At 51.2% G+C, this 134,590-nt stretch overlaps 12 protein-coding genes, 1 long non-coding RNA gene and 1 other non-coding gene across 28 annotated transcripts in view; 9 read left to right on the forward strand and 5 right to left on the reverse strand.

Annotated features, from left to right (window-relative positions):
• Window positions 1–10,236: 10,236 nt before the first annotated feature.
• HOOK2 (hook microtubule tethering protein 2) lies at window positions 10,237–21,156 on the forward strand. The gene is given in 23 exon segments (XM_028521575.2): window positions 10,237–11,051; window positions 11,575–11,660; window positions 11,731–11,803; window positions 12,668–12,718; window positions 12,806–12,938; window positions 13,021–13,088; window positions 13,448–13,510; window positions 13,826–13,906; window positions 14,002–14,162; window positions 14,244–14,384; window positions 15,267–15,468; window positions 15,801–15,911; window positions 16,012–16,099; window positions 16,693–16,722; window positions 16,725–16,761; window positions 17,445–17,582; window positions 17,668–17,758; window positions 17,958–17,992; window positions 19,888–19,973; window positions 20,054–20,157; window positions 20,308–20,418; window positions 20,487–20,551; window positions 20,630–21,156. Coding segments are annotated over 23 exon segments (2,157 nt in total). The 5' UTR covers window positions 10,237–11,006; the 3' UTR covers window positions 20,787–21,156.
• Window positions 21,157–22,785: 1,629 nt separating this feature from the next.
• On the reverse strand, window positions 22,786–27,384 carry BEST2 (bestrophin 2). 2 transcript variants are annotated; one of them, XM_028521690.2, is made up of 9 exons: window positions 26,802–27,383; window positions 26,588–26,682; window positions 25,571–25,804; window positions 25,281–25,435; window positions 24,880–24,957; window positions 24,565–24,717; window positions 24,387–24,467; window positions 24,036–24,190; window positions 22,786–23,612 (listed from the first exon to the last, which is right to left on the reverse strand). In XM_028521690.2, exons 1-9 carry the CDS (start codon window positions 26,951–26,953, stop codon window positions 23,195–23,197), a joined length of 1,521 nt encoding a protein of 506 aa, XP_028377491.1. In that variant the 5' UTR covers window positions 26,954–27,383; the 3' UTR covers window positions 22,786–23,194. The 2 variants fall into 2 exon arrangements, with proteins under 2 accessions (XP_028377491.1, XP_035888328.1); XM_036032435.1 differs by lacking the exon at window positions 24,880–24,957 and having other exon boundaries at window positions 26,802–27,384.
• Window positions 27,385–31,105: 3,721 nt separating this feature from the next.
• GET3 (guided entry of tail-anchored proteins factor 3, ATPase) lies at window positions 31,106–38,477 on the reverse strand. 2 transcript variants are annotated; one of them, XM_036032437.1, is made up of 8 exons: window positions 37,809–38,477; window positions 36,948–37,154; window positions 35,983–36,130; window positions 33,252–33,400; window positions 33,021–33,171; window positions 32,139–32,246; window positions 31,856–32,053; window positions 31,106–31,450 (listed from the first exon to the last, which is right to left on the reverse strand). In XM_036032437.1, the coding sequence occupies exons 3-8, from the start codon at window positions 35,983–35,985 to the stop codon at window positions 31,319–31,321; spliced, it is 741 nt and encodes a 246-aa protein (XP_035888330.1). In that variant the 5' UTR covers window positions 35,986–36,130; window positions 36,948–37,154; window positions 37,809–38,477; the 3' UTR covers window positions 31,106–31,318. The 2 variants fall into 2 exon arrangements, with proteins under 2 accessions (XP_035888330.1, XP_035888331.1); XM_036032438.1 differs by having other exon boundaries at window positions 31,106–31,490; window positions 37,809–38,392.
• A 27-nt stretch (window positions 38,478–38,504) lies between these two features.
• TRIR (telomerase RNA component interacting RNase) lies at window positions 38,505–41,624 on the forward strand. Of its 2 annotated transcripts, XM_028519329.2 has the most exons (3): window positions 38,505–38,926; window positions 40,818–40,895; window positions 41,192–41,624. In XM_028519329.2, the coding sequence occupies exons 1-3, from the start codon at window positions 38,588–38,590 to the stop codon at window positions 41,297–41,299; spliced, it is 525 nt and encodes a 174-aa protein (XP_028375130.1). In that variant the 5' UTR covers window positions 38,505–38,587; the 3' UTR covers window positions 41,300–41,624. The 2 variants fall into 2 exon arrangements, with proteins under 2 accessions (XP_028375130.1, XP_035888329.1); XM_036032436.1 differs by lacking the exon at window positions 41,192–41,624 and having other exon boundaries at window positions 38,509–38,903; window positions 40,818–40,894.
• A 4,507-nt stretch (window positions 41,625–46,131) lies between these two features.
• Window positions 46,132–62,821, forward strand: TNPO2 (transportin 2). The gene is given in 35 exon segments (XM_028521329.2): window positions 46,132–46,385; window positions 47,541–47,821; window positions 48,392–48,467; window positions 48,550–48,588; window positions 48,591–48,698; window positions 50,439–50,545; window positions 50,628–50,761; window positions 50,841–50,922; window positions 50,998–51,120; window positions 51,208–51,326; window positions 52,386–52,446; window positions 52,546–52,711; window positions 52,896–52,919; window positions 52,922–52,957; window positions 52,960–52,992; window positions 52,995–53,044; window positions 56,425–56,602; window positions 56,605–56,704; window positions 56,909–57,080; window positions 57,531–57,617; window positions 57,694–57,801; window positions 57,884–58,042; window positions 58,526–58,573; window positions 58,575–58,614; window positions 58,802–58,818; window positions 58,820–58,901; window positions 59,469–59,564; window positions 59,896–59,909; window positions 59,911–59,975; window positions 60,248–60,267; window positions 60,270–60,346; window positions 60,425–60,499; window positions 60,613–60,655; window positions 60,658–60,712; window positions 60,820–62,821. Coding segments are annotated over 34 exon segments (2,781 nt in total). The 5' UTR covers window positions 46,132–46,385; window positions 47,541–47,722; the 3' UTR covers window positions 60,908–62,821.
• On the forward strand, window positions 56,761–56,829 carry LOC114504437. Its single transcript, XR_003685206.1, has one exon. It is a non-coding gene; the product is annotated as a small nucleolar RNA SNORD41 (small nucleolar RNA).
• Window positions 62,822–64,264: 1,443 nt separating the features above from the next.
• Window positions 64,265–70,078, forward strand: FBXW9 (F-box and WD repeat domain containing 9). Its single transcript, XM_028519979.2, has 10 exons — window positions 64,265–64,806; window positions 65,985–66,124; window positions 66,202–66,330; window positions 67,744–67,856; window positions 67,945–68,036; window positions 68,898–69,046; window positions 69,129–69,242; window positions 69,371–69,460; window positions 69,547–69,612; window positions 69,694–70,078. The coding sequence occupies exons 1-10, from the start codon at window positions 64,398–64,400 to the stop codon at window positions 69,766–69,768; spliced, it is 1,377 nt and encodes a 458-aa protein (XP_028375780.1). The 5' UTR covers window positions 64,265–64,397; the 3' UTR covers window positions 69,769–70,078.
• A 550-nt stretch (window positions 70,079–70,628) lies between these two features.
• GNG14 (G protein subunit gamma 14) lies at window positions 70,629–73,965 on the reverse strand. 4 transcript variants are annotated; one of them, XM_036032445.1, is made up of 3 exons: window positions 73,452–73,965; window positions 70,879–70,971; window positions 70,629–70,797 (listed from the first exon to the last, which is right to left on the reverse strand). In XM_036032445.1, exons 2-3 carry the CDS (start codon window positions 70,969–70,971, stop codon window positions 70,672–70,674), a joined length of 219 nt encoding a protein of 72 aa, XP_035888338.1. In that variant the 5' UTR covers window positions 73,452–73,965; the 3' UTR covers window positions 70,629–70,671. The 4 variants fall into 4 exon arrangements, with proteins under 4 accessions (XP_035888338.1, XP_035888337.1, XP_035888336.1 ...); XM_036032444.1 differs by having other exon boundaries at window positions 70,629–70,971; XM_036032443.1 differs by having other exon boundaries at window positions 70,629–70,971; window positions 71,373–73,965.
• DHPS (deoxyhypusine synthase) lies at window positions 73,965–77,732 on the forward strand. 4 transcript variants are annotated; one of them, XM_028521515.2, is made up of 9 exons: window positions 73,965–74,187; window positions 74,810–74,974; window positions 75,219–75,340; window positions 75,427–75,523; window positions 75,605–75,691; window positions 76,234–76,339; window positions 76,416–76,519; window positions 77,326–77,451; window positions 77,532–77,732. In XM_028521515.2, exons 1-9 carry the CDS (start codon window positions 74,185–74,187, stop codon window positions 77,625–77,627), a joined length of 906 nt encoding a protein of 301 aa, XP_028377316.2. In that variant the 5' UTR covers window positions 73,965–74,184; the 3' UTR covers window positions 77,628–77,732. The 4 variants fall into 4 exon arrangements, with proteins under 4 accessions (XP_028377316.2, XP_035888334.1, XP_035888332.1 ...); XM_036032439.1 differs by lacking the exon at window positions 73,965–74,187 and adding an exon at window positions 74,452–74,685; XM_036032441.1 differs by lacking the exons at window positions 73,965–74,187; window positions 75,605–75,691 and adding an exon at window positions 74,450–74,685.
• Window positions 77,625–81,971, reverse strand: WDR83 (WD repeat domain 83). The gene is made up of 9 exons (XM_028519905.2): window positions 81,646–81,971; window positions 81,442–81,562; window positions 81,255–81,360; window positions 80,825–80,873; window positions 80,614–80,740; window positions 79,586–79,653; window positions 79,387–79,495; window positions 79,191–79,305; window positions 77,625–77,926 (listed from the first exon to the last, which is right to left on the reverse strand). The coding sequence occupies exons 1-9, from the start codon at window positions 81,746–81,748 to the stop codon at window positions 77,777–77,779; spliced, it is 948 nt and encodes a 315-aa protein (XP_028375706.1). The 5' UTR covers window positions 81,749–81,971; the 3' UTR covers window positions 77,625–77,776.
• Window positions 81,972–82,044: 73 nt separating this feature from the next.
• Window positions 82,045–83,422, forward strand: WDR83OS (WD repeat domain 83 opposite strand). Of its 2 annotated transcripts, XM_028520182.2 has the most exons (4): window positions 82,045–82,165; window positions 82,280–82,385; window positions 82,831–82,928; window positions 83,021–83,422. In XM_028520182.2, exons 1-4 carry the CDS (start codon window positions 82,116–82,118, stop codon window positions 83,085–83,087), a joined length of 321 nt encoding a protein of 106 aa, XP_028375983.1. In that variant the 5' UTR covers window positions 82,045–82,115; the 3' UTR covers window positions 83,088–83,422. The 2 variants fall into 2 exon arrangements, with proteins under 2 accessions (XP_028375983.1, XP_035888340.1); XM_036032447.1 differs by lacking the exon at window positions 83,021–83,422 and having other exon boundaries at window positions 82,280–82,443.
• Window positions 83,423–87,621: 4,199 nt separating this feature from the next.
• Window positions 87,622–104,057, forward strand: MAN2B1 (mannosidase alpha class 2B member 1). Of its 4 annotated transcripts, none has more exons than XM_028520336.2 (24): window positions 87,622–87,822; window positions 88,550–88,652; window positions 88,899–89,072; window positions 89,435–89,628; window positions 90,270–90,402; window positions 90,679–90,824; window positions 91,668–91,784; window positions 96,078–96,160; window positions 96,236–96,356; window positions 96,427–96,505; window positions 96,702–96,811; window positions 97,140–97,247; window positions 97,522–97,638; window positions 98,290–98,517; window positions 99,276–99,373; window positions 99,456–99,573; window positions 100,997–101,115; window positions 101,206–101,307; window positions 101,504–101,591; window positions 101,769–101,849; window positions 102,267–102,494; window positions 102,973–103,128; window positions 103,233–103,335; window positions 103,838–104,057. In XM_028520336.2, the coding sequence occupies exons 1-24, from the start codon at window positions 87,691–87,693 to the stop codon at window positions 103,945–103,947; spliced, it is 3,048 nt and encodes a 1,015-aa protein (XP_028376137.1). In that variant the 5' UTR covers window positions 87,622–87,690; the 3' UTR covers window positions 103,948–104,057. The 4 variants fall into 4 exon arrangements, with proteins under 4 accessions (XP_028376137.1, XP_035888341.1, XP_028376135.1 ...); XM_036032448.1 differs by having other exon boundaries at window positions 87,633–87,822; window positions 96,075–96,160; window positions 96,702–96,814; window positions 97,143–97,247; XM_028520334.2 differs by having other exon boundaries at window positions 87,633–87,822; window positions 96,075–96,160.
• Window positions 104,058–114,968: 10,911 nt separating this feature from the next.
• On the forward strand, window positions 114,969–117,402 carry LOC118502010. The gene is made up of 2 exons (XR_004904687.1): window positions 114,969–115,091; window positions 115,910–117,402. It is a non-coding gene; the product is annotated as an uncharacterized LOC118502010 (long non-coding RNA).
• Window positions 117,403–120,998: 3,596 nt separating this feature from the next.
• Window positions 120,999–134,590, reverse strand: part of LOC114503336 (zinc finger protein 791-like) — a 19,349-nt gene continuing 5,757 nt past the window's right edge. Inside the window, exons 2-4 of one of the 2 annotated variants that reach the window (XM_028520858.2) lie at window positions 125,468–125,594; window positions 125,217–125,277; window positions 120,999–124,908 (exon numbers count right to left, since the gene is read on the reverse strand). In XM_028520858.2, the coding sequence (XP_028376659.1) occupies window positions 123,258–124,908; window positions 125,217–125,277; window positions 125,468–125,594 (1,839 nt within the window). In that variant the 3' untranslated portion in view covers window positions 120,999–123,257. Of the gene's footprint in view, window positions 124,909–125,216; window positions 125,278–125,467; window positions 125,926–134,590 lie in introns of those variants that run through there. The other variant, XM_028520853.2, reaches the window with a different exon arrangement.

Genomic DNA, 134,590 nt, shown 5'->3' on the forward strand with positions numbered 1-134,590 from the left:
GACGGGAGGGTTAAGCAGGGTAAATGGGAGAGCAGTAAGGGGCGAGACGCCTGACTCAGGAATTGAGTGGGGGTCCCGAGTAGCGTGGGGTTGAGGGACTAAGCCCAGGAAAAGTGTGTGTGGGGTAGGGGGATGAAAAGGGTGTATGGGAAGGAGTTTGAAGACCCATTACTGAACATATGAGTAGGGGTCCGGGAGTCCATGGGAGAGGCCAATGCCTGACATTAATGGGAAAGGGGATCTAGATATGCACAGTGAGTAAGGGTCCTGGGGTGCTGTGAGTCAGGGGAAATGTGTGTGGTAGAAGAGGGGCACACTGTCACAGATTGGGATCATCTGTGAAGCAAGCTCTGATGAAGGGGAATTAGAAGGGTCGGGGCACATCTTCAGAGCTGAGATGACTGACCATGACAGAGGGTCCTCGGTTGAGACATGAGGGAGAGAAGGGTCATTGGGGACCCTGAGGAACTGGACTGCTGGATTTTCCATGACTTTTTCCTCTCTTGATGGTGACCTCCAGGCGTCTGTATACTCTGTCCCTATCCCAAAGGCCTCCCCCGTAACCCTGGGCTTGACCGACACCACGTCGGCTCCCCGGTGCCTGGACCCAGCCCCAAGGCCGGGGCGCGGTCACCAACCCCACTCCTTCCTTAGAAACAGGCCGGGGAAGAACTCGGCGGCAGGAAATGTGGCAACAGCCCTGGGGGAAGGAGCCCGGCCCAGTCTCCGTCACTCGGATCCTACGGGACCTTGCACCCCGCCCTGAGTCGGGCTGGGTTCTGAGCCTCAGAAGAGGAACCTGGGCGCAGGACCCCCGCGGAGGCTGGGTGCACCGAACACGCCCAGCCTCAGAGGCTTCCAGTCACCATCCCCCCATTCCAGCAATGGTACCGCCTGCGGTGCCCGCGGGCAATCTTGGGGGCTGGCAGTCAGGGGACGATTCCATTAGCCCGACAGAGGGGGACCCGCAGGGGAGCGGGTCCTGGTCACCGTGGCAACAGGCCAGAGTCTGCGCTTGGCGGGGGGGGGGGGGGGGGGTCCCCGGAGTTGTCCTCGACGCCCATATAAGGGCACAGGAAGGGGTGGGGCCAGTCATGTCCCTGGGCCCCCAGCCAGGAGCCGGAGCCCGAGTATCTGCCAGGTCCCAGGGCGCGCCCGGGCCCCCGACGGCTAGTCCTGACCAGCCCCAGCCTCCGGCCCCAGGGCCCCCACGGCCGCCTTGCCCGGCCCTACCCAGTCGCTCTGGGGCTGTGTCCTGCCAGGCCTGGCCCGACCCGACCCAGCCCTGCAGGTCTCCACCTGCCCACGGGCCCGGGTCGGACTTCGCCCCTGGCCCGACTGGGCGCGGAGGGGGCGGACCAATGCCTCCAGGCGTCCCTGGCGCCTGGGCGGGCTGGCACGACTGCCTCCTCCCTGGGGCGGGGTACTCATCTTTTCTGCCAAGAGTTCTGGGGCCTCTCTCCATAAGCAACTCTAGGCGCTGGGGTGCCCCCTCCCCCACTCTTGTGAGCAAGGGCCCCTACTCCTGTTTTAGTCCGGGACTATGGTCAACCATCCAGAATACCTGGAAGGGCTTCCCTCTCTCCCCAGGGTATTCCTTCATCTGAGGTCTCCCCTTCCCTCTAGTCAGAAGGGACCTGAAAATCCAAGGAGAAAATTGGGGGGCACCCAGAGCACCTTCCCCAGTAAGGACTGGGTGGAGGTTTAGATGGTGAGGCTTCAAGTTAGACTTATGGTGGAACTTCCAAACAGTTGAAATGTGAGCCATTATAAGAGGTGAGAAGCTGAGTCTCTTTCTCTCAGAGAGAGGCCTCTATCTTCTGGAATGATGGAAGTTTCCTTAGGGTAGAGAGATGCTAAGGGATGGGGCTAGCCAGCCTTAGTAGGGCAGACACAGAACTCACCAAGGGTGGGGGAGAGAAGGAAAATGAAAGAGGTGAAAGAGAAACTGAGCTATGTGGGGCCATGGGGAAGTCCAGTGGAGCAGTGGCGTTGGGGAGGAAGGTCCCATAAGAATCTGGGGGCATCCCTGTCTTTGGTCTTTGGAGGTACTTGTGACCCCTGGGTGCCTCCTCCCATCCTCCCCTAGCTTGAACTGCTCCCCTCCCTGCTCCAGGCTCAAGGGAGATTCCAGCGGGCCGCTGAGTCTGGCAGGCAGGCTGCCAAGGCCTGTGTCTCCCGCCCATGCTAATAACTGCAGCTGACATCTGGCCAGGGCCCTGCGGGGGCGCAGTGGGCAGGATTAGGGGACTGGGCAGGTCTGGCCAGAAGGCAGCATCTCATGAAGCCAACCTGCAGGTCCCACGGGCCAGGAGGCCACGGTGAGTCAGCCCTGGCCAGTGCTGAGGCTGGCCAGGCCAGGAGAGTCTTGGAGAACTGTGAGGCTGGCCCAGAGGGGGCCAAGATGAAGGGCAAGGACCCAGCAAGGACAAGTGGGTGTATGGGGGTTGGAGTCAGGGCAAGGAGAGATGGCTGGAGAGACAAACTGGGGGCAGGGTTAGCGTCATGCAGACAGTGAGCAATGACACTTATGATAGGCAGACAGAGAAATAATAATTATTATTTTAATAGCTAACACTTATATAGCTCTTGCCATGGGCCAGACACTCTTCTAAGTGGTTTAAGTAGACTAATTGCCTGCTTCCAACCACCCAGCAAAAGGCATGCTATGTATCCCCATTTAACAGATGAGAAAACTGAGGCACAGGAAAGTAAAGAACCTGCCGGATGTCCCACAGCTATGAATGCTGGAATTGAGATACAACCTGAGCTGTGTAGCTCCAGAGCCTTAGCCACTACGCTGTGGGCAGTCACAGACAGAGAGGCTTTTATGCAGACCAACTGTATGCCAAGCTTTGCAGGCCCTTTCAGGTAGGGTCGTCTTTAATCCAGAGAGAAATGGAGTTGGGCACATAGTGGAAGGGTGCTGCTGGGTGGGGGGACAGGAGCTGGGCACATAGTGGAGGGGTGCTGGTGAGTGGGGGGACAGGCCAGCACATTGGAATGGGGCTGGGTGGCTCCATGCACTCTGCATGGATGTTTGAGCAGGGGGTGGGGAACGGGCCAGCCAGGGAGGGTGGGGCCCAGCACAGCTGGTACAGCCGGTTCCAGGCCAGTCTCACTCTTGTGGCCTGAGCACCACCCCCTCACACTGCCCTACTGGCTCTCCTGGCGCCAAGGCCCCTAGAAGAGGGTGTGGGAATAGTCCCCTCCCCCTCCTGGTCTGGGTATCCAGATGCAGCTGGGGACTGCCCAGACCTTGGGCTCCAGAGCAGCATCTGGAGGAGGACTCTGTGCCCAGGCTCCCCCCACACCCAGGGGCCCAGGGCCTAGGGTGGGGACAGGATAAGGGGGAAGTTCATCTACCCCCACCCACGGATCTCTCCGGGGCTTTCGACTTTGACATGAGGGACTTCTCCTTCTTATAAATAGTCTAGTGACCCCCTCCCCCTTGGCCCCACTGACCGGTGGGGCTCTCACCAGGAAACTGGGCTGGGGGCTGTGAGTGAGTCAGCCAGTGGGCAGGCCAGGGCGAGAACCCACAAGTCATAGCACCCAGCCTCCCGCGTCCCTGCCCTGGGTGTGGACAGGCAGCTGGGCAGGAAGAGGCTGAGAGTCACAGAGGTCCTCCCCCAGGAACCCCTGGCCTACCAGCTACCTCCCTACCCCACCTCTGTGGTTTGGGGGTCCCTCAGCCCCCCTGCCAGAAAGAAAGCTGCTGGGTTTTCTTGGAAGCAGGAAGGAGAGGTTGTCTCTTCAGGCTGACTCAGCTGGGCATGAGGGGAGTTTCCCATAAAACTACTTCTGTCTCCCCCCCACATATTATACACTGCTGGTGAGGTTTTGGGGGGCCTGGGCCTGGCTGAGATTCTGGGTGCCCCCTTTATAGAGGATGCACTGAGAAAACAGGTCTACAGCCCACTAGGGACTGAGGCAGCTGAGCCAGGCCTCCCAGGAAGTGACAAATAGGGAGGGAGGGAGGGAAGTCCAGGGTAGTGTTTGGAGAGAGGAAGTACAGGGATCGGTGGTGGGGGTGCTGGGTACAGAGACAAACTGGGAAGTTCAGAGCTCCACAGTAGCTCAGCATGGCCCAGGAGCATGTGCGTCTGGTCGGCTGTGGGTCTGTGTATGACGGGCCTGTCAGGGCCCGTGAGAGTATGTGCGAGGCCTGTCTCCCCAGTGTGTGTGTCTGTGTGTGTGTCAGCCCAACCCTGCAGGGCTGTGTGGGGCCTGTCTGCTTTGTGGGGGGCGTGGTGGGTTTGTGTGTGGATGGTCCATGGAATCGGTCGCATATGGTTGGCCTATATGCATGTGTTGTTTGGAGTTCATATAGCTCAACTATTCCTGTCTGGTGTGTGTGTTTGTGCATGTGAGGTCCACGGCTTGCCTGTGTGAGGTCTGTGTATGTGTGTGTGAGGTCTGAGGCTGATGTATGCATGCGTCCATGTGAGCTCTGGCTGGTGTGTGCGTCTGGGTGTCTCTGTGCCAGTGTGTTTACGAATGTCTGATGTGGCCTGTCTGTGACTGCCTGGTGTGTGTGTGTGTGTGTAAGCGCATGTGAGTTCTGGGGCTGGCCTGTGTGTGTCTGTGTGAACTCTGGGGCTGGGGGGTGTGTGTGCATGCTAGCCAACAGGTTCTGTCAGGTGTTCCTGTGTCAATGGGCTTGTGAGTGTCTGACTGGCCTGCCTGTGCCTCGCTGTGCTTGGTGTGACTGTCCGGCCCGACCACGTGTATGAGTATGTCAGTTCTCACATCTGTCCCATCTGTTAGTGGGTCCAATATGTCAATGCTATCAGTGAGGCAGTGTTTGTCTGCAGGTCTCGGTGCCTATAGAGCCTTCTGAGTATGTGTGCGACCGCAGGAGGGGGCTCTCTGTCATGGCAGGTGCGCGTCCTCTCCCTCTGTCTCATCATAGGTTTGTTTTTCTCTTGTGCTTCTGGGTATCTTTTTCACTTGGTGACCTTGCTAGTGCATGTGGTGTGCACACACACGTGTTGCTTTGTGTGTCAGGATCTGACAGTGTGTGTCCGAACACCTCTTGTACAACTGAGGCACTGAAAGTGACTGTCCTCTGAGTCTGTCAACATGATGCATCACCGGCTTATGTCTGACGTACCGTTGTCTGCATGTCTGTTCTGTCACATTTGTCTCAGCATGTGTGCGACCATGCCCCTGGATTAGCCAGGCTTTGTGCTCACCTGAATGTCTCTCTGTGCTTATGTGTGACATTATGTCCATCTTGCCTGTATACCTAGTTGATTTATCCTTGTCACGCACACCCACACCCTGCCTGCATGCTTCTGGCCTATCGATAGCTTTCTTTTTTTTTTTCAAGATTTTATTTATTTATTTTTGAGAGAGGGGAAGGAAAAAGAGAGGGAGAGAAATATCAATGTGTGGTTGCCTCTTGCCCATGCCCTACTGGGGACCTGGCCTACAACCTAGGCATGTGCCCTGACTGGGAACCAGTGACCCTTTGTTCCTCAGCCCACACTCAATCCACTGAGCTACACCAGCCAGGGCAGTGTTGACGGCTTTGTGTGTTTGACAGCATTTCAATCTTGCTCCTGAGTCTGTCTGCTGCTGCGTCTGTATGCGACAGCCCACACTGGGTCATCTTGTCCAGATGTGTGTCTGACCCTGTCATTGTGTCCTAGGGTAGCAGTCTCTCTGTGGCAAGGGTAACAGGGATTTTTGTGTCTGGACTGGCTCTCTTAGGGTGACTGTGTATGTGTACACTCCTTGCCACCCCCCCAAGTCTGGCCACCCTGAGCCATGTTTACTCTGCCCCTAGCCGACTTCTGCCCTGCCCGGGGAGGGGCTGACCCTCCCGTCTGGTCTGTCCAGCCAGCAGTCCACAGGATGTTCCCTAGACGCTGTCTCTGCCAACATCCCCTCCCTGGGGCCATACTTAGGTCAGGACCCAGGAGTCCAGGGCAGCAGGGGGTGGGGCTGCAGTGTGGGGGCTCTGTAAGGGCCCCAGAATGAGGGTGAGGGGTGGGGAGGTGACAAGCCCAACAGGTTCCGCCTCATTCCTGTCCCGCCTCTCACTTCCTGGGTGCCTGCCCGGGGCAGGGGTGGACAGGATGAACCCCAAGGCCTCAGAGTGCCTGGGTGGGGCAAGGCCTGCCTGGCACGGACTTGCTCCTGCTAGACACCCTGACACTGAGGCCTGAGAGACAGGAGGAGCCCGGGTCCTCCTTTGGGCCAAGGCCCCTTCCTGCTCCTGTCCCAGCTCTGGATGCAAAAAGTCTCATCCATTATTCACCTAATCTCCATAACGGCACAACGAGCTGAACATGATTATCCCCATTTTTAGGTGGGGTAACTGAGACCCAGACAGCAATGAGAGCAGAGGCAGGATCTGAACCCAGCTCTTGGGTATGCTACCGAGACTCCCAGCCAGCTCACCAACCGCCTAACCTTCTCTCTCTAAAAATGGTACTTGTGGGGTGGAGTATGAACGAGGTCCTCAGGAGGCTTGGCTCAAGGGGGCACCCAGCTTGCTCTGAGTCAAAAGGGGCCCCTGGATGAAATGAATAAGAAAACGGCTTTAACCGTTTCATCGCCACGACAGGCTCTGCCAAAACTTCCTGTGGGCTGTGGGGGGAGGGCTGGGGGCTGGGTTCCCGGAGTCTGGGGCGGGGGGGGGGGGGGGGGTTGGGGGGGCAGCCAATTCATAGGTAGGGGGAAACACTTCTAGTGAGCTTGGCTAGGCTCAGGTAAAGGACGACACTGACCCCCACTGGAGGGAGACCCCCTCCCCCGAGGCACGAGGGTTCCTAGAACTTGGTTCGAAGCTGCCCACCCCCTTTCCCCTCCCTGCCTTGAGGGGTCTCAGAGTCCGCAGGCCCCCTCCCCAGGGGCCTGAGTCACACAGGGGAAAGCCGAGAGGGATGAGTCACGAGGACGGAAAAGGGGTAGCAAGGTCCGCTGCGGTCAGTGGACCACCGGGCTGGCCTGAGTCACGCATGCCCAGGCCTCCCTGACCCCAACCCCCTTCCCCAGAGACGGGGAGCGGGAAGCGCTTGATCTGCCGACGACGGAGCTAGAGGAACAGCAGGAGGGGAGGGGGCACGGGCTCGCCGCACGGAAAGCTCCAGTTCCTATGGTAACTGAGGAGGGTCTCAGTTCGACTGGGGTTCCTCCCCTCGGCAGGGACGGCCCCAGGCCCCGGGGAAGCCCCCGAGCGCTCCTTCGAGGGGCCGTAAGTTTCAGGTCGGGCAGGAAGGGGTTAACGGCGGGCCCCTCCTGGGTTTCACCCGCGCCCCAAGTACCAGGCCCCGCGCGCCCCCCACCGCCCCCATACACGCGCACGCAAGTAGCCCATCCCTGTTCCACGCGCTTGCACGCACGACCGCGTAGGGCTCCACGCACGCAGCGATCCCCGTCGTGTCTCACGTCACGCACGACGCACGCGCCCCCGCAGCGCGGGGAGGGAGCCCTCCCATTAGAGAGCGGCAGGATGCGGCGCGCCTGACATCCCCTGTGCACGTTGCTGCCTCCACTGAGTGCTCTGTCCCGTGTGACTTTACTACGCCCCCTCACAAGGTCACAAACTCTCCAAAGACCCACGGTGTTACACAGACAAAGGATACACCTGCTACACGTTGGCACAAACCTTCACTCGTTTAGCCAGCCCTGCAGTGAACCCTGATAGGGTCACAGGCACATATGGAGACCCAGATAGTGACACAGGCACACCTGTCACCCACCATTTCACACACATAGGGCCATCTTCATATACAGATGGCATACACAGGCACTCTGATAAAGCCACACCATCACCATCAAGACAAAGTAAGACACAAAATCTTGGACCGATCATGCCGTCATTTAGTCATCACAAAGAGAGCGTACAAAATAAAGCAGGGTCACAGAGACAAACCCAAAGGCTGCATACAGGGACATCCATATTTTTGTGGGGACATGGACAAACCAAGGACACAAGAGGGTCACACTATCACAAAAAGACATATGAGGGATAGAAAGTAGGACAGAGCCACGCAGAAACAACCAAAAGCCACACTGAGGTACTACTGATCATCGCATAGTTCTCACACAAAGGACACAGGTTATAGACACAAAGCAAGGTCTCACATAGAGAGCATGTGCCCCAACCCCCCCACCCCCCCACCCCACGAACAACCCAGTCACACAGAAGTAGCCTGTAGCATACATTCCCAGGGCCTCATGACACAGGTGGGTGCAGACACACACATCTATGTGCACACAGTCACAGACCCACCCTCTCACACCTACAGGAATGTGAGCATATTTCACATGGGCTCAGACACAGACACAAGATGGTGGGGGTGGGGGACAAGATGGGAATTCTTGGAGGGATGTCAGTGTTTGGAGTGCAGAGGGCCTGTCAGAATCCACCATGGTATGTGGCATGGTGTCCACCTTTGGCTGTGGTCAACCCTGGGGGAGGGACACCATCTTCAGATTGTTTGAGCCCAGGGTCCCCATCCCAGCCCTCATGACTGGGTTTCTGCCCAGATGTGAAGGCCAGAGGGTGGGGGGGCATCCAGCTGTGGCCGCAGGGAGGGGTTGAGTCACCCGCTTCCCAGCAGTACTTCCCAGGCTGGGCCCAGCTGTTCCTGGAAACAGACAGGAGGGGGTGGGGTCCTCAAACCAGTTAGGGGGCTGCTGGCCCAGACTGGCACAATCTGTCCCTACAAAGTGGGGGCCTTCAGATCATCCCTAAAACTTTTGGGGCCTCCACCAAAAATGGGGGATTGCATCCTTCCCCCAAATATAGAGTCTCTGCCCCAAAACAAGGGCTTTAGTCCTCTTTCATTGAAGGTACCTGGAGCACCCAACAATGTGACTCTCTGCATCACATAATAGCGATTACTGCTCTTCTCTGCCAACGCTGGAGCTCCCTTACAGCCCAAACATGAGATTTCTGTGGCCCAAATTGAGGTTGGGTCTCCTCTCCCAAACTGATGGCATGTGGACCTTTCCTTAAATATGTGGATTTGGGTCATTTGATATCCAGAATGCCCATGCTATCATATCATCATCAGAATAATTCGAGTCCATACTCCAAATATTTGAATTCCCAGATTCCTCCTAAACATCAAAATCTCTGCGGTTTTGCGAACACTGGGGACCTCATGCGGAATACTTGGTGATTCCCCAAGTATTGGGCAACCAGGTCCTCTCACAAGTACCCCCAGCCCCTCTCCTCTTCCTGTTCAGAAGAGTCCTAGTTCCCGGCTCACCTTCCACTTCTACCCGGGACCAGGACGGCCCCATTTCCCCCTATTGGCACTCTCCTCCCGTGGGTACGGGATGCTGGAGCCGGTGGCATTGGTTTCCAAGCCCACCGGAAGGCAGCCTCGTCCGGAAGCCAGCACAGCCTGCCCTCCCGGGTCCCCTTCCCCACTACTTCCCTCCCCACCGGTTCCCAGGGGCTGGAGGCTGAAAACAAATGGGAAGGGGATGTGGGACTGTAGACGAGCCTCTGAGGCCCCCGCGTGCGTGCGTTGCGTGCGTCTGTCTGCACATCTGAGTGAGCTGTAACCGCGTGTCTAGTGGTAGAGTGACTGTGTTCGTGCGAAGCGGCGTGGGAGCTGTGTCCATCCTGCCTAACCCTCTCGGGGGCAGGTTCGGCGAAGCCAGACTCAGGGTTGGAGAGATCAGAGCCCCTCCCCTCAGACCTAGGCCCACCCCCAATGCAGAGCCCGCCCTTCCCTCCGGGTGCAGCTAATAACCTTTAATTACTGCTCATTAAGTCGCCCGCCCCTAGGGGGAGGGGCTGCCAAAGAACTTAGGCGTCAAAGGGCGCGTGTCCGGGCTTTATCCCTTCTCCTAAATAAAACTGGATCCACGCGGGACCTCTGTATCCTTGCGTGTGAACAGGGAATCAAAACACCACTTGCCACCCAGAGTCCTGGGGAGATTTCAGACACCTGTTTATTTATTCCTTAAAAAAGGATTTATTTATTTTTAGAGAGAGGGGAAGGGAGGGAGAAAGAGAGGGAGAGAAACATTGATGGTGAAAGAGCGCCCGGACAGGGAGGACTGAACCCCCAAACCTAAGCATGTGCCCTGACCAGGAATCCAACCTGGGACCTTTTGCTTTGACGGTCGGCGCCCAATCAACAGAGCCACACCTGTCAGGGCAGCTACCTATATATTTGAATCGTGAAGCTCAGGGACTGTATACTGTAGGCACTCAATAAATGGTGACAGCAATTTTATTAACTGCTCTTGTTATTACTTTCCTTTGAGCGCCCCTCCCCCCGCGCGGTAGACTGCGTTCCTGCGGACTGAGCGCCCCCTGGTGGGCCCTGGGGAAAAGAGAGGCCTGGTCCGGGTTCTGAGCCCGAGGACTCCTGCTCCGGGCTTCAGGAGGGGAAGGCGCGGGAAAGCCCAAGTGGAGGACCGATCCAGGCTGGGCAAATGTGTCTGTCCATCACCCAGGACAAATGTCTGACTGAATAATCCAGCCTTCGACCTAAGACCTCACTCATGTCCCCTGTCTACCCGGGAGCAAGACTCCCAAGTCACCTCCACCAGGAAGATAGAGCCCATTAGGATCCCCCCTCCAAATTCAAAGGATGTGTAACGGCCTTTCCCTCCCTGGCGCAGATAAAGTGTCCGATTATAAAGGGATTAAACAGCAGAGTTTCTTTCAGCCTATACTACAGAGTGGGGTAGTTCCGGCTCACAAGATGAAGAATGATCCTGAGATCTTTGCTACTCTCCAAAAGAACCAGTGGAGGCAGGAAACGCAAAGGTGTCCCAGACTGCCCCCTGGCGGCAGGGCGGGCGCCCGAATGCTGCCCGGATCCAAAATGGCAGTACTGGAGGCCTGAGCGGGCGCCTGGAGAAGATCACGTGTCCAGGGCGGGGCCTGCGTTCAGGGGGCGGGGTGGGGCGGCGCTCTAGGCCGAGCGGGAGGTCGAGGTTGCGGGCGCTCGCTGGTGGCGGATCTGGTGGCGGCTGCAGTGGCGGGGCTCCGCGGCTGAGGTCGAATCGGATCGGGAGCCATGAGCATGGACAAGGCTGAGCTATGCGGGTCTCTGTTCACCTGGGTAGGTCGGGGGCGGGGCCAGGACAGGTGTGCGCTCGTTCTCTCCCGGGAGCCCTGGCCTGGGCTCGGTTCACCTTTCCATCCTGGGGCTGGGAGGAGGAAGCGGGGCTCATCGGTCTGCTGGGCCGTTGGACTCTGGCCTATGCACCCGCCTCTGTCACATAGAAGGTCTGCGTGGACAGAACAGGTGAGGTCCCGCCCCTTCGTGCCTGGTCACGTGGGACGATGACACAGGTGAACTGGCCTCGTGACTCATCGCCTGTGGGGACCAAGTGATTTGGTTCCGCCCTGGCCAGGTCGCGGGATGTTTGTAGGACAGAGGTGAAGTGGGGCCACGCCCCCTCTGGTCCCAGGTGAGCAGATGTCATTCTGCCAAGGACTTGGGGAGCAACAGGCCAGCTCCTGTCCAACCGTTCACATTCAATCCTGTGAGATTTCCGTTGACCATAACAGTCTTCAAAAGGACAGTGGTTCAGTGATCCCAGGCTCTGACGCTGCTTGTTGCGCTTTCCTCTTCCCCACAGTTGCAGATGTTCCACATCCCATCCCCCTGTACCAGTCCCCAGGACTTGAGCAGTGGCCTGGCCATAGCCTACGTGCTGAACCAGATGTGAGTGGAGCTGAGTGGGAGGGTCCCCCCAAAAGTCCCCTAGCAGCTCATCTCACCTTCTCGCCCCCAGAGACCCTTCCTGGTTCAATGAGGCCTGGCTCCAGCGCATCTCAGAGGACCCAGGTCCCAACTGGAGAAAGAAGGTGACAGGTGGACTTGACTGGGGAACAGAGTGGTGAAGAATAATCAGGGAAGGGTCAGCTAGACGTATTTCCTGGGTGATAGGCAGACCTGGTTAGGGAGAGGGACAGATGTCTGGTGATCAGCTGACTACTTATTTTTTCATTCATCTATTGAGCAGGCCTGGGCAAGCAGCAAGGAGTAACAGAAACCTGCATGCACAAACATAAATGTTGACTTCTGATGGGAACAAGTTGTATAGACAATAAAGCAGTCCATGAGTGACAACAACTGGGTTGGTGGATGGTTGCTCCAAATGGGCTGATCTTGATGTAAGATTTGAAGGAATGGTATCCCACGCTAGGAAACAGCAAATGCAAAGGCCCTGAGTTGGGAGTAAGCTTTGTGTGACTGAGTCAGAATGGAAAGCAAAGGAATGATATGTGAGGTCATCAGGGGCCTGGCAAGCTGGGGCAGGGAGGTGGATTCTATTTTAGGTGCTGTGTAAAGTCAAGAAAGGGTTTTAGCAGAGGAAAGGCACAACCTGGCTTGGGCTTAGAAAAGCTTCCCCTGACTGCTTGGAGAGGAATGGAGAGTGGAAGCTGAGGCAGGAAGCTGGTGCAGTAATCCAGGGGAGAGATGTTGAGGGCCAAATGGTGGTGGGGTTGTGGGGGCAGGTGGCGAGAAGTGATTGGGTTCTGGGAACATGTTAACAAGATGAGCAGGTGAGGGGACATGCAGACAGAGAATGGGGTGAAACAGGATAAGATGACCAGGAATTGGCAGGGGAGTTGGAAATAAAAGAATGGGGTAAATTCAGGATGAGGGCCACCTGGCCCTTTCTGGGGGCTCTGGGACCCTGGACACAATTCCTTGTCTCTCCTCAGGTTAGCAACCTGAAGATGATCTTACAGAGCCTGGTGGAGTACTCCCAGGGTGTGAGTAACTGTAAAGGGGTTTAGGGGGCTGTGCTGGGAGGAGGAGAAGTGTCTGTAAGCTCTTGACACTCTACCATGCCCCCTCAGGTCCTAGGACATCCCATTTTGGAGCAGCACCTCCCCGATGTGAGCCTCATTGGCCAGTTCTCAGACCCCAGGGAGCTTGGCAAGCTTCTTCAGCTGGTGCTGGGCTGTGCCATCAGTTGTGAGAAAAAGCAAGGTATGGGGGTTACAGGGTCATTAAGGGAAGACCTAAGGAAATCCTTCTCCCTAGGTCTTAGTTCTTTAACCTTAATCCCTAGAGCACATCCAGAGAATTATGACACTGGAGGAGTCAGTTCAGCATGTGGTGATGGAAGCCATCCAGGAGGTAGGTGGGGGTGCCCAATGTGGCAAGGAGCTGCAGCGCAGAGGCCATTGGGCACAAGATCTCCCCTGGTACAGTCTGGATTCTGCCTGGAACTCAGCTGGCCAGCTTTCCCTGTCTCGTGCCTGCCAGCTCCTCCCAGCTCTAAGTCACAGTCTAGCTCTGTGACAATCAAAAGACCAGGCTTCCCTGTGTGCTGGACACATGGCAGGGGGTGGGGGGCAGACTTCAGGCTAGGGATATAGGGGAGAAATGGCTTTGTGGACAGGCAGATGGAGAGGTTCTCGGGCTGGATCATGGAGGCCTTGAAGGCTGCCTTCAGAGGACCCAGCTTATCTCAGTGCCACCCCATGTCCCTCCAGTTCTTGACCAAAGACACCTCTGATACCTTGCCAGTGGAGACATATGGGAACTTTGACAGCCAGGTAAGAGTTGGGGGACCTGGTCAGGGTCTTGACCCCATTACTGATTCTCTGGGCTGCCTAACAGCAGGAGGGGCTTATCTTTAATTCTGAAAACCACCCTCATCTCTCAGGGTCCTAGCCTCTTTCCTTCTCAGTTACCTAGGGTTCCTGAATCACCTTCCTCCAGTATCCTGGAGTCCCAGCCTTCTCTTCTTAGATCTTGAGAGTTTCTTGGATTCTTCCTCTCTGCCTCTAGAGATCCCAGCCTCCTCCCCCAATCTCCTTCCCTGGATTCCTGAGTTCCCTGCCCCTCCTGACCCCCACCCCTCTCATCAGTCCCGCAGGTACTACTTCCTGAGTGAGGAGGCTGATGAGGGGGATGAGCTACGGCAGCGCTGTCTGGACCTGGAGCGGCAGGTGGGGCTGAGGTGGGGGGACCACTGGTGCTTCCAGGGTAGGGTTACCTGCAAAACCCCCACCCCACTCTAGCTCACTGCACCTCCTGCCCACAGCTGGTGCTCCTGTCAGAGGAGAAGCAGAGTCTGGCACAGGAGAATGCAGTGCTGCGGCAGCAGGTGGGCCAGCCAGAGGGTGAGGTTGCCACGGGCCTCACTGCCAAGAAGCTGCTGCTGCTACAGTCCCAGCTGGAGCAGCTGCAGGAAGAAAACTACAGGTGTGGGCAGCTGGGGCCAGGCAGGCCAGGGGGTTGTAGTGAGTGTGGTCCCCTCATGTGCCCACCCTCACACCCCCCCAGGCTGGAGAATGGCAGGGAAGACGATCATCTTCGATGCATGGAGCTGGAGCGAGAGGTCGCTGAGCTGCAGCAGCGGAACCAGGCACTGACTAGCCTGGCCCAGGAGGCGCAGACCCTGAAGGATGAGATGGATGAGCTGCGGTGAGTGGTGGGTCCTGTAATACCCTCTAGACTCCACAGTGCCATTTGAACTGCATGTACTACCTGGACTCTACTGTGTCCTCTGGCCCCCTGGATCCATGGTGTGTCCCCCAGGACCTCCCAAGTGTCCGCCTGTTATCCCACATTGTTCCATCCAGGCCTCATAGCATCCCTGTAGCCCCAGCAAGCCGAGAGCCCCCCCCCAGTTCTCCACAGACCCTGCTGCACCATTCTGCGTCTTATCATGTCCCAAGATCCCATGGTGTCCTCCGGGACCCAACAGTGCAATACTTTGCCATCTCTTGTAACCTCTACTGTGCCCCCCCCCCCATGACACGATTGTACCTTCTTATGACTCCACAGCACCCTGGTAACCCCAGGACGCTTGGTGCACCCCCACAGCACTCACCCCCTCGACTCACTGTGTTTTCTGTAACATCAAAGGACTCCCCTGTGACCCCATGGCACCTCTGTAATGTTAAAATTCAAGGACCCCATAATGCTCTGACCCAAAGCTCCCCCATAACCCCTCCACTGCCCTTGCACCCACAGTCCTCATGATTCGAGAGCATCTTTGGGGGCTGCTCGATCCCTCTGGGCCCCCATCATTCTCCCCGTATCCCTACAGCCTTCTCGTTCCCCACATCCCACATCAGAGCATCCCTGGTTATGATTCTGGCTAGCACTGACACTTAGGGCTCCCTTTTTGCTCCCTAATAACCCCAACAGCACCAGACGCAGGCTGACCCCTAACATTCAAGACCCACCATCTCTCTCAAATGCCCTCAGGCAGACATGACCCCTTCTGCCTTGAGGGCCTCACATCAGCTGAACCCTGACTTCAGACCCTAACCATCTCTCCTCACTTGCCCCCTCCCCCAGGCAGTCCTCGGAGCGTGCTGGGCAGCTGGAGGCCACACTGAGCAGCTGCCAGCGCCGACTGGGGGAGCTCAGAGAGCTGCGGCGGCAGGTGCGGCAGCTGGAGGAGCGCAACACAGGCCACGCAGAGCGCACACGGCAGCTAGAGGAGGAGCTGCGCAGGGCTGGCTCTCTGCGTGCCCAGCTGGAGGCTCAACGGAGGCAGGTGCGGCAATGGCTGTGGTGCCAGGGAGCCTGGGAGCCTGTGCCTGTATGTGAGCAGGGGGTGGAGGGGCCCCCATGGCTTGCTCCATTCCCTTTGGGGACTCTCCGGGTGGCACTGAGCCCCTCGGAGATGAGTGCTCCTGTTTATATATGTATACAAAGTCACACCCTAAGGCAGGCCAGATTCTCTCTAGGTTTTAGGCCACGCCCCTTCTCTTAAACTCTGCCCTCTAAGTTTTTGAGGCTGGGTCCTCTGGCCTCTCTCCTTTAACTTGAACCCAGTCCCTGCCCCTCCTTCCCACTTTGCGGTCCTCACACCTTCCCTCTGTTCAGGTTCAGGAACTGCAGGGCCAGTGGCAGGAGGAGGCCATGAAAGCTGAGAAATGGCTATTCGAGTGTCGCAATCTGGAGGAAAAGTATGAGTTGGTGACAAAGGAGAAGGAGGTGAGGGCTGAGGGTCCCACCACCCAAGCCCCGCCTTGCTCATCATGGGGTAGCCCACTCAAGTGGGCCTCAAGTGGTGTCTCAAACTCCTTCCCTCCAGCGCCTGATGGCCGAGCGGGACTCATTGCGGGAGGCCAATGAGGAGCTGCGTTGTGCCCAGCTGCAGCCTCGGGGACCCACCCAGGCTGGTGAGTTTGGGGCCCATCCAGGATCCTGGTGGTGTGTGTGGCCTGGGGGTGCCGTTAGGGTAGGCAGAAGAGGCAATGTCTCGGGCTTATTTAGGCCAGGAACAGAGTTAGGCCATGCTGGAGGGACACTACAGGGGAAAGGTTATGAGGGCCAACAGAAGGCAGAAGGACCTCCTGAGCTCCGGGCAGGGCCAAGCATCAGGACTTCTTATCAGGTGTGTGTGTGGGAGGGGGAGGGCGGTGGAGACTTGTGTCAGGCTTTTGGCCATACATGAGCCCTCAAAGATGACTCTGGGGCCCTGGCTGGTGTGGCTCAGTGGATTGAGCGCTGGCCTGGGAACTAAGGGGTTTCCAGTTTCAATTCCCAGTCAGTGCACATGCCTGAGTTGTAGGCCAGGTCCCCAGTTGGGGGTGAGGGGGAGACAACAACACACTGATGTTTCTCTCCCTCTCTTTATCCCTTCCTTCCCCTTTGTCTAAAGATAAATAAAAACTCTAAAAAAAAAAAAGATGATTCTTGGAAAAAGGACCCTAGGGATGGGAGCCTGGGCTGTGCAGCTACCTGAAAACTTTTCTTATCTCATATTCTCCAGATCCCTCATTGGATCCCACCTCACCAGCTGTGGAAACTTAGCAGCAGAGATGCTACCTGCGGAGCTCAGGTATTCTGGGGTCACTCAGAACTTGGGCCCCACCCTGGCCTCCCAGTGCCCACCTTCAGCCCTGCCACCCAGTGCAGGTTTCTATCAGAGCCCAGCCAGCTTGGCTCCATTCCCAAGTCCTAGGGGGGGGGTCCTAGGCCCACGCACTCATAATTCTGCTCTTACTTGTCTGGGCTGTGGCCCTGTTGGTGGCTTTCCTCTCCAGGTTCCATCCTCAGGGCACAAATTAGGCCCAATCCATCCAGCTCTACTAGCCACGAAAAGTCTTAGGCCCCAGCCCTGCCTAAATCAGACTCTGACCCCCAAGGAACAGCCCTGTCCTCCGTGTAGCTCCTGCTAGATTCAGTACCCTGTGCCCTGCCCAGATGGGCTCTCCCTCCCCAGCTCTTCCCATTCCTGTGTCTTAGCTTATGCCTAGCTTTTCTCAGCCCCTTCCCTAGTGTTTAAACCAGTTCCTGCGTCCTGACCCTTGCCTGGCTCCATCCTTAGGCCTACCTCATAGGCCCGCCCACTTGGGTTACCCAGAACTCAGCTCACTAAGCCTAGGCCCAAGTCCCCAGGACTAGTCTTACCCCACAGTCTGACTGGGCTCTTCTCTAGGGCTCTGTCCCTTTCCTAGTACCCTACGCAGGGTCTGAGGGGTGACTAGTCCCCAGCTCTGTTCAGCTCCCTCCGGTCTGCAGGGAGACGCTCCTGAGGCTTCAGCTGGAAAACAAGCGTCTGTGCCAGCAGGAGGCTGCCGACCGGGAGCGGCAGGAGGAGCTACAGCGCCACCTGGAGGAGGCCAACCGAGCGCGCCACGGGCTGGAGACACAGCACCGGTGAGGACAGTGGAGGGCAGCTGGGTGCCGGCGTGGAGACAGCCCGAGGGCGGCGCAGGCACTGAGCAGCCGTCCACCCCGGCAGGCTGAACCAGCAGCAGCTGTTAGAGCTGCGGGCCCAGGTGGAGGACCTACAGAAGGCACTGCAGGAGCAGGGGGGCAAGACCGAGGAGGACGTGAGTACCCACCTCCTTCCTGCCTGGCCCTGCCTCCTGACCCTCAGTAACCCTCTTTTCCTCTCCCCACTTGCTGCCTGGTGCCCTATACAGTCCCATCGTAAGTATCATGGCTCAGGGTGGACACTACTGCCCTCATCCCGGGAAAGGGTTGGGACCTCTGGACACCCACTCACCCCATGCCTGTTCTCTCTCCCAGTCCGTCCTGCTAAAGAGGAAGCTACAGGAACACCTGTGAGTCCCAGAGGGATGCATTCCTGGTGGTGGGGGAGGCTGGGGCAAAGGTGGGGGGGGGGTGCAGACTCATTCGTGCAAATACAGACTGAAGGTTTAGATCTAGGTCTTAAAGACCAAGGGAAGCAGTAAAGACTGTTTCCGGGAGCCATGGGAGAGACACAGGGGATTTCAGCAAGGTAATCTTACCTTGTTGAAAGTGATAGTAGCCTTTTACTTTTTACACTGTTAAAAAAGAAACTATGGTAGCCCTGGCTGGTGTGGCTCAGTAGATTGAGTGCTGGCCTGTGAACCAGAAGGTCGCTGGTTCAATTCCCAGTCAGAGCCCATGCCTGGGTTGCCCTCCATGTTCCCAGGTGGGGGCCTGTGAGAGGCAGCTGATTGATGTTTCTCCCAGACAATGATGTTTCTTTCCCTCTCTTTCTCCCTTCCCCCTTTCTCTAAAAAGTAAGTAAATAAAAATTTTTAAGATTTTATTTGTTTATTTTTAGAGGGGAAGGGAGGGAGATAGAGAGAGAGAGAGAGAGAAACATCAATGTGCGGTTGCTGGGGTTATGGCCTGCAACCCAGGCATGTACCCTGGCTGGGAATCGAACCTGGGACACTTTGGTTCCCAGTCCGTGCTCAATCCACTGAGCTACGCCAGCCAGGGCAGTAAATAAATCTTAAAAAAATAACTTTTAAATAGTGATCACATTTGTAGTTTAAAAACCAAAATGTGTACCTCCCTGAACCCCAGATTGGCTCAATTCCCACCCTACTCCACTGCATTCCTATTTGTTTTTTTATGGGAATCCCTCCAGAGTTTTTTTTTTCTTTTCAATTACAGTTTATGTTTAATATTAATTTGTATTAGTTTCAGGTGTACAGCATAATGGTTAGACAATTATTTACTTTACAAAGCTTTTCTCCTTCCAGCATTTTAAAACCAAATACAAATAAATATGAATGTAGGTTTTTATTTTCATCCTTTATTTACCCAAAAGGTAGTATAATAAGTGCTAGCCCGCACTTGCTTTTCCTACTTAAGATGACAGGGACATTTCTACAAATAGTCATTCTGTTTTATAAATATAGCAGCCTATGTTAACTGGGGGTCCGTGGGGAAACTAGGCCTTACTGGAAATGTTTTGGGTGGTTGTTTTCTCAGTTTTGGCCAATGATAGAATGTAGCTGAGGATGACCCAGAGCATAGAAAAAGCTATTTCCTTACAGAGGCTGGATACCTGGAAGCATTAGGGCTTAATTCCCCTGTAGAATTATTGTCCAGAAAGGCTAGCATTTTTTGTGAATATCATAATGTATTTAACCCATTCTTTCTAGGTATTTGCAATTCCAAACAAAGCAACGAAGTGTAACACCTTGCACACAAGTGAAACTATGCATTGTTTCACTTGTATGCAAGTGTATCACAAAAGTGTAATTGGTGGCTCCGAGGGCACATGCCTTGGTCATTTCAGTGGACATAGCTAGTAGATGTTATACTGTGTTTCGTGTTCAATGCACAATAATAGTGTCACCTATAGGGATGTTATCAAATCTTGTAGCCTGCATTTTCTTTTGTTGTAAGAAATTGGCATTCTAGAAAGATTGCTGGCTGCTGTGTGGAAGATGGTACTGAAGGGTTGAGAATAGAAAAGGCTGGCAAAGGGTAGTGGTGGCTGGATCAGCATGTGACCTCTGAAACAGCAGTGGATACATGGGGGGCTGGCCCAGGGGCCATCTGACTAGGAGGCTGGAGGGTTGTGGCTCTGGTGGTGGAGGAGGTGGAGGGGCCAGAGCACACAACCCCTGTGCTTGTGAGGCAGGCAGAGAGGTCTCTGTGGCCATGCAGGGGCACTTCTAGCCAGTGGGGAATGCCTTGGCAACCACTGCTGCTTGTCCCCTGCCCCCAGGCAGAAGCTGCATGAGGCGGATCTGGAGGAGCTGCAGCGGAAGCGCGAGTACATTGAGGAGCTGGAGCCACCTGCCGACAGCAACAGTGAGCGGGGTTTGGCAGTGAGATGAGTGGGGGGAGACCTGAGCTGGATGTGGAGCTGAGAGGCCACCTTGTTTCTATAGCAGCCAGGCGTATCGAAGAGCTTCAGGACAGCCTGCAGAAGAAGGATGCAGACTTGCGGGCCATGGAGGAGCGGTACCGTCGATATGTGGATAAGGCACGCACGGTGAGGATGCTGAGTGACCTTCTGCCCAGGCTGCTGCCTCATTGGGTCATGCCTCCCACCAGTTTGCACATCTCTGCTCCCCACCTCCACACCTATCATACCACGTCATGTCACAGACTTCTACTCCACGGCTACTTCCCCAACCCCTAGGTCATACAGACCTTGGAACCAAAGCAGCGGCCACCCAGAGGGGCGCTTCCAGAACTCCATACCTTGAGGACGCAGCTCCGGGAGCGGGAAGTCCGAATCCGGCACCTAGAGGTGGGTACCCTCATCCCCTCTCATAGCCCCCAGCACATCCAGGCCCTTGACTGTTGCCTCCTTGACAGATGGACTTTGAGAAGAGTCGAAGTCAGCGGGAGCAGGAAGAAAAGCTTCTCATCAGTGCCTGGTAATATGGTGAGTTTACTACCACCTGGGCTGGAGTGTTGGGGGCATCCCCTGGGCTCATCTGATGTCAACCACACCCCTCCCTGCAGGGCATGGCCTTACAGCAACGAGCAGGGGAAGAGCGGTCACCTGCCCATGCTCAGTCGTTCCTGGCCCAGCAGCGCCTGGCCACCAATGCTCGCCGTGGACCATTGGGACGCCAAGTATCTCTGAACATGCGCTCCACTGACAAGCACTGATGTACCTCAGGATCCTGCCGCCTGTCCAGCCAGTCAGGGCTTGATCCACCCTGGATTCTGCCTGGATTCCCCCAACTCCCCTGGGGCCTAGCATCATGCCAGGGTCAGCTGCTTGAGAGCCTTGAGGTCATGACCTGTGCCTTTTCCTCTCCCAAATGAGCCAAGGATACAGGACATGGTGAGAGGCAGGTATAGGGCTGTTCTTTTTAGCAATGTGATTCTTATCCTTAATATTCTCCCTGGGGTTAATGAGTTGCCAGGGTAGAAAGAGTGATTTTATATTTGAGAAGAAAAATAATAAAGACTTTAAATCTGTTCTGGCTAGACTCTAGTGAGGGGAAGATGGGCCAGGGATTCAAACCACTGCTTTAAGAAAGGCCTGGCTTGTGGTCTCACTAACATGTGAGTAAGTGATAGCACCCAGTGAGGGGTGAGAATCTCATCTGTGTTTGTGTAATTGTGCATGTGTGATGGGTTTTGAAGAAGCTTCAGACAAAAATCCCTGCCTTATGAAGAAGCTCTTATGTCCAATGAAGGGAGACGGACAGTGAAGGAAGTAGATAAAAGTTTGATGTGAGAAGTGCTATAGAGAAAATAAAGCAAGCAGAAGTGATGGGGTTGCAGGAGGTGGATTTGGGAGGTGGTGATTTTTTTTTTTTGAATTTTGATTAAAGTTTATTTGAGCCAGCCCTGACTGATGTGGCTCAGTGGATTGGGTGTCATCCCACAAACTGAAAGGTCACCGGTTTGACTCCCATTAAGGGCATATAATTGGGTTGTGCCCAAGCCCCTAATTGGGGGCGTGCGAGAGGCATCTGATGCATGTTTCTCTCACACATGGATGTTTTTCTCCCTCTCTTCCTCCCTTCCCCTCTCTAAAGATAAATAAAATATATTTTTGAAGTATTTGAACCAAATTGACAACATGCTGGAGAGTAAGATCTCAAATGCTTCTGGAGGTGGTGATTTTTCATAAAAGGCCAGCAACAAGAAGACCTTACCAAGGAAGTGACATAATTTAAATAGAGACCTGACAGAAGGGAGGAAGGGGCCACATAGATGTCTGGGGAAGAGCAATCCAGCCAGATGGAATAGCATGTGCAAAGGCCCTGAGATGAGACCTTGCTTGGTGGGTTAGAGGGGCAGTGTGGAGTCAGGAGAAGGGAGGAGACGAAGACAGGGAGACAGTTCAGGGCCTCCTGAGCTGTGTGGAAGACTCCAGTTTTTATTCTAAGTGAAGTAAGAGTCATGGAGGGTTCTAAACAAAGGAAGGGTGTTACCTGATTCAGGTGTTCATAGGCTCCCTTTGGCTGCTGTGGGCACGACTGGGGTGTTAAGACCAGAGCTGGGAGACAAGGACAGAAGTTACTAGTCCAGCTGGGTGGGTGCATGACACTGGGGGCTCTAGCCATGGTGGGGGCCCTAGAGGAAGGAGGAATGGCTGGAATCTGGATACAATTTGAAGACCAAGCCAATGGGATTTGCTGCTGGGTTGATGTGGAGGGGGTGAGAGAAAGAGAGGAGTTAATGACTCCAGGTTTGGGGCTCATTATTTGTAAGGACAAAGCCAACAAAGAGAGTCTGGGGAGCTGATAGGGAGCTGGTTCAGGGACACATTATGTCCCAGATGCCTGGAGACATGGAGAAGACAGTTGGATCTATGGGTCTAGAAATAGGGGAGGGGTCCTGTTTGGACTCCTAAAAACAGGAGTCATTGGCATTTGATTGAATTAAGACCAGGAACACTGAAAAGATAACAGAATTCAGGGATTTGGGGTAGAAAGGTTGCTTGCAGAACCATAAATCAAGGCTGACAAGAGGAAGCTGTGGTCCTGGGACTGTGACTAGTACATTGATAAATGGATAAAGTTGTATGCACTGATGGGGCCATTTCAGAGAGCAGAGTTTGGGAAGAAGTATCGGCATCAGGAGATGACCTGGACAGTTTCTCAGGTCTGACTTAGCACAATGCCTGGCAGGAAAAGTCAGGCTAACAACGTTTGAGTAGAAACCACTAACATTTTATTGAGCACCTATTAGGTACCAAACACTTTAAAGCTATCATTTCATTACCATCCTCACAACTCAAAGACGTAGGCACTCATATCCCATTTTAGGAAAACAATAAAGGCAGGACACACTGAGAGAAGCCTCTCAGGAAGTAGTGGGTGGGAAGTAGAACTGGTGGGAAGGATGAGCTGATCAGCAGCTGAAAGAATCCCCTGTCCTTAGTTCAGTGCCTGGCCCACAGGAGATGCAGGACAGGTGTGAAGGCAGGAGCACAGGTAGCAGGAACTGGTCAAAAACCAGCAGGTGAAATCCACAGGTGGCTTATGCAGACCCCCACTGCTGCCTGGATGAAGTGTGGGTCTTGGTTCCCTGTTCTTGGGGGTCCCGGGCCGATGGTCTCAGGCGAGACTCTCCTCCTCTTCACCAATGGGGCTGGGCAGCCAGGGCGGAGCCGGCCCCCGAGGCGCCGGCATGGGCACTGTGGTGAAGGGCTCAGCAGCAGGCCCCGGGGCTGGCGGCTCTGGCCCAGTGGAGGGCTCAAGGTCCAGCTCTCGAAGGCTGGAGTCCAGCATTAGGTCCCCGCAGCCGCACTCTGAGGCGGCGCCATCCAGGGCGCTCGTGCAGCTGGCGGCCATGGATGCCTCCGACACGCAGCTGTTCTTGCGGCGCAGCAAAGACAGTCGCCGGCCCAGCAGGCCTCCTGGGGCCATGCCCAGGCCTCCTGGCAGGAGGCGCTGCAAAAAGTCGACAGGCGCCTCGCCCAGCGGCACATCCACACCCTCTGGCCGCTGGAATTGCATGTCCTCCTTGGCCAACCTGTGGCACGAATAGCGGGTCAGCACTGCGACCTCGCCCCTCTCCTTGGTTGAAAGACCTGAGACGGAGGCCTGCTGCTTTTCCCAGCTCCATCCACACATTTGTCTCACCTACCCTAAAATAACTTGACCCCTCACCCGAGAGCCTGGCCTTATCCTTTGGCTCTGGTTCTGCTCAGACTTAGGACTCAAAGCCTTAGTTGTGGCATTGTACCGCCCCTGGCCAACTGTCCAGTCTTCACACACCTTAGCTCTTAGCTCTGACCCCAATTAGTGGCCTGGTCCCAGACCTTGACCCCAATCCCTATCCTCATAGACTTTAGCTCTTAGACCCAGGTCTTGAGTCGAGATCCCCCCTCAATCAGACGTTCCGACAGAGCCAGAAGCCCCGCCCCAAGAGGCCCCGCCCACCCCATTGGCTCACGTGATATCGAAGGTGGAGCCCTGGAAGGAGGGTTGCTGTCTCTGAAAGGCTGTGGCTGTGGTGTAGGGGGCTCGAGCCTCCGCGGTGTCCCAGTACAGGTCCTTTTCCAGCATGGCCAGGTCGTCGTACATCTCATCCACCGCCAGCATTGACACCTGCAGGCGCGGACAGCGGGCTAGGTGGGGAGGAGGGGTAGCAACGCGCAGACACCGTGGGGTGGACCCTTCAGGATGGGTATGAGTGTGATAACAAAGAGAGAAGGATGCTCAGAGGCCATGCCTGGGCAAGTCGTGGCATGCTTGGGGCTAGGGCCACTTGGGAAGCCAGGGGATGGTCACAACTGAGTTTCACCTGGAAGTTGCGGTCAATGAGAAAGTTGGTCTCAAAATCGTCGTCATCCTCTCCAAAGGGATTGATGAGCTGCTCTGCTACCTTAGCGGGCAGGAGGGAGATAAGCAGAGACCTGAGAACCCCTGCCCGCTCCACTCCTGGAGTCCCAGCCTGGTGGTGTTGGGGGGCGGGTACATACCTTAAGCCAGCCCGCATAGAAGAAGAACTGCAGCAGAGTGAAGACTGGCACAAACAGATCAAGATTGTGGTCTTTGTAACCCTGCGCAGGGTCTAGGAACTGGCGACCGATGAGGCAGGCCAGGAAGTAACTATACACTGCGATGGTCACCACCTGGGGGAGGGCAGCTGCCAAGTCAGGGCTCTCTGGGCCTCAGGGGTTGTGGAGAGACCAGGGCTAGGACAGGGAGTCACTGTGATGGGGTCTTAGCTGGCCCTCAGTTTCCCCTAGAGACCAGTGCACCCCACAATGGATCTAAATGGGGGGTGGGGTTACCTGGGTGTAGACAAGGGGTACGCTTATCCAGTCGTAGTGAAAGAGCATCGAACACTTGCCCCGAAACACAGTCAGCTCCTAGGGTGGATATGAGTTATGAGGGTATGAGGGGGATCCCCTCACAAGGGGGGATTAAGTGTGGGTACTTGGGACAGAGGTGACTGGCTGCCTGGTGGAAGGTGATGGCTTCTGAGAGCTCTGGGGAGATTATTTAGTGGTGACTGTATACCTGGGGTGGGGGACCCATTGAGATAGATGCACACCCGGGGGGCTGCTAGGTAAGGGTGTTTCCAATCAGCTTCGTGGGAGGCGCGAGGCGGGCCATCATCTGACACAATCCCAGGAGGGTGGGGTACAATTTCTTCCAGTATTTTGTATGAATGACCAGCTGGTGAGCTCACCTCAAGCAGCAGTTTAAGGGCACTGTTGTCGCGGATGCGGCCCTCACGCCTGGCCTGTGCCGCCAAGTTAGAGAACCAGACACAGGGCACCCAATACTTGTTGTAGGATGAGTTCAGGTTCTCAAACTTTTTGCGCTCTTCACGGGTCATAAACCCTGGAGGAGTGAGGTTGGGGGTCACTTGCCCACCTTCCCGTCCTTACAAGGTCACTCACCCTACCCTCCTCATGGCCCTGCCCCCCCTTTCCCCTCCTTGCACCCACCCTGCCCCGCTTCCAGCGGGGGCCTCACCAGCTTCCACCACGTGGTCTATGGTGGGGAACCGCTTGAAGACCGCGGTGCTGACAGAGCGCAGGATGAGCACTGCCGAGAGCCCTGCGTAGCGCATGAGCGTGCGCCGGTAGAGCCGGCCGCGCTCGTCTCGTCCGTGCACGGTGCCAGATACTACGCACATGAGGGCGTCGGGCAGCGGCATGCAGAGGTACTGATTCCACCAGCGGTGTACCACCAGGTTCACGTAGAAGCCTGCGCAGAGCCGGGAATGGGGAGCTCAGTGGGGACACTAGGGCTAGGGGTTCAGGGGCCCAGGTCGTGGAAGGAGGAGTGAAATAGGGTCTGCCTCAGTGACACAGGGCAGGTTGGTCACTCTGACCACGTGGGGCCACTTGGGCTGGGAACTTGGGGGTCTAACCCTGAGGTCAGAGTTGCTGGAGCAGTCTGGGTTACTCTGGCTACTGGGAAGTCACCTGGGATGCAGCACTGGGATTCCTGTATGGGAGCAGAGACATAGGGCCCTTGGGCAGATTTTCCCGGGTGCAGGGAGCCCCTGAGCCAGAGATGTGTGCAGGGATTGCATACAGGATCTATGCCAAGGGTTCTTGAGCAGGCTGATCATCCATGTGGGCAGAGAACAATGAGAAGGAGGCTGGGGGCCTGGACTTGTCAGAGAAATTCTTCTTAGGCTGGACTTGAGAGGATGGATTCATGCGAGGTCCCTGGAGGAGGTCCTGTCTCTGGAGCCCAGGATATGGGGGGGGGGCACTAGTAATCTTATACAGACACAGGTAGGAGTCCCTGAGATGCCCAGGAATAAACATATGGGTGACATGGTACTCTCCCAAAGGGGCACTGTAACCAGGTGATAGCCAAGGGGCCACACCTGGCATAGAGGATGCAGAAAGGGGGGCCAGTGGGGCTGGACTTGAGGGGGCTCTCAGAGGGGCAGGCATGGGGGGTCTCCCAAAGGAATGAATGGGTTTCTCCCGATGGAGGAGTGGGGAACTGGGAGCACGGCACGCTGGAACACACCGAGCACGAAGGAGACGGGGATGAGACTGGCATACTGGTCGCAGTAGATGACGAGCATCTCAAAGTAGCGCTTCTGCTCTTCAGTCAGCACGAAGCTGCAGGGAGGGGTGTGTGTCACAGGCGAGCCCACTCAGCTGCCAGTCTCTTCCGGCGCCCCACACCCTGGCCTCTTCCCAGCCCACTCTGCCCCTCACGCTCAGCCCGGCCGCCTCACCGATAGGCAGCACTCAGCACCATGTAGAGCCCGAGAAAACAGAGCAGCTCCCGCCACAGAAGTTTGTAGATGCTGCCGCGCCACAGCAGTAGCAGCTGTGAGAAGCCGCCGAACCGTGCGTTGGCCACACGGGCTGTGTAGGTGACAGTCATCGCGGTGCCGGCCGGTGGGACCAGAGAAGGTGAGGCCAGACCCGACCCCCACCTGTGACCTGCGAACAGAGGACCTGGAGGGAGGGGCTGCGGGCGGTGAGCAATGGTAGAGAGGAATGGGGTGACTCAGCTCAACATTCCCTCCCTGCCCAGCCACCTCCTCAGTCCAGCCTCCTCCCAGCCTTGCTCAGTCCCACCCCTAGCTGCCAGTCCTCCCCAAGCCTTCTCCCGTAGGCCACCCTCTTTTTGGACTCTTGCTTTCTACATCTTGTGCCTACCTCTTCAGCCCCTCTCACCAGCCCCAGCCGCCCAAACCCTTGAGTTAACCAAGGTGTCTTCGATCCCATCCCATCCACATTACCTGGGCTCCATCTGGAAACTCCCCTACACCCCAGTCACCATTGTCTCTATTTCTGGATTTTCAGGGCTCTGACTGCCCCCCTACACCATTCTTCTCCCTCATATCCCACCTCTGTGTCCCTCACTCCCCTAGCTCCCAGTCCCTGCCCTTCCTCCACTGCCACACTCTTTGGAAGCCCTACAAAGCCCTGTCAAGACTCCAGGCCCCCAGTTCCCCTCCCATACTCCCCCTGCCCCAGGCAGGCCCCCTCTCCTGCACAGCTGCCCCAGCCCATCCACCCTCCCCACTTCATTATTCCTCCCCTTCTCCTGAGTCCACCTTCATCTTCCCTCTGTTCGTTGTCCAGCCTTCTAAGCTCTCCACTCCGTACTCTGAGGATTCTGATGGATTCATGCCTGATTCCTGTCCACAGGTCCACCCGTCTTCAGAGTCTCCTATTCCCCTGGGCCTGGGCCCTTCTCACCTGATGGTGGGTGCAGGACACACGGGGACAGGGACAAGATAGGCAGGTGGCTTCAGCATCAGGTGGGGCCGAAGCCAGACCCTGGGGTGGGAAGGGGCTGAGGAATGGGAGTGGATGGTCCCTCCCTGGCCTTCTCCCCTGAGCTGCAGCCTCAGAACTTTGGAGAAGTCTAGCCAGTTTGTTACCTGGAGCAGGGGGAGAAATCCACCCAGGCCTCCCTTGCTCCTCCCCATCCCTCTTCCTGGCATTCACTGGCAGGTTCAAGGAATTCTAGAACTAGAGCTGGGGGAGGGGGCAGGGACCATGTCCTCCCTAGCCTTAGACACATGCGCACGGGAGCGCGTGCACGCGCGCGTGCACACACACACACACACACACACTCTGCTCAATGGGGCTGGTTCACTTCCCATTCACCTGTAATCATACACTGTCACAAAGATGTACTTAGAAACACACACCATACACCCAGGCACAGATTCAGCTTTCCTCAACACTGACACAACCATGGTGATCCAGAGGGCAGTAGGTTCTGTCACAGATAAAGTCACAAAAGTCACCTAGCTCTACCCCCTCCAACATTCAGGTATATGGCAGATGGACCCCATCCCAGCAAGGCTCCCAGCCACCAGCCACCCAGGAACACATGGGCAGCGGCCCAAGGCCCAGCATTCCCTCCTGATTACACCATGTAACAAAGACACATTCGAGATCACACAATCAGCTAAGTGCAGACCCCACCCAGAGCCCAGAAAGCCTGCACACATAGGTGCACACCATCCCACAGAGGGCAGTAGCATGAATTTATTCCTGACCTTCCCTGCACAAAGATACACCCATGGTCACACACCAGATGTGGGAATGCCTGCCCTCTATGCAACTGCACACACTCCTGGGGTCCCTCAGATCCATCAGTATTGCAAGGACACACTCACACAACAGTGACCCCTCAACAGTCCTGCAGACCCTGAGGAGCATATCAGATGGGGTCACATTCACAAGCCCTCCTGAAACTCACCTGCATTTGCACACTGGAAAGACAACCCTCCCCTTGCCCCCTCATTGTGGTGTGCAGCCCCCTCCCCCATATACACACACCTCAGATCTCAGACCCTCTCATACAAGCTGGTGTGCCATGCACACACAGCTTGGGGACACGAAAACTCATCCCTACATTTGGCATGGATGGAGGACAGACATTAACCCCTTCACAGATATGCCCACAAAGAGGTCACTCCCAGCTTGGCACAAACAGCTTCCCTACCCATCTTTCAAACACGCAGCCTGGTGTGGGAGTGGTGGAGGCTCAGGAGTCCACCCCGTGTACTAGAAGTGCAGATGTCTTTATGTGGCCCCACCCAGAAGCCCTGCCAGCCAGGATGCTTTGTTCCAAGGCTGGCAGATGCTTGCCCCACCTGGGGTAATTAGGAACCAGCCCAGGCTGGCCATCCCCAAACCCGCTCCTCTGCTGTCCAGCTGGACAGCCAATAAAAGTGGATGAGGGGTGGCACTGCTAACTATGGGCCCTGGGGAGGCTTTGAGTTGATGAGGCTCTCTTCCTGACCAGAGTTCCCCACTCTCTGGGTGTATGCATGTTTTTTTTTTTTTTAAGATTTTATTTATATTTTTTAGATAGAGGGGAAGGGGGGAGGAAGAGAGGGAAAGAAACACCAACATGTTGTTACCTGTCCTGTGCCTCCACCAGGGACGAAACCTGGCCTGCAACCCAGGCATCAAACTGGCGACCCCTTGGTTCACAGGCTGAGGCTCAATCCAGAGCCATACCAGCCAGGGCTAGGGTGTATCTTTTTTGAAAGAAATATTTTTAGGAGGAGGAGAGAAACATCAGTGTTTGCCTCTCAAGCACCCCCTACTAGGGACCTGGCCTGCAACCCACACATGTGTCCTGACTGGGTATTGAACCAGTGACCCTTTGGTTCACAGGCCAGTGCTCAATCCACTGAGCCACATCAGGATATGTCTTTATACACACTGCAGCCAGACTTCTCTTCCCCTCTCCTTGTGCTCATTCCCTTCTCCAGTTCAGTGTCCCCACTCAGTTCTGACTGCTGGACCCCTGCTGGGCTAGGGGCAAATTGCCCAAGCTCGTTCACATGCTTAAATGTAACAACGAATAACACTTTGGCAGGTAAATGCCTGGTGCTCTCATAAAGAGGTTACTTATTTCATCTCATTGAGTCCTTACAAGCAGGCTTATGAAGATTGGTGCTTGTCACTCCAACTACCGGGGACACTGAGGCAAAAATGACACAGCCCTTTCAATGCACAGCTGGGATTTGAATCCAGGTGTTTCAGCTGGGAACCTGGGGTCTTTGTCATGGGGTGCAGCACTGTGTTTGTTTACAAGTGCCACCTGGACATGCCCACACCTGCTTGTGTACACCTAGCGCAACAGAGTCAAGGACACGTCTGGGCTGGTGGCTGGGTTCCCCTTACATGCATACACACACACCCTGACACACCCAGACCCTGAGTGTGCAGTTTGAACACCACTTTCTGACTCATACACATCCTCAGGTACCTCTCGTACATTTTCCCCCCCCCCCCCCCCCCAATAACTCCGGCTTGGAATCTGCAGACGCTGGAGGTCTTCCTAGTCCTGTCTCCCAGGGGGGAATGAATGTGGCTGTCCAGGCAGTGGCAAAGGGAGGAGTGAAGGGTATAAAGGGGTCCATTGGGTGCCTTGCAGGCTGGTGTGCCGACCCTTCAAGGGTCAGGTGAATCTGTCCTATGGCTCTGTGAATGGCCACACTTACGTCTCCCTTTTAGAGATGAAACTCCAACTACAACATGAGGACACTCAGAGACAACTACAGGAAGGACAAGACTTCAGGATCTCTCTGGCTTGTGTCCTCTGACATCCTGTCCCCTAATCTGTACCTGGGTGTAGCTGTGCTGGGAGGAGCTGATGTCACCCCATGGGGGCAGGAATTGGGGGGCGGAGACTGTTAATCCCCAGTCTGGCCAGCCCAACCTCTGCCCAGGGTGCCCACTAATTTCCAAAGCAAACAGCAGGCAGTGCTGGGCTGCTGCCGGCCTAATCTGCTCCCTACCAGCCTGGGGCTCTCCAAGAGGCCTCCTGGTTCCCACGCTCTGAGCCTCAAAGAAAGGGGATATATGTCCCTTCCACTCTACGCATCATGGTAGGGACAACCCCTACCTACAGAGAGCTAAAAAAACCACCCCTTACTGAAGACTAAAAAAACACCTTTGTTAGGTCTGTTGTGATTGTGCCCCTTTATACATGACATCTTTGTGTAATGTACAACTTGTGCAACTCTATATGGAGGCACCGACGCCCAAACCCTTGTATGGTTTAAGATAATTTTTATTGAGGTGCGAGAGGCGGGGAGAGGTGGGGGCAGCTACAGCCTCCCAAGCCCCACCAGGGGGAACAGAACCCCTCCCCGTCTCCCACCTTCCAAATGGCTCCCCCTGTACTATGGGGGGGACTCTGTGCAAACTCTGCCCCAATGGGGTGGAGGGTGGGTGGAAATGGTAGCAGCTGGGGCTGGCAACGGTGTTACTGGGCGCTGGGTGGCTTGTAGGGCTCCAGGAGGAGGGCAGAGAAGGTGTTGACCTTGTCTGCCCCACGCACCTCATGGGGCAGCAAAGGCAGCTTCACAATGTGGAAGTCTTCGTATAGGTCCTCCATCTGTGGCCAGGGCAGGGGGCAGAGGGCAGAGGTCAGGGGGCTGGATGCAGGACAGGGACAGAATATGGGTAGATTGAAGGGATTAGGCTGGGGGCCTCCCAGGGTCAGAGGCTTCACAGGGTCACAGGTAGGAGCACCAGTGAGGTCAGAGATCCCTGGGCTGGACCTCTGGTTCCCCAGGGCCAGAGGTTTCCAGGCCAGCCTTGCCACAGTCCTCCAGTGCTGAACTGAAAGGAGAGGTCTGAAGTAGGGATGAAGGGGTAGGAGGCTAGGGCAGAGGTCAGAGGCTGGATGAAGCACAAAGAGCATGGAGTAAATGGCTGGCAGGCTGTGGTTAGGCTGGGCCTGGTCCCCACTGCCAGGATCAGAGGTGTGAGGGCTGGGTGGGCAGTTGGGCATGCACACCTGGTCCAGGTACTTGGCCTGGATCTTGTGGCGGGCCTCACACATCTTGCAGGGCTTCTCGGGGTCTGGGAAGACGAGCTGGTTGACAATGATGTTGTGTGTGTCAATCTTGCACTTGGCCAGCTCCTGGATCAGCCGCTCTGTCTCATACAGGGACAGGAACTCAGCAATGCACACGCAGATGAAAGTGGTCTGCTCCTGCAGGGCATTGAGAGAGGATAGTGAGGGCCAGGTGCTATCCCTATCCCAAAGCCTCTCATTATCCACCTGTCCCATGACTCACAGGGTCCTTGAACTGCTCGCTGACGGAGCGAATGACGGGTAGCGTCTCCTCCAGCTTTGAGGCCAGTTGGTCTGCGTTCATATCCCCCAGGCCCAGCATGTTGCACATCTGGGGGAAGGACATGGAAGGGCTTGAGGCTTACACCTGGGGCTGTTATTCCTCCTGGGTTGGGGGTTTGCTAAACACCCAGGGTGGATGGCTCCTAACACCTCCCAGTAGTTAAAGGTGTGGCCCTTGAGCAGCCTGGAGGGGTCAAATCCCAACTCTGCCTCTTTTCGGGGACCATGGCCAGGTGGCTTGACCTCCTGAAGGCTTAATTTCCCCATACATAGACCTTACCTCCAACAGCCGGTATGCTAGATGAATTCATACATGTCACATGCTCAGAACAGTGCCTGGCACAGAGTAAGTGCTCTACAAATATGACTACCTGAGGCATAGGTCCCCTCTGGGGGACCACACACATCTACGGGCTGGGATGTGTATATAAGTGTTTTGTTAAGTTGTCATGCTAGTAATAATAAATGGTAACACTCACATGCTCTCCATTAGACAGGCAAGGAAGGTGAAGCCCAGAGGAATTAAGTGACTTGCCTCTGTCACAGTTATGTCACACTGGAGTGCAAAGCATTTGAACCTGGGCCACCTGGCTGTGAAATACGTGCTTTCAAGCTCTGTCTGGGGCACCCAGTAGGTGGAGGTGGAGACACTAAGTCCCCTAGAGGGGGAACAGTCCTCCCATAATGAAGAGCCACCCCACCTATTAGGAACTGTGGACCCAGAGGGACTGTGTGTGGGAAAGGCCTTTGTTACCGCATATCTGGGGGCCTGGGAACTGGCTCCCACTCAGGGGAGACCTGGATGCCCTGGGGCCCTGCCTGCCTGTGAGATGAAGGGGCTGATCTGGTTCTTGATCTGCATGAGGCGGCCTAAGCCCCGCTCCACGATGGTGGGAAAGTTCAGCAGCCTCAGCGTGTGGCCTGTGGGCGCCGTGTCAAACACCACCACTGAGAAGTTCATGCCCTTCACCAGCCTGCAGGGAGATGACGGTCAGGCCCACTCTGCTCCTTCTTCCATCCCAGCCCCAGGCAGCACTAGCCCGCTGGACCTGACCTCATGACCTCCGCATAGCTCATGGCCTCGTCGATGCCTGGGAAGGCGCTCATGGCTTCCTGCATCATCTTCTTGCCCATGCTTAGCATGTTGTCCTCCTCAAAGAACTCGTCAGGCAGCTCTGCCACGCCAAGGCTGGGGTCAATCTCCTGGGGTGGGGGGGGGAGGTGGCAAGGGATTGAGACTCAGGATGCTGCTGCTATTCCCAGGGCTTTCTCACCTGGGTGGGCGCCAGGGGAGCCCGTAAAAGGCCCCAACCTTGGCCCTGCATCAGAGCCCTCAGGGAAGAGACTGGGAAACTCCCTAGGTATCATGGCCTTCCCTCAAGCACTAAGGTCTCCAGATTGCACAAACAGTCAAACTATTTCAAAAACAGATGGAAACTACGAATTTTGATCAGTGTCCCCAGAGGGAAGCCAAAGCCTGCTGCAGGGCTTTTGTCAGCTATTTCCCCCACCCAGGCCCCCGACGGCTTCCAGATTATTCCTCTATTGTGAGTCTTCCCTCACCATCTCATCTAACAGTGCACCTGCAGCCCCCACTGCCCTGCCTTCCTTTCTCCTTAACACCCAGCTTTTCCTCACATGACTTACTCATCACTTTTCTCAACTCTCCCCCAACCAGAATGTCAGTCCCACAAGGGCGCCAGAAACTGTATGGTACACAGGAGGCCCTCAACATGGATGTGTAGTCTACAAAGGTATGAACACCCCTGGTGTCCTGGGCCAGTCCTGGACTTGATGGCTCGTTCTCTATCCTCCTATGGCACCTCATCTTGGTGGCTTCTTGGGTCCTGTGATGAAGCTCTCCTCACTGACCTCGGAGGTCCATTTCCCTGCATGGAGCTTGTCTACTCGTCACCCCCATCCCCCATCACACCCAATTATACCCTTGATGGGTTATTCCTAGTCACTGCATCATCTCTGAGCTCACATACCCCATTCTCTGACCTGGGCCTCTTTGCCTCCTGTCTCAGTTATTTAAACCTCTTTGGGCTACCTTGTCCCCTCTCCCCAGACCCCAGTTCACTGTTGGTGTTCCTCTTGGCTGGCACCCATATCCAGTCCAGGCTCCATAGGTTGCTGCTACAAACACTCCCTTTTCCCTCTGTGGCTGGCAAAATCCCCATCCTGTTTATTGCTGGCTCTCTGGTGTAGCTGCACTGAGCTGAACATCAGGGGAACACACCTGACAAATAGTTCCCACCTTGCTCCCCATTTCTAATCACAAACTCCTATAGGCACTTGGCAGCCAGACAATCCACCCTCAGGAGTGTTTATGTCACATCTTCAAACTCTCCTCAAACCCCTTCTGTTCCATTTTCCTTGTTCTCTGCTGAGATGTGTGCCTCACCTGGGTCTCAAAGAGAAAGAAAAGCCCCTGGCTGTCAATACCCTTATCTCTGGGAAAAGTCCCAGTCCCCCTGCCTTGCCTCCCCATCCCCAGCCCTGAGAAGCCAAGTCATGGGCCTGTGCACTGGACAGAGCTCATTCCCACCTGAGGACAGTCCTCTGCTGGCATCCTCACTCCTTCCTGCAATATCACTTGTCTCTCCCCGCTGTTGGAGCATTTACATCAGCAGACAAATATACTCCAGCAGCTCCTTTCTAAAAAAAGAAACCTTCCTTAACCCCTCTTCCATCTCCTGTGATGACTCCCTTTCTCAGCCCCCATCATGACAATCATTGTCTCCACCTTCTTGCCTCATGAACTCCAGGCTGGCTTTTGCCCCCGACTCCCAGGGTAGTCCCTTTAAAAGTGATATGCCTGCAGGAGTTGATAACCTCTTCCTGCCCAAGTTCCTTTGTCCTCCTGAAGATCCGGAGCCCATATCTTCTGGCTTTCTCACCTGCCTGGTGGCCTTCTTGGCCTTCTTCACTATTGAACCCTAAATGCAGATGTGCTCTCAGACTGTTTCTGGGCCTCTCTGTTCTCACACTCTCCTTCACTTACACAGGTTTAAATACCATCCTTGCGGCCATGGCCCCCAAATCAATGTCAACTTCTCAGCTCCAGGCTCACATGTTAAACACTTAGATGTCCAGTGGGCACCTTGGACTCCCCGCAGTCAAAATGGAATTCCTGATTTGTCTTTTCTAAACCTGCTCATGTCCTAGTCTTTCCCATCCCAGCTGCTCAAGAGCCAACTAAGAGATGCACTTAATTCATTTCTTTTCCTCACATTACAACCAAGCAGATGCAGCACTTTATTTCCAAGCAACATCCTGATCTAGCCATTTCTCCCCCAACATTCTTCCTCCATCATCTTGGCTGCTATCATCTCTTGCCTGGTCACTGACTCAAGCTCCTTGTTAGTCTCCTTACTTCCAGCCTCAACTTGCAATCCGGTCTCTGCATGGCAGCCACATAGCACTTCTGAAAAAATGGATTTGGCTATGACATTGCTCTGCTCAAAATGAACAGCCTCCTGTTAAACTTGGAAACAAAGCCAAACTGCTCCCAGCAGCCTACAAGGTCCTACACCATGTGGCTCTGACTGACCTCTCTGCTACCTCCCTCCCCTTGCACACCAAGCGCCAATCACTCTGGCTTCCTTTCCGCTCAACAACCATTCCTCAGTCATTTCCCTCTGGGTATGGTGAAGAAGGGGTGAAACTGGAGAGACAAAGGATGTAGCCTGGGCAAGACACTGTAGTTGATGGTAGGTGTTCACAGGAAAGGTCTGAATGAGCCTCTGCCAGAGTGGAGAGCTGAGCCTTACTCTACTCACCATAGCAAAGAGGTTGTCATAGCCTTTGACCTTGGTGGGCACCTTGGAGAACTTCTGGTCAAATGCATCGGAGATGTTGTGGGCTGGGTCTGTGGAAATGATCAGAACACTCTCCCGCCCTTTGGACAGCTGGACTGCCAGGCTGCAGCTGGGCAAGGAAAAGGTCAAAAGGCAGAAAGTAAGGGATCAGTCTGTACTTTCTAGGTCCGCATGGGGTGATGCAGGGCCCAGAAGCAGGGGCCTTGAGAGTATGGGTAATTGTGGGATCAAGCCTCAGTACCTTCAGAGGGATCCTCTTAGACCTCACCTATGACTCCTGTATCTGGCTAGAGTGGTGAAGTTCAGTCTGGCCTGATGCCTACTTCTTTGCTGGCATAGAGTGGCACGGTCCGGCTCTTCAGTCAGCATAGGTAAGGAGGTTCCTTGCACCTCCTCAATGCTAAGCTAAGGGGTCCTCTGAACCTTCTGCTAAACTCAGGATGGTTCAGTCCATTTGCCCAGGATAATTTGCCCCAGGGACCCCCCCCTCCTACCACCTTATTGGAATACCCTAATCATGTGCCCTTACCCCCTTCTTCCACCCCCACCCCGTCCCCACGTGGGCATAATGTAGCAAGGTTCACCAGACTAGGATGGCTTGCTCCGGTGCCTCTCCCCCTACTCTGAGCTCACTCTGGCATGATCCAGTTGACTGGGACATCTAAGTGCTCTGATGGCCCCCGTGCACTGGGTTCAATGTGGTTGGGTCCCTGAGCCCCAACGCGGATGGTCCAACTCAGAGGTTGCCAGGCCTGCATTCAGGAGGTATCTTCCATTTGTTCCAGGAAACTTCAGGAGACTACAACTCGGAAGACCCCGGCCCAGCCCCCATGTCCGGCTCAGGGTGGAAGAGCCGGTCACTGGCCTCCCCTTTGCCCAGTGGTACATCCCACCGGTGTTCCCGGCCCCTGCCACAGCCTCTTTACCTGCAGGTGGTCTTGCCAACGCCACCCTTGCCCCCGACGAATATCCATTTAAGGCTACGCTGCTCGATGATGTTGCTAAGAGTGGGTTCCAGCGGCTCCACATCAGGCGCATCCTCGAACTCTTCTGTCTCAACCCCCCACCCGGCCACCCTGCCGCCATCTTGGAACCGGCTCACGTGACCAAGCGGAGCGCACCACACAAGGCACCTACAGGGGAAATTCCTTATCTTATCTCCGTCAGGGCTAGGGGCCGGAGTTAACTTCCTCTTAGCCTGATTTTTAGGCGCGAATAGAAGCTATATCTTCAATGTTTTCGTTTTCTAGGGTTTGCCTTGTCAATCTGTCGACTATGTTTCCTCAAAGACGCCCCCTGATAATTAACTTATTGGCACGTCCCAGAATACTCCCCTTTACTGATTGGGCTCTGTCCCTCAGCTCTCTCTCATTGGCTACGTCTTTTTTTTTTTTTTTTACTTTTACCAATCACTCTCACGTCCCGGTAGCCTCCAACCTCTCCTTAGCAACCAGTCAAACACCCAGTTCAGGCCGTTTCGGAGTTGCATCCCTGGTCCTCCCTGGCCGGACTCCATAGGCTCAACCTCCTGTCGGTCTTTCCCCCACTATACTCTAGATTGGGTCCCAACCCCCTCTTAGGTCCGTCTCCTGTGAGTCCAAATGGCCTCTGACGCAAACCAATCCTAGACGAATTGTTTAGTTGGCTGAAGACAGATCCCGGAGCTGTGAGTGGGCTAGAGGGAGAATACTCCAGTTGTGAGCAAGGTCTGCAGACCCTTGTCCAGTGCTCCCTGAACCCCCATGCGGGTCAAACTAGGGCAGGAGTCTGTAGGAGCCCGACTGTACCTGCAACTGCGCTCCTTGTCTTGGAAGTGACCCTATTCCAGAAAACCTCCTCGCGGTTTGCTCCTTGTGGAAGGGAAGACTCCAGCGAATTCCGTTTGAACTTCTGCGCTGGGTAGAATTACAAACTGGGGCCCAGGCCCTTGGCGGACACTCTTAACTTTAAACTAGGGGACTCCAGTTTAGAATACCTACGGATTCATCTGAGTATTCTAGCCCATAAAATAATAACCTGATTCTCAGCTCGGGACCACAGCTCCACAGAGCTAGCTGTGTCCGCATTCCCAAATGAGAGCTCCTTCCCAGAGAGAGGACCGCAACCCAGAACACTCTCGTTTCTAATCCGGGGATCCAGGCTCTCTAGACCTAGTTAGGGACCTATGTTCCAAGGTGTCAGTTGAGCACACAGCCTCAAAGGGAATGGGATACTTCTCACTGAGGTTATCTCTGGTTCCAAGAAGGGGATTCTAGTCCTGGAAATCTATGCGACCCCAGTCCCAAGCGGAAACCTCACTCCGGAGAGCCAGCTACGGCCCTAGACGATGGCCTCATTTCCCGAGAGTCCGTGTCTGCGAAACGCCTGCCCAAGTCTGGGCTGTTGGGTCCGCTGCGCCAGATTTTACCCTTTATTCGCCCCGCCCCTCAGGTCCCGCCCCCATCGCGGACGCTTCGGGGCCAGATCGCTCTTCCCGGCATGCACTGCACGGGACCTGACAAGTCGGGCGCCAAGCGCGGGGCCGAGCAACCTTCCCGAAGTCCTTTGCGCGGCACCTGGTGACAAAATGGCCGCCCGAGGGAGACGGGCGGAACCTCCGGGCCGGGAGGCGGCGGGCCCTGCGGCGGGCGGTGGCGGCGGGAGCCGATGGGCTGAGTCGGGGCCCGGGACATCGCCTGAGAGCGGGGATGAGGAAGTGTCGAGCCCGGTGTCTGGTGGCGTGAACTTGTTCGCCAACGACGGCAGCTTCCTCGAGCTGTTCAAGCGGAAGATGGAGGAGGAGCAGCGGCAGCGGCAGGAGGAGCCGCCCCCGGGCCCGCCGCGACCCGATCAGCCAGCTACCGCCGCCGCCGCGGGTCCTGGGGATCCGAAGAGGAAGGGCGGCCCGGGCCCTACGCTCAGCTTCGTAAGGAGCCGCGGGGGTGGGGGCGGGCGCCAGGGCCTTCCTTGGCAGGGAGAATCGGGCCCAAGAGAGGGGATCGGGATCCAGGTATACTCTCCAGTCCCGATGAGGGGGCATCCAGGTCACCCGCTGAAGATGCGAAACCTGGATTCCCAACGAAAGAGGTTTGGGGGCGAACTTGGGCACTCCCGTAGCCTGCTCGCGAGAACCGGGAGCCGGGGATGGGAAACTAGGGAACTAAGGATTCCTGTTTGAGTGGTACCGGAACTGTGGATACCGGGATAATGACCCACTATTAGGAACGGGAACAAACTCAGATGTAGAGTCTTAAGATGCGTTTGGATTAGAGACTCAGATCTCTTACTATTACCTCAAGAAATTTGCTTGGCTTCCCTGAGTGTCGTTTGTCCAGTGTGTCTGTTGAGCACCTTACCTTGTGTTGGGCATTGTGCTAGGTGTTGGTTAGGCCTTGGTGAACATGACAGAGAAGATCGCTGCTTTCCTGGAGCGTTGGGGATGGCCTACCTTCTTTTTTTGTATTTGGGAAAATGGACATCATCTTTTCTGATGTGATAAGAGTTCATTGAAGCCATCCTGGAAAAGTGGTTAGCGTGGGGCCTGTCTTACAGAAAGGGCTGAACCAGTCATTTTCAGTTGGGGATGATCTTCCCGTGAAGCAAAGTGTGGAGACATTTTTAGTTGTCAGAACTGGGCCCTGGTGGGGGGGTGCTATTGACATCTGAGTGGAGACCAGGGATGTTGCCCCATATTCTGTAATACATAAGGCGGCCCTCCTCACGCCCCCACCCACAGCAGAGAATGATGCAGCTCCAAAAGTCTTTAGTGTAAGATTGAGAAGTTTTAGGCTAAATAAATAGTATCTATATAGGTTGTTCACTCTGGGCTTGTTTTGTCTCTGGTGTTGAGATCAAGTCCCCATAGCGTGGAGAAAGAAGTTTTGACTTGAGAATAACAGACTGGGGGTCAAGTTTCTTTATCCACCAAAAGTGGGTGTGAGATTAGTCCCATCAGGGCAGGTCACTTAATGCCTGGTTGAGGGGTGGAGAGGGATTATGACTGTCAAGCCTATTGCAGCCGGTGGGGCAACGGAAGCCATCAGTCAGTGGGAGAATGTGGAGGACCAGGACAGAAGTCCAGAGTGAGACTCCTGTTTGAGGAAGGGAAAGTGTCAGGAGCTGGGTTGGTGTGAGAATGGTATGGAAGACAAATGCCCCTTCTTGAGTGGAAGTAGCAGTAGTTATTATTGCCTTTTTCATTGTTCATTGAAGGGCTGTTGGGAAAGCACCCTCAAGAGACCAGGCCAGTTTAGGTATGGGGGACACAGTATTGCTTGGTGGTTAAGGATGCTGCTCTGTGGTTTGGACTCCCCTGATCCTGAACCCAGCTCCATCGTTTGCTGGCAGCATGACTGAGGATACAGGCCTTTCCTTCTCAAAAATGTCTCCTTATGTATAAAATGAGGATGGTTGTAACTGCTAAAGTGAAAGGAGACGATACATGCAAAGCACTTGGCACAGAGCTTGATGTACAGTAAGTGCTTATAAAAGCCTGCGTGGTCACTGCTAGGGGACGGTGAGGCTTCAGCAGGAGAGTGAGGATGAGCCCAGCCCCACTCATGTGAGGGTTCTTCTCACTCCCTGGGAGGGAGGGCCACCTGGGAGCCCACGACTGCCTGGGCATAACGGGCCCAGGGCAGGTGCTAAGAGTCGCGTGTGCTCCTCTCTGATTGCTGCGCAGGTTGGCCGGCTGGCGGAGCTGGGCGCGGAGTCGGGACGGGCCACCCGGCCGGGCTAGGAAGGTGTAGTGGGCCTCAGCGCCGCCAAGGGCGGGCCCGGCTCCTGTAACCGTTGCAGTCTTCTGTCCCTTCACCCAGGTGGGCAAGCGCAGAGGCGGGAACAAACTAGCCCTCAAGACGGGAATAGTAGCCAAGAAGCAGAAGACGGAGGATGAGGTGAGCAGGCTAGGTGTCTGGGGCTTCCTATGAGGCCCTTCCTTTCCAGCCTCTGCACCTGGCTAATCAGCCATGTCCCTCCCTGTCTAGCATCTGGGCCTTGGATGGGGGTACTGGGTTGGGGAGGAGGGCTTTCAACAAGGTCCCCAGATAACTTGACCCTGAATGTCTTTACCCCAAACCCAGATCTCTGGGGTGGTGACACTGGGGGGTGGGTCAGCTGTCTCAGGACAGTCCTGGCTCTAGTTCCTGACCTTCTTGGCATTTCCTTTCCAACCTCCTGTATGCCCCCACAGGTATTAACAAGTAAAGGTGACGCGTGGGCCAAGTACATGGCAGAGGTGAAAAAGTACAAAGCCCACCAGTGCGGCGATGATGATAAAACTCGGCCCCTGGTGAAATGACCCCCTTCTTCCCCCGCCTGCCCATGGCCTGGGACTCTCTGCGATGTACATAACTATTTAATGCGGCAGCAGTGGCGGCAGCCTTTTCCCCCAAGGACTTAAACACAGAAGGAAACCGAGATGCTTCCCACAGCCGCGGACGATTCTCCAGGACTCTTTTTTACCTTGAGCACTTGCCTCCTGAGACTTCATAGAACAGTGGTTTACTGTCCCCTTTCTCCCACCTCCTTGCTCTCTCTGGCTCTTTCTTGTCTTCCTTTCCTCACCCTCCCTTTCCTCTCCTTAGCCATCACTTCTGGGAAGTAAAGAACTTGACTTAGTGCTAGAGCTGTGTGATTGGTTTGCCTTCTTTGTTCCTTCCGACCTAAACCCTTCCTTGCTGTGCTGACCAGAGCCTGGATCTGGCTTGGTGGTGGTGGCTGTGGGGGCTGGGGGGTGATGGGTGATGGGGGGTCCCCATCAGCAGACCTGGACCCTTCACCACGACCCATTTCCTCCTACCCCTGACTATACCCCCCTGACTGAGCCCCTGTTGCTCCTCATGTTCAGGGGCTCTTCACAGGCCCATTTAACTGGACTAAAGCTGTCATTCAGCAGACACTGAGCACCTACTGTGTGCCTGGGCTGGGTCCTGGGGCCCCAGAAGAGACCACTCAGGCTCTCTGTCCTTGTGGAAGGAAACACAAAAAGGGGAAGCCATTTTGGGAGGTGCCTGTCAAGACATACAGGGTAGAGTCTGGGGAAGGGTGTCTATTTTCACCGACATCTGATCAGGGACCTGAGGGAGGTGAGGAAACGAGTTCCAGGAAGAGGGAACAGCCAGTTTAAAGACAGGAGGGAGAGTATGTGGAACTTCGAGGAGGCCTGTATTACTGGAGCCAGGTGAGTGAGGGGGTGGGTGTATTACATACAGAACCTTTTATGTTAGGGTGAGAACTTGGAACTTCATTCTTAATTAAAAGAAAGAAGCCTTTTGGTGGTTTTGAGCTAAGAAGCAACCCTGGTGTGTCTTACATTTTAACAGGATCTGCCTGGTTGAAGTGGGGCTGGGGTACAACCTGGGAGATGGGAGGCTGGGTCATGATCTGGGGAGCTAGGGTGCTGGGCTGTTGGCAGTACAGGAGGTGAAGAGGGCTAGGATCTGGATTCCACTGCAGCTGCTCTGTCCTAGCTATTTGCAGACCTTCCAGGGAGGCTGGGATTGGCCCTGCCTGGCTGTGTAGATGATCAGGAGGAGTACAGGGGTTTGTCCCACCTGTAGATATAACTTGACATGTTAGGGTACAGAGTGTCCTAAAGGAAGTCTGACTCCCCTAGTGTTCCTCTAATGCTCCTCGTACTTCTGGCCCCTCCTGGCCCCTTTATTCATCCCGTTGGAGCTGGAATGTTTTAAGATGCCATTGCCTTTCAACCCCTGCTCAGGGGCTCCCAACCCCTAATAGACCTGGGGCTCCTGACATGGCCCCACCTTTTAGGCCTTCCCAGGCCTGAATGCTGAGCAGCTCAGCACTCCAGCCTGTCCTAGGGTCAGGTTCCTGTCTCCTATCAGGGGGGGAGCAGGACTTGGGGGATCATGGTGGTTACTGGGACCTGCAGAGGCAGAGGGAGGAAGGGCAGACTGCTGTGGTCCTGGGAAAAGGCTGAGATGGCAGCTGCTTGGCTTCAGACTCTGCCAGAATCCAGCCTGTGGGGATTGGGGTGGAACACCGTGGAGGTGACATTATAGTTGGGGAGAAACAGACAATAAACAAAATAAAAGATAGAACGCATCATACGGTTATACATTCTAGGGGAAAAAAATAAAGTTTGAAATGGGGACAGATGAGAGTGGAAAAGATGGCAATTTTATGTAGGTCAGGGATGGCCTGCCTCCCTGAGAAGGCAGCATTTGTCCCAAGTTCTGAAGGAGTTGAGACTGGCAGTGAAGTCTTTGGAAGTGTTCCAGGTGGAAGGAACAGCAGGTGCAAAGACCCCAATCTGAAACCATACCTGACTTGAAGAGGAGGCAGCAAGCAGGCTTTGGAGCAGGAGACATATCCCTTCTCATCTGCTAATACACAGTAAAGCTTGTCCGGTTTATTTTCCACATTGGCTCAAAGTGCTCTTCCCACTTGGGGGATGCTAAGCTGGCCCATGTGTTGACTTTAGCCTTGGGGATATAGAGTGTGTAGCCAATAGAGCCATTTCTGTTCCTCCCTCAAAGCCATCAGCAGTGACTGGATCTTTAAAAAACACATAAGGGAAAAAGCAGGTTGCCTCTGCAGCAGCTCAGCCTCTAGTTTGAAGTGTCAAGAGGCAGGAGGAGCTGATGGAGTCCTGTCACCTCCCTTCATGGTGCTCACCAGCTCTGAACAGGAAAATCTGAAAGGGGAGGAAAACTAAATACCAGGTTTTGGTGTCACATAGCCCCTTGCTTCAAACTACTCTGATACCTGGAGCTGTGTGATCTTGGATAAGTCACTAAGCCTTTATGTGGTTCAGATTCTTCCTGTATAAAATAGGGGTAAAATGCAGAACCATCTCTAGAGTCAGATTCAAACACAAGGGTAACATTCATATAGTAATGTTAACCCTGACATCATTGCAAACAACTGTCAATTCTTTTCTGGGTGAAGCAACTGGCTTCTGTTTGGTGGTTGTGTTTGAAAAATGCTGACCTTTTTTATTTTTATTTTTTAACACAACTGTTGAATTTAGTAAAATCCATGTATGCAGTGTTTAACAGACAAAAAAAATGTACAAATTCCTCAACATTCAGGCAATGAACTGTATTCTCAGAAGTGTTTTGTGAGAAGACCAAATTCTTTGCTCTCCCTCCAAAAACGACAACAAAAAACTGTTTATACTTCTGAAAATGATGCATGTATTATGTCACCTCTCAAGAACAATCCTGTTGAGATCCCCAAACCTTCAGAGAGTGAAGAAAACCTCCAGAATGTAAAGACTCATCACCTTTAAACACGGGTGCAGTGTGGTAACATGCTCAGGCAGGGAGGTAAAGTGATAAGCGTTTGCCTCCTATCTCAGATTCATGGTTGGGCATCAGCTCCTTGAGTTTCATTTGCCCTGAGAGCTTCTACATGAAGTAAGTTTGTTGTGTACATGGCTGTTCAGAGAATTACAATGGGAAATCTCCTGACTGGCGGTAGGTGCTTAAGAAATGGGGGGGGGGGTGGGGGTTGCCCGTCAACACACGGGCTGGAGAGAAGACTTCCATCAGTCCCAATACTGTGGGCCATACAGGCAGCAGGGGCCACATTATTCCACCTCCATGCACGCTTCCCTGGAGGTTTGCACAGAGTCCCTAGAAACTGCGTGTTAAAAAAGGAGGTGAACCTTCATAAATTCTTTCCTGCGTCTCTAACCCTTATATGGGGTAGCCCCCCGCCCTAAGCAGAAAACTACCTGTCCTACGCTCTCCGGAAACCTCCAAACCTAGTGTCAGCCGCTCAGCCTAATTGCTCTACGCCCACCTTCAGGGCTCTCCAGATACCTGGGTTTTGAGCCCCTAAGCCCGCGCGCCAGGCTGGAGGGAATTTGTAGTTCAGGCAAGTTCCAGCGCTACTGAAGGCCGTTGCGCAGGCGTAGGCAGCGGCTCTGGGCACGTGTCTCAGGTCCAATGTTTGTCCAGCCTAGCCAGCTGAGGTGGGAATCCCCGGAATCCGACTGTCAGGCTGGGGCTAGGTGTCAGTGGACCTTTCCCAAAAACAGTGCTCCGCGAGAGATGTCTTAGGTTCCTGTATTTTATGGACGAACAGAGCTGGGACTGACTTTGCCAAAGGGAAGTGGACTGAGAAACCGATCTCCTTCCTCCATGGGGGCAAAAATTGACCTTGTGCCTCTCTCAAAGCCAAAAAGTTTCTCAGGGCAGGGCTGGATTGTTCTTTGGGATTAGAGCATTAGTTGATTAAATTCAGTAAATATTGGTTTAGGAAGGGACTGACTATAGTGAAAGGATGGCCTTGGACCCCTCCCGGTAGATGCCATGTTATGAAACAATTTTGGTGATGCTTAACTTACCTCTAATCCAGCAAACTACTATTTTTATACCTATTTGACAGGTGGGGAAACTAAGGCTGTCAGTGGCAGGAGGGAAAACTGGTCTTCCAGGGTCTCCAGCCCCACCCTGCTCTTAAGGGGAAGAGGGCCCCACTATGTCCCTATGTCCTCCGACGGTGCAAAGGTCACAAAAATGTCTTCCTTCGTGACCGGCCCCTGCCTAAATTTCCTGGGCTGTCCCGCTTTATTCAGCCTCAGGTGGGGAAAGGGATTAGGTCGTTTTGATCCGGCGTTTATTTTATTAGTTAATTAATATTTTTATATTCTTGTGAGTTTTTTCAAATCCTTGTAAAAATTGTTAAACAGTACTGGAAAATATGTAACCTAAAATGTAGCAGGTTTCTGTAGAAAGCCAGCCTGTCTCAAGCATTCCTTTTGTCTGGCTTTTTTGTGTGTGTGTCTCGGGTATAAAGTCCACTCCAGGCTGTCCCCTCCACTCCTTCCTTGAACACAGACTGTCCTCCTACAGAGTATCCTCTGGGTGCGGAGAAGGAGGCACAGTTCAATGCTTAGAGGAGGGGGTGACAAACGCGCAGCTATCTCTGGGTGAGAGGTTCCGGTGTTTATGACACCTCAAAAGTCCCCACGCGCCACCGAATTCAGCTCCCAGCAAAGAGCTTCCGCGTGAGAGCCTCTGAGAAAAACGAGACGCTAGGAGGATCGACCGGCCAGAGAGGCCGAGAGAGCGCGAAGAGAGAGAGAGAGAGAGAGAGAGAGACAGAGAGAGAGAGAGAGAGAGAGAGACACACGCTAACTCCTGGCCACGTGATCCAACCACGGCGGGGCCTGGGTCTCCCCGGTGGCAGGCCACGTGTGAAGGCTCCTTCTTCCAATTGGCTCTGCTAGGCCAATTTGAACGGTGTACGGGAGCCGCCGTGGCTCAAATACGGGTGCGTTTTTTCTTTTCTTTTTTTTTTTTTCTTTTTTCTTTTTTTTTTTTTTAATTCCCTCGCTTTGGCTCCCTCCTTCCGCTCGAGTCTCACGAGAAGGCGCAGCACAAGGCGCTGCCGCTGCTCTCTCCAGCCCGGTAAGTGGGCCTTACGCACAACCAGGTCATCTCGGTTCCGGTTTGCGTTGAACCCCGCCAAGGTCCGTACCTGTGCAGCGTGCGGCCCGGGCATTAGGGCGGCTCCTGACCCGGAAAGGCCGAGAACCCGGTTGGGCCCGATTCTCCAGGCAGCTAGAATGGGCAGAGGGTGGGGGCTGGGGGAAACGGAGCCGGGCTTAGGGGGTGGGGCCTCGGAGCTCGGCGAGATCCTGGTGTCGTGAGAACCCGGCCAGTGGGGCGCCTGGGGTCGGGCTGGAGGGGATGTAATTGGGAGACGTCGCAGGAATCGGGTGTGTGTGTGGGGGGAGGGGGGTAGGCTGTTTGGGGGGGGCTCACTGAAAAGTTGGGGGGTTTTGCTTGGCTCTGTTAGGGAGACTTCGGCCTGGAGGGCTTTGCTGGGTCCGACTATAAGGCGTCTCTGGGATCCGTTGGGAGGTGTGCTGGAAGGGGAGAGTGCTCGGGGCCATGCTTAATTGGCGAAAGCCGCAGAGATCCGATGAAGGTTGCTAGCTCGTGGAGGTGGTGGGGCTTGGCCAAACTTCATTGGGGAAGAAGCAGAGATCCGTCAGCAGGAGATAATGCTGACTTGGGGCGGAGGGCGGGAATGGAGGAGGCTTGGGCAGACCTGATTGGGGAAAGGGACGGGGGCTTGTCAAGGGGGCTCTTGTCGCGGAGTGGGCACACTTGACCGGCTCTCCTTCGGAGAGGCAAAGCGGACCAGTCTTCTGGCCTGATGAAAGGGAATCGCTGAACGGGGTCTGGCTAGGCCAGAATGGGGGAAGTCTGGCATCCGGCTGAGCTTGGCGGTCCGGATGCCAGGAAGCGGCAGGGATCAGGTGCAGCTGTGGAGGCTCAGAGACTAGACTGGAGCAGAGGAGGCGTCAGGGATGTGGGGGAGCTTGAGGGCTGGATTTCGGAAGAAGGTAGATCCTTAGGGACCGTACCTGCACCCGGGAGACCACGGGACCGGAGCGTTATCGAGGCCTGGGGCAGGGCACTTGGATGAAATGGCTGGGCCCTCTCCTAGCGGCTTGTGAGGGACGCGGAAGCCTTAGGGCCTGCAGCCTGGAGTAGATGCAGGGGCTGCCCTGGGAAGAAGGCCCGGCCACGGCCTCCTATGCCTCTCTTTCACAGCACCCCGCCCATGCTCCCGAGCCCACAGGACCCCGTGACTGCGTGTGCCGTGAATGGTGCAGCTGGCGGGGACCCCTCACTTGGGTTGGCTGGATTGGTGGCCTCTGCCTACCCGCTGAGAGCAGTCCCTGCATTCCACTTCCCCTGACCCTGGCCCCTACCCCTGCAGCTCGCCTTGTGCCATGGACTGGCAGCCAGATGAGCAGGGCCTGCAGCAGGTCCTACAGCTGCTCAAAGACTCGCAGTCACCCAATACAGCCACTCAGCGTATCGTGCAGGATGTATCCTTCCTTTTGGGCCTGGGGGAAGGGGCGGACATCTACATCCCCTAAAGGCCACAGAGGATAGGGCCCACCCCCTACCCCCCAAGACTGCTGTGGTTAGGAGCTGGCCTTGGCAGAGAGTTAAGGATTAGAATTTTGGGGCCCCATTCCCAGAAGAAATATGACTGTGGGGCAGGGGAGGAATGACACCTTTAGTTGGGACTCAGCTTTGGTTTAGGTTCATTGTTAAGATTTTTGTTTCAATTGGTTGTTTAAAATACTATAAGTTAAACTTTAAAAATATTTCGAGCACTGACAAGTTTCACTTGAAAACATGGACCTGCTAACTCTCTTCTGCTCTGGCCAGATCTTCAGGGGTGGTGGGGAGCTCAGGCATGCTTCCCCACATCCTGGATGAATTTGACGTGCCTGAAAAGTTGCATTGTTCTGGGCATGGGTATTGACAAGTGGAGTCCCAGGAGCTTGCTACCTGGTCCCAGAGGTCAGAGGTACTATTAGCTACATGGCAGTAAGGTGGCTCCACCTGGGGAAGGCCCTTGTCTCCCAAGTCCCTTAACAACCTGGCAGAAACTCAAACAACTGAACCAGTTTCCTGACTTCAACAACTATCTGATCTTCGTCCTGACCAGACTCAAGTCAGAAGGTATGATACCCTTGATGCCCTCCATGCAGGCTAGACCCTGTTCTCTCTCCTGTAGTCCTGAGCCTCAGCCCTCTTCCTGCAGATGAGCCGACTCGCTCTCTCAGTGGTCTCATCCTTAAGAACACGTGAAGGCACATTATCAGAGCTTTCCACCACCTGTGGCTGACTTCATCAAACAAGAGTGTCTCAACAACATCGGCGATGCCTCCTCACTCATCCGAGCCACCATAGGTAAGGGGGGGGGGGCAGTGGGAGTCAGCCTGTGATGAACATCCTGTGCTCTCACTCTCAGCCAAGAAGCACTCAGAATGTTAAGGGTATTGATTCACTGTGGATAATAGAACTATTATTGTCGCCATTTTGCAGATGAGGAAACTGAGGCACAGAAGGGTCAAGGGATTGCCTTGTAAGTGGCTGAGCTCAGAAGTGACCAGTGCAGGTCCATGCTCTGAACCACTCCCTCCTGAAACCTTTGTTCTTGTTTCTGAGGCAGTTACTCAATGTCCTGAGTTTTATGTTTAGATCCTGAGAAGGCAGCAGGTATAAAATCAGCTCCCTGCTCTTGTGGAACTGGGTGTCCTTAATGAGGTAGCTTTGCCTTGGAGCCTTCCTGATTCCTGGAAGGCTGCCTGAGGTAGTTAACACAAGGATGACTAGAATTTCCCAGCAGTTTATCTTAAGCCTTTTCACTGCTGATAAACACCAACTCTACTGTTACCATTTTCCAGTTTAACCTCCCTTTCCAGAGAGGTTAGTTGACATATAATGACTTACGTTTTTTTCTTTAAAATCTTTGTTAACTTTTAACACTTGCTTTTATAAGGATGTTGTATGTAACTGTTTTAAATGAAAGACAAATGTGCTTGCCCTGAAGGGAAGGTAGTCTTAAAATGCAGTAAAGACAGAAAAATAGTGTTAGATTTGAGATAGATATCTTGGGGCCTGCTGCTTCTGTTAAAAGAGACCCTCAACCCTGACAGTACCCCCCTCTGATGCCAGCAGAAAGACCTGGACTTATTAAGCTCCCTCCTACTGTCAGGTTCTGCTCTAGTACTTGACTTAAGGTCACTGAAGTTTCCCAGTAGCCCTACTAGGCCTGTGGTCTTTGTCCCCATCGAGGCACAAAGAGGTTGGGTAATGTGGCTAACATCACACAGACAGAGAGGAGCCTGGGACTGTCTTCACAGTCTACCTCAGGGAGCACCTTTCCTAGCAGACCTGTGAGTCTGGGTCCTCTGGAATGTTGGCACTGGCAGCTTCTTCCCTTAGGAAAGACTGCCACCTTCTGGCTTTAAATATTATCTCTTTGCTGACATCACCCACATTTAGCTCAACTGCCAGACACTTATCCTGCCCTCATGCTTTAGATACCTACTGCAGGTTGTATGGGTTTCTAGTGAGCAGTACAAGCTCTCAAGACGCCATGTGACCCTGCAGAACCTTCCCGCTGCCCCCTCCCCACCCTCACTTCCTCCCACTCTGCCCACTGGCTCCTTACCCACCTGTAAACTCTCCAGGCCCGCCCTGTCCCCAGGCCTTTGCACCTGCCATTCCCTCTGCCTGGGATGCTCTTTCCCCAGAGACCTGGATGACTTCTCCCTCACCTCTTTCAGGTCTTTGCTCAGATAGCAAGATGTCTCCTGGAGGAGGCTATGGACATCCAATTTTAAGTTGCTACTCTCATCTCAGCTGTTGCTAGCCATCTCTTTTGCTTTATTTCCCTCTTTAGCTCTTGGCATATAGCCTCCCAGGCCTTTTGTGGGTTTATGTTAACCTCACAGCAGAGACTTTGTATTTAGTTCTGTGCTGCATTCTGGAGTCTGGAACAGACTGACAGTAAGGCTCAGAGGATCTCAGAAGGGGTGTAGAGGGCTTATGCTGGGAGCATCCCGAGTGTGGCAGGGAGCACTGGGGTGCTGAGCAAGCCCACCTGCGCCCAGCCTGAGGACGCGTCCTTTCCTGGCCACCCAGGCATTCTCATCACCACCATCGCTTCCAAGGGTGAGCTGCAGATGTGGCCTGAGCTGCTGCCCCAGCTGTGCAACCTGCTCAACTCAGAGGATTACAACACATGTGAGGTAGGTGGCAAGCCAGGGGCTACCTAGGTGGGAGCTGGGGCTGGATCTGGACCCACACCCATGTATGCTCCTCCCCACTCAGGGAGCCTTTGGAGCCCTGCAGAAGATCTGTGAAGACTCATCTGAGCTCCTGGACAGTGACGCCCTCAACAGACCCCTCAACATCATGATCCCCAAGTTCTTGCAGTTCTTCAAGCACTGCAGCCCCAAGATCCGGTGGGTGCACCTCCCCAGGGGTCTGCAGGGCGCCTGGGGAGGGCAGGGTGGGGTGACCCACATGCCCACTCCCTGCCAGGTCCCATGCTATTGCCTGCGTGAACCAGTTCATCATGGACCGGGCTCAGGCGCTGATGGACAATATTGACACTTTCATTGAGGTAGGCCTCCAGATTGGGGGTGAGCATGGTGAGGAACAGAGGTCCCCACTGTGGCTGATCCTGCCTTCCCTGCAGCACCTGTTTGCCCTGGCCGTGGATGATGACCCCGAGGTGCGGAAGAATGTGTGCCGTGCCCTGGTGATGCTGCTGGAAGTACGAATCGACAGGCTCATCCCCCACATGCATAGCATTATCCAGGTGTGCATACCTAACCCTGCCTGGGGGAGGGTGCTCCGGGGCTGGGGGCACAGAGGAAGCCTTCAGCTTTTCTTTCACCTATCCCAGTACATGCTACAGAGGACCCAGGACCATGATGAGAATGTTGCCCTTGAGGCCTGTGAGTTCTGGCTGACGCTGGCTGAGCAGCCCATCTGCAAGGACGTCCTGGCCTCCCACCTGGTCCAGTGAGTGCTTCTCGTGTTCACTGTCCCACCCCAGGCTCCACTTCTTTTTCTCAATTTGCTTCCTATGGCAGCATACATTTTGCAAGTGATAGGAATGGTTTCTTTAAAGATTTTACTTATTCATTTTTAGAGAGGGGAAAGGAGAAAGGAAGAAAGAAAGGGAGAGAAACATCAATGTGTGGTTGTCCCTTACACGCCCCGCACTGGGAACCTTTCCTCCAACCCAGGCATGTGCCCTGACTGGGAATCGAATCAGAGACCTTTTGGTTCCGAGGCTGGTGCTCAATCCACTGAGCCACACAGCCAGGGCTGAATGTAGTTTTAATGGCTTAAAAATTAGGTAAGTTATAGGTGGAATAAATGAGAAGTCAAGAGAGGCTTCAGGCATAGCTGGATCTAGGTGCTGAAAGGATGTGAAAGGCAACTGTCTAGTCTCAGATTTACTTCATCTGCATTGGTTTTGTTCTCAGGCATGGCCTTCCTTCACGGTTGTGCTGGGGTCTTCTATACTTTACAACTTACGAACCTCTGCAAAATAATTTTCCTGCCCAGTATCTCCAGTAAAAGTCCTAGGGACAACTTGGATCACTCACCTATCCCCAAATCAGTGAAGACTCTAATCAAATTTCTTATCCCAGGGTCCATGGCACCAGCTGAGGGGGCTGGCTGCCCTATATGTTTATTCCCCTAACCTCACTCCATCCCAGGCAAGTGCCTAGTGACTGAGCCATATGTGCCTGCCTTATTGCATTCTAGGGATCAGGCCCTGTTCTAAGCTTCCAGTGTATTCCAGAGGTTTGGATTTCCTGGAGTGGCCAGGTCTGGGTCAAGAGCTTCCTGTGGAGCCAGGAGTGATGTCCGCTCTGTCCCTGTCACAGTGGCTGAGACCCGGGTTGGGGTAGCTACCACTAAGGGAGATTAATGGATGTGGGGCCAGCAGAATCAGTGTGTGATGTACAGTTGGCCCCTGACTCTCCCCTCTGTACTTCGCTTCCCTCTCACTCAGACATTTAGCCCCCAGGGGGCCCTGTTCCCAATGAATAGCCTCTTTCCCAACAGGTTGATCCCCATCCTGGTGAATGGGATGAAGTACTCGGAAAATTGACATTATCTGCTCAAGGTCAGCAGGTTCAATACTGGGTCCAGTAAGGTGGGGTGAGGGTGGGGGTGTAGGGGCTGGGGCCCTCGTGGTGCTCAGTGGGTCCTGCCTGGCCCACAGGGGGATGTGGAAGAGGATGAGGCAGTCCCTGACAGTGAACAGGACATTAAGCCACGCTTTCACAAGTCACGCACAGTGACATTGCCCCATGAGGCTGAGAGGCCTGACAGCTCTGAGGATGCAGAGGATGATGATGATGACGATGCTTTGTCCGACTGGAATCTAAGTACGTGGCTTGGGCTGGGGTTGGTGTTGGGTAGAAGCCCTGGGTTCCCTCTTGGAGATGATGAGAAGCCTAATTGGAGCAGATCACAAAGATCCTAATCATGATCTCTGGTCTGGGGGTACGGTTGAGGAAGCCCTGCCTGATGGGCTTCTGAGCCTGCCCCCAATTTCCCTTCTGGCTTCAGGGAAGTGTTCAGCGGCTGCACTGGACGTTTGGCTAACGTCTTCCTGGAAGAACTACTGCCCCACCTCTTCCCCTGCTCAAGGGCCTCCTCTTCCACCCGAGTGGGTAGTCAAGGAGTCAGGCATTCTGGTGCTGGTGCCATTGCTGAGGGTGAGTGCCCTGCTGTCCTGGCTATGTGTGACTTCTGACGGCCTGTCCTGGCATGTGACTGGGTCTGGCCCAAGTGGGACTGGCCTGTGGTGAGGGGCCATATCATCCCTGTTTTCTATAAAGTCCTTCTCAGCCCCTTCAGATAGCTGTGGGATTTCAGTCTTCCTCTCAACCTGTGATCCTGAAAGGAACCTCAAATCCTGAAATGCACATTCTCTCAGTTCTCAGGACAGGCAAGTTCTGTGAGGTTATAAGCAAAATTATAACTATAACAGCAGTAATAGTCACTTTTTCAGTGCATGTCCCGTGGCAGGCAGCTGGTCCTAGGGGCTTGTGCCATTTGACGAGCGTTGGATTCATAGATGGGGAAGCTGAGGTACAGAGGGATGGACATCACCTCCCCATTTATCCAGGGTGCCGCTGGGCCTCAGACCTGCTCCCTGGCTGCAGGGTTGGCCTGCTAGAATAAGTGTGCAGTGGTAGTACTTCTTTAAATTCACATGGTGTGCTGTTACTGGCCTGGCTTTTGAGCACCCTTTGTACTAATGGAGTGTATGGCTTGGATGACCAGAGAGGGCTTTGTGAGTCTATTGTGGGCATCACTTGTGACTGCCTCAGCATATAGACCTGTCCTAAAAGTTCAGAAGCCTTCACCCTGGAGAGCTTTCAGAATTACCCAAGGAGAGAGAGATTTTTGGTCCAGATGGAGGAATAGGTAATTCCTTGCTTCCATGTACAACTATAGCAAAAAATAACAGCTGCACTACAAAAACAAATATCACTCAGAATTGTCAGAAAATTGAACTGTGTAGAAGTCTGACAACCAAGGATCTAAAGAAGCCACGTTTACCTAGATGGTAGGAGGAGTGGAGACACAGAGACACTGAGTCGCATGGAGAGGCACGGAGATGGGAGTGGGTGGTTTCATATCCACGTGCAGTAGGTTAAAAAAATGGGAGGGATACCTTGGGAGCGAGGGATCCCAGTCACAGTCCAGACTACCCAGCCCAGGGTCCAAGTGCCAGGAAGATAAATCTCCATAACTTTTGGCTGTAAAAACCAGTGGGGTTGGGGCAGTGAAGAAACTGTGTCCTCTTAAAGGGCCCACAACGGACCTAGGACTCACGCAGACCCACCCCTTCTGGGATTCAGCACCAGCTTAACAGTTTGAAGGGCACCAGGAAGGGCAATAGGAAGGGCAATAGGAAGAATGTGGGTGTGTGAGTGGGGAGGCTAGATTACTCCTGGCAGAAGTCCTGAGGCCAGGCAGTGACATTGTCCCCTCTGCAGCCCTCCCCCACATAGCAACAGAGTGGTGATACAGGTTGCCCTGCCCTGGCAATCACCCTAAGGCTCCACTCCATACAACTTAATAGGTATGCTATCAGAAGTCAAGCAGTTTTACCTAATGCATAGAAACAAACACAAGGAGGCTGCTAAATGAGGGAGACAGAATATGGCCCAAATGAAAGAACAGAACAAAACTCCAGAAAAAGGACTAAATGAAATGGAGATAAGCAACCTATCAGTTGCAGATTTCAAAACACAGGTTATCAGGATGCTACAGGAATTCCCTGGGTACTTCAATGCCATAAAAGCAGACCCAGGCAGAAATGAAGGTTGCAATTAAGTGAAGTAAAATCTACAGGAGCCAACAGTGAGAGGATGAAGCCGAGAATCAAATCAACGATTTGGAATGCAAGGGAGGAAAAAACATTCAATCAGAACACAGAAAGAAAAAATAAAAAAAAACAAAACAGAATAGGCTTAGGGCCATTTTTAAACATACTAATATCCAATCATAGGGGTGCCAGAAGGAGAAGAGGAAGAGCAGGAAATTGAAAACAAGTTAAAAAAAATGAAAAGCTTCCCTAATTTGGTGAAGGAAATAGACATACAAGTCTAGGAAGTGCAGAGTCCCAAATAAGATAGACCCAAAGAGGGACACATCAAGACACCACAATTAAAATGCCAAAGGTTAAAGAATCTTTAAAAACGCAAGAAAGAAGCACCTACAAAGGAGTTCCCATAAGACTGTCAGCTGATTTCTCAAAGAAACTGCAGGCTAGAAGGGACTACAACCTAGGTTACTTTGTCCAGCAAAGCTATCATTTAGAATGGAAGGGCAAATAAAACACTTCTCAGACAAGGTAAGCTAAAGGAGTTCATCACCAAGCCATTATTATATGAAATGCTAAAGGGAATTATATAAGAAAAAGATAAAGCCTTGGCTTGTGTGGATCAGTGGATTGAGTGCCAGCCTGCAACCAACGGGTCGTCAGTTTGATTCCCGTCAGGGCACATGCCTGGGTTGTGGGCCAGGTCCCCAGTAGCACAAGAGGCAACCACACAATTGATGTTTCCTTCTCTCCCTGCTTTCCCCTCTCTCTAAAATCTGTAGAAAGAAGAGGTCAAAAAGAACATTAGAATGGCAATAAATTCACAACTATCAACAACTTAATCTGAAAAACTAAGCAAACCAGCAGAACAGGAACAGAATCCTAGATGGGGAGATCACTTGGGGGGTTATCAGTTGGGAAGGGAAAGGGGGAAGGGTACAGGGATTTAGCAGCACAAATAAACAGGGGAATGGAGAAGCCGAAGAACTTAAATGCATGAGCCATGGACATAAACTAAGTGGGGGATTGCTGGGGGTACTGGTGGAGAGGGACAAAGGGGGGAAAAAGTTGGGACACCTGTAATAGCATAATCAAAATACATTTTTAAAAAATTGAGGGCTTTTCTCACAAAGTAAGTAATATAGCTTATGTTACTGCATGTACATGTGTCGGTAGACTGCATTAGTTGTTCTACGTACTCACAGGAAAAGACCTAGAAGAACTGACTCTAAATCTATAAAAACAGGTCATTTAATAGGGGTCGTACTATTATCTGTGCTCTCTAATTGAAAAACATGCTCATGATTCTTTTTTCTTTTCAAGAATTTTTATTCATTGATTTGAGAAACATCGGTTTGTTGTTCCACCTATTTATGAATTCATGGGTTGATCCTTGTACATGTCCTGATCGGGGGTCAACCCACAACCTTGGAGCGTTGAGACGATACTCCATCCACCTCAGTTACCCAGCCAGGGCTCGTGGTTCTCCTTTAAAAAGATGATGAAAAATAGAAATTAGAAAAGTCCAAAAAAAGGTTTTAAAAGTAAAGGACTTCCTACCCATTGGGGTCACCGCTGTCCACAAAGCCCAGTCATTGTGTAGCTCGGATCATCTGTGGGTTAATGAGTGACTGTGTTGGGGTAGAGCTGATGGTTTGCTTTCCCTCCTGACCCTACCTTTCACTGGCCTCTGGACTGAGCCAGTTATTCAATCTCTGAGCCTCAGTTTCCCCATCTGTCAGGTTCTGCTGATCTCTAAAGGGTGAGTGTGGCCGTGCTCAGCTGGGCTCAGGTTTGCCCCCTGCCGTCCTTGCAGGCTGCATGCAGGGCATGGTGCCCTACCTTCCTGAGCTGATCCCGCACCTCATCCAGTGCCTGTCGGACAAGAAGGCCCTGGTTCGCTCTATCGCCTGCTGGACACTGAGCCGCTATGCCCACTGGTGGTCAGCCAGCCGCCAGACATGCACCTCAAGCCTCTGATGACAGAATTGCTGAAGCGCATTCTGGATGGCAACAAGAGGGTGCAGGAGGCAGCCTGCAGGTGATTTCTGACCCCTGGCCCCACAGTCCTCACCCCCTGTGCCTCTGGCTGCCCTTCGGGAAGTGATGACACTCATTACCCCTGACATCCGCTGATTCCTATTGTATTCGTACTGGCTGATCCCGAGTGCCCCCTCCTGTCTCTACATGCCCATGGCCCAGCCCTCACCTCTAGGTGCCCACTGAGCCCTTTCCCACCTTCCAGTGCCTTCGCCACCCTGGAGGAAGAGGCCTGCACGGAGCTGGTGCCCTACCTCAGCTATATCCTGGATACTCTTGTGTTTGCTTTTGGCAAGTACCAGCACAAGAACCTACTCATCCTCTATGATGCCATTGGCACCCTGGCTGATTCTGTGGGCCACCACCTCAACCAGCCGGTGAGACCCCACTGCAGCTCCCTCTTCCTAATTCTCTGCTCCCCTCTGGCATCCAGTGACCTGGCGGCGACCCTGTGTTGCACGCCAGGGCCATGGCCATGACCTCAACAGGCAGACAACTCCGGGCCCCTGCCCTCGCCCTGCTCCCAGTCTAGTGGGGGAGACAGACAGTTATGAGACAGTGTGGTAAGTGCTGTGCTGGGGGAGCTCAGGGGGCTGTGGGAACTAGGATGCTGATCCAGGCTTCTGAAGGGGCAGGGGTGGATAGGGTGGGGCTTGGGATGGGTCAGAAGAACTTGGAGGTCTGACGGATGGTGAGGCCTTGCAGGCCCCATGAGCCACAAGGAGGAGCCCAGGCTTTATTGCTCAGGCGATGGGCGATGGATGGCCTTGCTAGTTCTCAGGCCGCTACCTCTACCCAGAAAGTCCCACTTCTTGTTCCCCTTGCAGGAATACATCCAGAAGCTGATGCCCCCGCTCATCCAGAAGTGGAACGAACTCAAGGATGAAGACAAGGACCTCTTCCCTTTGTTAGAGGTGGGTGACTCCAGGCTCCCAGTTGCACCATGCCCCACTCCACCTAAATTCGCCTCTCCTGCCTTCCTCCCACCAGTGTCTGTCATCCGTGGCCACTGCCCTGCAGAGCGGCTTCCTGCCCTACTGTGAGCCTGTCTACCAGCGCTGCGTCACACTGGTGCAGAAGACACTGGCCCAGGCCATGGTGAGCACCTGCCCACCCCTCTGCTGCTGCCCCAGCCCTGGTCTGCCGCCCTCACCCTCCCGCCCACCCCAACTGTGCCCAGATGTACACCCAGCACCCTGAGCAGTATGAGGCCCCCGACAAGGACTTCATGATCGTGGCGTTAGACCTGCTCAGCGGCCTGGCCGAGGGCCTGGGTGGCCATGTGGAGCAGCTGGTGGCCCGCAGCAACATCATGACACTGCTCTTCCAGTGCATGCAGGTGGGTGGGCACCCTTCGAAGGCCTCTCTCAGTGATGACAGCCTGTATGGGCCACCCTGGGGGAGGGGTCAGGGCCAGGAAAGGGGGCCTATAAAAAAAACAACCCTGTAATTATTTAAAAGGGGATTCAAATAGGACATGAGTAAAAGCCTCATTTTTCAAGCCAACAATGTAGAAATTTAGAGGTAGGAAATGGAAAGCACAGCTCCTCCAACATTACCCCCCGACCTATGTATCAGGAGGGCCAGCAGTTTACATGTGGCCTCCCCCAGCTGTAGCTGTGTCCTGAGCCAGGCACTCGTTCTCATGGCCCGAGTCCTGAGTACATAGAGGTCTGCAGCCATCAGTGCTGAGAAGTAGAAGGGTCAGGCTATGCCCCAGAACTGACGTGCTCCCCTAGCTGCCCTGAACTAAGGGATTATTGAGGTCTTGGCTTGTTGCGGGAGGGGAGCCCTGCCATGCTTACCCTGCTCTGACTCCCAGGACTCGATGCCTGAGGTCCGGCAGAGCTCCTTTGCCCTCCTGGGAGAACCTCACCAAAGCCTGCTTCATCCACGTCAAGCCCTGCATTGGTATGACACCATCTTGTCCTTACCTCATAACCCTAGCTCTGGCCTCAAGTGATGAACAAATTGACCAGGGAAGACTGTGACCGAACTGGGACGTATTCGTACTGTCTGACGGGGCGTGCCCGGTCAGGGCAGGGAGCTTACCCTGGCAGGTCCTCCTGCTCAGCATCTCTCTTTCTTCTCCCACCAGCTGAGTTCATGCCCATTCCTGGGCACCAACTTGAACCCTGAGTTCATCTCTGTCTGCAACAATGCCCACTGGGCCATAGGCGAGATCTGCATGCAGATGGGTGAGTGCCCTGCAGGTGGGCAGGCCCTGCCCCTTCCTGTGGGCCTATTTCTGGCCTAGGGAGAGGAGCCTGGCTCTGAGCGACAGGCTTCCTCAAGAGGGTGCCAGTGCTCCTTGAGGAAGGCTCCCATGGGCCAGGGGTAAGAGGAAACTGAGTATTTTCATCAGAGATTGACCAAGTGGCTAAAAGGCAATCTGTGATTGGCTTCTGCAAAGAGGCAGGCCAGGAGGCCTGTTTCTGATTGGACTGTTTGCCACCTTCCCACCCTGAACACAGTTGGCTGAAAGGTTCCCACTGGGATTGGTGGGGAAACTTTGGCAGCTTCTCCTTCTCCCAAGGAAACTGGGCCATCTGGCCTTACCTCAGTGTTCAGGGGTGACTCCAGGGAAGCTTCTGCTGTTTGGAGGGTATGGGTCTGTCTCCAGTTGGCCATGGGTCCTGGCCTGGAGACCAACTGAAGAAGGTTTTTCGCTCCCTCACTGGATGCAGTCGGCCAGAGTCTAGATGTAACTGGATGGGTGGTGTGGGTGGCACGGGCTGTGTGCAGTTGACTCTCTGATCCCACAGGGGCAGAGATGCAGCCCTATGTGCAGATGGTCCTCAACAACCTGGTGGAGATCATTAACCGGCCCAACACACCCAAGACGCTGCTGGAAAACACAGGTGGGCACCAGGTCTGGGCTGCTGCTGCCCCCTTGCTCACCTCCCAGAGGTGGGCTTCTTGGCTGAGAGGGTAGTTAAGTGCTTTGGGAATGAACCAGGGAAGGTATCTGGAAGGACCTGGCAGTGGTTCTGGGAGGAGAGGCAAGAAAAATGCTGGCCTCCAGAGGAAGACCCAGTCTAGGCCAAGCTTCTGGGCCCCGGTGCCTGGCAGGAGCTATTCCCTTGGGGCCCGTGGGACAGGGCTGGTGCCTGGTGCCAGAGGCCTCGCCACGTACCGTCCGGGGGCCACTCGGGGTTGCAGGTCGCCTGACGAGTCCCTCTGCCATTCCAGCCATCACCATCGGCACGCCTAGGCTACGTGTGCCCACAGGAGGTGGCACCCATGCTGCAGCAGTTCATCCGACCTGGTGTGTGTTCACCTGTGTGGGGCCTCCTGTGTGGTGGGCTGGGCAGCAGAGCGGGTGGGACAGGTCCAACCCATGCCCTTGCCTTGCCCGCCCCAGCCTGCCCACTGTGGCAGCACGTCCCAGCCCCATTACCCACTGATCCCCCTGCTTCCCTCCATGCCCCGCAGACACATGGCCCACCCCACTCAGCCCCACTGCCCCCTGTTCCCAATGGATGCCCCCCCCCCCCCTGCCCCAGCCCTGCCAGCTGATTCCCTGCTGCTCACCTTCCCACAGGTGCACGTCCCTCAGGAACATCAGGACAATGAGGAGAAGGACTCAGCCTTCAGAGGCATCTGCATGATGATAGGCGTCAACCCTGGGGCCGTCGTGCAGGTTGGGGCGGCTGGGCTCTGAGGAAGGCACTGGGGCTGGCTCGGGCCGCCCCCTCACACGGGATTCGTCACATTTCAGGACTTTATTTTCTTCTGCGATGCTGTAGCCTCCTGGGTGAGCCCGAAGGATGACCTTCGGGACATGTTTTATAAGGTGAGCTCCTGCTTCACCCTGATGTAGTCTCAGGAGGCAGCAGCTGAGAGACCCTGTGTGGGAAGGGGCCAGGATCATTTGCTCTATTCTGGGTGCCCCTCCCGCCCCCCAAGATTCTCCATGGCTTCAAAGATCAAGTTGGGGAGGAGAACTGGCAGCATTCTCGGAGCAGTTCCCACCACTGCTCAAGAGAGGTTGGCTGCCTTCTATGGGGTCTAGAGGAGCATTGCAACTGCCAGGTGAGGACGGCCGCATGTACAGTGGGTATGGTACTGTCTTGGGCTGGGGAAGCACGGGCCCTGACCCCTTCTCTCCCGCAGGTTTCTGTCTGCAATCGTCAGCGGAGGGGTTGCTGGGGAGCACACAACTGCGTCCAGAAGTTGCCGTGCCCTGGTCGAGGGGGGTTAGGGAGGAGTGGAGTGGGACCCACAATCCAGATGCCTTCCCTGTCATCTACCTGCCATGCCTGGCCTGTGTGGCCAGCCCGCGGTGGGCAGGTGGGTGGGCCTCCACACATCCTACAGAAAGGGAGGGGGGGTGGGACTCCATGGCAACAAGGGCCCCTTTCTCTAAGTGGGGTCACCTCAGGCAGCCCACTTGGGCCAGCCATGTGGGAGGGAGGAATCAACACAGCCGACTAAATCCGGTTTAGGATGAAGCAGGGGGAAAGCAGGAGGGGAGGGGGGGTCCCTGTAAAGATGTGTACTCACGTACACGTGGCCATACGCATGTGCGGGCGCTGCTGCCAGCCAGGCTGGGCCAGCCGCCCCACCATTTCCCTGACTGCATGGAGACAGTAGAATTAGTGAACCCCTGAGTTAACCCATAAGGCCTTCCGTGTAACCTGCATCTAGAGTTTAAGGAGCTTCTGCTGTTTTACTGGAATTGGAGATGACTGGGGAGGGCTGGGTGGGTTGGGGTCCTCTTCCGGGAGCCCAGGGTGGGGTAAGAGGAAGGCCACCTTGGGGCTGTCCCATCAACACGCACACGCTTTGGACCTGCTCTGCACACTTCCTGCCAGCTCTCTGGCAGTCTCAGCCAGTGTGTCCCCTCCTTGTCCCTTCCCAGCCAGAAAAGTGGAGACCACAGGAATGGCTGGGGCTGGCCAGAGGTCCTCTTTCTCCCTTGTGCTCCAGTGACTTTTGAAGACACTGGCCTGGGGCCTTTTTTTTTTTTTTTTTTTTTGAGAGAGAGCTGTGGGTGGCCAGAGCTGCTGACACATACCTCCTCCCTCTCTCCATAAGCACGTCCATTTTAAGGGCAATCTATTTCTCTGCTTCTGAGAGCCTGGCTCAAGTTCCAGGCCGGAGTTTCTAAAATGAGGGCTGGGGCATTTAATTAGTGTTGATGCAGTGAAGGCTCATGCTTTGCCAGCAAGAAGGAAAGCAAGAACTTGGTGGAAAGGTGGTGTTTCCCCCACCTTGAGGCCATGAGGCTTCCTGTTCGTCATTGCTCCCAGTGGCCCTGAGAACCCATTAGATTGGGGATGTGGTCACAATGGGAGAGGCTCCCCTAGAACCAGAGGGAGTGTGGTTTCAAGTTGGCCTTGAAATGAAGCTGGACCCTGCAGCCTCCTTAAGCTTTTATTTTTTTCTCTTCCCCTGCTTTTTACTTCTTTGGGGGTCCCTTTTGTGGTTTTGGGGGGCTTGACTGGACTCCTGCATCCTGGGGCCTGCTCTGTCCATCCTGCTGGGTTCCTAGATCCCACCCCATCACAGCCCTGTCTTTTCTCATACAGGGTCAGGCCCTGCCTCTATCCCAAGGGGCACTTGGTGCACATTCCATAAATTCAGCTAATTCCCCCTTCCCACCTTGGAAACTCCAGCAGGTCTCTGGAAGCCATTTATTAAAAAAAGAAAAAAGAAAAAAAACCCATTTAATTTTCTGGTAATTCCAGTCCTTTGGAGAATCCTCTGCAGGGCCTTAGGGAGTGTGGATGGATTGGCTGTCTGATGGGCTTGGAAACTCCCCCACCCAGTTTGCGGGTGGGGCTCCAACCACCTCCAGAGAAGTGGGAGTCTGGTTCATCATCATTCTTTTTTAAAAAGAAAACTATTTAATTTTTAATTTATTTTTGGTTGGTTTTTGCACAATGAAGTTGTAGCTTCTCAACCTTCTCTCCTGCCCAGGGCTGCGGACCCTGACTGGCTTCGATCCGCAGATCTGCCTGTTCCCATGTCCCTTCTTTCCCTTCATTTTCTTCCTCCTGCAGGCTCCAGGGTCTGTTCATTTGTTACCATGCTGTGCTGGGGATTGGCGCCGAGGTGGCGTGAGATTCCACTTGTGTAGAACTTTGTTGAGTAAAGATCAGTTTCTTGTGAACCTTGGTCTCCATTTGGCCTCCTGTGTCCTTGGCTTTGGCAGTAGAGATGTTGAGGGAGGCTGTGAAAATGGGGATGCACAGGACTCAGGAAGTAATTCGGGGAGTGGGGGAGGAAATAAGCAATAACCAGGGACATTTCTTAGGACCCCAAGCATCGGTTTTCTTTCCTGTAAAATGGTTAAGGTGAATGTGAAAGGTGAAGATTAAATGTAACGTGGAGTGCATTATTACAAGTCACTAAATGTCCTCAGCTCACTAAAGGAGAACCATTAGTGTTACAGCCTAGGTTCAAGATCCCCACCTGCCTTAGACTAAACTGAGTGATAAGGGTCAAAGGCTTGCAGCACCTTCATCTTTGGCTGACTTCCACAACTGGATCACTGGGCATCTCAGACATTTTTATAGAAAGCTCAGCCCCTAGCACGAGGCCTGTGGGAGATAGGTAAGATATTAGCAACAATTACTGGGACAAATGAGAAACCGCTCAAAATGTGGCAATTTCAGTGTGGCCTGAGGATCACCTGCATCAACCTGGGAAAACCAATGACACGTTCCAAGTTTGTTTAAATGTGTACATTTTGATGAGAGGGAATGGAATGTAAACAATGGCATGTCCCATAGAGAAAGATACAGTGGAGAGGGGAGAGAACATTGGGGAAGATGGGAGGTACTGTGGGAAGATGTTTGAACAAAACCTGGGTATGAGAAGAATCAGGCGGAGGGTACAAGCAATACCATAGAGATCGTTTATGTGTTAACTCTGCCTGGCTTAAGAGTTTCAGTAAGATCCTGGTTTTATCAGTATGATTCAGAGTACTGTTCCACTGAGGCCTCTACAGGATAAGGGTGCTTGTTTCTGGCTCCAGAAGGCAAGACGAGTTTAAATCACTTATATTCCCCAGGCTGCAAACCCCAGAAAGGGGGTGTGCCGTGTCTCAGCTCGGTGTCACCTGTGAAAGCTGACTTCCGGAGAGCCATGTTTTTCTTTTTTTCTTCCAAACTATAAGAGAAAGTTTATTTAGAAGGTCACAGAGGTAGAAATACGCTGTAGGAGAATGGGCCCAGAAAACAAGTTACACAGGCAAAAGAAAGTAAGGACCCCGTTTTTCAAACCAGAAAACCAGCACCCTACCAGCGACCCTTAAAAATGCAGGAACCCTGTCGTGATTTAGAGATTGGTCCCTTACTTGGGAAGGTTGCGTGTTCCATCCCCCGCCAGGGTGCATGGGGGAGGAAACGTGGATGTTTCTCACATCAATGTTTTTCTCTCTCCCTTCCCCTCTCTTTAAAATCAGTAAGCATATCCTCGGGTGCCAATTAAAAACTAAATGAATAAAATTAACAAGAACCACAGAGCCAGGAATCTGCATTTTCCAGCCCTAGGGCCATGCAGCTGCAGACCGGAGAGCCTTGCATGGTGCAGCCGCCAGTACCCTGCGGGTTTCCGCTCAGCCCCTTACTTCCGCCGGCGCTTTAACGTCATCAGGCAGAGCCGAACCTGCCCTCGCGCTGCCTAGGAGACAGGACGCGGGGCGCGCAGCTGACCAGGCGGCCGGCCGCGCCCACTCGGTCGCCATGGAGCTGTCCCCAGAGCTCTGCGACGATCCCAGTTCCTGGGACGATGACTCGGACCCGGAGCAGGAGCCCGACCCAGACGCGCAGGCTGAGGCTTACGTGGCCCGCGTGCTCAGTCCGCCGAAACTCGGGCTGGCCCCCCTGCGTACCCCTCTGCTCTCCGCACCCGCCGCGTCCCCGGGCGCTCTGGAGCCACGGGCGGAGTCTAAGGGCCCTACCGTGGGGGTCCCGGGCCTTCTGAGCCTTCCCCCGGAGCTGCTGCTCGAAATCTGTGCCTACCTGGATGCTCGCCTCGTGCTCCACGTCCTGCCGCGCGTGTGCCACGCGCTGCGCGACCTTGTGCGTGACCGAGTCACCTGGAGACTACGCGCGCAGCGCCGCCTTCGCGCCCCCTATCCAGTGGTGGAAGGTGCGCATCCCCTGGGCCAGGGTAACCCGCCCAGGTCAGGCTTGGGCGGGGGAGGGGGAATCTGAGGTGCTGTGAGCACAGCCCCTAGGGCAGACTTCCTAGCTGTCCAGACTTGGGTGGAGCCTGAGGTGGTGCTAAAGTCCCTGAATTCTGAGTGGATCACAAGGTAGACACGAGGGGAGTCCTGAAGCTGTGAAATCCTACCTGGGGCCTGGGGTCCCTTGAACTGAGGATCCAGTGAGCCTCAGGCTTGGGTTCTAGTGGTGATACAAAGGCCCTGAACCCTGCCAGGGGGCTGACACGGGGACTTAAAAGTCTCAGGCTGTTGGAATCTGCTTGGGGCTCAGAGTAAACCACAGAATCCTTAGGTTTTGGGTCTAAATGCGGAAACAGCAACTGGTGATGCCAAAGCCCCTCACCCCTAGAGTCCTGACCTAAGTGGGGGTGAGGCAGTGGCTCTGATCCAGAGCCTGCAACTCTTGAGCCAAAGGTAAGGTTTAGAGGTTGGGATCCCTGATGCCAGCAATCACAGATCCTCAAGCCCAGGGTCCAGCCTGGGATCTTAAGCAGGGGCTTGTGGTCCTTCCTGCAGTTCCCAAGGTCATTGGTCCCTGGGGGATAAGACAGCTTGGTCACCTTGAAGTGATGGGACTCTCCTGAATAACTTGATAAACATAAATGCTTGGGCTCCATCCATGTCACTGAGTCTCTACACCTGGGGCTTAGATTCTGCATCTTGATAAGTCTCCCAGGTTTATAGATAGTAGTTTGAGAAACACTCTCCTGGGTCTGGTTCAGATGGCTGAGGCAGAAAGTCCTAGCTCCTGTACGCACCCTGAGGGATTAGCCAGGGGTGAGGAAAAACTTTAACGTTCTGAGGCTGCAATCCCCCAGAGTTGGGTTGAGGATGAGGCCTGGGAAGGTGGTCTTGAGGCTCCAGTTTCCAGAAACTGGGAAACTGGACCTGCTTCCAGTCCTAGACCTGCTTCGAAGGTGGATGGGGCAGTGGTCCCAAAGCTAGAGCCTGGGCCTCCTTGGGTTGGGGTGAGGGATCCAGATGGGGGGTTTCTCCAAGTCCAGGGCCGGTTGGGCTCCCTGGGAACCAGAGGTGAGCTTGGAGAGCTGGTGTGGGTAGCAGGATTCCCACCCACCTAAGACCCTGCTCATGGTTCCCACAGAGGAGGACTTTGACTGGCCAGCCGCCTGCATTGAGCTGGAGCAGCACTTGTCACGCTGGGCGGAGGATGGGTGCTGGGCTGAGTACTTCTGCCTGGCTGATGGGCACTTTGCGTCCATTGACTCAGTGCTGCTGCTCCAGGTGAGATGGGTTTGGTGAGGGGCCAGGCAGGGGTGGGTCAGGGTAACCCTGACAGTATCACCTCACTCCCCTCCCAGGGTGGGACGCTGTGTCTGTCAGGCTCCCGAGATAGAAATGTCAACTTGTGGGACCTGCGGCAGCTCGGGGTGGAACCCAGCCGGGTTCTGGTCAAGGCCCTGGGCACCCAGACGAACAGCACTCACAAGGTGAGGATGTAGAAAGCATGAAGCCTGGGTACGTTGCCATCACCAAGGGTGCAGGTGTTGACACCAGACCTCATGGATTAAAACCTTACTCTGCTGTCGTTAGTGTGATTTTGGGATGAGATGGATGACTTCTCTAGATCTCAGTTTCTACTTCTGTCCAGTGGTCAGAAAGGATGAGGATGAATGAGATGAACAGGCATTAAGAGCTTCACTCAGACTTGGACACACAGTAGGTACTCAACAGATGTCAGGATGCTTCAAGAGGCCGAGGGCAGGGCGTGAGGAGGCTGCCCTTGGGGGTCAGACAGCTCTAAGAATGACTGTCATCTTAGGTGAGGCAGCAGTGGAGCAGCACCTCTACCAGTCAGTGAGGTGGTCTAGGCCTTGGAGCCAGGCTGCTGGGTTCAAATCCCCACCCTGTTGCTTCCTGGTTGGGTGACCTTGGGTGAGAAATGCAACCTGTCTGTGCCCTTATTTGTAGAACAGGACACCATACAGTATCCTCCTCAGTGGGTTTGGTGAGGAATGTCAGTCTGTGCATATTATCTCCTGAGACAGGGACTTTTTTAAAAATTTGATTTTTTAATATTTATTTATTTTTAGAGAGGGAAGGGAGGGAGAAAGAGAGAGAGAGAGAGAGAAACATCAGTGTGTGGTTGCTGGGGGTCATGGCCTGCAACCCAGGCATGTACCCTGACTGGGAATCGAACCTCCAACACTTTGGTTCGCAGCCCGTGCTCAATCCACTGAGCTACGCCAGCCAGGGCTAAAAAAATTGATTTTTAGAGAGAGAGAAAGGGAGGAAAGGGGTGGGAAAAAGAGAGAAAGAGAAACAAACATCAATTTGTTCCACTTATTGATGCATTCATTAATTGATTCTTGTATGTGTCCTGACAGGGGATCAAACCTGCAACCTTGGTGTGTCAGGACAACACTCTAACCAACTGAGCTACCTGGCCAGGGATGGAGGCCCCATTTTTTAAAAAGATTTTATTTTATTTATTTTTAGAGAGAGGGGAAGGAAGGGAGAAAGAGAAGGAGAGAAACGTCAATGTGTGGTTGCCTCTCAAACGCCCCCTACTGGGGACCTGGCCCGAAACCCAGGCACGTGCCCTAGGCTGGGAATCAAACCCTCTGGTTCACAGGCTGGCACTTAACCCATTCTTAATCATGTTGTCATGTGGCCTCAAACTGTCGCTGTTTCTGAGTCCCCGTGGGACTTGATTTAGGAATATTATTGGGTGGGGGGTAGGCATGTCCTGGTGTGTGCAGTCAGACAGACATACAGACTTGAGCTCTAATCTCTACATGGTGCTGACTAGCTCTGTGTTCTTGGGCTGATTAGCTCCCTCCTCTGACCCTCAGTTTACTTATCTGAGAAGTGAGGACTGTCACATGGGTCTGGTCCTACAGGGCTGGGTGTGGTCACTGGCAGCGTTGGACCACCGAGTGTGCTCTGGTTCCTGGGACAGCACGGTGAAGCTCTGGGACATAGCAGCTGACGGGCAGCAGTTTGGCGAGATAAAGTGTGAGGGGTCCTGGGGAGGGGGGTTGGGGGGGTGGGACAGGGCACTGCCTGACCACAGCCCAACCTTATGCTCCATGTGTCCTCAGGGGCAAGGCAGCTGTGCTGTGCCTTTCCTATCAGCCTGACATCCTGGTAACTGGCACCTATGACAAGAAGGTGACAGTCTACGACCCCAGAGGTAGGCCAGGAGCCCAAATTGGGGAGAGCAGGGCTGCCTGGGAGGGTCCCCAGCATCATGCTGGGGAAGGAGGCACTTTGGCTTCACAGCATGGCTGGGGTGACAGTGACATAGGCAGATGCTAACCACTCAGAGTGCCTGTGGTTGGGGACGGGGGGTGCTGTGGAGGAAGCTATACCTCTATCTGGGCGGGGTGAGGGACATAGAGGGCACCCAGAGGAGGGGCCTCAGAGCCAGAATCCCATGGGTGGTAGACAGCCCCCGAGAATCCTGGCTCTCCCACTCCCTAGCTGTATGTCCCCAGTCAAGCTTGAACTTCAGTTTTCCTATCTGTAAAATCCGGATAATAACAGCTCTAGCCTCATAGGGTTAATGGGAGGAGATGATAATAACAGTATTGGTGGATTAAATGTTAGTTTATATAAAAGGCCTAGAACAAACATTGCCTGGCACATAGGCCTTTTCTTTTACTTTTTTATTCTTATTTTGTGTAACTGAAGGGCCAGCGTGCCTTATCCAGGCAGAGCGGAGTGGTGGTAGGGGTGGAGGCAACTCTGCTGGCATTGGTTGGCATTTGATATTGGGACTATCCTTTCTAGTCTGTACTGAGAGCAGATGGGACAGGAGGAGGGAGATGGGATAGGAGGTGGGGGCGGGGTGGGGTAGAGGCCTGGGGTCCTGGGAGGCCCAGATTCGGTGGGGCAGGAAAGGAGAGGGGTCACTCATGAGTTGCAGGGTGGGGAGGGAAGCTGACCAGGGCTTCTGCCACAGAGGATGGAGGCCCTGTATCCTCTGGTAGGCTGCGGGGGCCCTTTGAGGGGTGCTGATGTCCCCCTTCCCCCTGGCCCATCATCCACAAAGCTGGCCCAGCCCTACTGAAGAGCCGGCGGCTGCACTCAAGTGCGGTGCTGGCGTTGCTGGCTGATGACCGGCACATCATCTCGGGCAGTGAAGACCACACGCTCGTGGTGTTCGACCGCCGGGCCAACAATGTCTTGCAGCGGCTGCAGGTGAGCCCTCCCTAGGGTCCTGAGGGACCAGGGCTGTGGCATGGCCCAGCCTGAGCTGCTCTACCCCATGTCCCTCCCACAGCTGGACTCCTACCTGCTCTGCATGTCCTACAAAGAGCCCCAGCTCTGGGCCGGTGACAACCAGGGTCTGCTGCACGTCTTCGCCAACCGGGAGGGCTGCTTCCAGCTTGTCCGGGTCTGCCAGGGCCCTTGTCCCTGTCGCATCTTTCCTGGGCTTCCTCCCTACCTCTAGACTTCAGTGGTGGTGGGTGGCTGGCCTTAGGAGAGCCTTGCCTGAGTGTAACCCGTCCCTCCTTCTTGCAGTCCTTTGATGTGGGCCACAGGTCTCAGATCACAGGGATCAAACACTCGCTGGGGACCTTGTACACCACATCTACTGATAAGACCATCCGGGTGAGGCCCCAGGACAGGCCCCCTCCCACGCCACCCCCACTGGCTGGGAGCACACCTCTTGACCTTTGCCTGTTACCCCTTACCAGGTGCAAGTGCCCACCGATCCACCAAGGACTATCTGCACCCGGAGCCACCACAATGTGCTGAATGGGGTAAGGCCCTACCCACACGTCCTGCCCCACATGCCCTGCTGGCTGTCCAGAGCACCCCTGAGTCTTCATGTCCCTGTCCAGATCTGTGCTGAGGGCAACCTGGTGGTGGCTGCCTCTGGGGGCCTGTCATTGGAAGTCTGGAGGCTGCAGGCCTGAGCAGGCAGACGTGCGTATGGATGTGGATCTGCCAGCCAGCAGGCTGAGGCAAGGCCTCTGTTCTTCGGGGGGGGGGGGACCCTCCCCTTTGCTGGTGCTGTTCCTGATGTGCCCCACAGACCTAGGGCACTAGGACCCCAGGCCACTGCCACGTGGGGTCCCTGGTGTGGGCCCCAAGCTAGGGAAGGTGAGGTTGGTGTTCCAGCCCACCCAGGGAACTGATGCCCATCCCCAGATCCTGTTTAAGATTTGGATGCCTGCTCTCCCTTGAGGATGAGGGGGAAATAAACCTGGCATACTGGTGCTGTGACCTGGAGTGGTGCCTGCTTGGGATCAGGGGGCTGGGGATGAGTGTGTGTCGGGGGGGCTGGGGCGCGGCAGCCTCTGCTGTGTCTGTCTGGGTGCACATGTGCTCACCTGAGTGCATTCCTGGGATCACATGTGCCTGTCCCTGGGGAGGCAGGCTGGCTGGCTGTGTGTGTTGTTATTGTAACCTGTCTGTGACTGACTGCATACCTGAGTGTGTGCGAGAGGAAGAGGGAGATTATGGAGGGTGTGGGCACCTCCTATCTATGATGACACCTCTGTGTGTGTGATGTGTGGACACATGTGATGTGTATGTGTGTGGTGTGCACTGGCATGTAGATAGGGACTGTCCCTGGATGTGTCTGTGCAGAAGGAGAGGGGATCTGCTATGGCGCCCACAGGTTCCGGGCAGGGAGGGGTATGAGAGGCGTGTGTTCTTCTGTCGAGAGTACAAGGCATGTGTGTCCCTGTGGCAGTGACCCTGGAGTGGGCCAGGTGCCTCTGCCAGCCTGCAGCTCCCCTTTGCCCACCACTGCAGCCCACCAAGCTCTGAGGAGCATTTATTTCATGTTTATTGAGTGGTCCTCAGGGCCAGTATCACAGGATGGCACAAGGCTTCTTCTCCTTGAAGGGGTTGGTGGCAGCTGGGATGCCCACCAGGAACGGGTCACTCTTGGCCTGCTCCAAGCAGAACTGCAGCAGGTCAGAGGCTGCCTTGGACACCTGTAGACCAGCCCAGTCAGCCAGACCTTGGCCTGTCCCTTGGCCCCTCCCCCAGATGTGTCCATCTGCCCCCAGCCTCACCTTCATTCGGTCAATGCCGGCCTCCATCCTCAGCTGCTCCACCGCCCGGCGGGCCTGCCCGATGTCGCTGCCGACAGCTACCTTGCCGGACATCTGGGGGAGGGTGAGCAGGGCCATAGGAAGCAGGCTGAACTCCAGACTGGGGCCCGAGGGCCACCTGAAGGCCCCCCACACCTCCTCCCAGGTGCCCTGGGGACTGTGGGGTAGGGGTGGATGCTCCCTCTTTGTCAGAACCACGTACCTCAGATGAGGACTCTGGCAGACTCCTGGCTGCTGGTCTCTTCCTGCAGCCTTGTTTTGCCTCCCTCCCCCACCTGCCTGGCCTCTCCAGCCCCCTCCTCCTTTACCCCTGCAGAGACTTTGAAGGCAGGACTCTCATGGTGTGAAATGTCACCAGTGACAGCAGCAGCAGCAGCTGCCTTAGCCAAGGGGTTCCCTGCCCCAGGAGGCCTGGTTACATTGGCAGGAGTGTGGGGCTCTCCCCTCTCACTGACCTGCTTGCTCCCCTGCTAAGTAGCCCCAACACCCTCCTTTGCCAGCCTCTGTCTCCCAATGTGCAGAGTGTCCCTGGGCTTGGGTGCAGCTCTGCCTCTCTTCTCCGTCTACATTCACCGCCTGGGATGCACAGCCTGGGTGACTCAGTCCACTCGCTTATGCTGATGGCTTCCTTTGCCCCATCCCAACCCCGTTCCTGACCTCAGATCCATCTGAGGACCCTCTGGCCTCCTCCGTTCACCCACCCATCTCTCTAGTGTCTCTCACCTAACGTGGCCAAAGCTGGGCTCTGGATTGCCTTTCCCTCTGGACCTTCTGCGTCCTTCACCACCATCCACCTAACTGCCCTGGCTAAAATCTCAAACTCCTTTACCCCTCTCTATTCAGTATCCCCACATCTAATCCTTTCTTAAGAGTCAGCTGATCAACCTTCAAATTAGGTCCTCAGTCTGGTCACTTCTCTCCACCTCACCCAAGTCCCACTCCATCTTCACTCACTGGACCAGTGCAGTTGTCCTTACCCTGGTCTTTCCTGACCTCCCACAGCCACTGCCCCTATGTTCAAGGCAGGTGGTGGGAACTGTTAAAAAATAACTCAGAATATAACATGGATGAACCTTGAGGGCATTATGCTGAGTGAAGTAAGCCAGTCCAAAAGGACACATTTATGATTCTATTATATGAAGTCCCTAGAGGAGCCAAATCATAGAGACAAAAAGTAAAATGGTGGGTACCTTTTCCCCAGGGGGAGGGGGATGAGGAGCTTGTGTTCTATAGGGACAGAGTTTGGGAAGATACACATGTTCTGGAGGTGAATGGTGGTAATGGTTGCACAACATGGTGAATGTGCTTAATGCCACTGACCTGTGCACTGAAAATGGTTAAGAGAGTGAATCTTATGTGGAGTCTCTCACTTCCTTTTTAAAATTCTCCAGAGTTTTCTCACCCTCTTAGAATAAAACCCGCCCTCCTTACTACAGCCCATAGGTCCTGCCTGGTCTGGTACCTTCTGCTCGCTCTGAATTCATTTATTAACCTCTCCCTGCTTCATTCCTCATGGATCATGCTGGTGCCCTTGTGTGTGTTTGTTTCATTTGTTCGTTCATTCATTCATTCATTCATTCATTATGTTTGTTGAGATCCCAATATGTGTCCAGCACTGCTCAGTGTAAGGGGATCGGCAGTGAAACCAGACAAACTCCTGCCCTCACAGAGCTTCCCTTCTAGTCAGAAAACAAGAGCAAACACAATGTATTAAGTGCTATGAAAACAACACAAGCAAGGTAAGGGCAAGAGTGAGTGATAAGGGCAGGCCTCCTGGAGGAAGTGACATTTTTAAGTGAGGCCCAGAAATTATCCCTGTTTTAAAAAACGGACAGAAGAGCACTTGGATTTGGGACCTATTTTGTAGGGAGAATTTGGCGGATGTGCTGGGGAATAGGTGTAGGTTGTGAGATGGGCAGCCGTCAAACTCAACTCCCCAGTTTTTAGCCTGGTCGGTGAGGGCTGTTGCTGAGATGTGTAAGGCTGCAGCAAGATCTGGGTGAGGTGGAGAGAAGGCTGAGGTGGTGAATTTGAGATCCAAGTGGGAATTTCAAGGATGTCAAGAGGGATGCTCTGTTTCTCCAATTAAGTTGGCTCATTTCCAGCCTCAGGGCCTTTACACCAGCTGTTCTCTCAATGGCGGGCAGTGGGGAAATGGCCTCCCCCCATAAGTTCACATATGGGGCCTTTCTTAGCTTTCTGGCTTTGGTTCAAATGTCACCTCCTTGGTGTCCTTCCTCAACCACCTGTCCCTCCAACTAAAGCCACTGTTAACTTTCTATCTCCCCAAACTGTGGGCTCCTGGAGGGCAGGGTCCGCATCTTGTTCACTGCTAAGTCTGTACGTAGCACAGAGCCCAATATATAGTACAAGACAGACTCCGTAAATGTAGAGTGAATGATTAATGGGGTCCTCTCTGGACCAGACCCTGTACATAGGAGGACCCATGAGATACAGTCCCCACCGTTGAGGGTCTCACAGTTATGCTGGAGGGAAAGAGATGTCAGCCCTAGATCCCAGGGGAGATGCCTTCCCCAGAGAAGGTCAGGGAAAGCTTTCCCCTGGGAAGACCAGCGGGTTATGCAGCATATGGAGGCTCTGGAGACTTCCTAGGCACGGAAAAGAAGAATCTATTTGATGAGAGATGCTCAGTGACGGAAACTGACAGTTCCTGATGACTCGAATTCTGTCCAAGGGCAACGTTTAAGAAGTCATTACCCCTCAAGAGACAGAAACCAGTGGACAAGTGCCCGCAACGCGGCGGGTCTCCACTAGGCGGCAACGTAAGCAGGGCTTTTCTTCGTGTGAGGAGCCAACACACGAAAAGGAATGTCTCCAAGCCGCTCCCCTATTTCGGGTACCAGCCACGCCCTGAACCTACCGCAGCGAAGAGGTCATGTGACTAAAACAACTTCCGGTCATCCTCCCCCGTTTTTTTTTTTTTTTACGAGCCCTGTTTGCAGCACTGTCATAGAGAAGCGCGTGCCAGGGCTTCCAGGGTTTCGAGGCCACAGAGGGCTTGGCTTGGGGCTGCTCTGATCTGAAAACGTGGCAGCAGGAGCATGGAGGGTCCCTCCGAGGGGAAGGCGCCGCGGCGGCCCTGGCCGCTGTGCTAAAGCACAAGCTCGGCGCTGCCGTCGGAAAGCGCTCAGGTTCAGGGCTACGACTTCAACCGTGGCGTGGACTACCACGCGCTGCTGGGAGCCTTCGGCACCACTGGTTTCCAGGCAACCAACTTCGGGGCGCGCGGTGCATCAAGTCAACGCCATGGTGAGGCCGGGGCGGGACTTCCTGGGTGTAGGGGGCGTGACCTCTAGTAGCACCAACGCGGTGCTGTACTGGAAGGGCTGGGCTTCCCTGGAGAAGAGGCGTTGTCCTTGCTGGGTCGATCCAATAGTTGGAGGGAGGTGGGGCTTACCTGTGGCGGGGGTTTCTCAGTTGGGGAGGGGAAGTTGCTCCTGCAGCAGCTACAAGCTAGTATCAGGAAGGGGTGGGGACTGATTTTAGGTAGGGGGCAGGTTATAGGGTGTGTGTGTGTGTGTGTGTGGTAGAAGGGGAGAGGCCTGGGGCTAGACCGTATGCCTGAGAGAGGAATTGTAAGAAGAGCTAAGTTAGGGCCGGGTCTTGAATTTGCTCTTCCCAGCGGGAAGGGGACTGGATCCTTCAAAGGAGATGCTCTCTGGTTCCCAAGGGCAAAGCGTGAGCGTGTGTCCTGAGAGCTGTAAAAGGGGCGGAGGCTGCACATGGGTCTCCCTTCCTTGGTTCCAGGTAGAAGTGGTCCCCTTTCTCTGAATGGGCAGGGCCTCAGGCAGAGTCTGATTCTGAAAAGCGCTGGGGTACGTGGGCTGGAGTTTGGATCCAGAGGTTAATTTGACCCCGTTCTTACACATAGATAGAGAAGAAGCTGGAGCCTCTGCCAGAGGATGAAGACCAGCACACAGATCTGACTCAGAGCCATCGTCCACTCACTGGCTGCACCATTTTCCTGGGCTACACGTCCAACCTCATCAGTTCAGGCATCCGTGAGACCATCCGTTATCTCGTGCAGCACAACATGGTGGGGAGCAGATGGGGCTGTGGCCTTGGCCTCTTTGAATCTCAAGTGCAATAAAATTATTGGTCATTTTAGTAAGAGAGAGATATATGTATAGGTCAGTTTTAGGCAGAGGGACAGGGTTGAGTTTTGTTTAGCAGCAGAGCTTCCTGCAAGGTTACTAGATGAGGGTTGGGAGTTAGAAGTCCTGCCCAGAATGAGGGCAAGGCCCTTCTTTCTGGGCCAACCGCATTGCCTGTGGCTGCAGGTGGATGTCTTGGTGACTACGGCAGGGGGCGTGGAGGAGGATCTCATCAAGTGCCTGGCGCCCACGTACCTGGGCGAGTTCAGCCTCAGGGGGAAGGAGCTACGTGAGAACGGGATTAACAGGTGGGGGGTGGGACTGAATGGTGTTGGGGTAGGGGAGTTGGGCCAAGGGTCCTGAGGTCTGATGCCTATCTGCCTCCTGTGCCCAGGATTGGGAACCTGCTGGTGCCCAATGACAATTACTGCAAGTTTGAGGACTGGCTGATGCCCATTCTGGACCAGATGGTGCTGGAGCAGAACACAGAGGTGGGGCTGAAATATTCTGGGGGGCCAGCATGGTGGCAGTCAGGGAGGGCACTGCTGGCTGCAGCTGATATCCCCTCCTAGGGTGTGAAGTGGACACCTTCCAAAATGATCGCCCGACTTGGCAAGGAGATCAACAACCCAGAGTCAGTGTATTACTGGGCCCAGAAGGTGAGGGGTTGGGTGGGGGCAAAGATGCTCATGTTAACTTGTTCCATTTTCACGGTCGCCTGGCGAATCTGTACTGTTCTCATCACCTGCACTCTGAAATGAGGAATTTCAGAGAGGTTAGGCAGTTTGTCTGAGGTCATACAGCTATTGAGTGTGCCCCTCATATCCTGGCTTTACTCCTGGACCATCTGGAGCAGTTAGGGCAGTGCTTAGCAAACCCCCACCCCCACCAGGGGGCCTGTGGTAGGGTCCCCTGCTTCTCAGAGGCAGTGAGATCCAGCAATTGGAAAAATAACAGGAGCTGCCATTCTTTATACGCCACACATGGCCCTAAGTGTTTTGTGTGAATCTTCCTACATATGCGTCCTCATCTGTGAGGGAGGTACTGTTGGTACCATCATTTTACAGTGAAGGAAACTGAAGCTCAGAAAAGTTAAACACCCTGCCTGGCGTCAGGCAGAGAGGAAATGCTGCCAGAATGGGACCAGGCTACTCTCACCAAGTTCTGACTCCTGCTACTGTCTTGTCTTTGTCTTCCTCAGAACCACATCCCTGTATTGAGCCCAGCGCTCACAGATGGTTCGCTGGGCGACATGATCTTTTTCCATTCCTACAAGAACCCAGGTCTGGTCCTGGACATCGTGGAGGGTGAGGCGCTGGCGCCAGAGGAGTGGGGGAGGATGGCTGGCTGGGTCTGGGGCCTGACCACAGTGCTCTTCCCCAGACCTGAGACTCATCAACACCCAGGCCATCTTTGCCAAGCGCTCTGGCATGATCATCCTAGGCGGGGGTGTGATCAAGCACCACATTGCAAATGCCAACCTCATGGTGAGTGGGGACAGAGCACCTGGTCCTTAGTGTGGGGGTGGCACTTAGGCCTGCTATGCAGAGATGTCTGTATGCTTGGTCTATGCCATGTTCTGGAGACACAGCCATGTACTAAACAGGCCAGGATTCCTGCTTTCCTGGGACTGATGTTTAAGTTTTGTGAGACAGCAAGTAGGTGACAATCATTGCCTTAGAGAAAAATGAGTGATGGTAAGATGGTAAAAAGGGGCACTTCAAAAAAGGGAAGCCTTTCTGGGGAATGTGACCTGTGAGTAGGTGCCTCCCTTGAGTCATGTGGTTGTCTGGAGGAAGGGTTCCTGGCAGAGGGAACAGCCTGTGCAAAGACTCTCAGGTGCTTAAAATAAGTCAAGGAACAGCTAGGATGCCTATGAAAGGGAGAGTGGGGGGGTAAGGTGAGGAGGTAGCAGGCAAGTCTTGCAGTGCCTTGAGGCTCAGAGCCCTCAAGCTACTATAGGGGGAACAGATGAGTCCAGGACCAGGATGGGGGCCAAGGTGGGGAAGGTGGTTGGGTTCAGGCATCTACTGAAGGTAAGAGTTGGTGAGCGGATGTGGGAGGGTTGTTGCTACCTAGGAGGTGGGTCTGGGGAAACATTGCTCATTATTTTCCCAGTAACCCTCCAACCCCTCACTGCCCAGGTGTTCACTTAGGGCCCCTACTTAGGGCAAGGGAGGGGCCACCAAAGGGCCCTCCTGATTCTTTTAGGACACATGGCTCAGCCTCCCTAGCTGCAGTGCCCTGTGTTTCCTGTGACTGGCTGACCGCCTTACCCTGCCCCTTCCCACAGCGGAATGGGGCTGACTATGCTGTCTACATCAACACGGCTCAGGAATTTGATGGCTCCGACTCTGGTGCCCAGCCAGATGAAGCTGTCTCTTGGGGCAAGATCCGGGTGGATGCACAACCTGTCAAGGTGAGGGCCAGCCGGCTGGCTGGGGTGCAGTCCCCAAACTGCTGCTTTGGGCCCCATAGTTAACTCAGTCCCTTTTGCAGGTCTGTGCTGATGCCTCCCTGGTCTTCCCCCTGCTTGTGGCTGAGACCTTTGCTCAGAAGGCAGATGCCTTCATGCATGAGAAGAACAAGGACTGAGCTGTGACCCCAGGGAGGGCCCCCTGCCATTTATTAGTAGACCCAGCCTCTTCTCCATTCCTTGGTTCATGGCACATCCATAATAAATGGCCCCAGTGGTCCAGAGTCTGCATCTGTGTGTGTTCTTGGTGGTAGTAGGTTCCTTGGATTCAACCAGTAGCACCCTCAGCTTCATAGGCCTCTTCCCGCCAGTAATGGATGTTGCCCCCCATGGCAGTCAGCAGGCAGGGCTCTGTTGGGTGGTAGGTCAGTGACTGCACCACACCAGGACCCACTTGCAAGGCCAGCGCCAAGACACCCTGTAGAACAAGAGGGGAGCAGTTATCAGTGAGCACACCCCCCCCCCCCCCCCCCCCCCCCCCCCCCCCGATCTTCTGCCACCTGCTTCTAGTGCACAGGTGTCAAAACACAAGGCCCTTGGGCTGAATTTGGCCTGGCACCTTGTTTCTAGGCGGCAGTGCTGAGATCCTTGCCCCTAGTTAAGGAGTAGTTACATTTATGCAGTCCTAAAATTACCTTCGGCCCTTTGAAGGCAGTCATGAGGCTGATGTGGCCCCCAGTGAAAATAAGTTTGACACCCCTGTTCTAGTGGCTTTCTAGTCACTGTAAACCTCATCTGCCCCAAAATGAGCCCCTTAGTGGCCCTGGACTCCCAGGTGCTCAGGCCAAACCCTTGAGAGTCTTTTCCACACCTCACATGCCTTTATCAGTAAACCTTGGTTCTGCCTAGTGTCGATGTCCAGAGGCCACCCATTCTTTCTACCTTCATGGCCATGACCGTACTGTAAGCCAGTTGTGTCTGGCTTTGAGCTTCCCTCCACCCCTACCACAGGGGATCTGCCTGACCACTTGGCAACACCAGTGCCTGCACTTCCTTCATCAACCTGCAGACACAGTTCCACATACACAGTCTCTTAAGTAGGCCACAGTTTCTGTTTTTACCTTAAAATGTCCCCTCTCATGTGCCCTTCCTTTGTTGTGACCTCTGGTGTACTGGACCCTCAAGAATGCTGGCATTTTCGTAGCTCCCTGAGTAAGAGCTGGCCCATTGAGTCCCCAGGGTCCCCCAGTTCCCTCCATCCTCTTAGGGAATTTGCATTCCCTGGCCAACAAGCCCCAGTACCCATATCTCCTTCCATGAGGCTCTCCAGCCCTCACTCCATTAAGTCCAGCCAGTGTGTTCTCAGCCCCATGCCACTACCAGGCTGGGATGCATCAGGATGGGGCTCATCTACCCTAAGGTCAGTCGCTACCATTGGCTCCCCCTCCCTCAGGGCCAGTCCCTGTAGGTCAGCCTGGCATTGGTGGCCCTTGCCTGACTTGGATCCCACTGCTGCCACTGCCATCCTAAAGTGCTTCTATTTCCTGACCAATGTGTGCCATACCTCCAAGCCTTAGCACATTGTTCTCTTTGCCAGGAAGGCCCTTCTTGTCTTCTCACTCATTCCTTCCAGCTCCTGGGTCTAATAGCATTCCCTTTTTCTGGTCTGGGAGTGACTGAGGTCAGGACAAAGTGGGGACAGGGCAGGTGCTCTGGTGCAGTGTGGAAGTGGGGAGGCTCACCTCTACCAGGTCCCAAAAGAACACCTTCCCATCCTCGGAGCAGCTGACCACATGTGTGTCACGCTCGCTCAGGCAGCAGTCCAGCTTGTACTCCTGGTTCTTATGGCCCATGTACCTGGGGGTAGGTGGGATCAGTGGGCTTGGGACTTACCAAGGGCAGAGGTGGGGGGAGGGGCCCCATACCCGAAGCACTCACTGCCCTAGCAGCTCCCCTGTGTCCTTGTCTAGAAGTCTCAATGTGGAGTCCAGGCTGGACACCAGGGTGCACTGCCCGTCCCGGCTGAAGCAGGTGCAAGTGATGGGGCCTGGGGGGAGGGGTGGGCAGGCAGATGAGGCTAGGGCCCCCTTTGCTGCCCCTACCTCTCCCGCACCCCCCACAGCCTGGCCATACTCACTGCCCACATAGTCTGAGAAGAGCTGACCCATCCTTAGGTCATAGCGCCTCAACCGACCATCCACAGAGCTGTAAGACAGGGTGGATCCAGATGAAGCCTCAACTGAGGCCAGTGGTCCATGGCTCTAGAAGCTCAGTGTTACCATACCCTTCTACCTGGCCAGGGCCCTAAAGACATGACTGAGCCTGTCTCTCCCACACCTCCCTCACTGTCATACTCCCTCTCAGGGATGGCCATGGAAAACATGCATTTAAGTGAATGCATGAGTGGACTTCTGAGGCATTGGCTTTGAGATTCAGACCCAGGGACCAATCAGGAATTACTCCATCTGTTTCGGATATGTACTGAGCATCCTCTTTGGGCCAGACGTTGTAGTGGGAAGGGTTAGGGTTGGGACACAGCTTCAGTGAAGTCAGGAGAAATTTCTGGAGCCTCACTGAGGGTAACCTATGAAGGCCTCCCCAAGGAGGGTGACATCTGAACTGGGACTTGAAGGACAAGCAGAAGCCAACCTTTTGGGGTCGAAGGGGAGATGTGTGATGACAAGGCTAGTCAACAGGCCGGGCAGCCTGAACTCCCTCCACTGGGGGAACGGCATTCCCTTGGGTTGTGGTAACACTTGAGCAGCCCGGCATGGGAACTATTTATATATTTTTTAACTGTTTTCTGCAGCTAGAATATGAATTCTATAAGGGCAGGGATTTTTCCTTATTTCCCTGTCTTATTCACTGGTATATTGCTCATTGACAAAAAAGAGTGGCCCACAGGAAGTACCTAAATACACTTGGAGTAAGTAGTAAAAGGGCAGTCCAGGCAGAGAAAGAGCAATTGCAAAGCTCCTGGGGTGGGAGCATGTTTGGCATATTTATTTGAAAGGAAGCTGGGAATAAAAGTTGAGAGGTCAGTAGGGACCAGACTACACAGGGCCCTGGGCACCACAGTGAGGAGAGTACACGTTAATCTAAGGACAGAGATGGCTGTGATCCTCAGGGGCACCTGAGGAAGGGCAGTGCCCTGGTTCCACTCACCCTGCCAGAACCTCATGGTCTGACACCTTCACACTGGACACACCATCCTTGGCTTCGTCCAGCTTCTGCACAGGGTCAGGCCTCCGAGAACGGCAGTCCCAGCAACGGATAGTGGAATCGATAGAGCCTGTGAGGTGTGAAAGTGAGGTCAGATTTGGGGAGTCAGGGGGAGCACCCTAGGCTCCTCTGCGGAGGCACTAATTACACTTACCGGACAGGATGACCGTGGCTTCTTCATTAAACTGTACCGTGTTTACCTTCTGAGAAACAGAAAACGCCACTCAGAGAAAGATATTGCTCCGGGATCCCCTCTCTGCCTTATACCGGTCTGTACAAAGGTTTTGGAGCCTTACTCACTTGGGTGCAACCTTATTATTGTCCTCCGTGGACTACTACTTGTTTCCCACTTCCGGGCTCAAAGTTTTGGCTTTTTGTAGATAATGGTAGGAATACTGAAGGCTGGACTTTGGAGGACTGAGATAAAGGCAGGGTTCCCAGTGCAGATTTAAGTGAGGACAAAAGCTAGAAGTAGGGGAGGTGAAAGGTTTCACCACTATGAGGCTTGGTGAATGCCCTGTAATGGGGGTGGTATACGCATCACCATCCAGGCTCTAATGAGGGCTCTTTTTGCTTGCACTCACCCCTGCGTGACCCCGGAATTTACGCACGACCTGCCCCGATGCCACATCCCACAGCACCACCGCCTTGTCCCCGCCGCCGGAGCAGAGATTGCTATTGTCAAAGGAACTAGAGGGCAGAGGAAGGGAGGTCAGCGTCGACCTCTGATCCCCGCCCCAACGTCCCCATCCCGGCCTGGCCCCGGCTCACCTGGCCGCGTCCAGCACCTCGTAGCCGTGGCCGCTGTACGTCCGCAGCAGTGTCCCCCGTAGAGGGTTCCACAGCTTCAGGGTCTTGTCGCTGCCGCAAGTCAGGCAGTAATTGCCATCCACTGGGGAACAGCACCCCAGGGTTACTGGGCAGCCAACCTCAGGAAGCGGGAGGCAGAGTCGGAATGAAGGTGACCGTGCTCACCATTAAAGCGCACGGCTCGCACTGCTCCCTGCCCGCAGTCTAGCGTCTTCAACCGTTTCTGCGGCAGCTCCGGGCCCCGCGGCTTTGGCTCCGGGAAAGACATAGCTCTGGGATCCCTTTCTCGCAGCCTTTTATCGGTCTGGACAAGGTTTCCCAACCTTACTCACTTGGCTGTAACTTTATTATTGTCCTCCGTGGACTACTTCCTGTTTCCCACTTTGGCTTTTTGGAGATAATGTTGGAAATACGGAAGGCTGACACTAGGTTCAAGGTTTCTTCCCTTATTTCCTGCTTCCAATAAACATTGTTGGCTTCTTCTAATTCTCTGTCTTCTGACTGGAGGAGTCCTGGCCTCCCGCCGATAGGAACAGAAGCGCGAGGGCTGCGGGTGTTACTGTAAAAACTACCTTCCGTTTCCGTGCCGGAAAGGGCAACTCCCGCCGCGGAAGAGGCGCGATCTCCGCCTCGTTATGTCTGCGAACAATATGTCTGACCCACGGAGGCCGAATAAAGTGCTGAGGTGAGAACCCTAGCGTCATGGGAAAGTGGTTCGGGCTGTGGGTCGGAACCTAGGGAAGCGCTTGTTCATCCTGGGGGCGGGGCACGAGTGCCTTTGACCTCGATCGTGCCGCAGGTACAAGCCTCCGCCGAGCGAATGTAACCCGGCTTTGGATGACCCGACGCCGGACTACATGAACCTGCTCGGCATGATTTTCAGCATGTGCGGCCTCATGCTCAAGGTGGGCATGGCTGCATATCTCCGCCCAACTGCGAGGCCGGGGGCGGGTTCGGAACGAGGTGGGGCTGGCGCTGAGGGGGCGGGGCTAGGGTGTAAGTTGGACGGAGAAAGCCAGGCGGTGAGGGAAACCAGGGATCCGGGTCGTGGTGGGTACGTGGGAGGTTGGTGTGAGGGTGGGACCAGACTCTAAGGCGACTTGGAAGGGATAGTGTAGAAAGGGTGGGGTCCTTAGCATGATGGGGTATGTAAAAGGCCAGCAGTCTTTTTAGGCCTGAGGGAAAACTGTACTTGGAGTAGGCTCTGGGTAGATGGGACTGAGGAATTCCTGGAGGCCGGGAGACAAGGTTCAAGCTGCACCAGCTGGAGCCAGTGTGTTGGAATCCGTGCGTGGGAATGCCCCTTGTCTTCCACTGACCTAATCTGGTCATCCACCTGCCTTTCCCCAGCTGAAGTGGTGTGCCTGGGTTGCTGTCTACTGCTCCTTCATCAGCTTCGCCAACTCCCGGAGCTCTGAAGACACTAAGCAAATGATGAGTAGCTTCATGTGAGGCTGGGCCTGGAGAAGGAGGGACTCCTGATAAGGGGAGGGAGGACCCAAGCTTACTCATCCTGACTGACACCTCTCTCTGGTCCTAGGCTGTCTATTTCTGCCGTGGTGATGTCGTATCTGCAGAACCCTCAGCCCATGACACCTCCTTGGTGATGTCAGCCTAGAGGGGTCGCATCCTGGACCTCTCTATACACCTCCCTCCAGGGTTGATCCTTGGCTGCTCAGCCTCCTACCCTCAGCTGCTGGCTGTCCTGAGCTCTCCTGGGTGAGGTAGTCGCAGGGTCCACAGCTGGATGGAAGAAACCTGGACCTTTCCCTCTGGTCCCACTTCTGCTGGGGCAGAGAGGGGAATGCCCTGGGCCTACTGCTCCTGCCTGCCTTTCCCACCCTGCCTGCTGCTGGGGGAGAACCTGGCCATATTTCTAGGTGTACCCACTCATTTTCTTGTTGAAACCAGTTAATAATAAAGTTTTGCATTCTGGGTATTCTCTGAGACTTCTTCTGTGCATTGTGGGTGCTGTCCTAGAAGGGCTTCAGTTCCTTTACTTAGTCCTGTGGTGAGGTCCCAGTCTGGAGCCTTCTGGTGGTTCACTTGCTTATTCACAGGCTTCCTGCCTTAAGTCAGCTGTTGGGGATAGGACAGTGACCCCCTTCTGACAACACAGCAGATGGCTTGCTGACCTTAGGAATCTGGGCTTTGACTTTTTATCAAAGGAATGAGATAATGTCAGTAAGCTAGATGGACAGACAGGGAATCAGAAAGGCATGAAAGATTGAGGCTTCCCCTGCTGTGGAGGAGAGATTGGACTGCTGCCAGACCCAAGAACAGGACCTGGGTTAGAAGGAGGAGATCGCTACTGTAAAGCCCCCTTGTGATTGTATTTGATGTTTATTTTGACACAAGTCAACACCCCTCTCTTGCCTCCTGCTACATGCTGGTTTTTGAAAAGGTTGTCCTGACATGGTCAAGCATGTGAAGTAAATTCTCATACCTGGTAGCATTCATGTACTAGTATGTATGGATATTCCTTCCTTTAGTCTATATAATTCATTGGCACCTGCCAAACATCATGGGGATTGATTTCAACTTGCAGCCACTTAAGACACACCTTTATGTCAGTTTCCCTTAAACTATTAATTACCAGAGTGGAGTGGCAGCTTCTTTCATTGGTCTCTCTCCACCCTGTGCTGCTTATGGAGGTAGATTTTCAATCTTGGGGCTTTCGCCTGGGTCTGCATGTACTAAAAATTGGCCAGCCAGCCAGGTGACCAAAAAAATGGCCTTTGGGAAAGGGGATCAATCTGACTTGTTGACCTCTGTGTGGAGGGGTGGCCTGTATGTTAGATACATGGGGACTGGAATATGAATACAGGGATGCTCTAAAAACGCTGACTATTTTTATGTACATCTTTAAGGAACTGCACTGCAGCAAGGCAGGAAAATTTATGGTTGTTACTGTAGGCTGGTCCCTCTTATGATTGGTTTGGCTGGTCACAGATGCCCTCCTAGAGACAAAAGATGGGCTTAGAACATTAGAGAAGAACTGAAACTGGAAAAGGAACTCTGTTAGCATCAGGACTGGCTGATAAAGGCAGGGGGCGGAGCAGGGAGGAAGGTCCTTTAAACAGATTCCACCCTTTTTTGGAAACCATGAGGTCTCTGCACCTGTATGTTCATATGTATCTATATTTGTGTTATGTTTGTGTGTTATTTTCTACTTCAAAATGGTATTGCTGACTTACAAAAGAGCTATGTTTGGTTTAAAGGAATTAAGTGCTTATATAAATTAAGATTGGGTATTCTAAAATTCTCAGAGATTCAGAAACTAACCCAAATGCTTTTCAGAATCACATGATCTGGGAAAATATTTGATATTAAAGCTAGTTTAAGTGTATTGGTTTAATTAAAACAGACATCTCTTTAGAGTTATCAGAGTTAAATTTGATGCCTTTATTTTACCTAGGCTTATAAATTTGTCAGCAAAACTAATAACAATATGGGCTGAATTTAAAAAAAAAGAATATGGGCTGATTTTGTCTAAAATCTCATGAAGTTTTTGTGGGCAAACCTAAATATAATTGTTAAGAACTAATAACTCAGCCCTTACCTGTGTGATTCGGTTGGGTGTCACTCTGCAAAACAGAGGGTTGCCAGTTTGATTCTAGGTCAGGGCACATCCCTGGGTTGTGGGTTTGATGCATGGGAGGCATCAAATGCCTTGGTAAAAATATACACTTTAGACCTGGCTGGTGTGGCTCAGTGGATTGAACGCTAGCCTGCGAACCAAAGGGTTGCTGGTTCAATTCTCAGTCAGGGCACATGCCTGGGTTGTGGGCCAGGTCCCTGGTAGGGGGCATATGAGTGGCAACCACACATTGATGTTTCTCTCCCTCTCTTTCTCCTACCTTTCCCCTCTGTCTAAAAATAAATAAGTAACATATTGAAAAAATACTTTCATCAACTGAACCATCGGTGGACACTGCAGATAGTACACCAAAAGATGTGAAAAGGTGATAGTACCTTAACAGGATAGCACATAGCTAAGGAGGCAGGGCTGGGCTGCCTTTTAAATACTCCTGGTCAATACAGTTAGTTATTGAATGCAGGTTCTATCTCCCCTATAAACCACAGGCAGCTGGGTTGGTGGAACAGAAAAATGGTGTCCTAAACAGATAAAATTACTAACTGGAAAACCTACTGTGACCAGGTATACAAAGGTGTTTCCCCAAGTGTTAATACACTGAAATGACCAGTTTGTGGGGCTTATTGCTCCAGATGCCAGGCTGGGAACTCAAATGAGGCACCCAGTATGGTAAAAGTGTGACAAACAAAGAAAAGTCCTGGCATTTGCCATGGACCAGTGGACCAAGACACTGAGGACACCAGGCCCTGTTGTCCCTGGAGCATGGACCATTTACTAGAATCTCTGATGGGATGTTATGCTGGGATGGTTCAGGTACTTCATGTCTCTGGTAGGGGAGGAGCTACTCATTTTCCCGTAGGACCTGTTATCCTGAAGTAAGTCAAGACCCATGGAGACAGGCTCTATGTGGATTGGTACATGCACCTTGAAAGAGGGGAGAAGGTAGGGGTCCTGATCTAATATACCCTCCCTTTTATTCACCTCCTTAGTACCAGAGAGCACCACTTCTTCCTGACCAACAATTGTGGTTTACACAGCCTGGCAAGTTCCCAACACTGGAGCTACATTAACGCCTAAAGATCAGACTAGACATGTAATTCTCATAGATCTACCGATTCAGGTCCCTACTAGATACCTGTCTTTCTGACCTTAGACTTTCTGCCGTTCCTGTAGCATCCATTTACAGGTGTGTGTGTGTGTGTGTGTGTGTGTGTATGGGATGGGGGCTATGCGATCATCCAAACTGAATGTTGTGTTCTTATACCAGATGAATCTATTAATATTTCTTCTTTGTTAGCACATATGAAAACTCAAGTAAATGTCTTGCATGACCCAGCCCCACACTTAGGTGACTGACTTATTAACTCACTAGTTTGGGTCCTGGGGAGTGGGGGGAAGCATGGTGGAAAAAGTTGTCAGTGATATTTGGACTGCTTCTTTTAATTTGTCTCTTGTATGTGTCTGTACTCATTGTCTGCACTGTTGGTGCAGACTGTGTTTCCAGTGAGGTCAGTTGGCAACTAAGAGAGCTACCTCCCTGCTACTGAAGCCCCTCACTGACTACTCAGGGTGCCTCAGGGAAGAGGCAGTCATGTGAAACTCTAAGAGCTGGTCATAAGAAGTAGAGTGTGGAGAGACTGTTCCGTGATGTGACCTCTGCTGGACCTGGGCCAGAATGCAGAAATTGATTACTGCAAACCTCCCTTAAAGACTGATCATACTTGATGTTCATTCTAACATAAATCAGTACCCTTCCCTTCTTGCCTCCTGCTACGTGCTGGTTTCAGAAACAGGTTGTTGTCCTGAACTGTTCAAGCCCATGAAGTAATTTCCATACCTGATAGCATTCATGTAGTATTATCCATGATGTTCCCCCCATTTAAGCTATATAACTATTTGGCACCTGCTAAGCAGCGCAGGAATCCTCTTGCTGACACCCAAGACATGCCTCCTATGTAAGTTATCCTTAATCTTCATCAATGACCACCTTAGAGGGGCCAAGGGGCCTTTTTTCTTTCTTTGGTCTTTTCCCGCCCTCCTATTAGGAGTTAGATTTTCAGTTTTGGGGTTTTTCCTGGGTCTGCGTGTACAAACACGAATTCTCCCAATCAGGCTGGTTGCCTCCCACCCCCAGCACTCCAAGGGTTGCTTTACCCAACGTCTCAATCCCCATTTCACTGGACAGAACCCCCGTTAACCCCAGCTCCTAGCCGTGCGAGGTCTCTCCAGGACCCTAGCCTCGAAGGTTAATGGAACACCTTAGGACCATGCACTCATTCTACCGTCTAGGCCAACCCGGCACCAGTAGGAAAATCTGAGCCCTCTCCGCTTACGGGGACAAAGGGACACTACAAGTCCACACGTAGGCGGCATTACGCTAAAGGGTCCTGTGGTCAAACCAGCAGCCCGAAGGTGGAACATGTTCGGTGCCCCAAGGAGCACCCCCAGAGCCAAGGCCTCAGTCCCACTGCGAGCGGAACTGCGTCATAACCCCGCCCCCACAAGCGCCCATTGGCCAGGCCGGGTTCTGGAGGCGGGCCCTTTCCCGGCCAGAGTCTGGCGGAGAACCCCCTGGAGCCAGTAGTGGCGGCGGCTGAGGTGGTGGCGGGGCAATGGGAGTCGACGCGCGGCCTTCTAGAGTCCGCGCTGGCGGCGGCCGGGGTGCAGTGGGGCCACCGATGCCCCCTCTCTCTTTACTATTTTTGTTCTTAGCTGCGCCTAGCGCTCGGGCCGCGGGATACGAGGTGAGCGGGGCCGCGAGCGGAATTGTCCACAAGTCAGAGAGAAGCCCTGAGTAGGGTCCGGAGGGGTGGGTGGGTCTGTTCTGTGAGTGCTTAGTGAATGGTTGCTGATATGACAGCGTGATCTGAATGCGTGCTTGGTGTGAGTGAGAGGTCTGGCTTTGTGCGTCTCTGTGAGAATGGGGCTGCCTGTACCTGCCTCCTTGCTTCTCCGGCTCGGCTTGCCTGGACTTTGCATGCACTCAACTGTGTGATTGGGCGCGTGTATGTGTGTGGGGGCGGGGGCAGGGGAGAGATGGTGCTGGTTGAGAACTGGAACTCTGGAGTCAGCTGGCCTGGAGTTCGAGCCTGGCTCCGCCACTTCCTGGCTGTGTGGGCCAGTCACTACACTTCTCTGATCTCAGTGTTCTCATCTGAAAACTGGAGATAATACTGTCCCCATCTTGCAAGGTGGCTGCTTGGTGCTTACAAATACTTAATAAACATTAGTTACTACTATTATTATTTTCCCAGGGTGTGAATGAGAGCAGCCTTGAGGAATTGTGCCACTAGGGAGTTGTCTCTGTGCACACAATTATGTGTGCTTCCTCCCTGGAAGGGACCTCTCTGAGTCACTCACCTCTAGATCCAGTTACCTTATGCCCTCCATCCCCACTCCCACCTCAGCCTGCCTCTTAACCTTGGGATAAGGGACAGGGTGTGTGAGTGTGCATTTGGGGTGTCTGTGCAGACATGCCCCACGGTGCAGCCGGACATGCTGAACGTTCACCTGGTGGCCCACACACATGATGACGTGGGCTGGCTCAAGACAGTGGACCAGTACTTTTATGGCAGTGAGTAGAGGGTGGGGACTGACGCCTGGGACTCCCATGACTCCTCTGAGCCCTTCAAATCCTTTCTGGGTCCTGGATATTAGGGTGGGGGCTATGCCCAGCTAGTGAATGGCCATTGATATGACAGCGTGGTCTGAGTGCATGCTTGGTGTCAGTGAGAGGTCTGGCCCTGCGCAAGAACAGGGCTGTCTAGGAATGTTCCCTGTGACTTGCTGATCCTTGATTGCCTGACCTCTGTGCCCACAGTTTATAATAGCATCCAACATGGGGGCGTACAGTACATCCTAGACTCTGTCATCTCTTCCTTGCTGGCGGAGCCCACTCGCCGCTTTGTCTATGTGGAGATGGCCTTCTTCTCCCGTTGGTGGCATCAACAGACAAATGCAACACAGGATGTTGTGCGGGACCTGGTGCGCCAGGGTAAGCTTCCCCAAGGAAGTGAAAAGAGGAAGCCCAGCCTAACTACTGTTTCTGCTACTGTGGCTTCTGAGATTTTATCATGCTATGTGTAGACTGAATGTGCATGTGACTGCCTGCCTGGAATTTCCCTTTATTTGTAGAACTCGTATGCATCCTACAAGGCTCCACCTCCAGTGGATCCTCTGGGAAGCCTGGCATGCAGGGGGCCCTCTGCTCTATATCTGGGTACACTGGCCTGGGAGAGACCCCTCTTCTCCTTTCAGGCCTGGGCATGCAGGCAGATCTTCTCATGTCATGCATTGCCAGCCTCAGCCCCACTCCTCGCCCTGACAACCTACCCAGATTTTACCCCTCTGGCACAGGGCGCCTCGAGTTTGCCAATGGTGGCTGGGTGATGAGTGATGAGGCAGCCACCCACTATGGAGCCATCATAGACCAGATGACACTAGGGTTGCGCTTCCTGGAGGACACCTTTGGCAATGACGGGCGCCCCCGTGTGGCCTGGCACGTCGACCCCTTCGGCCATTCTCGAGAGCACGCCTCACTGTTCGCGCAGGTGCTTTCCCCACTTCCCTTGCACCCACCCCTTCACTCACTTTGACTCCTTGCACGGCCCCTCAAGCCCAGCCCCTCAAGCCCAGCCCTTCTCTGCAAGCTCACACAGACCAGGCTCTGTTCCCTGTCTCTCTGACCTCTTGAGACCCTGCCCTTGGTGACTTACTCCTTTTCTGCTCTGGCCTTGGCCCCTCTCTTCCATAGTCCAGGGTGACCAGCCCCTGCAGCTGGCAACTCCTCCTATCCTGATGCTGCCCCATTTGCTAGAGTCCTAGCTCCTCCCCAAGCCAGGTAGTGGGTAGAGGTTTGTCCTGCTTTGCAAGAGGCTTCTTGACTACTGCCATGACCCCTTAATGCTCAGCCTGCAGAAGGGAGAAGGTCTCCTTGAGTCAGGCTCCCTTTCTGGAAGGTAGAGATGGGTTCTAGCATTGGACCCATCCACTTTCAGCTTTCCTAGGGTGCATTTTAACCCTTCCCTGAGTTTCCAAATGCACCAGAGGCCTCCCTGGTTTCAGACCTGCTTTTTCCTCTGTGCTCTGACCCACGCCTCCCATGCTGAGGTGGCTGGCAGGTGGTGGTGAGAGGGCTGGGCACTTAGTCATCCTGCCCTTTTTCCCACTCTTCATTCTGCCCCACTTCCAGATGGGTTTTGACGGCTTCTTCTTCGGGCGCCTGGATTATCAAGATAAGTGGGTGCGGAAGAAGAATCTAGAGATGGAGCAGGTGTGGCGGGCCAGTGCCAGCCTGAAACCCCCAGCTGCTGACCTCTTCATCAGTAAGGGGGTAGATAAGTGGGGGCAGGTCCAGCCCCAAAGGCATGTGACTTGTGCCGTCACTGAGGGCCCCATGCTCAGAAGAGCCCTGGGCTTGATTTTACACTCTGCTGTCATCATCTTGAAACTTTTAATAATTTATGACTAAGGGCCCAGCGTTTGCACTTTGCACTGGGCCCCCGAAAATTCTGAAGTCTGACTTGGGTGGGGCATGGCAAGCTTTGACCCCAGGACAGGTCTGGAGCCCTGGACCACCCTGAGCCTGGTGTGGCCCACAGGTGTGCTCCCCAACGTGTACAACCCACCGGACCATCTTTGCTGGGACGCCCTGTGTGCTGACAAGCCCATCGTGGAGGATCCTCGCAGCCCAGAGTACAATGCCAAACAACTGGTCGATTACTTCCTAGATTTAGCTACAGCCCAGGTAACCCTAGTGCCTAGACCTGGAAGACTAGGTATATAATGCATTAGACCCTTCCCACAGCCTGGGGACTGATTCCCTGACACACTTCCTCATACCCTAAGAGGAAGATAATATTCCATTCACCCTCACCATGCCCTCCCTCTGGATTTGCGTGTTCCTGATTAGAAGTGTGTGGGCCCTTCACCACTGCACGCACTCACTATTGCCATGAGATAGCGTGGCACAGTGCTTCAAGTGCTCTCGTCTGTGGCAGGCCCAAGAGAATGACTTAATAACTTGTGGCTGTTTTTTAAAATATTTTACTTATTTATTTCTAGAGAGGGGAAGGGAGGGAGAGAAACATCCGTGCTTAAGAGAAATATTGATTGGTTGCCTCTTGCATGCCCCCCACTGAGGACCTGGGCCACAAACCAGGCATGTGCCCTGGCTGGGAATCGAACCAGTGACTTTTTGGTTTGCAGGCCAGTGTTCAATCTGCTGAGTCACACCAGCCAGGGCACTTGTGGCTATTTTTAAAAATTAATTTTAAAGAGAGAGAAAGGGAGAGAGAGAAACATCGATTTGTTGTTACATTTATTTATGCCTTCATTGTTGATCCATATATGTCCTGACTGAGGATCAAACCTGCCACTTTGATTTATTGGAGTGATACTCTAATCAACTGAGCTACCCAGCCAGGGCAACTTGTGGCTATTTTTACTCATGTCCTTATGGTCCCATGTCACACATTTCCACACACCTCTGTCGCCATGCCACTGTGCGCCCACACTTGACCACATGTATATGAAGACACAGGGATGGCCAGGACACTCTGGCCTGAGGACACCCCCATTCTGTCTGTAGGGCCAGCTCTACCGCACCAGCCACACTGTGATGACCATGGGTTCAGACTTCCAATATGAGAATGCCAATATATGGTTCAAGAACCTCGATAAGCTTATTCGGTTGGTCAATGCCCAGGTGAGTGTGCCCCGACTCTGTGTGCACATGCGTGCTTGTATCCCTGGGCCTTTGGTCAGATGAGTAGCTATGGGTGCTCTCTTAGTTTACTTTTGCTCCTATAATTAAATAAACACCATACATTTAGTGGCTCAAAACAACAGAAATACATTATCTTATAGTTCTTTAGGTCAGAAGTCTGACACAGGCCTCACTATGTTACAATCAAGGTCCGGCAGTGCTGCATTCCTCCTGGAAGCTCTAGGGGAAAGGTTCCTTGCCTTGTTCATTCTCCAGAGGCCACCCATACTGCTTGGCTCATGGCGCCCTTCCTCCATCTTCAAAGTCTGATCCTGCTTCGTCATCACATCTCTTTCTCTCACCCTCACTTTTCCCCCTTCCCTCTTCTATTTTTAAAGATCTTTGTGATTACATTAGGGTCATCCAGATAATCCAGGATGATCTCTTTTTTAAGATCATCCGATTAAGAGCTTTAATTCCTATTGCAAACCTAATTTCTGTTTGCCATGTTGCATGTTGCTGGTATTAGGACATGGACATTTTTGGATGACCATAATTGTGCCTAGCATGAATGTGTTGGCGTGGCCCTTGAAGCGGCCTGTGGCTGTGTGGGCAGGCAGTCACTGTCCCATCAGCACAGAGCCTTGTTGCCCCTCTTCCATTTAAGGTGTCCCTTCTCATCGCTTCCATCCTCAGAGTTGTCTACCAGCATAGTCTCCATGTCTTCACCTTCCACTCACTCCCTGCATTGCTGTTTCACCAAAACAGCTCTCAGTAACATCACCAAGGGCCTCCAGCAGACACTTCTCAGTCCTCCCATGCCTCTGAGGGGCCTGAACACCCTGATCACTTCCTCTTGCAAATACCATGTTCCTAGGCTGCCAGGATGTCACACCTTCTTAGTTTTGTTCTTGCCACTGATGGCTCCTTTGCCCACTCCATTCTATGGAAATGGGAATCTCTCAGTTCAAATCCTGGCTCTGCCACTTGCTGGCTCTGTGACCTTGAGAAATGTTTAGCACTCAGTGCCTCAGTATTCTTATCCAGAAAATGGGCATAATGGTTGTTCTCACCTGATAGGGCTCTGGATGAGAGTTTAATGATTTCATTTACACAGATCTATTAGAACAGAGCTAGGTAAATAATAAGTATTATGGTTTTTGGTTATTATTATTATTTAAGGAATATTTTATTAATTATGCTATTACCGTTGTCCCATTTTTTTTCTCCCCTTTAAACCACTCGGTCCTGCACCCCCCGTCCCACCAGCATTCCCCCCACCCCCCATCCCTTAGTTCATGTCCATGGGTCATACATATATAAGTTCTTTGGCTTCTCCATTTGCCATACTAGTCTTAAACTCCTCTTGTCTATTTTGTACCTACCATTTATGCTTCTTTTTCCCTGTACCTTTTCCCTGATTCTCCCCTCTCCCCCTCCCTACTGATAACCCTCCATGTGATCTCCATATCTATGATTCTGTTCCTATTCTAGTTGTTTGCTTAGTTTGTTTTTGTTTTTGTTTTTAGGTTCAGTTATTGATAGTTGTGAGTTTGTTGTTATTTTACTGTTCATATTTTTGATCTTCTATTTCTTAGATAAGTCCCTTTAACATTTCGTATAATGAGGGCTTGGGGATAATGAACTCCTCTAACTTTACCTTATCTGGGAAGCACTTTATCTGCTCTTCCATTCTAAGTGATAGCTTTGCTGGATAGAATAGTCTTGGATGTAGGTCCTTGCTTTTCATGACTTTGAATACTTCTTTCCAGCCCCTTCTTAAGCCTGCAAGGTTTCTTTTGAGAAATCAGCTGATAGTCTTATGGGAACTCCTTTGTAGGTAACTCTCTTCTTTTCATTTGCTGCTTTTAAGACTATCTTCTTATCTTTAATTTTGGGTAATATAAGTATGATGTGTCTTGTGTTTCTCTTTGGGTTCAACTTCTTTGGGATTCTCTGAGCTTCCTGGACTTGCATGTCTATTCCCTTCACCAGATTGAAGGGAAAGTTTTCCTTCATTATTTTTTAAAATAAGTTTTTAATTAAGTTTTTAATCTGTTAATCTTTGTGTTTAATCTTTTTTCTCTGGTACCCCTATGAGTTGGATATTGGAACTTTTAGAGTTGTCCTGGAGGTTCCCATGCCTCTCCTCATTTTTTTGTTTTGTTTTTTAAAAATATTTTATTTATTTATTTTTAGAGACAGGGGAAAGGAAAGAGAAAGAGAGGGAGAAACATCAATGTGTGGTTGCCTCTTGTGCATCGCCTACTGGGGACCTGGTCCATAGCCTAGGCATGTGCCCTGACTGGGAATTGAACTGGTGACTCTTTGGTTTGCAGGCTGGGACTCAATCCACTGTGCTACACCAGCCGGGGCTATTTTTTTTTTTAATTTTTATTTCTTCATTCTGTTCTGGTTGAATGTTTATTCTTCCTTTTGCTCCAGATTGTTGATTTGAGTCCTGTTTTTTTTCCCTTCACCTTTGGTTCCCTGTATATTTTTCTTTTATTTCTGGAGTTTTGATCTGTTCTTTCATTTGGGGCATATTTCTTTTTCTTTTTTTTTTTTTTTAAGATTTTATTTATTTATTTTTAGACAGGGAAGGGAGGGAGAAAGAGAGAGAGAGAGAAACATCAATGTGTGGTTGCTGGGGGTCATGGCCTGCAACCCAGGCATGTACCCTGACGGGGAATCGAACCTGTGACACTTTGGTTCGCAGCCCGCGCTCAATCCACTGAGCTATGCCAGCCAGGGCTTGGGGCATATTTCTTAATCTCAGAGCAGCTATTACATTGTAAGGGGAGGAGGCTTAGGTATTGGCCAGGGTGGCATAACTCAGGTTGCTGTGTTGTGGTGCTATATGTGGGGGAGGGGTCAGAGAGGGAACAATGCTGCTTGCTCCCTCTTGGCCAGCTTTTAGTCACTTTCTCTGTCACCCACAAGCAAATTGGGCCCTTCTGGTGATCATTCCTGGGTGGCTGGTTTTGTGTACATTCTAGGACCCTGCGGGCCTCTCTGATGAACTCTTCTGTGAGGCTGGGAGTTTCTCCCGCTGCTGTGATCCCCACAGGTTTTTACAGCCAGAGGTTTTGAGGTTTACTTTTCCTGTGCTGGAACCCTGGGTTGTGCAGTCTGTCTCATTCCCCATTTGTTTCTCTTGGTTTATCCTTATGCAAATGTGGGACCACCAGCCACCATCTTGCCACTCATCCTCTCTGCTCTGGCTGCCCGTCTCCACCCCTTTCACCAGTCTAGAAGAATGTTTCTTCTTTAACCCCTTGGTTGTTGGACTTCTATACAGTTTGATTTTGTGTCAGTTCTGGTTGTTTTTTTGTTTTTAAATTTGTTGTTGTCCTTCTTTGGTTGTATGAGGAGGCAAAGTGTATCTGCCTATGCCTCCATTTTGGCTGGGAGTCTATTAATATTACTCTTTGGGGCTGAAAACATTCTGCTCCTCCTTTGAGATACCAGCTGCAATGTCTCTTCCTCCAGGAACCCTGCCGGTGGAGCTCTTGCTCTTCCTCTGTACTCATACCAGTTTTCACAAATATCTGTCACATCCAGGCTGATTGTAATCAACTGACTATCTGTTCAGTCTCTCTTCTGCACTTGCCTGTGAGTTCCATGACAGCAGGGTTGGCCTCTGGTTCTAGATTACATCAGTGATCCGAGCATGTTGAAGAATACAGTGATTGCAGAATGAATACAATGCATCTATGGGTCTGTGTGTGTAACTGTGTATATGACTGTGTGCACGGAAGTGTAGATGTGTGTGCACATAAAGGCATGTGGTCCCATGCACTTCCCTTCATTCACTTAAGTGTGTGAATGAGCACCTACTGTGTACCAGGCACTGGTACAAACACCCTTTTCTCATGGAAGAAGTTACCTTCTTGTTCCTCTGCTTCCTTGAGTTGAAAGTGAGTCTTTATTTAGTATAACAGTTGTGTTATTTGGCAGTAACCTGATAGTGCTGAGAAATGATTATTCCTGCTCTATATGTTGTACTTAGATTTTTCACAGAAGTTTTTAATAGTAAAATTGAAATTATTTAAAAAGTTTAGTAAAATTTCAGATCTACTCTTATATCACTGAATTCTTTGCAGGCTGGTAATATTTAGGTTTGGCCAAAATGCATTTTCACATTGGTTATTGGTTTGCACTCAAAATGTGAATTAAGAGAATATGAACCCACTGGATGCATAAATGTGCCTATGAGTTCCATACCCGTGGGCCCAGCTCCGGGAAGTTGCAAACCCCGAGGGCTCACACATGTACACCTTCCCCCAGCAGCAGGCCAATGGGAGCCGTGTCAATGTTCTCTACTCTACTCCAGCCTGTTACCTCTGGGAGCTGAACAAGGCCAACCTCACCTGGTATTTGGGAGCCTGGGAGCTAGGGAGGGTTGGCATGTCCTGTGGATAGTGACCCTGCCCTCAATGCCTCTGCAGGTCGGTGAAACAGGATGACTTCTTCCCGTATGCAGATGGCCCCCACCAGTTCTGGACTGGCTACTTTTCTAGCCGGCCAGCCCTCAAACGCTACGAACGCCTCAGCTATAACTTCCTGCAGGTAAGTGGGCACTTGTCTCTAAGGGGGGACTCGACAGGCCCCATGCCTCAACATACTCCTTGCCCGCAAGGTATGCAACCAGCTGGAAGCACTGGCAGGTCCGGCGGCCAACGTGGGACCCTATGGCTCTGGAGACAGTGTGCCCCTCAGTAGGTGTCTGGCTGATGGGGGGGTTGTGGGTGGGGCTCAAGCTGGACATCAGACCACAGCCACATCCTTGAGTCCCTTCAGAAAGCCCTGAAAAACCCTGCCCACCCTGCACATGACCTTTCGCATCTCCCTGGGCTCAGAGTCCTGCAGAAACTCCACTTGGCTCACCACTCGCTCACCACCATCTGTCTGCAGATGAGGCAATGGCTGTGCTTCAGCACCACGATGCAGTCAGTGGGACCTCCAAACAACATGTAGCAAATGACTACGCACGCCAGCTGGCAGCAGGCTGGGGACCCTGCGAGGTGTGTGTGGCAGGGCTTGGGGCCAAAGGGCAGAGACAGGAATGGGGCAGCAGGTTTGCACTCAAAATGTGAATTAAGAGAATATGAACCTACTGGATGCATAAATGTGTGTGTTTTAAAATTTCTGTTAAGAGGTTGTGGAGGTGGGGCTTGGGATGAGAGGGGTGGAGGCTGGAATGGCACAAGGCCCGAAAGGGCTAGAGAGGGTGGGGGAGTGGAGACTGAAAGGAGCAGGGCCAGAAAGGGCTTGTGGGGTGGGCCTGGGGCGGGAGAGGAGACCGTGCAGTGGGCTTGCAGAGCAGACCCGTGCCTTTATGGTCCTTCCCAGATTCTCCTGAGTAATGCGCTGGCACGGTTCAGCGGCTCCAAGGAGGAGTTCGTTTTCTGCCGCAGCCTCAATATCAGCTTGTGTCCACTCAGCCAGACTGCAAAGAGTGTAAGCCACTCCTGGGACAGGGGTTGGGTGGGGTGGTGGTGGGTGGTGGGGGTGGGTAGGTCCCTTGAGACTTGGAGAGGTAAAGAGGAGGTGGAGCCAGCAGCTGAATTGTTTTGGTGGATCCCTCTGGGCCTGATTACAGGGGGCTCAGTGAAGCTGGGGTGGGATGAGACCACATGGGGGCTTAGATCACCCAGGGTGGTTGCTATTCATTGTGGGTAGGCTCGGAGAAGGCCTACTGTAACTCATGCTCACTCTTATCCTCCCGCCCCAGTTCCAGGTGACCATTTATAACCCCTTGGGGCGGAAAGTAGATTGGATGGCGCGGCTTCCAGTCAGCAAACACATTTTCCTTGTGAAGGACCCCAGTGGCACAGTTGTGCCCAGCGATGTGAGCCCATTTGATGAGTATTCCTCCCATGAATATGCTCCTCCTGTGACTGCCTCTCCTTATGGGCATTTCTCCCTCCCCCACGGGCACCTTCGTGGTTACCTGCCCCTCCACGAGTAACTCCTGCCCAGTACTTTTTTTCCCCTCCTCTGAATCTACCCCCTCTGTCCCTTAACATAACACCTCCTGAGAACATTCTTCCCCCGTGAGTATCTATCTGTCTGTTTTTAGGATCTCCCCATGAAATATTTTCCACTTTATGAATATCCTCTTCATTATTGAAGGCCTCTTCCCATGAACCTCTTCCTTCCCTCCAAATCTTGTCTTTCCCTCACTCCCTTGCCTCAAAGATCTCTTCCCCCACTTATTCCCTCACTTCTTTCTCCTTCTGCAGTCTCTCTAGCCTACCAGTGGGTTTTTTTCTACCTGATGAATCCTCTCGGAAGTCATTTTTTTTTCTTTTTTGTTTTCTCTTTTCTGCAATCTTTAACTCAGAATTTCTATCACCTTTATACCGCCACCCACCCAACACCTAAATTTCTTCTTTCCATCCCAGAACTCCTTCCCTCCTGGAATGTGACCCTTTCTGTATGTGTGTGTCTATAGGTGCACGCACAGTCTTGACTCAGTTTCCCTTCTCCCTTACCTGAGGTGGTGGTGGCGCCCAGCTCAGACAGGCAGGAGCTGCTTTTCTCAGCCTCAGTGCCTGCCCTTGGCTTCAGTGTCTACTCAGTAACCCAGGTGCCTGGCCAGAGCCTACAGGCTCTCATCTACCAGCCCAGAGCCCAGAAGTCCTCGTCCCGCATCAAGCCCTTGTCCCGCATCAAGTCCTCACCTCGCATCAGGCCCCCCTCTCATATCTTGACCATTCAAAATGAGGTGAGACCCCATACAGATTCTCTTTCCTGCCCTGGTGACAAATTTGGGGTGTTATGGTGAGCTGCACTGACTCTGGGTCAGTGGGTCTTGTGTTTGTGGTTTAGTACCACCAGCCGCCCCATTGTGTGCCCTTGCTTTGAGTCAATATCCTCTACTGAGGCTGTCATGCGGTCCTAGTGGGTTCATGGGTGTCATTTGACAGATATGTCAAAGCTGATGGTGGTAGGGGCTTGCAGATTAAGTGAAGGTATGCCAGAGACTTGAGGATGGGAGCCATGTGGCCATTTGGAAGATATTTGGGGGAAGAGGAATTCAAGCAGGCATGCAGGGAGCAGCAGACACAAAAGCTCTAAAAGAAATTGACATTTATAAATTTCCATGGGTCTTTAAAAGTCTTATGGACATTGGCACTGTGATTTCTGTCAGTTGCACAAGCAGCCCTGGACCTCCAGTCCACCTGAAGATTGGATTTAGGGGGTCACAGTGCATTTGGGTGGCTATGGGGAGGGAACAGCCCGGAGAGACCAGGAAGGAGTCAGTAGCACTAGTCCTGGAAGGCCTTGGAGGTGGTGAGAAGTGTTCAGACTGAGGACAAGGTAGAAGGTGGAGCTGCTAGGATTTGCCAGTAGGGTCAGGGGTGAGGAGTGAGAGAGGAGGCAAGGGTGACTCTAGGGTTTTCTCCTGAGTCTCAGGAAGGATGAAGCTGCCCGTGGCTGAACAGATGGTCATTAACATCTGTCCCCCTCTTTTATGCCCAGCACATCTGGGCTAGGTTTGACTCTGACACGGGGCTCTTGGTGGAGATAAAGAACCTGGACCAGGACCTCCTGTTGCCTGTTCGCCAAGCCTTCTACTGGTGAGGGAGGACCACCAGGCCAGGGAGGAGGTGGGAACAGAGCTGGGGTTCCTTACCTGATGTTCACCTAATCCGGCCCCAGGTACAATGCCAGTATAGGCAACAGCCTAAGCACCCAGGCCTCAGGTGCCTACATCTTCAGACCCAACCAACAGGAACCACTGCTCGTGAGCCACTGGGCTCAGACCCGCCTGGTGAAGGTCTGGGGCCAAGAATGATGAGTGGGCATTGTGGGCTGTGTGGAGCCTGGGAGGGTGGTGTACAATGTGTGGGGTGGGGGTGGGGGAAGGATTTATGTCTCCATCAGATCAGAGGGCTAAGATCTGAGGGGAAGACTTGAGGACCTTTCCATAGGGCTGATATTCATCAGCTCTGTATGCTATGGCATACAAAGGCATTCACATCTGCTGTGGGTGTCAGTATTATACTTAGCTTTTGAAACTGTGGTAGGGCATTCCCACTTGGTTCGTGAGTGGGGAGAACCAGGTGGAGCTACTTGAAGAGTTCATCAAGGATCTGTGCGAGGGTGGGATTACATCTAGGGTGCATATTGGAGAGTTCACACTCGGATAGCACTTGGGTGATTCTCAGTTAGGGAGGTTATCTCTGCGAGCATCTGATTGGGAACAGTGTCACACTTGAGGGGTTTCCTGGGGCTTCTTCTTGACATTTCCTCTCAGGATGGGAATGGGGCAGGTAATGGTAAGACTCACCATTAAAAAAAAAAAAGATTTATTTATTTTAGAGAGAAGGGAAGGGAGAGAGAAAAAGAGGGAGAGAGACATCAGTGTGAGAGAGAAACATTAATCGGTTGCCTCTCATACATGCCCCAATTGGGGACCAAACCCACAATCCAGGCATGTGCTCTGACTCAGAATAGAACTGGCAAACTTTTGGTTTGTGGGACCATGCCCCACCCACTGAGCCACACCAGGCAGGGCATAAGATTCACCTTTGACACGACTCGCGTTGTGGTGAATGTCTGTATTCCAGGGTTAGAATATAGTTTTACTGTTGTAAAAGAGTTACCCGAATTAACTGTGTCTAAAGACAGGTTCTTTCCAGGGAACAGAAAGTCTGGCTGGGCCATCCAGGGTAGGTAGGGTGGTTCCATAGTGATCCAGGCCCCTTCTATTTTATTGCTCTGCCTTCCTCAACATTCAGCTTCTACCTCATGACCCAAGATGGCTGCTCAAGCTTCAGTCATCATGTTTATATTCAAGCTAGTGGGAGAAGGAAAGGGGCAAGAAATGTTCATACCACTTTGATCACTTTCCAATTGGCAGACCATAGTCATATAGCTACTGGTAGCCTCAGGGAATACTGGACAATACGTTCTTTATTCTAGGTAGCCATATGTCCAGCTAGAATCCTATTCTAAGGAGGGAAGATGGGGCAGTGGTGGGTACCAAGAATGTATTCCACACTCAGGAATTATGTGGCAGTGACTGGTGGGATGTGTGGGCATCACACCTGGGCAGGTGGGGGAGGTAGGCAGTGTTCTCATGCTATCACTGGGGTTGGCCCTGATCTAGGCCTTTGTGAGGTTCACAGCAGGGGAACACATTTGTAGGGTTTACTTCTGCTCAAGTGTGGGCTCACACCTACCCAATGTGCCTGCAGACAGCCTTGGTGCAGGAGGTGCATCAGAACTTCTCAGCCTGGTGTTCCCAGGTGGTTCGTCTGTACCCAGGACAGCGGCACCTGGAGCTGGAGTGGACAGTGGGACCAATACCTGTAGGGTGAGTGGCACAGGCTGGGACCAAGAGAAGGAGACCAACGCAGAGTGGGGGTAAGCCAGGCTCATAGCCTTGCTGTTCCTTCGAGTACAGTGATAACTGGGGGAAGGAAGTCATCAGTCGTTTCGACACTCCGCTGGAGACAAAAGGACTCTTCTTCACTGACAGCAACGGCCGGGAGATCCTAGAGAGGAGGTAGGGGCGACTGGGAGCACTGAGGGGTGGTTTGTGGTGTGTTGGGGCTCATGGGTGGGGGGGCCATCTGCTGATTCTATGAGTGTGGGAGGGAGAGGATGAAGCGGGAGTGAGGAGTGAGCGACTTGGGAAAGGGGAGCTGGGGAAGTGGAGCCAGAGCCTGGGCCTGACAGAATCCTACCTCTTCCCTCCCTAGGCGAAATTATCGACCCACCTGGGAGCTGAACCAGACTGAGCCAGTGGCAGGAAACTACTATCCAGTCAACAGCCGCATTTATATTACGGTACCCCCCACCCCACTCCCCATCTCTTCCGGGCACTCTTCTCAAAGTAGGGGGTCACCCCTCATTCTTTGCATCTTCCAAGAGTCCTTGGCAGTGTCCACCATCCCCTGTGGGGTCTGCCTGGGGGCTGTGGCTGGCTGGCAGTGTGCTTCCTTACTCTCACCCCTTCCCCTCCAGGATGGGAATGTGCAGCTGACCGTGCTGACTGACCGTTCCCAGGGGGGCAGCAGCCTGAGAGATGGCTCAGTAGAGCTCATGGTGAGTGGTGCGAGCCCCACCTAAGCTAGAGTTCTCCCACCAGTTCCACTCTGGCCCCCTGCTGGATATTGAAGCCAATTTCTGTTCCAGTTCTCTGCTAGGAGCACCCCTCTGGGGTCCTACTAAGTTGAGACCTTCGTTCCTATGTGAGAAGTTTACTCCACGCTTTCTATCCAGTTCCTACCCAGGCGTCCCCTCCAGGTCCTGACCTGCTCTATCCAGGCTTTCGTTAGGTCCTTACCTTCTTGGTCCTAGTCCTCCACTAGGTAGGATCCGCATTTCTGTTGGGGTTCCTCCTATCAGACCTTCATTTTCATTTGATTCCCCCAATCTTCAGTTTCTCTTAAAGTTTCCACAACTTCTGGCCCCAAAATTGTCCAGAGGTGTCCTCATCCTCTCCTGGCTTCTCGCGCGCAGGTGCACCGAAGGCTGCTGAGAGACGATGAACGTGGAGTCGGGGAGCCGCTGCTGGAGGAGGGGCTGGGGTTGTGGGTGCGAGGGCGCCACCTCGTGCTGCTGGATAAGGCCCGGACTGCTGCTGTCGGGCACCGGCTGCAGGCTGAAAAGGAGCTCCTGGCCCCACAAGTGGTGCTGGCCCTGGGCGGTGGCATCCCATACCACCCGAAGGTAGCCCAGCGCAAGCAGGTGAGGGGCACGGGCTAGCAGAGAGAGGAGCGAGTGAAGCCTGAGGCAGGGGCGGGGGGCTCTCTAGGCTTAGTTGAGACTCAGCTCGCTTGCTCCCAGCTCGTCCTGGGGAGGCCATAATCTAGCTAGCTTCCTGTTGCAGCTCAGGCCCGTCCATCTGGCGTGGACAGGGTCCCCAGGCTCTGGCCCACTCCACCCCCCACCTTCCTCACCTCGGCCTCGCCCCTCAGCCAGCCCCGCCTCTCCGAGCTTCATTCTTGGGGGTCTCCGGCCACACCTGTTTGGGTTGGTTGGCCTCCACCCAACCCAGCACTGCCCCATCCCATCATTGGCTCAGCCCTCCCCTTCCTGGCAGAACCCAGTTCCGCCCAGGTTAAATCCCGCTCTCGTGACCACTAAGCCCCTCTCCTCACTACGGGTCCTAGCCTTCTGAACTCGGCTTGGCCCCGCCCCGTCTCTCCCGGCTTCCTTCCCGCAGTTCTCTGGACTCCGCAGGGAGCTGCCTCCCAATGTACACCTGCTCACACTGGCGCGTTGGGGCCGTAAAATGCTGCTGCTGCGCTTGGAACACCAGTTCGCCGTAGGGGAGGACAAGGGCGGCAACTTGAGTTCTCCGGTTACCTTGGACCTGAGGGTGAGGAGGACAGAGGTGGGAAGGAAACAGGAGAAAAGCTAGAGAGGCGAGAGGGGAAACCCCGCTTTTACACCAGTCATGCCCGCCTGTCCACTGCCCCGCAGGACCTGTTCTCTACCTTCACCATCATCGACCTTAAGGAGACCACGCTGGCTGCCAACCAGCTTCGGGCTAGTGCCTCCAGGCTCCAGTGGACACCGAGCATTGGTGGGTGCTTGCCCCTCCCTGTGACCGGGAGCTGGAGGCTGTGTGGGAGGTGCGGCAGTGTTGCCCAGGACCCCGGTCCTGCTCTAGGGTCTGGGTCAGTATTCAGATCCAGGTTAGGGGTTTAACAGTTTTCAGTAGGTTCAGCAAACTAGTGGCAGCTCTTGGGTGTCTGAGGTTGGCCTGCAGCCTTTAGAACAAGATTTGAGTTTTTGTCAGTGTCTAGTTCAGAGGTGGGGTGGGGTTGTTCATCAACCTTGGGGTTGGCTTGACAGTCCCTGCGATAGGGCTTGAGGGTGTGAGAGCAGTGGCCAGACATTGGGAGGGATTTGGGGAGCTGGGAGTGATATCTAGCCCCTGGGAGGCAGTTGAAGAATCTGGTAGTGAGGCCTAGGAACAGATTTGAAGGTATATGGCCGTGTCCAGGCCCAGCGGAGGGAGCACGGGGTGAGGGAGTGACACAGAGGATGTCTGCACCCCTCACTCTTCCCCTGCATCTCCCCAGGCCCTACACTCAAGCGCTTTCCCTCCCGGCTGAACCCTGCCAGCATCACGCTGCAGCCCATGGAAATCCGCACATTCCTGGCCTCTCTGCAATGGAAAGAAGACAGCTAGACCTGCTGGGGGCAGGCTGCCCCTTTCCAGCCTGATCCCCTTCTCCCCTTGATGCTGCTGCCACCAGTGAAAGCCATTAAAATGCCATTAATAAGCCTTGGGTCAAGGTGTGACTGAGTGTGGGTATGTTTTTTTTTTTTTTAGGGTGATAGAATTTATTACCCAGAAAGGTCTGCAAACTTTAGCAGACCCATGACCCTCACGCCTTGCAGAGAGGTCAGTTGGCTGCCTGAATCCTTACACCAGACTCTATACTGTCCACACTCTGCCTTATTCACTACTCTGTCCCCCACTCCTGCTTCTGCTTCTCTCCTCCATTCACTTAGGCCTTTGTACAGCTGTCTTGAGAAGCCACCAGCGAACCAGACACCCTGGGGCCTCCCAGACCCTGCCAGAAGCAAGGATTCTGGGAGGTCCTGGGGGGAGGAAGTGGTTCAGAGGTAGGTCCCAAAGCCAGGCCTGGGATGGACAGGTGGAGAGAGCCTGGCCATGACCTTGTTTTGGTGTGCCCTGGGGTCAGCTTTGGAAGGAGACCTTCAGATGGGATATGAAGTTTGGAGTCAGAAGGGAGTGACTTCAAAGCGCCCTTGAAGATGCTTTGAGGCCACAGAGGGGTGTGGTTTACTTGTCAAGGGTTTGGAGTTTAATTGGTGAGGGGAGTTTAATTGGGGAGGTTCAGGGCTCAGTTGGGAAGGGGAGGGTTGACTAATGAAGAGATGGGGTGCCCCTATCCCATGCCCTTCCAGAAAATATTTCCAGGTAGGGGGGGCATGGATAAGCTGGCTAGGAACTTCTGGGGACTATACCCTGGCCCTGGATGAAGTCAGTGATGGGACCTGGGTACCAGATGTGCTTTTGAAATTTTTTCTAAATCTTCCTCTAAAGAGATGGACCAGAGGGATCCAAGGAGGGCACTCTGTGTAGTTGTTATCCTGCATGGGGTCCAGTTGTTGGGCGTACCACCTGAAAACTTTTTAAAGTTTACCTCCAGAAGGGGGAGGCAAAGGAGCCCGCCAGAGTAGTCCTCAGCATTTGTGCCAGGGCTGTTATTGTCTTGCATTGGGCCTACCAAAACTGCTTAGAAGTACTTGTCTAGTGGCAGGTATCAGGATGGGCTGGGCTGTGTGCCCCAGGGGTGGTATCTCAGGCTAATTGTACATGCAGCACTTTAGACTTATCCAAGTCCTCTTCCAAAAGTGGGCACTGTCCTAGGCTGTCCAAGGAGACGATGAAGGTTGCCCTGGGTTCTTTCTCTGTCCTGCATGAGGCCTGATGGCTGTATACACCCCTGTAAACCTGTCTTTCCTTTGGTGATGGGGCTGGCACAACCTAGCCAGAGAGACTCAGGGTGAGCATCAGGGCCAGGCTGTAGTTCTGCATGGGTCTCTGTATTGGACCCACCTGGTGGTGCCTCCTGAAAACGTATCCGTGTTCCCATCCGAAGGAGAGGCACTGGCCCTGTCTGGACAGGTAGACCTATGGAGGGTGCCATGGGCTCAAGTGCTGTCATTCTTGGGTCCTGGTTATTAGGGGCACCTTCTGCAGAGTTTCTATGACTTTTTGTGGAGACCAGGGCTGAATTACAATTGCTCGATGTGTTCCCTGCCCCCTGTTTTAGTATTGGTTTCCCTCTGGAGGAGGCAACAGGCTCTAGCTGCCCAGGGAGGGGTAGGAAGATTATTCTCAGCCCTGCCATGGTCACATGTGAGCCTTATGTGCTGCATGTGCCTCTGGAAAATGTTTCCAGCTCCCCCTTTAGAGGGAGGCAGTGGCCAGGCAGGCTAGGGACCACTGTGGAGGGTCTAGCTGCAGTCCTACGTGGGGCTGGACCAACAGATGTACTTCTCAAAAATATTTTGTTTTGACTATCCTAAATTGTTTATTACATAATAATTTTACAAACTTATATTAGCAGTAATGATGGAGAAGGAGAGTATTGTGACTTCTTCAAGCTACACAGTAAGAATCACCAATAGTGTGGTGGGACTTGTGGCCCTTGACAAGGCCACGGCCCTCGGCCTGCAGATGGCAGCTCTCTCATCTGCCTGTGCTTGCGGACTGCTTTGGTGATCCTTTGGTTGTTAGGATTCCCTCTGATAGCCTTATGGAATGGATCAATGAGGATAACCTCAAAGAATTTGTATGTGGCATCTTCACTAACCCAGTAAAAACTCAGGACTCTCAGAGCCCCACAGTGGTGTCCAGCCCACTCCTTGGCAACAGACAGAAGGCTCCAAGCAAATGTCAGCTGGTTAACACTATGATGGACAGGCTTGCCATAGGTAGCACCCTTAGGAACAGAGCCTCTGTGGCCTCCACAGCACACCCCAATTCTATATATGAGGTCTCTCTGGAAAAAAGTCCAGCCATTGTTAACATAATGAGAACAGTTTGCATGACATCCATGTAACCTGGCAGCCAAGGAGAGTGGACTGGAATGTGCATGCATGAACAATGACGACTTCACTGTACTAGTCAGTGGGGGCAGTAGATGCCATTGAGTGATCTTGTGTACGGTGTGATTGTTGCATTCAAAATGGTTGAGTGAGTAGAGCAATGAATCTGCATCAAATTTTGCGTTAAGCTTGAATATTCCTCCATGGAAATCTTCGGCTGATTCAGAAGGCTGCAGGCTATGGGCAACTGGTGATTGGCAGCTTCATCATGACAGTGTGCCTGCTCGTCTTGAGCAGAATTTTTTGGCAAAACATCAAATCACCCAGAGGACTCAGCTGTCTACAGCCCAGATTTGGTGCCCTGTAACTTCTTGCTTTTCTCAAAACTAAAATCACCTTTGAAAGGGAAGAGATTTCAAACTGTTAATGAAATTCAGGAAAATATGGTGGGGCAACTGATGGTGATTGGGAGAACTGTGTGAGGTCCTAAGGTGCCTATTTTGAAGGAGACTGAAGTGTCATTGTCCTACATATAATATTTCTTGTATCTTATTTAATAAATGTCTCTATTTTTCATATTACATGGCTGAACACTTCTGGACAGACCTTGTATGACATAACCTTGATTGGCCTTGTATTCCAGCCTGCTGCACTTTATCAGTTGGGTAGGGTGGGGGTGCCCTGTGGGGTACACACCCAGAGAAGAATGCATTACATCGGACTGCTTCCTCCATAGCTTCTGGATGTACTTGTTACTGCCCATCTTGGCTCACCTGATGGCTGTGGCCAGACAGTTCCTGAGAATATATTTTTTTTTTTGTTAAAGATTTTATTTATTTATTTATAGAGAGAGGGGAAAGGAGAGAGGAAGAGAGGGAGAGGAACACCATGTATGAGAGATATGTTGATTGATTGCCTCTTGTAGACCCCCCAGCTGGGAACCTGGCCTGCAACCCAGACATGTACCCTGATCGGAAATTGAACCAGAGACCTGTCCGTTCACAGGATGGTGCTTAATCCACTGAGCTGCACCAGCCAGGGCTCCTGAGAATATTATTAAGCTCTATTGGGAGGAGGAGGCTAAGTTGGGATGGCCTGGGAGGCCAGTGGATGGCCCCCCAACTTGGTCCAGCTCCACATGGGGCCCGGCCTTTGGGGGCACCTCCTGAAAAGTGTCTAAGTCCCCTCTGGAGGCAGAGATCAGCCCCAGCCATTAAGGCAGTTAGTTGTATGGACAGTGCCCCAGACTCACCAGGCCACCCCCAAATACTGTGGTCCAAGACATCGAGTGAGACCCAGTAGAGGTGGCATCTGGGGGTGCAGGTCTGTCCAGGTCGTGCTGGTTGTTGGCTCCACTAAGTGGCTGCTTTGACATCATTCCCCTGCAGCTGGGCAGCTGCCAGCATGGAACGAGGTCTGGCTCCAGCCCAAGGCGGGGTCCCAGGAGTGTCAGCAATGTCACCGGCTGCAATGTACGCCACCTCCGAACGGGCTCCCCTGAGATTCTTACTGCAGTGCAGTGGAGCGCAGCACCCAGGAACTGCATGGGCAGGGGGACAGGGGCTGACTGGCACATGCAAGTCCCCTCTGCCCATGGGAACTGACTTGGGCCTTTGCAGGTGGCTGGGGTAGGGTGTCCTGGGCTTGGCTGTGTTCCTACCTGATGCCCAGTCGTCCAGAGCCTGAGAAATTTTCTAGATTTCCTTCTTGGAGCCTGATCGGGGCCAGGGAGGCCTGGGAGAACCCCTTAGCTGGCTGCAGTCCCACACAGGGCACTGTCCCTGGATGTGTGTCCTGAATATTTTGCCTTCCAAAGAGGGGACAGGAAGGCCCAGGGAGGGCACCCCAAGCCCAACTGCAGTGACACTGGGGCCTATTCTTGTACACTCACCACAAACCTCTGTGGCAGGGATCATCCTGGGCCAAACAAGTGTGAAGTGGTGGGTGTCCTGGACTTGGTCATGGTCCACAGAGGGCACTAGGTCTTCTCAAGAACCTAAAACATGCTTCCAATTCTGCTTGGGGTGGGGGCGGGGCACTGGCCCTGGGTGGTCAGGAAGGTTCAGTAAGATGCCCTGGAGGCTCCATTCTGGTGTGGGCCTTCCAGAAGGTTTTCAAAGTCTTCTGTGGGAGGCTCAATCCTTGGGGGGCTGCAAGGGAGGCCTGAGGAGGTTGCTTCTGGAAGGCAACTCACTGAGCCCCAGTCATCGCCTGCACCAGCTGAAATGCCTCCTGAGGGAAAGAAGGCCCCTGGGGTCAGCTCTCCACCAGGACATGCCCCTCCAGAAAACTTTCTGAAGTCTGTCTCAGCAGTAACAAGCTAGCCAGATAGGGAGGCCATTTGGTTGCATTGGGTGGGTCCCCAGGTGGGGCCAGTAGACAGAAGCACTCCAAAAACATTTATATGTCCCCCTACACAGGCTGTGCCCAGCCCTGGCTGGCTGTAGAGGCTGGAGAGAGCAATACTGTCTTGGTCACGGTCTCATGTGTGGTCTGATTGCCATTCGTCGCCTGAAAATATTTCTAAGTTCCTCTCAAGAAGGGCTCTCCAGTATGGGCTGGTGAGGGACACCTAAAGAGGGGCCTGGGCTTGGATGTATTCACATGTGGGGCCTGTTTGATGGATGTACTGCATCAAAAATTTTTAAAGTGTCCTTGGGAGGTATCCTTCAGGGACTGGCCAGCCAGAAATAAAGACCCAAGAAAGGCACCCAGCCTAGATGTGATCCTTTGGGGGGTGAGCTCTCTGGCTGCACCTTCTGGAAAGTTTGCTAAGTCTCCCTCTGGAGGGTGGAGCCCTGGGTCCTCCAGGATGCACAGGGGATAGGAGATACCTTCTAAGCCAGTCGTGGAGAACCAGCTTGTCTCGTCAGTGACAGTGAGAAGGCACCCAGGTCTGGCTGCAGTGTTACAGTAGATCATGGTTGTCATATATGCCTCCTGAAAATGTTTCCAAGTCTCCTTCCTGTAAGGGAGGCACTGCCCTGGGCCAGTAAAGAACACATTGTAAAGGCATCCTGGCCAAGGCTGTGGTTCTTCGAGGGGCTTGGTTGTTGGAGGGGCCCCCCAAATGTTTTTAAGTCTCCACCAAGTGGGGGTGTTGGCCCTTCTTGCCAGGTCCTATATTGGCCCTTGTCATCTGATTCAGCTCCTAAAGACATTTCCAAGGTCTAGGAAGCCTGGCAGGCTTACAGAGGGTACCTGAGCCAGGCCTCCATTCGCTGTGGGTCATGGTCACAGAGAGTTCATCCCAAAGGTTTTCTGAGTCCCCCTTTGGAAGCTGGAACTGAACAGGAAGGCCCAAGGAGGGGGACCCCACCTAGTCATGGTCCCATGTTTGGCCTACTTTTAGTGTGTTCCAAAGTTTTTAAGTAACACTTGCCCCCCACCCTGACCAAGTCCCTAGCCTGGGCCTGCCAGGGACACCATGGGAGAGCTCACTGGGCCTGGCCATTGTCCTGTGGGAGGACTGGACATCCAATATGCTTTCTGAAGCCTTTAAAAAATCTCCTTTATGTCTTGGGCACAGGCCATGTCTAGCCAAGAGGCCTGGAGGGTGCTCTGGGCATGGCGGTGGTCCCATGTGGGTTTCATTCACTGGGGACATTTCTCAAAATGTTTTCTAAGTACCCCCTGGAAGGCATCCAGAGGCAGAGTGTGGCCCTTTGTGAGATCTGTATTAGTTTGCTAAGGCTGTGTAACAAAGTACAGCTGACCCTAGAACAACATAGGTTTAAACCATGCAGGTCTGCTTATACACAGATTTGAAAAATATATTTTTGTTTATTTTCAGAGAGAGGGGAAGGGAGGGATAATAAGAGGGAGAGAAACATCAGTGTGTAAGAGATATGCCAATCGGTTGCCTCTCTCATGCCCCCAACTGGGGACCTGGCCCACAGCACAGGCATGTGCTTTGGGAATCAAACCAGCGACCTTTAGGTCTGCAGGCCAGCACTCAGTCCTCTGAGCCACGCCAGCCGGGGCCAGATTTTTTCAATAATACTGTAAGTGTATTTTTTTTATTAAGATTTTCTTTTCTCTGTTTTTGAAGAGTCTATTTATTTCTAGAGAGAGGGAAAGGGAGGAAGAAAGAGGAGAAACATCAATATGTGGTTGCCTCTTGTGCACCCTTAAGTAGGGACCTGGCCAACAACCCAGGCATGTGCCCTGATTGGGAATGGAACCAGCGACCCTTTGGTTCACAGGCTGGCACTCGATCCACTGAGCCACACATGCCAGGGCTCTTCCTTAAGATTTTCTTAACATTTTCTTTTCTGTAGCTCACTTTATTGTAAGAATATAGTATATAATATACATAACATAAAATATGTGCTCATCAACTGTCTATGTTATCAGTAAGGCTCTGGTCAACAGTAGGCTGTTAGAAATTTTGGTGTGTCAAAGATTATACATGGAGTTTAGACTGTGCAGAGGGTCAATTCCCCTAACCTGTGTTGTTCAGGGGTCAACTGTACCCCAAACTTGGCTACTTAGACAACAGAAATTTGTCCCGTGGTTCTGGAGGCTCGAAGTCTAAGCTCAGCACGTTGGCAGGGTTAGTTCCTTCTGGAGTCTGTGAGTGAGAATCTTTCTCAGACCTCTTTCCTGGCTGCTAGTGGTTTGCTGGCAATCTTTGTTTTTTCTTGGCTTGTAGATGTATGACCCCAGTCATACATCTTTTTTTTTTTTTATCCTCACCTGAGAACATTTTTTCCCACTGTTTTCAGAGAGAAAGGAAGGGAGACGGGGGGGGGGGTGGAGAGAGAGAGGGAGAGAGACATTGATGTGTGAGAGAAACATTTATTGGTTGCGCCTTTACCTGGAACCCACAACCTTTTGGTTATAGGACAACACTCCAACTAACTGAGCCACACTGGCCAGGGCTTTTTCTTTTTTAAAAACTTTTTAATTGAATTTATTGCGGTGATGTTGGTTAATACAATTATGTAAGTTTCAGGTGTACCATTCTATAAAACATCATCTGTATATTGTAGTGTGTGTTCACAGCCCCAAACAGACTTTACATTCATCTTCATATGGACTTCTCCTTGTGAGTGAGTCTGTCCAAATGTCCCCTTTTCATGAAGACACCAGTCATGATGGATTAGGATTGACCCCAATGACCTCATCTTAACTAATTACATCTGCGATGACCCTATTTCCAAATGAGATCACATTCTCAGTCGCTGGGGGTTAAAACTTCAACATGTGAATTTTAGGATGACACAGTTCAACTCATAACAGGTTCCAAGCATTAGAGGCACTGCTCCGCCCCGCCACTGTACTTTACTTTTAGGTGTAAAGTTTTCTTAGTCCTCTACCAGAAGTTGAGACTGGCTTGGGCCAGACAGAGAGGCTTGTGAAGAGCCTTCTGGACACCTGATGTCTTGGGGGTCCCATTTTTAGGATATGACCTCCCCAAATGTTTTTCAGTTCCTTTTTGAAGGGGAGGACCAGGCCAGGCTGAGAGGGAAGTCCAGGAAGATCACCCTAGGACCAGAAGTGGTACTGACTGGTGCTTTGCTGTAGAAGGTAGCCCCCCCAAATGTTTCTAGCTCCCCCTATGGTGTTTTTTGGGAGTTTCTCCAACTACTAGGCTCTACATGAGACTGTGTTTGATCTCACAGGGTCCTCCCTGAAACTCCCTGGTTGCTGGAAGTGCCTGCATATTTTTCCAAGTCTTCTTCATCTATGTGTCTATCCTTATGCCAGTGCCACACTGTTTTGATTACTGGAGCTTTGAATAAGTTTTTAAATCAGAAAGTGTAAGAGCTCTAGCTTTGTTTTTCTCTTTACAGATTGTTTTGACTATTGGGGTACCTAGAGATTCCATAGGAATTTAAAAATTGATTTTTTTCTATTTCAGAAAAAAAAACATTGTTGGGATTGCATTGAATCTGTAGATAAATTTGAGTAGTATTGACATCTGAACATTAAGTCTCCAAATACATGAACACAGGATGTCTTTCCATTTATTGGAACCATGTCAATTTCCTTCAATTTGTAGTTTTCAGCCTACAAGTCTTTTGCCTCCTTGGTTAAGTTTTTTCCTAAGTATGTTACTCATTGATGCTATTGTAAATTGAGTTGTTTTTTTTTAAGTTCCCTGTTGAATTAATTGTTCATTGTTAGTATATAGAAAATACAACTGATTCTTGTGTTGATTTTGAATCTTGCAAATTTGCTGCATTCATTCATACTAAGAGTTTTTTGGTGCAATCTTTAGAATTTTCTATATATAAGATCATCTGTGAACAGAGAAAATTTTACATTTTCTTTTCCAATGTGATTGCCTTTGACTTCTTTTTCTTGCCTAATTGCTCTGGCTAGGACTTCCAGTATTATAGTGGGTATAATTGGTGAAAGAGGCATCCTTGTTTTGTTCCTGACCTCAGAGAAAAAGCTTTTAGTCTTTTATAATTGTATGATGTTTGTTGTGGTTTTTCCACGTATAGCCTTTATTATGTTGAAGTAGTTTCCTGCTGTTCCTGATTTATTATTACTTTAAGCACAGAAGAGGGTTGCATTTTCTGCATCAGTTAAGATGACCATGGCCCTGGCTGGTATGGCTCAGTGGATTGAGTGCCAGCCAGCAAATCAAAGGGTCACTGGTTCGATTCTCGGTCTAGGGAACATGCCTGGGTTGTGGGCCAGGTCCCTAGTTAAGGGCATGTGAGAGGCAACCACACATTGATGTCTCTCTCCCTCTCTTTCTCCCTCCCTTCCTCCCTCTAAAAAATAAATAATTAAAAGAAAAAAGGTGATCATGTGCTAATGGGGTGTATTACACTGATAGAAAAGCTTTAAGCCTCTTGCAGATTTCATCCTCTGCCTTGTAGAATGCTGAAAATGGTGGTTAGTAAGGAAGAAGAAAGGTTTTTTTTTAAAGAAATCAATGGTCTTGAAATTGTAATATGTTTCATCTGTATAGCATTCCTATTATTTATCTACATGTTCAGGATCCTGATATTAGAAATAAGATATAATGTGATCATGGTAACAAGATGTAAGTCATTTCTATGTGTTTATTATGCTGTTAAGCTTATGAGAAAGTAAGTGTGGACAGTAAGTTTGTGATGATCAGTCATAGAATACATGTTAGGAGACAATAGAATCACTCATAACCTTCCTGTAAATGGGGTCTGGGTGCCCAGTGCTGTCAGTCTCACACATGCTACTCTACACATATTTGGGATGTTTTAGGACTCGGTGGCCTTTGAGAATGTGGCTGTGAACTTCGGTCTGGAGAGAATCCCTATGAATGTAAGGAATGTGGAAAAGCCTTCATTTGTCACACAGTCTTTCAAAGACACATGACAGTGTACACTGGAGAGAAACCATACAAATGTGCAGAATGTGGGAAAGGCCTTAGTTACACTAGTTCCTTTCAAAGGCATGAAAAAGCATCATTGTCTTTATTGCCATTCACAGACCATTTCCAGCTCGTCATTTCTCGGCTCAAGCCTACTCGTGTCTGCTCACTTGGAAACCCTCTCAGAAATCCACACATCTCCCACTCTGGAAAATATTTCTGACCGGGGCTGTGAGTTGAGAATGTGGTAGAAGCATTGGCACAAGGTATGTCAGGGGCACGTTCCCCTTGGCTCCCAGCTGTTGCATATTTGTCAGATGTACTGGCTTACTTAACACAACACTTAAATACTGGCTGACTGTGAATGCAGAAACAAATGGCTCCAGAGTTTGTTTCTGTGACAAAAATGTTCAAAATTTGTGGTGCTGATGCAACGTATCTGTGAATATATAAAAAACAATGAATTGTACCCATTAATGAAATGTATTCCATCGCAGTAAGGCTATTTAAATAAATAAATGTACTTGGAGTTTTGAATCAATGTGTTTAGTAGTTAAGAGTTTTCAGGTATGTCCTATATTTCCAAAACTTTTATTCTTTTTTTCTCATATTGGTAATAATTGGAATTCCGTTGCCTTAGGGATATCATAGCTGTTTACATTTCAAAATCTCTATGCACACACTCAAGAACTATGTAAAATAAATTTCCCTGTGTGGTAGAATATGCACCTGAGAGTTATACTGAACACACCTTACAATTTATGGTTGGTGCCCAGGCAAGTGCTTCCGGGTTCAAACTTCCCAGCAGAGTCAAGACCTTGGGAAGGCCATGGGGCTCTAGCTAAAGTACCACGTGTGTGGAGGTGGAGAAGGGTCGTGAAGCCTCAACGCTGTCAACCAAGATAAAAACATAGCCAGATTCCATTTTGATGGAGGTCATTTTTCAATGGGTTTGTAAACAAGGAACACAGTTCTATGGGTGGCAGTCTATGCCAACCCCTGACCGAGGGAATACCTCTGATTCTCAGGTCCCCCGGCTGCCCTGGCCTGGGGCGTCCCTCCTGCTGAGTACAACAGCGTCACTCCACCTAGAAACTGAGTCTGGAACTCCCTGCGTACACCGGTGTTCCTAGTTCAAAAAGACCTGCCGGAAATACCACCGTAACTCTCGGACAGGCCACGCCCACTTGCTAAAGCAGTTTCTACTCGCCGTCTGACCTCCCCTGGCAGTCGCTCTGGAGACTGGTGGGCGGGTCCTTGTGAACTGCCCAATCAGGAGCGCAGCGGCAGGGCGAGGCTCAGGCAACCTCGTGGGCGCTCCAGGCAGCTCTCCTTAAGTTCTCTACCGTTATGCGTCCAGGTCCATCTTGTGGTGAAAGTCAAGGGCCGGGGGGGCCGTAGTGACGACACCCGGGTACCCCAGAAACCGGGAAATGGTGAGTGTGCGGGGCTGGGTGTCCCGGGACAGGGACGCGGGACCGACCCGGTCCGGTTATAGCGTGGCCTGGCCTCCCCGCGGTCAGTCCGGAGTCTGAGGACGCTCCAACCTCAGTCCCCTCCGGCAGGAAGCGTCCTGTCCTGTCACTGGGCCGGTGACTCTGGCCCCGAAGACCCTCGGCAGTTCTGTGTCCCCAGCCCCGTATCTCCAAACGTGCGGGGACCGCAGAGTGGGTCATTAGTGGACAGTGGTGACTCTGTTTGCCGGGTTTGTGCGTGGGAGGAGCTGTGGTGTCTGTGTTCCCCAGCCCTCCATTCTCCACGGGAGATGGTTTTCTTCTGAGTTTTCAAATTATTTTGGGTAGCAAGGTCTCAAATCCACCACCCTGGCCCCCCAGCCCACCTCTTCTTCAAAGGAACAATAAATTTCTGAATTTCTAGATCCCTCCCGCTTTCTTCTTCTTCTTTTTTTAAAGATTTTATTTATTTTTAGAGAGAGGGAAAGGGCGGGAGAAAGAAAAAAGAAAAATATTGATGTGAGAGAGAAACATCGTTTGGCTACCTCCCCAATGCGCCCCAAGCTGGGAGAAACCCGAAACCCGGGCGCGAGCCCTGACCAGGAATGGAACCCCGGGTCTTTCTCTGGGCAGGAAGACGCCCGACCAGCTGAGCCTGCAGTCAGGGCCCTCCCGCGTTCTTAAACGCCAGCTTGCCTTCTCTGATTCACAGCATCATTATCAATTATCCACAGAGCCATGGATGGCTCTTTTTAAAGATTTATTTATTTATTTTTGTCTGTGGATATTTTACATGATAGGAAAGCCGAGAATAACCACTTTGACAAAAACTTGAAATCAGTTGCTTGAAATCCAGCACCTCTCGGCCCAGGACCCTCCCTGGGCACAGACATCCTATGCGAAGTCCTTTGGGTGGAGGTTCCTCTTCGGAAAGTTTCCTGGGTGTTTTGTCCTGTGAGAATGGCCCTTCTTGGGTTTGTCACCTGAAAAGACTTGTGAACTTACTCCTTTTTCAACAGAGGTAAAATATGTTTAATGTTCTAGTAGTGCATACAGTTGTGTACAATAGAATAATTCTTTCACTCTTTCTTCCACTGTGCTTGTGTATTAAGTTCCCGAGGTTTGTTTTTCACTTTGGGAAATTTCAAATAAAATTCCAGATATAGATTTGCAGAGCATGTGTGTTCAACTACGATTATTTACAAACCAATTACTTTTCCTCTAAATAGAAACAACTGACATCTTTTTCTGAAGAAAAAAAAGATATTAGGGGTTTTCTATTGAACTAGTGAAAGACACCTTTTCTTCCTTTTCATATAAATGCTGGGTTTATGTGATTTTGGTGGATTGTTCAAACACTGGATTTTTGACATTTAAAATATCCGTGGTGGCCCAAGCAAATCTGAGGTGGGCCAAGCAAGTCCACTGAGCCCTGTGGTCAGTGACTCAGGCTAAGGCTCCCCTGAGCCTGAAGGGGCAAGTGCCTGAAGGCCCAGTTATTCTTCCTGGGAAGCCTCCCCCTGCAGGTGTCCTAGCTGCTCACAACCCCCATGGAAGGAGCTTGCACACTGAGAAGCCGCAGTGCTAGGGAGCTGGGGGCACATGTGCACATGGGGGAAGGGGATGATGCTCTTTCTGAGCTTTTAGTTGCAGTTCCCTTTGCCCTGTTTGTAGCCATAGGATGGAGTTTTACATACACAATATAGGTGCACTTGGAGTGCAGTTGGTGCACATTGAGAGTCTATATTTCCATTCACTCCCTCCCTGTCCCTTTTAACATTGTTGTCTTTCATTTCATTTATCTGTAAGCTCTAATTACTGAATACATTGTTACTGTTATAACTTTGAAGATAGTGTTACCTGTCAGATTAAATAAAAAAAAAACAAAAACAATTCATTTCACATTCATTCTTTCTCCAACACTCGACCTTTATCGTTATCTTTTTCCTGACATGTTTAACATTTCTTACAAAGCAGGTATACTGGTGACAAATTCCCTAATTTTTGTGTCAGAAATTCTCATTTCTTCTGCATGTTTGAAAGATAATTTTCTCTACATGGAATTCTGTTTGGGTAGTATTTCTTTCACTCTTTAAATATTTCACAGACTGTCTTCCTGTTTGCATAGTTTCTGAAAAGAAGTCTGATTTCATTCTTATCCTTGCTTCCCTATATATAACTAAGGTCCTCCTAGGCCCCCCCCTACTTTTTTTCAATATGTTCTTTGTCTTTGATTTTTCTCAAGTTTGAATATGATATTTCTAGGTGTGCATTTTTTTGTTTTTGTCTTGTTTGGTGAATTCTGAGCTTCCTGGGTTTGTTGGTTTGGTGTCTATCATTAATTTTGGGAAACTCTGAGCCATCATTGCTTCACTTACTTACTGTTTTAAAATCTTTATTCTCCTTCGTGTGTTCCCATTATGTGTATGTTGCACCTTTGTAATTGTCTCAAAGTTCTTGGGTTTCTGCCTCATCTTTTTTGTTCATTTCTGTGCATTCATTTTGGAAGGTTGTGTTCACATTTCCCAGAGCTCACTGATTCCTTCCTCACATGTTTCCTCTGTATCCATGAGCTGCCATTGCTCCACACCAAGGAATTCTTCATTTGTGTTCTGTCGTTTTAAAATCTTTCTTCCTTCCTTTTCCCTTTCCTTCCCTCCCCCGCTTCCTCCCTTCCTATTTTATTATTTATTTTTAGAGAAAGGGGAAAGGAGGGATCCCTTAAAGAGAAGAAAACATGCATGTGTAAGGGAAATATCAGTTGCCTCTTGCATGCACCCAACCTGTGGCCTGGCCCACAACCCAGGCATGCGCTCTGACTGGGAATCAACCAGTGACCTTTCAGTTTGCCAAAGGACACCCAACCCACTGAGCCACACCCGTCAGGGCTTAACATTTCTTGTTTTTGCTTACGTTTCCCATTTTGTGATTTCTTAGGTTTTCTATCTCTGCTCACATGACATGTCTGTCCTCACATGTTGTCCACTACTTCCATTAGCGTGCTTGCATGTTAATTGTGGTTGCTTTACGTTTCTGGCCTGATAATTCCAATATATCTGCTGCATCTGAATTACATTCTTTTGCTTGTTCTGTCTCTTCACATTGTTTTAATTTTTAGTATGCTTTTTATTTTGTTGATGCTGGACATGATGTGCTGTGAAAAAGGAACTGAGGTAGATGGGCCTTTAGTGCGAGGTTTTATGTTTATCTGACTAGGGATTTAAGCTGTGTTTACTGTTTGTTGCATCAGATGCTAAAATATCCTCAGGTATCCTTGATTTTTTGTCTATACGTCATCTTTAGGGTTCTACAGAGGCTTCTTAAGTCAGTTCTGTGCTTTGTGCTCCCCCGAAGTGCTGCCGCTGGAGCGCAGTGCTGTGGGTGGAAAGGCAGAGTTTTGTAGTCCTATGATTTGGGCCTGTATTGTAATGAGCCTGTGCCCTGGGCTGTGACCTTCTGTGGTGCAATGAGAAAGATGGTGTATCTTTGTCCATGGTTCCTAGCAAAGACCTCCTTAGAGCCCTTGGACTATCAGAGTGACAAGGGTGATAGGAGCATCTTAGGTTCTAATGAGATAACTGTTCACAGGCCCCTCATAGGCTTCAAGATGGGTTATTCACTGCTGGTCAGTGATTTTATTAGTCATGGTGGCGTAAGGAAACCCCATCTGAACTCCTAACTGTAGGATTCAGAGATCCAACTGGTGGACACATCAGTGTGCTGGGTGGGTGTCATGCCTGGACAGTGCATGAAGCTCCTACTCTGCACCCCCCCTTTGGCCTGAGCACCCTTTCCATTTGGCTGATCCTGACTTGTATTTTACAATAATCTGATAGTAAGCAAAGTACTTTTGTTAGCTCCAATAGTAGTTTTAGCAAATAATGAACATGAGGGCATGTCCTGGGAACCTCCACATTTGTAGCTGACTATGGAGAAATGTGTCTAGTCTGAGCCACCACTTGCAGCTGGCATCTGACAAGTTGGGAGTGTGTGGGGGTGAGCCCTTAACCTATGGAGTCTGTCGTTAACTCTGGTTGGTGGTAGAATTGGATTGTAGACCACCCAGTTGGTGTCAGGGAGGTGGAGAAATGGTTTGGAAATCACAGCACATATTTCCTGTCAGGAGGAAAATATATCCTGTGATCCCCACAGGTGTTTCTGAGTCTGAGCCCTCAGCCTCAAGGTAGGTCAGGCAGAGTGGCTGGGGGTGTAAGTTGGCAGTTTCCCTCCTCAGGTCAGTCAGGCTCTGGTGAAATGAAAGCTTTGAGGACAGGCCTTGTTAAGAAGAGCAAAATATTGTGGAGACTGCCCTCTCCCCCACTGAGATGCCAATCACAAATAGGTCTGCAGGTTACTTGCAACTTCTGACCTGGCTACAAATCAGAGGTTCCTATAACCCCCTCCTTGGGTTTAATTTCCTAGCGTATTCACAGAGCTCAGGGAAACACTTATTTACCAGTTTATCAAAGGATATACATGAATAGATAGATGAAGAGATACTTAGAATGAGGCCTAGGAGGGAGGTCTGAGGGGAATGCTGAAGCAACATCTGGCTGTAACTTGTCCCCAAGTTAAAGTAGAACATGTTCCCCTTTGGGCACTGTTGTCTTGTTGCAGCTTCTTCTCAAGGTGGGTACTAAGGTGTGCAGGGGCAGTTCCAGAGTCAGTTTACAGGTAGAGCAGTACCTTTGTCTAGAGCAGGAGTGGCACCCAGGCCAGGCCAATCCAGAATAGGAAGGCTTGCTGTCCTTCTGGGTCAGGGTCTGAGGATAAAGCTGCAACGCCACTCCTGGAACTGTGACCCTTGTTGACACACACATACAACCTCACTATATGTGGTAAAGAGTCTGGCTCCATTTCAGTTAGTCTTTGTGAAGAAATGGTATTATTCCTTTGAATGTGTTGCTGAATTTTGTAGTGAAGACATTTTGGCTTGGGCTTTTCTTTATGGGGAGTTTTTTTCATAACTAATTCAGCCACTTTTACTTGTTATAGTTATATTCAGATTTTCTATTTTCTTAAGTTAGTTTTGATAGATTTTTGTCTTTCTAGGAATTTGTTCACTTCATGTAAGTGTTCTACTTTGTTGGTGTATGAATGTTGACATGTTCCTTTACAATTATGATTATTTTTGAAGATTTTATTTCTTTTTTAAAGAGGGGAGAAAGGAAAGAGAAAGAGAGGGGGGGAAACATCAATGTGTGTTTGCCTCTCAAGCACTCCCTACTGGGGACCTGGACTGCAACCCAGGCATGTGCCCTGACTGGGAATTGAACTGGCAACCCTTTGCTTCACAGTCCGGTGCTCAATCCACTGAGCCACACCAGCCAGGGCATATTTATTTTAACTGAGGTACTTTTTATGAAAAAGTGTCCCATAATAGCATAGGGAATATTTCCATGTTTCAGTAAGAACTATTATGATTACCATAGAATTTATAGTTCACCTCAACATATGTCATACATAGGAGCATTTTCCTTGACTACTAACCCCATCATTTGACACGAGCCCAAGACCTTTTGTGCACCGTCTTAGTGGTGCAGCCCATGACCATTCATGGTTTGTGGTCATCCTTACCACAATTCATTACACCCCTCTCTGAGGCTAGGTGTGACCCTATAGTTTCTGGCAAGAAGGCACCAGCAAAACAATGATGTAAGTTTTTTTTTAATACTTCTTTTTAAAAGATTTTATTTATTTATTTATTTATTTATTTATTTATTTATTTAGAGAGGGAAGGGAGGGAAGAGAGAGAGAGAGAAAAACATCAATGTGCGGTTGCTGGGGGTTATGGCCTGCAACCCAGGCATGTACCCTGGCTGGGAATCGAACCTGGGACACTTTGGTTTCCAGCCCGAGCTCAATCCACTGAGCTACGCCAGCTAGGGCCATGATGTAAGTTTTTAATTAGGAATTAATGAGAGGTTAAACACAAACATTTTTAACTATAGGAAAATAAAAAAAATAAAACTTGCCTGAAGAAAAATATACATGGTAACATTGATTCACCATGTACAATGATTAACTGGACAAAAATCACAAAATTGGTCTAAAAATTCATAATTGCAATGGGATGTTTTAATATCTGCTATCAGGAAGTGAAAAAGATAATATTTGTTAGTGCATAAAACATCTACAGAAACAGTGTTTGACCAAAAAAATGAAGTTTTAAATCACATACAAATATAACAAAATGTACTGAGGACTTACATTCAGCTATGAGTAATCGGAATTACCCATGATCTGCCTGACACGAGGAAGGTGCCACTGCTCACATGGAGGGACTGTGTCAGAGCAGTCACTGCACGTGCAGCAGCGGGACCGACTCCCATGTGGTTCTGATAGCACTACTGTAGCTTTTTTGGTAGAATCAGGGACACGATCACTAGCAATGTTAACAGAATGAAATGTTTGCTATAAAAATTAGACCTTATTCAAATACTGTCTAGAGAAGAAGGCAGTTAGCATTTCAGAGAACATTTTCAAACATGACAGTCTAAATTGGTTGCATGAAGGCTTGTAGGAAAATCCAAACTGATGGATCTTTGCTGTGGATTTTGTGGAGGCATCTGCGGAAACCTAGAGCTCTGAGAAAATGAAAGTCATGTAGTTGGTGGTAGTACTGAGGATCCTTTTGACTGGCAGGACAAAGAATCAGGAAAATGGGTTGGAAGCAGGTATATATGAAACACCAATGCATCTGTCTCTTTGTGCTTTGTGGCTCAAACACGAAGGCCCTCCAAATCTCATGTGAATGAGGTTGTTAATGAATTTTAACATGGACCCATAAAAAAAAAACAGAAAATATTCTAGAAATGTAGGTCACAACATTACCCATGTTGACGTAACATATTTCAAGAGATCTATCTCTAATTCTACATTTTATTGTCCTGTTATAGGTCTCTTTTTTCCTGTTTCTTTCTCTTCTTCTTCTTCTTTTTTTTTTATTACAAATTAAAGGCTTATTGGTATACCAAAGTTAATGTTATTACAAAAATGAATCAAAGTTTAAGTGTTAAAAACACTTAGGAAAGAAGCTAGAAACATGATTTTATTTAATTTCATAGACTTGAAGCACTGTGAGAGCAGTGACCACCTTAGTTATGCTCACTGTTGTAAGCCCAGTGTCCAGCTCTGGCACTCAGTAGGTGCTCAGTATGAACAGAGGGATGGTGAGACCACTGGGTGACTTCAGTGAGAACATATAATCATTCTGATTGTGTTATGGGTTAAAGATACCTTAAATGGTGACATCAGAGTACCACAGGAAGATTTTCATGGATCGAGGGGAGGTGGGAATGTTGCTTTGGTACAAAGATATTGCAGCTGTGAATTTAAATCTAAAACAATTATAATTGTAAACATTTTAAAGTTGTTTTGTAAGTTTGAGGTTGATGTCAATACAGGTTGCTCTCCTTAATGTAAAGTCTGTCACCCAAATCACCGTCAGAGGGAACGACAAAGAGTGAGGGGGAATAGATGTAAATAGTGATTCCAGTGAGATTATACTCTATGATAAACTTTTCATATTTACAAATTTATGCCAACTATCTATTTTTAAGGTAAATTAGTAAGGCTCTTCTGATGAAAGAAAGTTGTTTTTTTTTTTATCATAATGAAGGAAGAATATTTATAATGGATAAAGAATATCTAGCATTTGCCATATGAAGCTAATAGGAAAATCCTAAGAAATAACAAAGTATCATTATTCCCCTTAACTTATAGAACAATTAAAAATTTATATAAAAATTAACCCTACTAGTATATATTACATTTGTATTTCAATTCACCAATAGACTTCAAAGACTTTATAAGCTGATTTAAGGAAAAACATTATGTACTAAAAGCATATGTGCCACTGCTTAAAAAGTACTTACAGAATTGTCTTAAGTCATTGTTCATTTGCACAAGTAGCAAACAGAATCCATAGTCCAGAGACTGAGTTTCAGTATGAGCCACTGACAAAGACAAGCTATTTTTATCTTTTAAAACATGTTTCATGTCACAAATTTTCTGGAGCATTACATGTGAGTTAATTTGCATCAGGCCTTCCTGTATTACATACATTTATAGCCATTTCTCTCCAGTGGAGTTTTCACATTACTTTTCAGTGTGAAGAATGAACACTTTCCATTTATCAGTTGTAATTTATCCAGTGTGCATTCTCATGACATGTTTGTGTAAGGATGTGGGCCAATTGAAGGCCTTCCCACAATGCTTACACTGAAGAAGTTTCTCTCCAGTGTGAATTCTTTCATGGCTTCTAAATGAACTGGGTCGACTAAAGGCTTTCCCACATTCTTCACATTTATAGGGTTTCTCTCCAGTGTGTACTCTCATGTGGCCTCGAAAGGTTGTGCGATAAATGAAGGCCTTCCCACACTCCTTACACTCATAGGGTTTCTCTCCAGTGTGAGTTCTTTCATGTACTTGAACATAACTGGAACAACTGAAGGCTTTACCACAAATTTTACATTCGTAGGGCTTCTCTCCTGTGTGAGTCCTTTCATGTATTCGAAATGAACTGGGACAGTTGAAGGCTTTCCCACACTCCTTACATTTGTAAGGTCCATCTCCTGTGTGCGTCATCATGTGTCTTCGAAAGCTTGTGAGAGATACAAATGCTTTTCCACATTCCTCGCATTTATAGGGCTTTTCTCCAGTGTGAGTTCTTCCATGTATTTGCAAACCTAGAGAAGAACTGAAGGTTTTCCCACACTGTTTACACGCATAGGGTTTCTCTGCACTGTGAGTCCTTTCATGTCTTCGAAAGGAAGTGGGACAACTGAGGGCTTTACCACACAGCTTACATATATAGGGTTTCTCTCCAGTGTGAGTTCTCACATGGACTTGGAAAGTGGTGAGCCAATGGAAAGCTTTCCCACACTCCTTACATTGGTAGGGCTTCTCTCCAGTGTGAGTTCTTTCATGTGTTCGAAAGGAACTGGAACAACTGAAGGCTTTACCACACTGCTTACATTCATAGGGCTTCTCTCCAGTGTGAGATCTTTCATGTATTCGATATGAACTGGGACAATTAAATGCCTTCCCACATTCCTTACATTTGTAAGGTCCATCTCCAGTGTGTGTTATCATATGTCTTTGAAAGCTTCCAAGAGAAATAAAGGCCTTCCCACATTCTTTACAGTCATAGGGTTTCTCTCCAGTGTGAGTTCTTTCATGTTTTCGAAGAGAACTGGGACAACTGAATGCTTTACTGCACTTTTCACATTCGTAGGGTTTCTCTCCGGTGTGAGTCCTTTCATGACTTCGATAGGAACTGGGACAACTGAGGGCTTTACCACACTGCTTACATTCGTAGGGTTTCTCTCCGGTGTGAGTCCTTTCATGTGTTTGGAAGGTTTGATGATATCTAAAGGCTTTTCCACATTGTTTACATTCATAGGGTTTCTCTCCAGTGTGAGTCCGTTCGTGTTTGCGAACAGACTGGCGATATCTAAAGGATTTCCCACATTCCTTACATTTATAGGATTTCTCTACACTGTGGTTTCTCTCATGTTTTTGAAATGGTTGGAGGTAACTGAAGGCTTTCCCACATATCTTACATTTATAAGGCTTCTTTCCATATTCCTGATACTTGTATGGTTTGGGTGCAGTGTGAGAGCGCACATGCCTATTAAGGGACGAACGGCTCATGAAGACTTTTCCACACGCACTGCACCCCCATGGCTTTCCTTTACTAGTTTTCTTGTTCAGATTGAGATTTGAAATATGGCTGAAGTTTTCTCCACACTGACTACCTTCTTTACTTTCACAGAGTCTCTCTACCATATGACATCTATAAAAAATCAGGAGTACATGATTAATGATTTATATTTATTTGTAAACATTAAAATTTTGTGTTTATAATTTATAAGGAAAGTGCAGGTTTTCTGCTGTCTGAATTGTTTGAAACTGACTATAATGAATGCCCTGAAAGAAGGTTCTTTTGAATTAGTGTTTTGGATTTCTCCAGGTATATACCCAGAAGTAGAATTGCTGGGTCATAAGGCAATTCCATTTTTTATTTTTTTGAGGAGTGTCTGCTTTCATGACATATGAAAATCCTCTTGTGGGACACTGATTTCTGTTGTGAATATAACTCACCTTAGATTTCTTCCCTGGTTTTTGTACTGATCTTCAATGTTATGGTCTTCCCATTTTCTTCCTAAAATGCAGACCCAGACAAAATAAAGTTACAGAAATAGTATTACGTTACAGGTCTGTGATGAGCTTTGACCATTTCTGGTTTATTTACCAAAGTGTTCTCTTTCCCCATTCAAATCAGAGAACAATGTTGATAGACAAGAAACACTTGTTCTCTAAGTGGCTAAATGAAGATACATTGTCATTCTCACCTACTGAGGCCAGATTCCTCAAGGTTTCCCGCATCACATCTCTATAAAGTTTCTTTTGTGAAGGATCCAGCAGAGCCCACTCTTCCAGACTGAAGTTCACAGCCACATCTTCAAAGGCCACTGAGTCCTGAAACATCCCACATATGTACACAGGAAGACAGGTAAGAAGGACAGCACTGGGGATCTATAGTCAATTCATAAGAAGTTCACTTATGATTCTGTGATTTCAAAATAATTATTCTTTGACTTGGTCATAAGAATTCTTATTTAGTCTACATAACCACTTCCTCATAAATCAGCATCATGAATCCTTCAGGCACATAATTTCCCTAAACACAGGTCCTTGAAAAAGATCATTAACCCATTGACATTTTGTGCAGGGGATAGAGGAATGCTCCCTCACAATAATTCTGATGGCAGATTTTACCCACTTGGTTAAGGAACAGAATAGGAAGACCCCAGTTCTTGGTGGGTACACAGAGACCAGTATTTAGGGCCCAGCTCTAGTTACAGTGGAATACATGGAAAGAACCACACATTCCAGATCTTCTTTGAGAAGCCTCTAGAGCAGTGGTCCCCAAACTTTTTGGCACCAGGGACAGTTTTGCTCACGCACCTGCCACTCATCTGTTCCTAACAGGCTGGCGGACTGCTACCAGTCTGCGGCCCTGGGGTTGAGGACCCCGGCTCTAGAGAGCTCCCAACATCACAGGAGAGAGAAAAGGAAGGACACCAGATATAGCCTCTGATACTTACAGATACACAAATAGTAAACAGGCTAAGCCCTAGCCAGATAAACTTCAAAGCTGACACTAAAGGTCTATTTACCCATCTTCCTTCTCAGTGCATCATGTCTGGCTTCCAAAACAACAAAATCACACAGCACACTAAAAAACTTCATCTTAAAAGAAGCCAGAGGGAAAACCACACTTCAGCTATAAAAAACAGTAATAATTAAATCAGACTGGGTTTTTTTTTTGTTCCCAATAATACAAGCAAGAAGAAAGTGGAATGAACTAGTTAAAGTGTTGATAGGAAAACAACTTAATTAAAATTCTGTGTCAACTTAAATGATCCTTTAAAAGTAAAGAAGAAATTTCTGAGAAAGACAAATAGAATTTGTCATCAGTACACCCACTTTGCTTTGCAAGAAATGTTAAAGGCAATTCCTCAAAAGGAAGGAAAATGAAGAAAGGGAGAGCATTTAAGAAGGAATACATGAAGGGAAAATAACATCACCTTAAACACTCTTAATTAATTTGAAAAGTAACACTTTGTTCAAAATAATACTAGCAAGAAAGTATTTAGCAATTATAGCTTATGGTGAGTGAAATGAACAATAGTGATGTTGTAAGGCACAGAAAGAGGAATTGGGAATACTCTGTTAATGAGAAATTTATACAACCAGTGAAGTAGTTCAGTGTTACTTGAAACAGGACTCAGCTTAACTGTAACTATATATGGCAAATCTAAGGGCAACCAATAAAAATTAAAAACGTATAACTGATATGCTGAGAGAAGACAAAATAAAATCAGGTAAAATTCTATAAGCTTGGGAAGGCACAAAAAAGGTGAAAGACAAATGAGAAACTAGTAACAAGGGCAACAAATAGAAAACACCAACAATTATGGTAGATACTAATCCAACTGTATCAACAACCATTGAGAAAGTCAATGTTCTATATATAACAACTCAAAGATACTGTCACAATGAATAAAAAAATAACAACTCCCAATTACATGTTGTCCATAATAAGCCACATTAGCAATAAAGTCAGGTAGACTGAAACTGAAGGACGGAAAAAGATGTATTATGTTAACATACCATATGATCTCCCTTATATATAAAATCTAATAAACAAAGTAAATTGATGAACTAAATAGAACCAGAGGCATGGATACATGGAACAAACTGGCAGGGGTTGGGGGGACTGGATGAAAGAAGGTGAAGGGTTTAGTCAAAGAACATATATGTGTAACCCATGGACACAGACAAACAATATGGTGGTGGCCAGAGGGAAAGGGGGCAGGGGGCAAAGTAGGAGGAAAACAGGGACATGTGTCAATACTGTCAACAATGAAAATAGGACTTCTGGCCAAGATGGAGGCATAGGTGGACGCGCCATACCTCCACACACAACCAAGATTGGAACAATAATTTAGAGGCAGAATAACACCCAGAACTGACAGAGAATTTATCTGAATGGAAGTTGGACAGCCAAGAAGTTGAAGTAGACCCGTTCATCCAGACTGGTAGGAGGGGCGGAGAGGAGCAGCCCGGCGCGGGTCGAGGTGCGGAGAGCAGACAGAGTTGGGCGCATGAGGCAACCAGGGGCGCGTAAGGCATCTGGGGTGTGCAAGATTGCAGCAGGTGGACCCTGAGTACACAGCGGCGGCTGGCGGACCCAGTGAGGCGGCCATTGTGGACCAGGGCAGAGCACGTAACCCAGGATCCCAGGGAAGGGACTGAGGTCCCATGGAGAACAGAGCTACTGCCATTGTTCCCTCCCGACCCCACCCCCACATACAATGTCACAATTTAGCGACTGGGGTGCCCAGCTCTGGTGAACACCTAAGGCTCTGCCCCTCACCATAACAGAAGCGACCAGACCCCCACGCCCCCCCCGCCCCAAAAGAGAGAGACGTGTCTCAAACAGAACAAATCAATGCCCCAAGACTCATCATTTTAAGCAACCGAGAAATAGCCAATCTATCAGATGCACAGTTCAAAACACTGGTGATCAGGAGGCTCACAGAATTGGTTGATTTTGGGTGCACATTAGATGAACAAATGCAGGTTACCATAAAATAAATGAAGGAAAATGCACAGGGAACCAATAGTGATGGGAAGGAAACTGGGACTCAAAACAATAGAGTGGACCAGAAGGAAGAAAGAAACAACCAAACAGGAAAGAATGGAGAAATAAGAATTCAAAAACAAAAGGAGAAGCTTAGGAACCTCCAGGACATCTTTAAACATTCCAACATCCGAATTATAGGGGTACCAGAAGGGGAGAAAGAAGAGCAACAGATTGAACACGTATTTGAACAAATAATAAAGGAGAACTTCCCCATTCTGGCAAAGGAAATAGACTTCCAGGAAGTCCAGGAAGCTCAGAGAGTCCCAAAGAATTTGGACCCAAGAAGAAACACATCAAGGCACATCATAATTACATTAGCCAAGGTAAAAATGAAGGAGAGAATCCTAGAAGCAGCAAGAGATAAGGGGACAGTAACCTACAAAGGAGTTCTCATCAGACTGTCAGCTGATTTCTCAAAAGAGACCTTGCAGGCAAGAAGGGGCTGGGAAGAAGTATTCCAGGTCATGAAAGGCAAGGACCTCCATCCAAGATTGCTCTATTCAGCAAAGCTTTCATTTAGAATGGAAGGGCAGATAAAGTGCTTCTCAGATAAGGTCAAGTTAAAGGAGTTCATCATCACCAAGCCCTTATTTTATGAAATGTTAAAGGGACTTATCCAAGAAAAGAAGACAAAAAAAAAAAAAAAAACATGTATAGTAAAAGGACAGCAAACTCACAATTATTAACAACAACACCTAAAGCAAAACCAAAAGAAATTAAGCAAACAACTAGAACAGGAACAGAACCACAGAAATGGAGATCACATGGAGGGTTAGCAACAGGGGAGTGGGAGGAGGAGAGAGGGGGAAAAGGTACAGAGAATAAGTAGCATAGATTGTAGGTTGAAAATAGACAGGGGGAGGGTAAGAATAGTATGAGAAATGTAGAAGCTAAAGAACTTATAAGTATGACACACGGATATGACTAAAGGGGGGATATGAGTGGGAGAGGGTGTACAGGATGGAGGGGATTGAAGGGGGGAAATGAGACAACTGTAATAGCATAATCAATAGAATATATTTAAAAAAAGGAAAAAGAGATCTGTAATCAATGATCTAAATCTAAGCCTGTCTTATGAAACTACAAAAAGAGCAAATTAGACCCCAAGTAAGCATAAGAATAGATATAAAAACCAAAGAAACCAATGAAATTTCAGGAAATTGTGAAAAAACAATATAATCAAAAGCTATAAAAGATTAATTAACCTTTGCAAAGATTAATAAAATTGCAAAACACCTACACAAGCTGAGAAAAAAGGAGAAAAAGACAAATTATTAATATCAAGAATGAGGAAAGGGGGAATGTAAAAGCATTTGACAAAATCCCAAATCCATTTCTGGTAGCAAACAAAGTATCGAGGCACTCCCAGCTCTTGAAGAACACTCTCTACAAGAAATTTGCAGTTAACATACTTAATGGTGAGAAACTCGATGCTTTCCTGGTAAGATCAAGAATAAGGCAACGATGTCCCCTCTCGCCACTCCTAGTCAACACTGTACTGGAAGTCTAAGCTAATACAGTAAGACTAGAAAAGGACGTAAAAGACATACAGAATGGGAAGAAATTCAACTGTCTTTGTTGGATATAGATTACCTACGGAGAAAATCTCAAAGAAAACAACAAAGAAAACCCCTTGAACTAATAAGGGAATACAGTAAGACTGAAAAATAAATAGTTAATGTACAGCAGCCAATTCTTTCCTGTAGACCCAAGTATAATTAACTGATTTTTGACAATTCAATGGAGAAAACATAGCCTTTTCAACAAATAGTGCCAAGAAAACCAGACATCCACATGCAAAAATCAGTTGATCAATTTAGACACAAACCTTATACCTTTCACAAAAACTAACTCAAAACAGATCATTAGTCATATATAAAGTGCAAAACTACAAACCTCCTACAAGACAACATAGGAAAAAATCTAGATGACCTAAAGTTTGATTATGAATTTTTAGATACAACACCAAAAGCAAGATTGATTAAAAGAAAAAATAAGTTTGATGTCATTAAAATAAAACCTACTCTATGAAAGACAGTGTTAAGAGATTGAAAACATAAACCACAGACTAGGAGAAAATCTTTGTAAAACACTTATCTGAAAGGGGACTATATGGTAACGGAAAAAAATAAAGATTAAAAATAAAATATACAAAGAACTCTTAAAATTCAACAATAAGACAAACAAAATTAAAAATGGACAAAAGATCTGAACATATACTTCACCAAAAATGGTAAATAGTAAATAAACATGGGAAAAAATTCTCAACATCATATGTCTTTAGCAATTGCAAATAGAAGAATGAGATATTACTAGACAATTATTACAACAGCTGAAATTCAAAACACTGAGAGTAAACACCAAATGATGGCAAAGACATGGAGCAACAAGAACCCTCATCCACTGCTGGTGGGAATTGAAACCAGCATTCCTACTTCTGAAAACAGGAAGTTCCTTAATAAACTAAACCTATTCTTATCATACAACCAAGCAGTCACACTCCTTCTAATTTCCCCAAATAAGCTGAAAAATCACTTTCATAAAAATTCTGCACATGAATGTTTATCACAGTGTTATTTATGACAACCAAGACTTGCAGGTAATGAAGATATCCTCCATTAGGATAATGGAAAAATAATCACTGGAGTACCTATATGATGAAATATTCAGTGGTTAGAGGAAATGAGGTATCAAGCGAAAAAGACTTGGAGAAACCTTAAAATCATATTGCTAAGTGAAAGCAGCCAATATGACATGGCTACACCTTTATGATTCCAAGCATAGTTCTGGAAAGGACACAGCTATGAGACAGTGAAAGATCTTTGGTTGCCAGGGATTTGGAAGTGGAAAGGATGAATGATTGAACTAATGGAGTGGAGCACAGGGCAGTGAAAGTTTTCTACATGTTGTAGTAAAGATGGACACATGTCATTTTACATTAGCCAAAGCCCAGAGACTATGTAACACTCAACACTAATGTAGTGAGCCAGCTGCATCTGGCCTGCAGCACCACATTAGAAGTCACGTCATAAGAAACAGTAACAGAATCACAGTTTTCCTTGAAGAAAGCAGCACTAAGAGCATTTGACCATCCTCTCTGTCTTTGTACTGTTCTCTCTCCCAGGGATTGTATTACGTAAGCCTCCTTGCACAACTACATCAAAATTACAACTAAACTACAGAGCCATTATTCAGAATGACCAGAAACTGAGGTGAATAGAAGTCCTACAAGTACAAAATTAAAGAAACCACATCGAGACAGAGTCAGTCGGCAGGCAGGTGCCATATCTGAGACTCCATCAACCAGGTTCACACTGTTTGCCCCACCTTAGTGATGTCCTCAGGCTCCGCCCCACCCAATTCTGGGCCCACCCAAGCTGTTTCCAGTGGCTTTTCCATATGAATGGATCATGCTTCAGATTCTCCTAAATTCTCTCAAACAAGCAGCATCTGGTCTTAGCAAGTACTGTACCTCTCCCTAAGTAGCCCCAGGCCTGGCACTAGCAGCAGCTGGCCTTCATTCATAGCTTGACCTCACTTGGGCACCTACCACCCAGCACAAGTAGCAACCATTTGTAGATTGCTTTGTAGCTTATGCTGAGTGGTTCCAGACAGAACACAGGCAGTAGCTGACCTCAGCCTGCACCTCCTGGGAGGTCCCAGAGCCTGTGTTCCTAGTGGACAGCTACAGGCCATGTCAGAGCACCACCACCCAACCACATCCACAAGTGACACACTCAAGGGCACCAAAGCCCTGCTGAAATAAGTCCTGCTTGGTGGAGTGGGCCCCTGCACAGCTGATCCTCTATGATGGTCAGAGGTTGGTGGTCAGTGGTCACAGCCAGTCCTTGCAGCTGATCAGCCTGGGTAAATCCCTCCCACTGAGCTGCCAACAGCAATCATGGCTCAGCTACAAGAGGAGGCTGTACATAGCTCAAACAGTGGGTGTACCTTGGGTACCCAGTTTAGGTGGTAGGGGAGGCTGTGCCATTGGACCTTATAGGACACCTACTACAATAGGTCACTCTACTAAGCCGGGGAGCCATAGCAGCTCTACCTAATACATAGAAACAAACACGGGGATGCTGTCAAAATGAGAAGACAAACATGGTTCAAATGAAATAAATGAACAAATCTCCAGAAGAAGAACTAAACAAAATGGAGACAAGCAATCTACTAGGTGCAGAGGTCAAAATATGGGTTATAAGGATGCTCAGTGAATTTAGGGGAAGAGCAGATAAGGACAGAACTTTAACAGCATAAAAAAGAACATGAAAATCATAAAAAAAAAGAAAACCAGTCAGAAATGAAGGATACACCAACTGAGATGAAGAGTAATTTACAGGAAATCAACAGTAAGTGGATAAAGCCGAGAATTAAATCACTGATTTGGAATATAAGGAAGCAAAAAACACCCAATCAGAACAGAAAGAAAAAAGAATCCAGAAAAATGAGGATAATATGAGGATCCTCTGGGACAACTTCAAGCACACCAACATTCACATCATGGGGATGCCAGAAGGAGAGAGAGAGCAAGAAATTGAAAACCTACTTGAAAAAATAATGACAGAAAACTTCCCTAACTTGGTGAAGGAATTAAACATACAGGTCTAGGAAGCTCAGAGTCCCAAACAAGATGAACCCAAAGAGGCCCACACCAAGACACATCATGATTAAAGTGCCAAAGGTTAAAGGCAAAGAGAGAATCTTAAAAACAGCAAGAGAAAAGCAGTTAATTACCTATAGGGGTGTTCCCATAAGACTGTCAGCTGATTTCTCAAAAGAAACTTTTTTTAAAAAATAGGTGTGATTTTTTTAAAAAAGATTTTATTTATTTATTTTTAGAGAGGGGAAGGGAGGAAGAGAGGAGAGAAACATTAATGTGTGGTTATCTCTCGAACGCCCCCTACTGGGGACCTTGCCTGCAACCCAGGCATGTGCCCTGACTGGGAATGGAACCAGTGACCCTTTGGTTCCCAGGCCGGTGCTCAATCCACTGAGCCACACCAGCCAGGGATGATTTCTCAAAAGAAACTTTGAATATTTCTTGGCAATTCCTTCTAGAGTGAAGTCATAAAAAGCTGAGACATACAGTCAAAGCTGCTCTACCCAGCAAAACTATTATTTAGAATCAAAGGGCACAGACAGAGCTTCCCAGACAAGAAAAAGCTAAAGGAGTTCATCACCATGAAATTGGTATTATATGAAATGTTAAAGGGTCTTCTTTAAGAATACAGAAAATTTGAATAAAATGGCAATAAATACATATGTATCAATAATTGAATCTAAAAAAATCACACAAATAAGCAGAACAGAAACAGAATCATAGAACATTTTGATGGCTGCCAGATGGGAGAGTGGTTGAGGAGATGGGTGAAAAAGGTGAAGGGATTAAGAAGTACAAATTGGTAGTTACAGAATAGTTATGAAGATGTAAAGTATAGCATAAAGAATATAGCAGCCAGGGAGGGTGTACAGGGTGGAGGGGAGTGAAGGGGGAAAATGGGACAACTATAATAGCATAATCAATAAAATATATATTAAAAAAGAATATAGCAGCCAAAGAACATATATGCAGGACCCATGGTCATGGACAATGGTGTGGGGGCTGTCTAAGGGACAGGGCGGGGGGCAGTCTGGGTGGACAGGGGCAAAGAGGGAAAAACTGGGACAACTATAATAGCATAACCAATAAAATATAAAGTAAAAACCAATAAACTTTCATAAGGAATGAAAAAATTTTTTTCTACCTTAAAATAAAAACACTGATGTAAACTGTGGACTTTAATGCATTAATATCAAATGTACCACAGTAATACAAGACATAAAAAATAGGACAAACTATGTGGAGGCAGAGGGGTTAAGTGGGAACTCTCTGTACATTCTGATCAAGTTTTCTGTAAACCTAAAATTGCTGTAAAGAAAAGCCAAGTCTATCAAGAAAAACAAAAAAGATAAGACATACATTACTAGTGATTGCTGATGACTGATGGCTGAAAGAAGTCATCTTTCATTCAATTGATTTGAAGTTATTTCAGTAAGTCATTCAGGTGTTTTATGAGGCCTGCACCCTGAGACCTGAGAGGAGGAACTTCCACTGACTGCCTTTTCCAGGGCCCAGCACTGAAAAGTGAAATGTGTTCCTTCACTACTAGTGGTGTCTAGAACTTCTACATGCAGGAGTGTCCTGGCAAGGCCTCACATTGTGGCCTATGTAGAGACAGGGTTACCTGATTTACACTGTGGGTAACTGTGAGGCAAG

The sequence above is a fragment of the Phyllostomus discolor genome, chromosome 8, assembly GCF_004126475.2.
Source record: "Phyllostomus discolor isolate MPI-MPIP mPhyDis1 chromosome 8, mPhyDis1.pri.v3, whole genome shotgun sequence".
NCBI lineage: Eukaryota > Metazoa > Chordata > Mammalia > Chiroptera > Phyllostomidae > Phyllostomus > Phyllostomus discolor.

What these genes read in the sequence shown, in the direction of transcription:
- WDR83OS (XM_028520182.2), top strand. Translation starts at nt 82,116, where the DNA reads ATGTCTGCGAACAATATGTCTGACCCACGGAGGCCGAATAAAGTGCTG. An exon ending in TGTGCGGCCTCATGCTCAAG is followed by an intron (nt 82,386 to 82,830) that starts GTGGGCATGGCT and finishes GCCTTTCCCCAG; the next exon opens with CTGAAGTGGTGTGCCTGGGT. An exon ending in CAAATGATGAGTAGCTTCAT is followed by an intron (nt 82,929 to 83,020) that starts GTGAGGCTGGGC and finishes CTCTGGTCCTAG; the next exon opens with GCTGTCTATTTCTGCCGTGG.
- BEST2 (XM_028521690.2), bottom strand. Translation starts at nt 26,953, where the DNA reads ATGACTGTCACCTACACAGCCCGTGTGGCCAACGCACGGTTCGGCGGC. An exon ending in GTGCTGAGTGCTGCCTATCG is followed by an intron (nt 26,683 to 26,801) that starts GTGAGGCGGCCG and finishes CCCTCCCTGCAG; the next exon opens with CTTCGTGCTGACTGAAGAGC. An exon ending in TCATTGACCGCAACTTCCAG is followed by an intron (nt 24,191 to 24,386) that starts GTGAAACTCAGT and finishes CCGCGCCTGCAG; the next exon opens with GTGTCAATGCTGGCGGTGGA.
- GET3 (XM_036032437.1), bottom strand. An exon ending in GCGAGCAGTTCAAGGACCCT is followed by an intron (nt 32,054 to 32,138) that starts GTGAGTCATGGG and finishes AATGCCCTGCAG; the next exon opens with GAGCAGACCACTTTCATCTG. An exon ending in AGGCCAAGTACCTGGACCAG is followed by an intron (nt 31,451 to 31,855) that starts GTGTGCATGCCC and finishes CCCTGGCCACAG; the next exon opens with ATGGAGGACCTATACGAAGA.
- WDR83 (XM_028519905.2), bottom strand. Translation starts at nt 81,748, where the DNA reads ATGTCTTTCCCGGAGCCAAAGCCGCGGGGCCCGGAGCTGCCGCAGAAA. An exon ending in GAGGTGCTGGACGCGGCCAG is followed by an intron (nt 81,361 to 81,441) that starts GTGAGCCGGGGC and finishes TCTGCCCTCTAG; the next exon opens with TTCCTTTGACAATAGCAATC. An exon ending in AATTCCGGGGTCACGCAGGG is followed by an intron (nt 80,874 to 81,254) that starts GTGAGTGCAAGC and finishes TCTGTTTCTCAG; the next exon opens with AAGGTAAACACGGTACAGTT.
- DHPS (XM_036032439.1), top strand. Translation starts at nt 74,590, where the DNA reads ATGCTCTCTGGTTCCCAAGGGCAAAGCGTGAGCGTGTGTCCTGAGAGC. An exon ending in TGTATTACTGGGCCCAGAAG is followed by an intron (nt 75,692 to 76,233) that starts GTGAGGGGTTGG and finishes TGTCTTCCTCAG; the next exon opens with AACCACATCCCTGTATTGAG. An exon ending in TGGATGCACAACCTGTCAAG is followed by an intron (nt 77,452 to 77,531) that starts GTGAGGGCCAGC and finishes TCCCTTTTGCAG; the next exon opens with GTCTGTGCTGATGCCTCCCT.
- TRIR (XM_028519329.2), top strand. Translation starts at nt 38,588, where the DNA reads ATGGCCGCCCGAGGGAGACGGGCGGAACCTCCGGGCCGGGAGGCGGCG. An exon ending in CGGGCCCTACGCTCAGCTTC is followed by an intron (nt 38,927 to 40,817) that starts GTAAGGAGCCGC and finishes CCCTTCACCCAG; the next exon opens with GTGGGCAAGCGCAGAGGCGG. An exon ending in AGCAGAAGACGGAGGATGAG is followed by an intron (nt 40,896 to 41,191) that starts GTGAGCAGGCTA and finishes ATGCCCCCACAG; the next exon opens with GTATTAACAAGTAAAGGTGA.
- GNG14 (XM_036032444.1), bottom strand. Translation starts at nt 70,971, where the DNA reads ATGTCCGGCAAGGTAGCTGTCGGCAGCGACATCGGGCAGGCCCGCCGG.
- MAN2B1 (XM_036032448.1), top strand. Translation starts at nt 87,691, where the DNA reads ATGGGAGTCGACGCGCGGCCTTCTAGAGTCCGCGCTGGCGGCGGCCGG. An exon ending in AGCTGCTGACCTCTTCATCA is followed by an intron (nt 90,403 to 90,678) that starts GTAAGGGGGTAG and finishes TGTGGCCCACAG; the next exon opens with GTGTGCTCCCCAACGTGTAC. An exon ending in CGGTTACCTTGGACCTGAGG is followed by an intron (nt 103,129 to 103,232) that starts GTGAGGAGGACA and finishes ACTGCCCCGCAG; the next exon opens with GACCTGTTCTCTACCTTCAC.
- FBXW9 (XM_028519979.2), top strand. Translation starts at nt 64,398, where the DNA reads ATGGAGCTGTCCCCAGAGCTCTGCGACGATCCCAGTTCCTGGGACGAT. An exon ending in ATGTCTTGCAGCGGCTGCAG is followed by an intron (nt 69,047 to 69,128) that starts GTGAGCCCTCCC and finishes TCCCTCCCACAG; the next exon opens with CTGGACTCCTACCTGCTCTG. An exon ending in CTACTGATAAGACCATCCGG is followed by an intron (nt 69,461 to 69,546) that starts GTGAGGCCCCAG and finishes ACCCCTTACCAG; the next exon opens with GTGCAAGTGCCCACCGATCC.